Source organism: Rhamphochromis longiceps, linkage group LG4, assembly GCF_057381845.1.
Source record: "Rhamphochromis longiceps isolate RC_006_pf linkage group LG4, R_longiceps_female_GT1.1, whole genome shotgun sequence".
Taxonomy (NCBI): Eukaryota; Metazoa; Chordata; class Actinopteri; order Cichliformes; family Cichlidae; genus Rhamphochromis; species Rhamphochromis longiceps.
Window position 1 is genome coordinate 26,652,438 of NC_140560.1, and position 142,273 is coordinate 26,794,710.

Genomic DNA, 142,273 nt, shown 5'->3' on the forward strand with positions numbered 1-142,273 from the left:
AAGGGAGGATTCAGGGTCACCTGGTCCAGCCCTAACTATATGCTTTAGCAAAAAGGAAAGTTTTAAGCCTAATCTTAAAAGTAGAGATAGTGTCTGTCTCCCGAATCCAAACTGGAAGCTGGTTCCACAGAAGAGGGGCCTGAAAACTGAAGGCTCTGCCTCCCATTCTACTTTTAAATACTCTAGGAACAACAAGTAAGCCTGCAGAGCGAGAGCGAAGTGCTCTAATAGGGTGGCATCCAAATTCCCCAGATCTAAATCCAAGTGAGCATCTGTGGAATGTAGTGTGTAAACAAGTCTGATCCATGGAGGGCCATTTGCTGCCGGTAGCACTGGAACATTCAAGGTGGATGGAATAATGAAAGAGGAGGACTACCTCAAAATTCTTCAACGTCACCTCAAACCAACAGCTAGATTGTTGACATGTAAACACATTTGGGTGTCCCAGAAGAACATTGATCCTATTCACATCAAAACTGGTTTTGAAGGCTTCTGGACTACATCCCACATTGGAAAAAAAACAGTTCAAAGAAACCATTAAAAAACAAAAATATCAAGATATTCATGTATGTAAACTTCTGAACACAGATGCTGTAGTGCCCTCACTCAGTTGGACAACAGGATGCTTCTTTTGTCACCGTTTCCTGTGTCTGTAAATACATAGAAAGAAATGTAAACAATCACAAGATGCAATCCATCAGTTATACTATTTTTTTGTCTTAGCTGCATTTTTGCTCCATCTCCTGTGACATCATTTTAAACACATTTTCTATTACAGTTAGGGAGCAGTTTACTGCGACTCCTATAAAGTGGCACAAAGGTTTAGGGCTGTTACTTCAGCTGTGGATTCATCTGACTTCCTGCAGTTTTCTCACTGGGTGGGGGTCCTCTGTTGTCTCCAGTGTTAAGCATGCTGACTGGCTGAAGCTCCATTTCCTCTGCCTCAGTTTGCACAGTTTAAGCTTTCTCATTCAGCCTCAGCTGACTGTTTAGTCTTTAGCCTGGACACACCCATGTTTGTTCTGTCGCTATGCCTGCATAATATCCATTCAATATGACAAGTAAAGCATGTGCACATGGGCCCTATTTTGAGGCTTTTCCAAGATAAAATAAACTTCAGAGCAAGAAAAGACACATATAATGGCAAATAAAAGAACCCAGACATGATGATGGTGATAACGTGTAAAACATGCTGGATGAGGAGGAGGATGAGGAGGAGTGTGATTCGTGTTAGTCTTTTTTTCCAAAGCCCAACAAGAACAACATGTGCAAAGCAATGAAAACAAAGGGCTTCGTGGTTATGAAAAGAAAGGAACTCACCCAGTGAGATGACCGTTGGTTAAAAACACACTGTCCACATTAACTTAACTAACAGCACAGACACGAGGGGCCGTGGTAGACTTATGTAAGCCATATGGGTGCGCAGACCAACTACTAAAACACATGCAGCAGTATTATGCAGTTGTACGTGAGCTCGGTGACATTACAGTAGATGATTTAGGGCCATTTAGTGTGACTCATGCACAGTGTTGATGTAGCACAGCAAAAATAGCTTCTGAATGTGAGCTCAGTAAACCACACAAAAGACTGTCAGACAATTAAACGATTCATTTAGATAAGAAAATAATGTGAAAGCACTGATGTCAAGTAGTTTTCATCAACTGTGTTAAGCGCTTAGATTCCGTGTCTGGCATTACAAACTAATAAAAAAACAGCAACAAAGCAATGACAAGCTGTATGGAATGCCTTTAATATATACATATTTCCACCTGTTATAATGGCACTGAAGCTACAGCAGTGGTGTTGGCAGGGATTTGTATTCCCGGCACATGATTGCGCCATTTCTGTGTGAAACGGCGCACTCTGAATATCTGGCAAAAGATTTACAGAGGCTTGCAAATCCTTGATAAACAAACGGCATAAATGTCCACAGTAACAAATGATTTACTCTTCAAAAGAGGAAAAAAATTAACCTCGGGTGTGGAGAGTGATCTGAACAGCACGCCGTTCACTTGTTTTGAGAGGAATAATCTTCTTCGGAAACCAAATTGCACAATAGGTTTAAAACCTAAAGAAATGTCTTGTGAAGGTGGATATTTATAGCAGCGTGCAATAAATATAGCAACAAAAATATATATATATTGTGAGGCTTATAATTTAGCTTCAAAACGGACAGTCTCTCAAATTGATGTTTATAGGCTTCACAATGGTCGTATTTCTTGCAGGGCTCGTCGTAAACTGGATGGCATGACACTGGAGTCTCTGTACCTTTTATTCTGTCCGTCCCCTGCCTCTCTAACATGCGTGTCAGCAAAAGCAAGCTGGCAGCAGGACGGCTCACACTGACACTGACACAAGCAGAGGGAGGTTTCGGGAAGAAAAACAACAAATGTGGGTCCGATTTGTTCAGAGAGGACTCGCATATGTATATTTAAAAAACTATGAGAAACTCAGACAACAGTGTGACCGAATGCCCTGCACTGATGATATAAGCTTGCTGTCCATTATTGAGACTGGTGCTCTTTGGATTCCTCCGCTGCTGGTGAGCGTAAACTGAGTGTGTGAGCGAGAGGTTAACAAAAAGAAAACCCCAAAACGACCCCCTCCCAGAAAATCTCACGAGGGAGGGGTGCAGACTGTGGTGTCTTCTTGAAATACGTCGAACGACAAAAGTGTGACAACACGGGAAAGGACATAACAACACATCCCTTGACTTTCATTTGGCAGCAGCTTCCTTTGGCTGTCCGGGTTTGAAATTGGCAGTGTCTTGCTTTCGATCCATAAGCATACGCACGCGTACTCACTCACACGGTGCAGCCATACATACTCACAGACATACATACAGTACATGATGCAGTACATAACATGCACGTACACAGATATAAATACGTAAAGGTTTTCTTTAAATGCACTTCTGTGTCCGCAGCTCTCCGCTTTGAAAATAGGAAGGTGCATAAATAAAACATTCCTATTATAGAAAAGGTCCATGCATGCCTGGCACCTCTGGGTTTGCTGAGACTGAATGTGGAGGAAATATGAGGGCTGTGTGCCATCTGGCTGTATCCCCTCATATCTCACCACTTCATAAATTATGCTTCTTCTTCGTGATTGTGTCGTTTGACTCTCGGGCAGTGTTTTGGACAGTACATTAGTCTCTCTCGCTCTCTCTCTCTCTCTGTCTTTATTTATTTATTTATTCATTGTCCTTCACAGATGGGTGCTGTCCTGCGTATCGAACCTGTGGCTCTCTGAGAGCCCGGTGCTGCACTTCCTGCTGCTCCCTTGATTAGGTACCAAGGAGAGGGGGTCTGGCCTGATCAGGTACCTGGAGATGGGACAGAGGACAGATAGACCACAGTAGTATTTGTCATTTTTAGTGCTGGTTTCACTTATAGCACTAAAAGTGTGCTGCCGTATACTCACACAACATCATGGAGCTCCAGTCTGGTGTCTGGAGGAGGGTTGATGAGGATGTATGACAGTCTGTTCCCTTGGTCTGTCATCCCGTCTGACACAGGAAGAAAAGAGATTAGTAAGGCAGGAAATGAAGTAGGATACAGGATACACAGCAGGCCGTGCTACATCCGCACATGCAGAATAGGCTTTATCTTACACTGAGTCACATGACAGGAATTTGGATAAAAATGGACACAAGTCCAAACAGTGTCACAGATAGTAAACATTAGGGTGAGCGACACAGATACTTTGCTTAAGTAGAAGCAGAAGTTTGAAAAAATAAAAAGGCTGGTATGATTACAATGATGATTACAGCGTATTAATGTGTTTTTTTTTATTCATGCAGACGGTCTAGGTGTAGCTAATTTTGATAAACAGCTAACAAAATGTTAAAAATATGTCACAGAAATACGTAAATTATGGAATTATTCGAAATAATTATGTAACAATTTGAAATGTGCAAATGCAATCGGAGGATTTTCACATTATTTGTAAAAAGGCTTGAAAATATTAGTTTAATCTAATTATTTGTAAATAATTAAGAAAAAAACCCCATTAGAAACTACTTATTATAAATGTCAACTATAAACCTGCCACTTTATTAAGTACGCTTTGCAAGTAGTCTGTTTAAGCCAGCATAAATTCAACAATCTGTTCCACGACATCCCAAACATCCTCTTTTGGATCGAGACCTGGTGACTCTGGAAGCTATTTGAGTACAGTGAACTCATTGTCAGTTTGAGATGGACCTGAGCTTTGTAACATTAAGTGTAATCCAGCTAGAAGCAACACTATTCTGATACACATGGTCAGCAACGATACTCAGATAGGCTGTCGTGTTTAAATGATTCTCAGTTGGTACTTAGGGACCCAGCCTGACTGAACCCCTGGTATAAGACAGGATAGATCCATGCTTTCATGTTGTTTAAACCAAATTCTGACTCTACCATCAAAATGTGGCAGTAGAAATTAAGTCTCATCAGAACAATCAACCATTTTCCAATTTTCTGTTGACTAAATTTGGATAGTCCGTGGCCTGCGTTTCCTGTTCTTAGCTGACAGGTGTGGGACCTGGTGTGGACAGCAGCCAGAGAACTGCTGATATTATCTCTTTTTCTGGTGATTTTCTGTACACCCAAGAGATGTTTGTGGAAGAAAATCCCATCAGATCAGCAGTTTCTGAAACTCAAAACACAGCCTGGCACCAACAAACATTCCACGTCCCTTCAATCGCCTTTCTTTCCCACTCCGATGCTCATTTTGAATTTCAGCACTTCCTTGGCCATGTCTACATTCCTAAAATCACTGACTTGCTGCCATGTGATTGGCTGATTAGATATTTGTGTAAACAAACAGCTGAAAAGGTGCACCTAAAAAAAACTAACCACTGAGTGCAGTTTAAAGTAAGGCAAACGCTTACATAATCCAAAAATACTGAATTTAAAAAAAACCTGAATGTTTGATCCCTTTGTGAAGGAGATCCAGTGGCCATGTTGCTCCACTATGAAAGCTTACAGGTGTGCAGTGTACCTCCGTTTCTCAGTCTGATCCATCCCTCACTTGTCACACCACAAAGACAGTGTTGGAAAAATTTCTCAGACTGAGGCTTGTTACAGAAGCTGTGTCCACCTTTTACATACAGCCTCTGATCCTTTTAGTATAGTTACAGACTTGGGGAATCGATGCCAAGATGCATTAAAGCTGTTTTAGTAGCACACGGTGACCTGACACCTACTTGTCTCCCGTCTGTGTGTGCTACATCCACCACTCAAAAGCAGGAACAGTTAGATTCCTACACAAATTGCTGCAGACTTACTGAATCCACTTGGAGAAAGGCCCAAATGTTTCATCCTTGTCCGCACCAGCGCGTTGAGTTCCTGCCTCTCTGAGCGCCTGAAAAGAGTCAGTCTCTGTTGGCTGATCCTCTCTGCCGCACTGCCGGGTCCCCCTTTGGACCCGCTGGAACTCCGACCCCCCTTCCTGCTCAACCGCCGTGCCCACTGCATGCTCTTCCTCCTCAGCAGCGGGTGGTCTGAAGAGTGCGAAGAGGTGGAAATGGGCTCCGAGGATGTCGAGTTCCGGTGGACGCTGGTCCGGGATAACAGGGGCTCCCTGGGTTCTCTGGTGTCCTCGTAGTCCTCAACTGTGATAGATACCTGGGACTGAGACCCACACACAAGCAAAAGCTTACACTTCCTCATATGTGAAGTAAACCTGTTATCACGCTGGTCTCATTAAATCAGTTCTGCGGCAGTTCTGTTTTCTGATTTCTCAAAGCAAAGCGGGATTAACACTTTATCTTATTAGAAACAAATGATGAATAAAAGATAGATTCTTTGAATGTAATCACAAGTGTTTTTTGGCAAAGCTCTCAGTTCCCAAAGCGCCATGTTTACTATGCAGATTTCATTCAACTATGTCTGTTTCACTTCGCGGAAACACATCAAAACTAAGCTCTAACTGTCTTCACAGCTATCAGTGTCTTCATAACATGAACAAACAGGATTAGCATCAAGACAGATTCTTCTATTTAAACTAATCCAAAGGGAAAATTTCCTGACTGATTTTTTTATAGCGAGGAAACTGTTTAAAAGCAGAAAGTGTGTTCATTGCATGCAATCTAATAACCTTTAGATTAAAGTAACTGCAGTGACAGTCAGCAATTTCTTAGCCATACAACACCAAAACAAGAGGAGCCGCTGACCTCAGAGACCGGAAGCTTGTGGGCCTCCGTTCGGTAGATCCCTATGGGAATGTCTCCAGTGGACGAGCATAGCTTCTGGTAGAGCCTGCCATAGTTGCGGATCCACAGGTCGTCTTCTGTGATTTTCATCTAGATGACAAACAACACAATAATCAGCATCATAAGCAGTTACAGTCCAAACACAGTTTGAGCTCCTTGTGTCGCTACTTACGGCACAGAGGAAACCTGATCCCGGCATGGAGTCTAAACCAAGCAGCAGCCTGGTGATGGAGATCATGTAGTCCTTCACAAATGACTGGCAGGACATTCAAACAAAAAGTCAGTAGATATAGATCACACTCGGCACACTCAGGAGAAGGATCTTTGTTATTCAGTAAGAGTTTGTCTGAGAAACCTGGTAGAGGAGAGTGTCCAGCATGCTAACGCTAAACACCTTCCCAGCAGCGAAGGGCAGGCGGAACATAAAGACCAGGTTAGACCCCTTCTCCCTTTCCTTCTGGAGAACAGACACACAGCATTATTTGGATTACACAAGTCCCAAAGGCAATAAAACAACAGACTGTAATCACCACAATCTTTTTAAAATCTAACTTCTTTAAGCTGTTATGAAATCAAGCTTCCTTGACTTGAAGTTAGCGCTGACAAAGTGACATTCACTCTCATGGCCACATTAGACTTTCCTCTGCATCTGACTAGCATCTAATGTTGGATTAAACTCCCACCATGCATAGCAAAATCAAAACAAACCAAAAAAAAAAAAAAAGAGGTTGGAAATCCACTAAAGGCCTTTTTCCAACTGTGAGCCGATGGCGTTCATGAGAAATGTAAATTTATCTCATCACACTGTTGTTTCTGTATTGAAATTCATTTTAAGACTTCAAGCAGTGACTAATTTACTGCTCTGTTGATTGATGTTATTGATGCCCAAGGGGGATTCATTAGCTTTCACGCAGAGAACAACATTATCAACAACAACAGATATTAAAAAAAGCAAGATGTAATGGGTGAAAGGAACAAAAACCACAAGCTTACGATCAATCACACGTTTTACTCTGGGATCATTAGAGGAGCTGTGGCAAAAGAGCTCTGCAAATCAATTTATTTTGAAAGGCACACTAAAGATTGGCTTTCACACTGCCAATTTTTTCCCCTTATGCTGTTTTTTCCCTATTATAAGGTCTGTATTGAAGGAAATGACAGTAAAAGAAAATATGGAGTTTTACCTTTTCCAGTTTGGACAGAGCTAAAGAGTAGTGGTCTTTGACTTTAAACTGCATGAAGCGCATGTTGGCCGGGTGCGTGAGCTCTGTGATGATGCTCAAACCTGGGAACAGCCTGACAGGGGTGGAAACGAGAAGGACACACAGAGAGAGATATTAAAATTTGAAGCTAGTGTGTGAGATTGAAGAACAAGTTTGGGCAAAGCAGACCTGAACAGTGTTTGGACGTTGACGATGGTCTTTGCATCAGCCATATAGTCCTCCTCAGCAATCATGGAACTCTCCTTGTCAACCACCACCATGGTGTCGGCAAAAGTGATCCCACATCGCAGCAGACTGTCCAGACTGTGGAAAGAGAAGGAACGACGATTAAAAAGCTAAAAATAAGAATAAAGAAATAAAGAAACAAGCAGATTTGGGTTGTCTTACTTGTCGATAGAGCCCACTGTATAGAACACCATGGGGAACCAGCAGATTGCCTCCAGGAAGTCTGCTTCGGGTCTAAACCAATCAAAACACAAATAGACTTGAGAGTCCCACCGGTAGAGATTTATACACACAATGATAAAGAGCTAACGTTCCCACAGTGACAGACCCCTCCTCCCTCAGTCTTGAAAAATAAGGCACAACCAAACAGCCTGCAGATAAAGCTGAAAATAACAGCACTACACAGGAGTGACTCAGCTTTTTATTGCCTTTTTATTGGATTCCACTCTCATTTGGCCAACTGCGCTTGTGTACCAGCCACAAAACACGACACAGGATTGTGGAGAGCATTGTCCTGAAAGCATTCAGCGTTCCACAAATCATGTTCGCCGTGACCAGTTTTTCTCCTCCACTTGCTATTTACAGAGGGACTCATTCTGCCATCCTCTGCAACCTGTATATGAGACGCAGCTCACCACCATGCTGACTTTGAAGCCTGAGTTTCCAATAACAGCCAATGCATCACAAGAAATAATAGAGATGTTGCGCTCACATGCTCTCCAGCAGGAGCACAATAGGGTTGAGCTCCTTCCTCGGTCGGTAGTAGGCCCGCAGCGGCACAATGAAGTTGTACAGACCATTCCCCGCACTCTCCGCAGAGACAATAATCAGCTTGTTTTTGAAGCCGTAGGAGCGGGCATCCTCGAAAGGGATGTGGTGACAAGCCTAGAAAAGAGCAGTGATGGAGGATGATGGCTATGTCAGCGTAGAAAATAGAGAGAGCAAGCCATTTAAATTTCATACCTTGTCTAAGCGCAGGCAGCAGAAAGGCATCTTTTCTTGCAGGAGGTGGCACAGTGCAGGCGAGCTGCCGATGTATGGCGAGTTAAGCGGGTATCCCTTCACCCACCTGCAGCACAAGCCCACATTTATCTCTGAACTTACCCACTTCCACATGTTCCCACATTAAATCACTCTACTCACTCGCAGTGTTGACCCCACCAGTGGGCTCTCTCATCTTTGTCACTGTCCTCCTTGCCTTCTTCTCCTCCTTCGTCCTCGGACTGGTCTCCCAGAAGGTCAAAGGTGGGGTTGTTGACGCCGTCGACTAGCTCCAGGACAGGGGCGATGCTGTGTCGCCTCTCCTCTGTGGAGTCTCCCATGGCGGGAAGAGCCAAGGTGTTGGCACCCCCGGTCTCTGTTCTGGAGCTGCTTCTGCTTCCTCTCCCACTGCCAGGTCCTGCGCTTCCTGCATCCTGGCCTTCTGGACTGCTGTCACTGGAGTCCTGCAAGTCGATGGCAACTGTGCCTAAAACACACACACAGAGGATCTAAGCATGGATTCAGGTGTAGATCAGCAGTTTTCCTCATTGTCCACTAGGTGGTGTGTTTGTAAAACCACAGTTTTCTGGCATTATTGCTCTTGTCAAGTGTGATTTACTCCATAATAAAATAGATGGTAATTCCTCTTCAAATGCTATGAATGTTTGTTTTAATCTCTTGGATAAATTTCAAATTTGAGAGTGTATAATTCTGGCAGCTGTGACTGAGCTACTCTCTAAGACAGTTTAATAACAGGTTTGCATTTTTGACCAACACAGAAACTGCAAGCAGAAGGTCAGTGTGTAAATGTTACACAGTCTTTGTGCGGCGCCCATCTGACTGACCCATGCTGGCGATGATACTGTGGACTGGCAGGCGGGTGAGTCCATGGTAGATGCTTTGGTGCACTCCCCTGGCATTTCCTCCTGTGCCACCCCACGATGGCTCCCTTTGGCCCCTGACAAATGCTGAGTTCTCCTCTTTGGAGATATTGATGTAAAAGCAAGTGTCAGAGGCTCCCATGATGTGGCACGGACCAGGGTTTAACAGGATATTGGTTGTGTCCAGCCTACGTACTCCGATTAAGCACACCCCATACCTGCAGCCAAACAGACAAGATCAGCTCTGAATTGTGCAACGTCATGTGCTTTAAAAGCTTTTGCAGATCATTGCTTACTTTTTGTGAGCGTGAAAGGAGGCAAAAGTGAAACTCTTCCCCTGGTATTCCCCAAAGAATTTGCTCTCTTCCAGACGGATGTGATGCACCTCATTGGCCGAGCACCGTCGGTAGGTGCGGTGCCATTGGTCCGCCGAGCATGCACCGCCCTCCCTGCGAGGAAACATTTGGCCATGTGGGGAAAGACTGACCTTTAAAACATGTTACACAAAACATCCAGCTCTTCCATCAAGGCTGAGGAGGTAACATCTTATATCTCTGTCAGAGCCGCTGATCAAGAGCACAGCGATGCACGCATGGACACCCAGGCTGTCTGAACAATAGGTCCCAGATGAACACATTCGCACAGTTAGGAGGACAGCAGTTTACACAGGGGGATACGGCTTAAGACGCGGAGGCTAAAGAGGTGATAACAGGAAGCAGGGGTGTGGGGGCAGTGTGAATGTGGGAGGCTTGCAACAAAGACCGTATTACATAAAAAAGTGTTATAGCAAATTTACAGTTTACAGGAACTAAGTGCAAGGCAGGGGAGGAGGAGGACAAATCCTCGTCATGTCGCATTGTCGCAAATGGCATCACGTCCAGATATAGATGCAAACTTATGAAACACCCTGCTTTCGCATGTTGAACCATTTTGCTGAACTGTTAAATGTTTTCTGCCTTTTTGCAATTGAAAAATATGTTTATTGCACTCACTTGTGTGAGCAACATTTGAATAAGCTTTAAATAAGAAGCTGCCGGTGTAATGTGTTAGCTATTTATCTGACATTTTTCATTTAATTCATTAGTTCGTGTTTTTGTTTTGAAAGAAATGCTAAAAACATATAGCCTAGCCACAAATCTGCACATATTTAATGGTGTTACAGCTAATTGAAATATTTGAACACAACATCTGTGAAAATTCGCAATTAAAAAAAATATTTGTACCCCACTCAAGTGTAGCGTTTCCCCTTGAGATGATCGATATAATTGTGGTAATTTTGCCTCTGCACACCACCATGATGGATTCCTAATGAAACAATCAAGATGTGATTGAAGTCCAGATTTTTAGCTTTAATTCAAAGGGCTTTTGCAAAACAAAATGCAACACTGTTCAGTATTTACAGCCATTTTTATACACCTGCATACAATTTCAGATGCTCAAAATTAATTAATTGGACAACTGCATGCTTTTCAGGTATTTTGCATTAAAACTGAAGGCAAAAAGACCTACAAACAAGCAGCAACTGAAGGTGGCTGCAGTAAAGGTCTAGCAGAGCATCTCAAAGGGTGAAACAGCATTTGGTGATATCCAGGGGTTTTAGACTCCCAGCAGTCTTTGACTGCAAAGGATTTTCACCCAAACATTAAAAAAGCCTTATATCTAAAATATGTCATTTTGTCCAATTAATTTTGAGCCTTGGAAAAATGGAAAATTCCTAAAAAAAAACCCCAAACAAACAATCCAGATGTTTGTAAAATGTCTTGAATTAAAGCTGACAGCTTGTACGGAGGCAAAACTATGAAAAACTTAAGAGCAAAAACATTCCACTTCATGCGTAACCATGTAAACAAACACTGTTTCATACCTCACGTTTCCCTTGCAAACAATGGAAGTTAGCGCTATCTGCAGCACAGTATGCAAACTGTGGAAGTTGACAGAGAATTTGGGATAACCTTGAGCACAAACGTGGGAAAAGAAAACTCTACCTGTTGAGGGCTTGAAAGGCTCCTACACGTTGCTTGAAGGCCTCTTGGTGCGCCGTTCTTGAAAAATAAAGATGAGTGACAGTGAAGAGACGCGACGCAGCCGAGTTTGACTGCTTACTGCATTTTTGAATTTCGAGACTGCAACAGCGTACTGTGGACAGTTAAATCGAAAGAACGATAGGAAGAGAGAAAACAAGTGAACTCACTGTCCTCTAGAGGAGTGGATCAATAGAGTGATGAGAGTTGAGGTACCAGGGCACACACAGTTTAAAGCCAGCATGGCATACTTAAACTCTTCTTCACATACCACATGGTCTGTAAGCACAAAAAAGAGAACAGGGACAAAGGATGCATCTGCAAATCGCATTGTTATTTTTAAAAGTTGATCTTCTTCTTTTGCCTGCTCCATCTGACCCTATCGCTTTCTTCTGTCATCTCCTTTGTGGTCTTCCTCTTTTCCTCCAGCTTGGCAGCTTCACATTCATCATCATCTATTCAGTATGTCATCTATCCCTCCTCTGCACATGCCCTAACCATCTTCTCCTCCATCTTCTACCAGCATGTAACATAGCAGCAAAACACTCAGTGACGCCTCGTGCCTGGTGGACAAGGGTATTATCTGCTTGGAAGATAAAAGTGATTGCTCACAACAGCTTCTTTTATTGATTTGCAGTGACCCTTACCTCCAAATGTGGACCACAACAGCACAAACTCTCACTTCAGGAGTCAAAGGTTGAACTTTTTCCTTTAATTGGTCAAATGTCTATAAATCGATGGATCCGGGTCAAAGATTAATAATCAGACCAACGTATTAAATAGGAATATTTTCATTTGAATTATGCAGTTTTTCTTAATTAACCTTTTTCCCACCACATGTGCACACAGTCCAAACCCAGTGCTTGGAAAATATGTTTTGTTTATCCAACTAACACTTCAAAACTCAACGATATTCATCAGACAATTACATGAAACACAAACAACACATTTAGGCATTTAAGGAGCTGCAAGCAGCAACTTTGCGGCATTTTTTCTTTGCATGCAACACATTCATTCAAATTATTATTAATTTTTTGCTAACCAGAAATAGTTTAGTTTGATGTTCATTTAATTATCTGCTCAAAACACTAAAAAAGAACATTTAAATAAATATGGAAGCTACTCAGGAGTTTCACTGAACTTTGTGCTAAATAAATATTCCCAAAGAAAACTGTTGGTTTTATTTACTTTACCTCTCCTTTAAACACGCAAAATGTAGCGTGCATTTTACATATTAGACTGTTATTGTGGCTCTATCCTTAACATTAAAGGACACGAGCGCACAATCAAATGTCACTATCTCACATTGGAATATGTCTAAATGTCACCTGACGTTTGTCACCGTCCCCGTTGACTCAGATGGGATCAATTTTATGTCGCTGCTCGGTTTTTTCTGTTTGTTTTGGGGGTTTTTTGGGTGGGGGTGAGACCTGGCAACAGGCCGGTGATTCAGTGTCAACCCCACTGAGCCACCTTCCACTCACGTCATTGAGCACTTAACGTAGTGCTGCCTGGGTGCCAAGCGAGCCAAACTGAGCAAACGCAGATGACGGTGCCTCGTTTACCTGTTGCTGCTCAGCATCCTCTTTGAAAGAAAAACCAACAGAGCGATTAATGTTTTTTGTAAGCCAATCAGAGCATCCATTTCTCCTGCTGTGTAATTCTTGATTGCATTATCGACAGTGGTGAGCACACGGGCATGTTAAGGTCCTAAAGTACAATTTGTGCACTGTATCATTGAATAACCGGTGAGAAATGTCAGATCCCGACTCAACTCAGCCGCTACTGTGAGAAACAGGAGGCCAGCTATGATGTAAACGCAGCTTGTGATAAAGTAGCAGACTTTGTGTTTGTGTGTATGTGTGTGCCAGAGGCTGAGCAGGTGAGAGACGTAACAATTGAAACTGCTGATTGTGAATATTCTGCTAGAGAAGTAGTGTTCTTTCGGCTCAACACATCATGATGCAGCTCACAAACAAACACACTGTAGGATCTTGCTATTCTGCCTGTGAAGTCCTTTCAAAGCAGAAGGTTTTATAGAGCAACAAGCATCTGAAGCCTCCTGAGCACAAAGACAAAAACACTGATGTTGTTTCTACAGAGGAACAGTATTCATTATTGTTAGACATGCATTCCTCCCTCTTTCTCTCTCTGAGTCTCTCACACACACACACATTTCCCCAGCTCCCAGTGCACGGACGTGGTTGCCATGCATCAAACTGAATCTTATTTTTCCAATATTTAATTTCCAGTGTCCTTCTCGCACCTTTCCTCAACACCGCCCCTTCGCTTCCAGTTTTCTACCCTCAAGCACGGCCCTCCTTGCTGCCCTCTCTCCTTCAGGTGCCTAGACCCAGACCAGGAGTGAAACCAATTACTGACACTAGAACACCGCACATGCACAAACACACATAAGGACACACTTTTTGCTTCCTGTCATGCTGACTTTGAAGGTCTTGGTTTTCTATTACAGAGAGGCATTAAAGGTGTAATCCTGTTTGTGCAAATGTGCATATCTGTATGTAAATGTGGCTATTGGCTCTCCCTGCAAGAGTGCAATTACAACCTGACCACAGGTCGGCCGGCGAAGCTAATTAAATCAGTCGGCCTTTATTGCTTGTACAAGTCAGCTGCTATCAACACCATGCGGCTACAATAAGTTGTGCTAATCAGGGAAACTGGTTATTGTCATTAAAAACAAAAACCTGGACAGTCTGGATCCAATTTTTTATTATTATTATTCAGATACCTCAGGGGTTTCCTGGCCTGCTCCAGCATCATACCCACAGATCTATAATGAACCTTGAGCTGTTTTTAATTCACTTTTGCAAATCAAATTAAATCTTGTATCTCTTGCTCATTAATGCCTCCCACACTATTGCTTAGTGAGTCTATTCTAAGTAGTGTCAAAACAGAGCATCTGTACTTACAGTAATGCGCATGTGACAGCATGCTATTTGCTCTCTGAGTCTATCTACCAGGCCTTGAGGATTCGAGGACGTTAAACTCGATTTATTTTGAAGAGCCGTACCTTGTATACGGCTAAAGTCCTACTCAGAACTCAAGAATTTTGTATTCAGCACTAAATATTTGATACAATACTCACATCACCCAGTGCTAAATCAATACTTTGAAATGATTAAGGAGGATTTTTAAACTGGATTTATGTGAAATAACACTTCAAAGCAAGTCATAGATTTTACAGCAGCTAAACTCTCAGCACGGGAACGGGAGATTCACACTGCTTAGCTCATGAATTTATCTTTTTGCTTATAAAAAAGGCCAACAAGGTCTGCCTGTGCCAGTGTGGAGTTGAACCTGCGCTGCAGGAGAATTGCCTGTGGTAAGAGCTCTTCTGCCAGGTTAGCTTAACAGCAGACCTCATCAAATGAAGGGGATTTTCTTTGCCAAGGTAGCAAAGTAAAACATTAATCATTGATAGAGACAGCTGGGATGAGGGCGGTAAGCTAGAATTGAGTCTGACTTTCTCCAGGGCTGTAGGCAGAGAGATGTGTGAGATAGGAAAGGGTGAGCTAGCGACCGAGTGAGATAGAAACAGTGGGAGAGAGAATGAGAGAGAGAGTTTGGGTCCTCTTCTTTCACTCACAGATGATTGACTGGCGTCTTCTGTTGAGCTGGAGAAGAAGGGAAGCTCTCCAAAAGGCAATGTAAAAACTCACAGAAACCCTCAGAAGGCTTAAAGCCAAGCTGTGCCAATCTTTAGAGCAGGAAAGGACAGAGAGCTCTGCTGCTGCTGCAGCCCGCTGATAGAAAAAGGATCCAGATTTAGCATGACAGTTGTTGACGTACACTCGAAAATTGTGGTGAACTTTCCAAAATGAGCATAATGTTCTCTGCGGAAGCAAAGTAAAAATGCTTACCTAATCGTCTGTCTTTTTAGACAGCTACGCATCATCACCGGTGACAAAGCAATTCCAGTCACATTATTGGGCAAAATCAACTGTCAAATTGGACCAGGAGAACACACACAGACGATGAATATAAAAAAACCCCTGAACACTTGAACCCCACAGCGAGGGGGCGTGAGGTGGTGGTGAGCGGAATGACAGTGCCAGCATCCACAGAGCGTGAGGGGTCTCTGAATAGCTACCATATGCTATGACCTCGGGGTGACGGTGGCTCAGGAAGTAAAGCAGGTCATGTACTAACTGGAAGGTCGGTGGTTTAATCCCTAACTGCTCCCAGTCTGCAAGCCAAAGTAAAAATAAACAGTGTGTGTGACTGAGACGTGTTGTATAAAGTGCTTTGAGTACTCAATTAGAGTAAGAAAAGCTCTTTATCAGAAGCAGTCCATTTGCCTTTACCAGACATCAACCCGTGGGAGATGTTTTAGACGTCCACTAAATGAGGGAATACCATTTTGGAAGAATGCTCTTTCATCCATTAGAGCTCTAGAGAGACTTGTAGAGTCAATGCCATCAGGTACCATTTCATTATTTCCTGCATCCTGGTGTGATCAAATAATAGTAGCTGCATTCAAATGACCAATAATTTGATTTCACACTCACTGCCCACCTGCAAATTTGACATGGAACTTGTTCTCTGGCTTGAGAATCTGGACGTAAAGGGGGCAGTTTGGAGCGAAGTCTTTCACCGCCCATGCTCGAAGGATGGTCTGGTGATCCTGAGAAAATTAGAAACAGAGAGTAGTGAGATAAATGGAGTGGCAGAGAGAGAGAGCGTGAGAGTGCAACAGAGGGAGAAAAAGAGAAAGAAACCCATCATTAGCTCGGCTATAATAATCCCCTTAAAGCACTGATTGCATGCAGCAACTGAATGGTCCGTGCAACATCTCAGAGTAATAAAATACTGACATTTTATGACAGGCTGTGGCAAGAGCATGGAGAGAGGGAGCTCAAGAAGACTAGCCCTGAGAGAAATTTTGAAAAGTCAGTGAAAGGAAAAACAGGAGTTTAAAGCTGCGCGAGGCTGCACTCTGACACAGCGGCGCTCTGAGCTAAAAGGTTATCTTGCTAGAATTTAGTAACAAGGAAAAAACTCAAAGTAGCCGTGGCTGACAGGCACGTCAGTTTGCGGGTACTAACAACAAACCAAAGAAATGGCTAAACTGAAATTTCAACTTCACGGATCAGTTGGGTGAAAAATAAGGGCATCGTCGCTGCATGTTAATGGAAGAATAACTTCCGTGTCAAATCTCGTGGCTCTCCAGTAAAAACTTGTTGATGTTTTTCACGGAAATGTAAAAATGTCAGCCTCGTGATGCATGAAAAGGTGTGCTAACAATTAGCAGACCTTGAAAAGTCCAAATGAGAGAGTCATGCTCGATTGCCTGAACGCTGATATTTTAAAAATGAGATAGTGATATTATTCTAGTAATACACCAGCTTACAAGATATGAATATTAAAGAGTTGCTCTGTAATGTCAAGCACGTTTTTCTCTTATTCTCAGTTTTAGTTCTTTTGCACTGCAATTAACATGTTAGGGGAAATAATCAAGCTAGAAATGAATGCCAAGTCATAAAAAGCTGCTACCAAAGAAAACTGCTATTTTGCTAAGTCTGGTTATACTGATGTTTTGCAGTGTGAGGAGTTGTGGCAATACAGGAAAGTGGGGAGGCACGTACAGCAGCAATGCGGTCCACTTCAAACCGGTTACTGAGGATAAAGCAGGCCTCAGCATCGTCCATCCTGGAGGGAGTTAGTACAGCATGTAGCATTGGGAGTGCCGGAGAGAGAGGGAGAGAGAGGGAGAGAGAGGGGGGGAGAGAGAGAGAATTGGGGAAGCCATGAAACACAGGAAGGAGGGTGTTGTCATGTTATTGAGCGAGAGGATAAAAGAGGAAAAAAGTGGGACAATAGAACAACAAATGTACCAAAGTGTCTTTCAAGCCCACGCCATTTAAAGATGAGATAGCAGGAGGCGAGGAGACGGGGAGATTAAACAAACAGGCTTGTGCTCCTTTTTCTTTTCTTTCTCTGTGAAGCTAGCCTAGGGTGCTGCGTCTGCACTCAAAAAAATGAATGAGGTGGATTGTTCAGTGTATATTAATTATTTATTTTCATTTTACTTAAAATATATGTTTTTGTTAAGTTAACATATGTTTTTCTAATCAAGTCTACGTAATTGTGTCTATTATTCAACGTACATAATACTAATGTGTTACTTGATCGCATAACATTTAAGTTAAGTCAATTAGGATCGATATACCTTGTATATCCACAAGGTGGCAGTAATGCAAAAACAGTTGTAATGAAACCGCGCAGAACAAGAAGGTTTCACGGCTTGTGCCTGCTCATGCACAAGACTTCAAATTTAACTGAAAAAGGCTGTTTTGGCGCCAAGCTGCTGTTTCTTTGAGAGGTAAGACCACTTTTTTCTTTGACTATGTTGTGTAGTATCTATATGTCCAGCATGGTTATATTTTGCGTTTGTCTTACAAGACATGTTATATCGTTTGCGTGTGCTTGTTTTACATTAGTTTTACTGGGTCCTGGACATGCTTATTTTGTGGACTGTGTAAGAAACATTTTTATTGTTTTTTGTTTTATTAAGGGATTAGCTACAGGGGTTCATGGGGTTATTCTTTCAAGGGGTTATTTTTCCATTTGCTTTCTTGGGATTCCTTTTCTGTAATCCGAGAGTCGGAAATATCGAATAGGATAGCAAGGATAGCATAAAGTGACATTTAAAATCCAAAAAGTCAAGGGCGAAAGCCACTGTGACACCATTGTTCTGCTCTATCAGTAATCTGTATTATGTAAAAATGGTCTGTAAATACAGCATGTTTCCTAGCGGAGTTATACATATCAATGTAGTTATAAATTACAGTTTGTGAAAGTACACACTTAATTTTTTTAATAAAATTATTCAAGACATATGAGTGGACAGACAATGGAGGTCGACAGACCTGGTGATAATTGCTTCTATAGAAAGTTAGCACATGGCAGTGTCAATCTCTTGCTTTTCTTCTGAGTAGTATTTTATTTAGTTGTAATTCAAACAATAATTTGCTTCTTGAAATTAAGGAATTAATTTTTTTTTTCTTTATAAATCTCAGATCCTGCCTTTACCTGCTCCCTCCTATACTGATGTGGTGTATGTGGTATTGCTGAGCTTGTATGTGGTATGTGAACTGTTATACTTTTAAAAACATAACTGTTTTATAAGTTAAGTTTTCTTTTGTGACCCATCCCATGCCCCTGTTATTTCTTCTCCACATCTGAACCATGGTTGCAGTTCAAGGGCCTGAGGCATGAAATTCTTTTCAGATCAGCTGTGATCAATATTTTTTGGAACTTGATAAATAACAATAAAAGCTGTAATGGCTCCATTAGCATTTTGTGTAAATGTTTGTGTTAAAATTATAGCTTTAATGAGGTCTTACTACATTAGTTTTAGTTTGTATATGTGTACATATAGTATGTATATTTACAGTACAGTATGTTGTGTTTGTTGACATATTTTCAGGTGGAAGCAGAATATGTGAGGATTACTACTGCTGCACATGTTCCAAGGCTTTTTACACAACTTGACCAATACACTGACCAGCTCATAAAAGTCTTCAAGAAAAAAAGGAGGCGTTGCAGGGAAGAAAATTAGACAAACTTTGGCCCCAGCCACACAGGTGCGTTATTCTGTTGGTAGCAAAATATTATGGCTAATAAGATCATTTTCAAATTTAAACAGCTAGTGTATGGTAGCTGCACAGTGCACTTACATTTATATTAAGCAAGACAAAGTTTGGTACTCAAAACGTTGGAAAATTTAAATTACCTAAACATATGTAAAATCTGATCCCTTGATTTAGGTTAAACCAGAAGTGAATGTTTTTATGTTATGTTTTGAATGCAAAAAAGATGATGTATTAGTTTGTCTTTACCTCCATTATGGACATATATAATGTGGTGGAAACCCTGCCCAACAGGTTAACTATTCATGTCCATGTGATGATTAGTTGGTCTTGTGTACATGTCTATCTGTGCAGTGGCTATGTCATTCATTTTGCGTATAATGTGAGTTTCTGTCATCCTAAAGTATATCTGTTTTCTCTTCCTGTATCTCTGCCACTCTCTACAGAAGGAAACCATTGAAAAGGGGAGGGAGTGTGTCCTCAGGGCACTACCTTTTTACCTGAATGAAGACCCAAGCATCCTCTTCAAAGAATAATTGGTTGGTAATTTTAGTTTAGTTTTTTATCTGTATTAAACCAAATTTTGAATAACTAATGTTGTTGCATGTTGTAATGTTGTTGTTGTTGTAATTTGCATGGAACCTGTTTAAATGTTTTGGGAAATCTTCTTGTATACCCAAACTATTTATATTTGTCGTTGAATCTGTAGTCTAAAATAGTGGCGCACTGGGGTGCATGTTCCTAATATTGTGTTTACGTCATTAAAGGGTAGCTTTGGCCCTTTTTCTTTCTTTTTTTAAAACTGGATGCCATTTTTCTATGTTTTTGTGTCTAAGCTACAGCTGTTCAGAGGGAGCTGGAACAAATTACCCTTGCTATCTTTACCATCGAAAGAGCTGATGCCAGCACTCCTCCAGCCGATGTGGGTATAACCATCTAGTGTGTCCTGCATGACCTGGAAGACCTGGCCTCTGCATGTGCACTCTTAATGGGTGGGATATATGCACTGAATCTCAGTTAACCTCAAGACTGAAAGCTAAGAGACAATCAAAAGCATTGAGATTTAAAGGATTTAATTGAGAGATGATACTGCACCAGAAATGTTGAAGGGTGGTGTGTATATTAGCGTTCAAGGCATATTGTTATGAGGTGGAAATATATTCATATTCAGTTTGTGTTACATTGTGTGCATTGTAAAGGTAATTGCAATACATACTAAAAATAAGGGTAAGTTAGGAGGTTGATCTGATATCCTCGTGTTGGTGTTGTTCCCAGATCATCATACTAAATGTTGTTCCAGGATCAACATTGCAAGTGACCAATCAGAATGTTGTGACGTCATACTTTTGCGACTTCGGGAAAAACCGGCGTAAAACAAAAAACTGTACTTAAGCTGCGTGAAACCGCCTCTGTCCGCCGATCAACTGACCCTAACCCTAACCGTAACCCTTTAATAAACAGTAAGCAGAATTGATATTGTCCTTGCAACATTGGAATTTCATAAATGCACGAATGGCTTGGAATAGAATAACGTCACAACAATGTGATTGGTCACTTGCAATGTTGAACCTGGAACAACATTTTCATGATGGTCTGGGAACAACACCAACACGAGGATATCAGATCATCCAAGTTGGGAATGCAGGATGAATGTATATTTTGTGGACTTTTAAAGACGAACAATTGTTTCCATGTTAAAATGTTTACATCTGAAGTTTTTTGCCCAAACACTGGTAAAATAAATGTTGACAGTGGCGAGTGTTAAATGGTTACTGCTGTGCTGTTGCAAAAAAACTGAACGCTGACAAGCTGTTTTATTGTTAGACCATAATGTTGGCATGTTTTGTTAAAGTTTTATTTGGGATGGTGATGTAATTTTCTTTGATTGCTAATATCAGTGGACTATTTATTATTATTATTATTATTATTATTATTATTATTATTATTGTTGTTGTTGTTACTTTTTTTTTTTAAATTGTGGCTGTTGAGGTGGACACTTCACTTTGCATTGTTAAAGGAAAGCACTTCATTGGCATTGTGTTACTGGACTGACCCTAAGCAATCATTGCAAATAGCAACTTTGCTATCCATTTTAGACACTAAAAGAAAAAAACACTCACAGACCTTACTAGCATCACATGTGCATAACTCAAGTGTCATCTTATCAATGTGTTATGTGATCTTCAATGCGTTTTTTTTCTCTTCTATTTCTGGTAGATACAGACATTTAATTTAAAGTCTTGATGTTGCATCTGTCTACATACTGTTAATTACTAACCCTAATGAGCTGTTGTGTTTTATTTTGGACTGGGTTTACACAAATGCTCACTGAATGTGTTGGCAATAAAATAAATTTTAAAAAATAAGTTGGATGTACTTAATTCATTTGTGTGGAACCTGTTGACAAAATAGATTTATGTAAAACTAATTAATAAAGCACAAGGTGGCTGAAAATATAATATTTGAATTAATCTAACTTAAATTTAACATTTTACTGCCACAAATAAGAAATGTGTTGAAGTAACTAATCTAAACTATCTAACCTGAAAATATATCATCTATGTTCATACAACATAACTTGATTTAGTTAGTCTTAAATATGTCTTGTTAATCTTAAGTAGTTTTTTTAAATTAGATGAACTAAAGATTTTTGCTTTAAACTAACATAATTCAATTTCGTGGAACCTGTTGACAAAATAATTTTAATTAAAGTCAACGTTTCATTTTTTTGAGTGTATTATCAAAAGCCAGGGGCCAAACAATATGCAATATGACTCAAACCGCAATCACAGCTGCTACTTAAAGGCTTGAAGGTGCTACAGGTATTAATTGCGAGTTCGAGCTTGCAGACGCGAGGGCCTTTCATTTCGAGGTGTCTAAACTCAGGTCTGTTGTGGATTTCTGTTTTTCAAGGCTGGATTGATGTGATGATAATAATAGTTTACTTCAGACTCAGCGACTCACTTGGCCCTCATCAGGTCTTGGTCTTTGAGGGCAGATCCTTGCAGATAGATGACTCTCTGGGCCCACAGGGGGACATGAAGGATCCTCCTAACTTGGACATCCATCTCCGCGGGGCAAAGGATCACCACATAGTAGTCCTACACACACAAACACATGGGAACGGGTGTTAACCTACATTATAACCTATATTTAGGTAACACTACCTGAGGAAATGCTGTCAAGCTTGCCATTGAATTGGAATTTAATTAGTTATAAATGTTTTAATGAATGAAATCCAAATTTCCAAGTACGCAAAAAAATGAAAATACATCAAATTAATTAGATCACAGCTACACTAACCACTGCATAATATATATACTGTTACATTATTGGATCCTCTTATCAAAGGAGGCAAATTAATGAAGTTGGCCTATTTAAAACTATGGAAAATGCATCTTGACGCATGCTCAATCAGCCAGGTAAGTAAATCCCTAAAAGTTGATTCAGTTCATCTGGACGTAATGTTTTTAGTTTGAGAAATGTTTTCATGGCTCATCTAAGTCTTCAGTCTCAGCTGACTGCAAGTTTCCCCGACCTTATAAACAGAACATTTGCATAGTAATTGAAACTAACACCACTGAAGGAACAATGGGCTGTGAGGTTGTTTCTCCCACTGAAAACACTATGTCCAGATGAACAGGATCAACCTTTGGGGATATGGAACTGTTTTTCCTACTTTTGTGCTAAACTGCTCAGATTTCCTTATATAGTACATCTAGAGAGTATTCACAGAGTTTCACTTGTTCCCTATTTTATACCTTAACCAACCTGGTGGATCTTGAGAGGTTCAGCAAAGAAGATCGAGAGAAACTCCCCAAAGTAGCGGCGCCCGTGAATACTTTTTGGTACATGTTATTTTTTGTTGTTGTTGTTGTTGTTTTTTACATTTTGCAATAAGTTCAAGCAATTTCTTTTCACTTTGTCATTGTGGAGTATTGTGTGTAAATTTGTATGGTCACCTTAGTGTGGCGAGGTGAGCTAGAAGCACTGCTTCCAGGGCAGAAAAAGCCATTAAGAATAAAGTGGACAGGTGCAAAAACTGCTTATCTCAAACAACAGAAGTGTGAATAACGCAAAGCCACCCTGGTAGAGTCCTAGATTTAGCCCCAAAACTATAGATGATATTTAGAGAGATATTTTATTCCCTTTAAGCCCCACCTGTGGAGCAGACCAATCAAAATAACCCCCAAAGAAACAAATAAATATGCACACATTCATTCAAATGAATAAGATAGCGGTTTAATTTTTCCTACTGAAAAGTTCATTCTCTGCCTTAAACTCAGTCGACCTGGCACCTGGAGAGGATCATTACAGACAACAAATGTGCACACACAAGAGCCCCCAACCTCCCCCTTGTCCTACTTAAAGCCATTTGGAGAGACCTGTAGCCGGGGGTGAGCGAAGAACTCATTGAGGAAGTCCATGAGGAGGTCGATCTTGAGACAGCTGACACACAGAACCACGTGTTTCTCCGTCTGTGCCCTGTAGCGGCTGTAGTTTCCTCCAGACTTCTGTCGTTCCATCCACAGAAAGGCCAGCTGCTCAAACTGCATTGAGAAAAACATCCATCACATTCAACAGATGGAAACTGGATTAAGTTAGCCTGGATACAGGGAGGAGCCAGGTGGTACATGAAAAGAAAACAATGCCTTGTACTATATAGTGTTTCCATGTGATTAGGGAGAGTGTTTGAGGGGAATTAAGACAGGTGGAAGTTAGTTCAGCATAGCGAATGAATGGAACATGATAGCGGATATTAGCATGGGAAGGCAGGGCATGGAAATAACAGTAGGCTTAAAGAGAGCTCCACAGAGAGACTTTTTTGTTGTTTTTTTTGTCTGAGCTCTGGAAAGTTGTGCGAATAAATGGGTAGTTTGAGGTTTTAACAGATGTAAGAGTGATCTACTTTCTTGCAGATTTCCACAGCAAAATAACAAGCTATTTTACACCTGACACTTCATTCAGTCTGAGGGGAGAAAAGGAGCATTTATTATCCCGTTTGTTCCCCCGGTGATTCCAGCAGGTCCAGAAAGAACTATCATGATGCAATTTTGTCTCACTCCATGTAAGCAGTTCTCCACAAAATCATGGTTGATACTGTTGTTGGTCTGAACACACATATTTTCATGATTTTTAAGTTTATCAGCCACAGTCACAATGAATCTCCGATGTTTCTGGCCATACACCTACATCTATCAGATTTCAATGGGCATATTTCATTAGTGTGCAGTTTTTCTCTATGAACTAATCATTTTGGCCCAGATAAATGTGATCACCTTTATGTTGAGATAATGTCGGCTTATTAAAGGGTAAAAGCATCATCCAGCTACAACAAATGTGTTTTATTTTGTCCTCTTTTAGACTCTATTACAAAAGTATAGTGATTTTTCTTCACGCTGGGCAATTTGAATTTTAAACAAGAGAATTGGATTAAATTTCAGACTTCTTATTTTAATGGTATTTACAATAATGATTCTTTTGAGGCTCAAAATTGCACAAAATGTCTTGGCAAGAGAGGTGGATTTGTTGTGTGTTGGGGACAGTTACAGGAAAAATCAACAGAGGAAGCAATAAGAACCAGAGCGATGGCTGAATCCTGATGTGCTCTGCGGCTCTCCTGTGCAACCTGGAGTCTGGTCATGGCAGGATCAGAGTCAGACAGAAGGACACACTCACACTCGCAGAGTGAGTGGGGGTGGAGTTGCGTTTGTGGAGAGAGGGCAAAGGGGTGGGCCAGTTTCTAAATGTCAAAGGTATTTATGGATGAAAGATAGAGTGAGGGGCCGAAGAGGATGACATGATAACCACGTCAGTAATCAACAGCATGCAAGTGCAAATTTCCCCAAAGTTGTCTTTATGGTCATGATTTGTGAAGTTATTTGCAACCATGGAGCCCTTGCTCGTGGAAACAAAACAACACAGATAAATAATAAAAATAGTGAGATCATGCTTGTGTAGGATGCAGTCCTACACCTACAGTACAGTGTGTGTCTGCTTATTTGATGCCACCAAAAACAGAGAAAAAAAGTTAGCAACAATTTGTAGCGTCATCACTTGTGTAGCAGTAGTGAGAGCGTGAGAGATTTCCTGCCCACAAAAACCTCCTAACTGCAGGTACAGTATATACACAGTGGAAATTTATCATATTTTCGCCTTCGAGTCTTTCGGGAGACAAACAGCTAGTGCAGCTTCCTCAGGGATAAAAGCTTTACACAAATATGAGAGACAACTGTTAGGATACAGAGGGACAAGTGCATTTGTCAGGGTGTTTTTATCAGTCGCTGTACAAATAGTGTGTTTGTGTGAGTGTGTGTTGGTAAACGGTTGCTCCAATTCTCTGTCATGAGGTTCCCTCAGCGGAGCAGTTAAATGACAGGAGAGGGATTTGGGGAATTGAGTGAGTATGGAAGACACTCTTGTTGCTCTCTGAATAAAAATAGTCTTGCAAATCTATGTAGGCTGCAGTGAGTCATCACATTATTGTGTGATGGGGGGGAAACACAAAAAATATTAGTGTTAAGTAGGAAGACTTTATGTGTTGTGTACCAAGAAAAATGTTAACTTATTTCTGATGAGTTTTAGACACATCTGTGGCTAGTTTATCTCTTATTTTTTACCTCACTACAAACTGAAGGAGAGCTCGAAGCTGTTGGTCGCTTGAAAAAAAATTGATGGAGATGGACGAAATGATTTTTGCCGCCGCTGCTTTTATTTAAATTAATCTGAGTGCTGTTTAAACTTGCTCTGCACTCAAACTTTAGCGCTTTCACTTCTCACCTGGATGGGGAGCACAATGAGGGCCACAAAGATCATGATGACCACCAGGAGCTGCGAGGGCCAGATCTGTGGGGTGACATCGCCGAACCCCACTGTGGAGAAGGTGACCACGCAGAAATAGAGCGAGTCGAACAGGGTCAGGTTGTTGCCCGCTCGCTCGAGGTGTTGAATGCCGCAAATGCTGATGAGAGAATAAGAAAAAGGAGCGGGCATCGTTGAGATAGAGACTTCACACCTAAGCCATAGGCACCTGCTTCACTCGGCGAGGTATGGGCGCTCGTGGAGGGGCAATATCCACAGATAACTGTTTTTCGCGCCTGTGCCTATATGTGTGACTTTGAATGTGTGGAAATGGGAGTGAATGCACGCCCGAGTGCATTTATCGAACATGGTATACTTTAAAATAAATAGGTGTGCGACTCCTGGCTGGGCATAATATCATAATTTTTAAGGGACAGATGAGTCAAGAGGCAAATGTCAAACCCGGAAATGGTCGGAGATACTGTGTGAATGAACTTCTGGATTAGCTCAGGCTTTCACACCAGCAAGCTGCCACATCCTCCAGTGCACTGAAGAAATTGCCAGTTGTCATCTCAGAGCTCTATCTCACTCTTACAGTTACCAATTACCTTTCTGCTCTCTGCCTTTCGCTCTCTTAGCTCCAGTGGCTGCATTTTTCATTCTCCTCTCGCTCTCTCTCTCTCTTTTTTTTTTGCCTTTGCATGTATCACACTAATGGTCGTCAATCTCGCCCTCTTTTCCTTTCTCACTCCATCCATGGCCGCGACACCGTTCACTTCCCACTCAACCTCTATCTAATGTCCTTTTTTTGCCTGTGTTTTTTTGGCCCCAGCTCTCAGTGTAATGTCAGCAGTAAGGGTACGCACCACGTAAACATGAGACAGACCAGTGTGCTGATAAGTATCACCACCTGGTTAAACATGGCTGAGTGCGTCCGCTGGATCGCCCTGTGGAGATCGTTCTGCAGAGAGATGGTGAGACAGATAGGAGTCAATGTATGCAAATGACAACAAGCTAAGTGCTGCATTGTGCAAGTGTAAAACGAGGATGAAATGTAGCTGATGGACAGCAGGACAACTTTAAATGAAAAAAAAAAGCAGGAATATTGAAATGCACTAAAAATGAGATAGGCATTGCCAATTGCTGGAATATAAAAAGCAGCAGGAGAGGGAGGTTACCAAATAATGTGAAGCAGCCTTAGTTAGCTGGATGTCATTGGACTGACTGAGGGAGGGAATGTTAAGTGCCTCAGGAAATAAAATCCATGTTATTATTATAAAGGTTTTCTGACTGATTTACCTTTGTAGGAGAGTGTTTAAGATAAAACTGGTGAGCTGAAATGGGAAACAGAGGGGGGCAATTGCATGCCAACAAAATAGCATAATAGAGATGCTGAGATGAAAAAAAAATGGACAGTGACATTGCGCTCCACTTACTATCATGTTCTCCAAAGCATGCTTGGCCAGCCAGCAATTTAAAAAGACAGGGATGAAGAGATTTCTGAAGGATGGCAAAATCACCTGTCGAGAGAAAAAGAAATGCTTAGGCTTACTTAGCTCTTATCGCTCTGTTTTCATATGTTACACAATCATGGTCTCTGGCAGTAAAGGGGGTTCTGTGCATCTTGGGATATCCTCACGGTTTCAGGTACTGGATAGTGATGTGTGATTTTTTTTTCATAGGTGGGTGGGACTACAGTGCTTGAAGCCCAAAACAAATGGCTGCCTGCAGAGACTCCCCGTGCCGTCAGTGCTCAGTAATGCGTATCCTTCCACTTACAGTGATCATGAAGGGAACAGCGCTGATCATCTCCAGAATGAAAGGGACACGTAGTACCTGCTCCCAAACGTTGCCCTGGAAACACAAACCACACACAGGGGTCAGGAAACTCCATTGTCTTGGCGACCTTAGGAGATTAACACATAACAGGCCCAGTTACCACAAAGTGCAGGGGAACAAATTGATGAGCTTTTGCACCATACAATAAATCGGGGTGTGTGTTAGGGTTGTATGACTGTCTTTTGAGGAAGGAAGCAGCATTACTCAGTTTCCACTAAGCCTTTCTGCTCAATTAAGATGTCAGCCATAGCTGTTTTTATGTCTCTCCCGCCTGCATATGGCTGACCTGAATCTGACTAGTGTAGGTGGACAGGCATAGGCTATGTCCACAAGAATCAGTCAGCTCTAAATGCTAAGGTCTCTAGCCTCCAGAGCAATCTGCAGAGAGAGCGCCTTATAAGCTTATAGTTTCAGATCCAGACACACATTGATGAATTGCCTTCCCTCTGCCTGGAGAAGGGCGGTCCTCCCCAAAAGTGCTTCAAATGTGTCCATAACAGGACAATGCTGAGGAAGCCTCAAGGAGCTCTGAGGTTCTTTCCAAATGCAAGAGCAAAGGAGCAGCATCAAAGGAGAACAAAAAATGTCAATTTATTAGAGTGTACCTAGAAAATCTGCTTTTGGTTCTCTAAAAGAGATTCCTGTTTCAGGGACTACCCTAAACAGCAATGACATAAAAAAAAAACAAAACAAAAAACTAGAGTGGTGGTGAAAAAGACTTCTCCTTCGATAGGTCACATTAACTCACCAGAAATGACTACAACCCAGAATTTGACACAAACAAACAACTGAGCAGGAGATGAGGTTTGCTGCTTCCAGCTGGTGATTCTTGGTTTGTTTTATACCTGCAGATGTCAGACAGTGGCAGGGTACATCCGTGCACGTTTCCAAGGTGAGAGTTGTGCCAATTAATGCATGTTGCACAACAGCAGTAATTGAATTAATTACTCATTGCTCAATTATACCATAAATGGAAACTACTCAATCTACCAGCAAAACAGGTATAGCATTAGTTCAAGCAGGGTATGACGTCACTGAGGAGGTAGATCAGGTGGTCTACTAATTGGAAGGTTGGTGGTTTGATCTGCTCACAATGCATTCATAAGAGTGTGAATTTACTTCAATAGAATTCAAATTAATTTGATTTATATAGTGCCAAATCACAACAACAGTTGCCTCAAGGCACTTTATACTGTAAGGTAAAGAGTCTAAAATAACAGAAAGAAAACCCCAACAATCAGGCGGCCCCCTATGAGGCAGCACTTGGCAACAGTGGAAAAGAAAAACTCCCTGTAATGAGGAAGAAACCTCCAGCAGAGTCAGGCTCAGGGAGGTGCAGCAAATGATTGGGGTTGAAGGGAGGAGACACACTGTGGAGGACAGACACAGCTTAATAATAACTGATGATTAAAGGCAGAGTGATGTAAAATGTTCAAAAGAGTCCTTGCATAAACGTTTGTGTAAATGGGTCAGTGAGACAAGTTATATAAAGTGCTTCAAGCGTTCAAGTAGTAGTAGTAGTAGTAGTAGTAGTAGTAGCATAGAAAACAGTTCATTTACCATATTATTTTCTACATCCGGGGAATATCTCATAGAGGGTGCCACGCCATAGTTGCTGTTCATCTGAAAGCCACTTTGCAACCCACCTCAAATCACAGATCCTCCTTTCGTGTTGCTTCTGACTGTGACTATGTGACTGTGACTTTTAGCAAATGGACATTGACTACATGGAGTTTTTTGCCCCCACCTTAGCATTTAGGGGCAGCAGGAAAGCTCCCAAAGCAGAGCTGTGGCACCCAAATAAAATTACAGCAGGTGTAAATAATATTCATTTGAGGACATTTTATCAATTGAGATAATCTTGTTTAATCCACTAAAGAGATTTTAGGTGCCAAAGAAGGTCACAGTTTGTAAGCTTCAGCTTCATTTTTTAAAAATTAATGTAAAAATGATCTATGGTTGAAAGACAGAATACCATCACTTCAACTTTAATAGCACAGCAGAAATGTCCAGTGGACAGTCACCACCATCAAGCATCAGAAATCCATCCAAATCCCCCACATACACCACCACAAACAGGCTGGCCAATGGGGTCGTGTGAGTGGCTCACCTTGTAGCTGAGATACACGAGTAACATCGTTTCCGAAAAGCTGATGAAAGCCACAAGCACCTGCAAAAACAGAGAGCGAGAGAGAGAGTAATGTGGAGAAACAGACAGAGGGAGAGCAGACACAGAAATTAGGAGTCGCAGAGATGGGGAGCGTGGGTGGAATCAGTGGGTGTGCTGATGTTTGAGCTTCAGAAGGAACAGGTTTAAGTGAAGCAAGAGACAGCCTGGTGTCTGATGTACATTTATATGTATGTGTGGGTAACCACATTGTAACTGTAAATATATGTCAAGTAAGAATGAGCTGAAATAATGTGACCTAAATTGAATTGGCAATAAGCCGTTAAAGCATACGCAGATATTTTGACTTCTGTGCATTCGTGCATGCAGAAGTGATCAGACACAAAAATGGAGGCCTTGTTTACATGGGAATGTTACAGATGTATCTAACCTGCAGTGCCCACAGCGGTAGAGGTCTGTCAACCCAGATGATCAGCTTCCTGCAGAGGTGGGAAAAAAAGGGAAGAATGCAAAGTGGAGGAGACAGATGTCACAAAGAAAGAGAAAAAAAAACAGGCAGACAATGTTAAAATTACACTAGACTAATTAAACTGTGCTGATAATACTGTATAATCATCATAACTGGATAATTATCATATTGTATGAGGTTAAAGGAAAGTAACCCCCCACTCCCCCAGAGGAAAAAAAAAGAACCTGGGCTTAAGGCTGCTTGGCACGATGCTACAAGTCTACTGCCTGGAGCAGGAGGTGGCCCATCCCTTTCCTGAGCTCACTGAGTCAGGCTCCTTATTCATTTGGCGCCAGAGCTTATAGCCAATGTCATCAGCCACCAATTAGATCAATAGGTCCCTGAGCAGGAGACAGGGCAAGGCCCCAGGTCCAAACACACCTCCTGGATTCTCTCTCTGCTCCTGTATATTAGATACTCTGTCTTCACTAGATCACTGTTGATTAGGCTGCACAGGCACTGCGTGCATATTATGTTGGCAGGTAATCCATACAGCTGAATCGTGATAAACGAAGGTGGATCAGTAATGTTTAATATCAACATTGTGGATTGCATCAGTTAAGCAAAGTCGCATTGATTGCATTATACAACATTTCCGGCCGGAGAGCTGGTGTCGTGGATCAAAGTATCCCAGGATGGTTTCATGGTCCTATTCTGCAGGCTAAAGCCATCACTCCTAATTAAAGCCTTGCATGCTTACCAGTCAAACTCACTCCATGGACGGGATGACGTGTTTTGTTTGGTGCAGTTAACTCCGCTCACACTGCAGGGGGTAAAACCACATGAACAGCATGAATAAGACGTCTTCATCCCAGCAGCTTTCATCAAAACTGGACTGAGCCACTAAACGGTTCAGTTTCCAGACTTGTTTTTCTCTTCCTCCATAAAGTTACGGGATACTTTATACACACACACACATACACACTGCTGTCCCCTCTATTGACTTGTTGCTTTTGCTCCTGCTATCAGAGAACCTTCTTTTACCCAGTTGAGCCATCGTTCACGCCATATTGCTCACCAGTCCTGTCTTTGCTCTTGCGGGTTGTCCAGCAGGACTCGGACGATGTAGAGGAGGCAGCTCAGCACTTTTAGAGAAAAGTTGAACATTCGCACTCGCAGACCTGCAGTTCGAAAAAGAAATAGTCAGCGAGTCAAAGACAACACCAATACGGCAGAATTTATGAAGATACAATTTATTCAATGCTATCAATATCCTTGATGCATGATTTAAAAATGTGACACCGAATAAAGCTCTGCAGGATTCTTTTAAGCAGTGCAGTGCTCTTTGAATCTGTTATGATTAAAGCTTCAATGAAGACATGACACAAATTCTTAAGAAATAAATCCTCTGGGCAACTAGGAGTATTTCATATACCACTAATTATCACTACCAGAAAGCTTGAAAGTCCTTCTGAAAGTTGATTCATCTCATCTTTTCAATGTGCATTTCTGGCCAGGACTAACAATGCTTGGCCTAATGTAGCTGAAGTGCACGCGTGTAGTATATTGCCTAACTAGTAAACAACCCCTTGATAATTCACAATAAGCCAATTACCTCCCCCCCAAAAAGCAACTTGTGTATTCAGTAGAAATGTAGAAATATTAATATTACTGTACACCATCCTTGTAAATGAGCACACTGATAATCAAACCCGCTACACAGACTTTTAAGCAGGCACAGAGAGTGGACAAGTTGAATAACTGGTGATAAAATGCAGAGCAAGAATGGCAGCACACCACACATTAAAACGAAACACGTGTTCAGCTGAACAAGTGGTTTAAAAAAGAAGACAGCAGACAAGAAATTCACTCAACCAGGGAAAGCGCGATCCCGAACACGGGCAACTTACTGGATCTTTGGTTTTTGATGAAGAACAGCTTGAGGCGCTCCTTAAAAGTGTTCTCGTTCACATAAAACTCCACCTGCACCCTAAGAGAGGTGATGGAGAGATGGGCAGAGTCAGTAATAGGCAAATGGAGATAACGACGGTACAAGAGAACCCAGAGGAAAAGTACTAGGAAACTGCTTCAGGTGACTGAGGAAATAAAATAGCTGGAGTCAAGTCATGAGACAGATGAGAGGAAGCGAGTGAAGTGCTATGAGATAAAACAGGGTAAAGGTGATGAAGAAAAACAACACAATTGAACAAATTCGACATAGAAAGGGTGATAATGATTATGTGACCACGGAAAAGTATGTAAATAAGATGCTGTGGACTGCTGCATTAAAGACTAATGGGTTTTGGAGGAAATGGTGTTCCTGCTTGTCCGCCTGCCCATAGGCCCAGACAGCTGCAGTCACTCTCGTTATCTCCACTGATTAAATATAGAGCAACAAATTACTTCCCTCTGATGTTTCTGCTGAACATGGGAGGCCATAATTACTGCTCTTTCTCCCTTTTCATTCTGGCACCCTCCTGTTAGAGGGGCCCGCACGCACACACATTACTGTACACACATGGCCCTGAAACACACACCTGCAACTGGGTCATTAGTATTATTAGACCATTCATGTGGCCATCTGACATGGATTCTTGTGGAGAGATATGATGAAGAGCCACTCTTCAGACACCTCTTACATGTGTACAGACACATAATCAGGCACTGTCACACATAGACTGTATTTCCTGTCTGACCACCTCGGGGGAGAATTCTCAGTAGCTCCCCTTTCATCCTATGGAGGGAAGAGTGGATGACTCAGGTCGAGGATAAAAACGCCAGGCCCGGCACGCCGGTGGTCTCACACAACACAGGCAGATGAAAGAGAGGGAGAACAACTGTGGTCTATTCTCCTGTCTGCAGGAAGAGGAAGAGGTGACGGCATTGGTGGCGGTGGTTGAAGAGGTTGTGGGGGAGCCTTCCCGGGGTTCCAGAGTGACGTTATACCACCATGAGGTGCACACAAATCAAGATAAAACTACACACCTTCCCAGCAAAGGGGGGGGGGCTTGTTGGGGTGGGGTGTAATTGTCGTCTCTGTTACTATGGCAACGCAGAATTCAGTGTCTTTTTCCTTGCCTCTCTTATGAGCACATGTGAGCAAACACACACTTGTGGAAAGTGTTCAGCCACCGGAGCTGATGGCCCCGCTGCAACTTGTCGACGGTTCCCTGCGCTCTGAGCAGATTGCTGACAATAATGCTTTCACACACATGATGAAAAACACACAAAAATAATAGAAATACAGATGAGCACGGGCTCGCGAAAGCCCAGAGATGTGCAACGGCACCGTATTGTTTGCAATATGGATACTGTCGCCCCCTGTGGAGTCAAACTCAGTGTAGTTAGTTAATTAAACTTTAGTCAACAGTTAGTTTTACTGTTGGAAAAAACAAAAAAAAAAAACAAAAAACAGTTAGTTTTACAAATTATAACATGTTTACTCTTCGTTAGTAATGTTACAATTTACGATATTATGTAGTGAGAGTTCAACACTGTGTATTTTTTAATGATTACAATGCTATTGTAGTTTTCTAGTAAAGGTTTTACTGTATTATAAGTGTATCCTGTCTAACTCCTCAAAGGTGGACACTTGGGCACGGCACTGTTGGCATCGTATTTCAATTTACTGGGTCCACTTGAGCATCAAAGTCTTTTTCCTAAACCACAGACAAGTTGTTTTAGTTTGTAAATCTAAATGGTGAGTGAAAATGAAACTAATTAGTATGTAAAAAAAAAAAAAAAAAAGTACATTAACTGCTATCTAGAATTTTTGGATGTAGACTGCTGCCTCCACCCATTAGCCAACTTACATTCTCTTTAAAACTCTGGGAGGTGCGTGTCGTCATGATAAAAAGTACCCTAGCTCCACATTTTGGACAAAAATGAAAGAACCAATCTCGATAAAAATATGTAACCAGTTTTCAGAGTATATTATTTTTTTTGTCCTGTGATTGGCACTGACTGGAAAAACAATCCAAAGCTCAGCAAGTAACTAATAATTATTTAAGAAATGCAAATTTATATTTAAAAATCTATTATAAAGTGTAATTAAAGTGTAATTAACATAACATATTCCACATTATTAACAATGGCTACTATAAAGTGTTAGACTGGATAATTCAGCTGTACATGTGTTTAGTGACAATAAAAGGCATTCTATTCTACAATAACCTTATTTGTGGTTAAAGTTTTATATCCAGTGTCAGGTCACATTACTGTGCACTTTGCCATCTTTTAAGGGTCACTTTTAGTATTTCCAGTCAGCTAGTGTTGGCAGGTCTGGTGGACCCACTGCATTTTCGTGTTAAATCAATACACCCCTTAACAACAATTTATGTAAAAAACAAACAAACAAACAAAAAAAACTAACAGATGTTTATTTTATTAGTGGTTAATATTTGGAATTTGCCTCAGTTAGATAACATTTATGAATAAAAGTGCTGTTCTTTTTTTTTTTTTTGATAAAATGTTTTAGAAACTGAAAAAATAATCCTGACCTAACCATCCTAACAGGTAGGGAAAAAAACGTGTTGATCTTGAACAAGTATAATTAAAGGAAGGGTTCTTAGCCCTACTGAAATTTATTTCTTTGAAATAAATTAGAAGTGAATCATGTTCATGCCATATTACATATTAGTCCCAACAATGAATAAATGATAAATACTGATCGATAAGTAACAACTCAGGCAAAGCTATTTATTTATTGTGTCCCACCACCAATTTGCAGCAGGGACAAAGCGTGACAAACTACAGATGGTTTCTGCAGACATACAGCAGGCCATGTAGAAGGAGGACAGAGTGTGGACAAAGGTACACGGAATCAGTGTAGTCCCGAAAACCACACGTGTAGTGTCAATGTGTGTGTATAAAGTCATTGAAAGAGTTTTATTTTATACGTTTGTCACAGGAAATGAGCCAAAAACAAGAAGTCTGAGGTTCAAAATGGTAATAAATTGTGTCATTTTTCCTTTTGGTAAACAATGAAAACAGGTTTACCGGAACTAAACATGAGACACGGGTTAATTAAAATTGGTCAAACAGCATCTAAGACACTTTCTGCATTGCTTTCATATTTCAAAAGTAACCTTTCTGATTATGTCTAAAGCTACACTATATTCTAGTAAACATCAGCTCCTCTTACATTCTTGAGTGGGGCTTCTTTTGAAAAGCTCCACTGTGCCAAGTTCCTGGTTATCATCCTCATAACAAAAAAGGTAAACACTCAAATTTTTACTTTCCCTTGAACTTATCTGGCCTTTTACAACCACATACATCTCAGGCTGCACTTTAAGATCTGACGGTGACAGTGTTTTGCTCTCCTGCGCCAAAACATTTTTATCGCCTGTTTGTTCTCATCTTAGGACAATTTAGGTGACATACGTTCTAAAATCCTGCCATCTGAGTATTTATTCATTCCAGAAAGTCCTCAAAGCCTCTTCATATTTTGTGAGACGAGAAGAGGATAATTTCAGAGGTCATTCTAGCCTTGATGTATTTCTCTAAGCAGAAGCTTTTCCACTTGAGTGTACAATAGAGGATGAAAAGTAAAGTGGAAATATAGCCCAATAAAGACTTGAGCCGTAGGATAGATTGAAAGTCGGGAACTTTAATCTAAGGGGAAGGTGGAGGAGAAAAACATATTAAAAACTCATAAAGAGCATTATTTCAAAACAAAAGACAAGCAATCACATCACGATGATACCCCTGGGCAATAGCCTCGTTCCCGCCCCAAGGCCTTCTAAAAAAGTGAAATGAAAATAAACGATTAGATAATTGTGGGGGAAAACTGGTTTGGCTCATGTTGTGCAGAAAATAACATATGTCACTGAACTGGGGAACAGCGAGATTCATCATGAGGGAGAAACTCCCATAGAGGTCCTCTCCTCTCACTCTCTGCTCTGACGCTCCTTCAATAACGTTGATTTATCAAGCTAATTATTTACAACCAGCGAAAATTATCTTTTGGAGTAAAACTAACAGCTTTAACAGCTGGAAACAAGAGCACGTGACTAAAGAAGCATTACAAAAACGAGCCTGGAGAGATTTCACATTTGCATGGACGTGTGTGACGGGGAGGCAGAGGGAGAGAGGGAGGACTGAAATACAGACAGATAAATGTAGTTAAACAGACGCAGACAGATGGACAGACAGACAGAAGGGGACATGCGGAGGAGGATCTCTGAGAAACAGAGAGAGAGAGAGAGAGAGAGAGAGAGAGAGAGAGAGAGAGAGAGAGAGAGAGAGAGAGAGAGAGAGAGAGAGAGAGAGAGAAAAAGAGAGCTGAACCTCGTTCTCCTGCTGCTTCCACCCATGCCTGAGCTCCATAATGACACAGCATTGGCCGTCTAATGACACAGTGGAAGAGACTAAAGAAACCCAAATCTATGCGCACAAAGCAGCACAACATAGGCTCATTACGACCTCCACACTAAAACTCTGAAATAATAGTCATACCAGTGACAGAGAACAAGCAGGAAAATAAAGTAATCGAGGGAAATCAAAGCTTGTTATGTTTAATGAATGAAAAGATGATGCCTTTGGAAAATTAAGTCCAAAGAAAATATTAAAATGTGCTTTAATACACGAGAGGGGGAGTTTTTCATTGGAATACACATAAAAAAAATTACACTAGCTGCTTGCAATGAAAGTCAATAACATATAATGACATTTATACACTCGTCCGACACTTTATTAGGTACACCATGATAGTAACCGTTTGAACCTCCTTTTGTTTAAATTCTTCCCAGCACAGATTCAGCAAGATGCTGGAAACATTCATCAGATATTTATTCCCATATTGACATGTAGCACCACACAACTGCTGCACATCCATGATAGAATTTCCTGTTCTACTACCATACACTGTGCATTTACCCATTGCAACACATCCCAATGGTGGTCTGCTGGATTGAGCTCTGGTGACTGTAGAGGCTGTTACCAATTAGAGATGATTTCATGTTATACTGTTGGAATAACATGTCATAATGTGGTCATAATTCATTCAGACCTGAAAATGTTTTTCCAATTTTGAGGACCACTTTTGTGAATTGGAGCTTCGGTTTCCTGTTCTTAGCTGAAACCCTGGCACTGGGTGTGGTCTTATGCTGTTGTAGCCCATATGCTTCAGCGTGTGTGCATTCAGAGATGCTGCTCTGTATACTTTGGTTTTAAATTGTGTGTATTTGAGTTACGATTGCCTTTCTATCACCTCAAAGCTGTCTGGCTTTTCTCCTCTGATCTCTGGCAACAATAAGGTATTTTCACCCAGAGCATTGTACCTCGCAGGATATTATCTCTACTTTAGACTCATTCTCTGTAAATCCTAAAGATGGTTGTGTAGGAACTTCCCCATAAATCAGCAGTTTCTGAACTCTTTATAACAGCTCACCTGGCACCAAAAAACTTGCCAAATTCAAAGTTACTTAAATTGACTTTCTTTGAATATTAGCAGGCTGTCTTGAGCACGTTTATAGGCCTCAGTAGATTAAGATGTTGTCATGTGATTGGCTGATTATATAGTGTGTATAGAATGCACATCTACCTCATATAAAGTTAGTCTTACAGTAAAACATCAGACAGTATCAAGGATTGGAGTACTCTGCCAGGCATTTTAAAGAAGAAAAACTCCATTGCTGCATTTATTATCTGGATTTGGAATCGCCCAGACTGGAAGTTACTAGAATATTGGAAACATCACCAAGGCTACATGAAACAGCTGGAGAATAGACGAGCTGATGCTGCTACATTGCAAGCCCCAATCCGAGCAGCAGTGAGGAAACATCCACCTGCTGATGTGACCGACCAACGCTCGGCTGGAAAATCTGTTTGAAAACTCAAACAGGACGACAGCAACTATTTGCTCCTCTTGTCACATGCCAACATGCCCTGAGCAATGCATGTGGCAACTGTATGCTAGAGCTGCCTGTAGTGTATGTTTAGCTTTGGCTAATTTTAGTTGTTTGTTCAGTCCCTGCACAATGAAAAAAAGCCCTTTGTCAGAGATTCTGCTCATAATCCTTTACTGACAGAATTTCAAATAAGTAAGCAAATAATGTTTCCTTAAAATGACTGAAAACTAAGTGACACCAGGATAATAAGTAATACAGTGGATTGTGCTTCGGATTAAAAAAGAAAGTATAGATTTCAGTTTTGCAATAATAAAGCTCTAAGAAATCCCCAGGAAGACTCCAGCCAGTTAGATATGTTAGTAGGATGAGGGTTAAAGCTGCACCTAAATATTAAAAAAGCCAAACATCCCAGCATCTCAACAAGCTGCTGAGTTTTGCAGAAGAGATTTGAAACCTCAAGAGTCCCATTTTCCTGCTTAAAAAAAGGTTAAATAAGTATAAAAAGGAAAGAGCTTTCCAGAACAATGAGAGCTCATGCTAGGATAACATGGGTTATCTCATGTTGTGGAGTCCCACCAGACTGAGAACAAGCTGTCATTAAAGCAATGGGTGGAAGGGTGGAAACTAGATATTCTGTAGTTCACAGACTTTTTTTTTTTTCCACAGTCAAATCTTTCCTCAAATTGTCAAGCTGATGTTCCAGCGATTATAATCAGTCTTATTATACCACATTTTTTCTCCCTACTGTAAGGACTATGGCTACCAGCGCACACAAGAGACTGTGAGTCACACCTTTTCACAGCAGACTCCAATCTGCGCATGAATTAAATGAGTAAATAATGATCATTTTCAATGGCAGTGATAATACTCCTGCTAAGTTAATAATTTTTATGTACACGAATGAATAAAAACCTTTTGTATTTTACAGGCCTGTAAGAGGAGAGAGCCCGTGGACACTTGTGCCAGTCGGTTTGAGTTAATCCAGCTTCGGCTGCTCCGTCCTCGTGTCACAGCAGGGATGCTCGGATGTGTTATTGATGGCTCAGTTCTACTTAGTGGAGGTGCTGCTTTTATGCATGCTGCCGTAGTTAGTGGGATGCTAAAGAGAACCGAGCCATTGTTAATTCCACCTGTGCTTTCCCTACTGTGATAAGCCAAGATGTCTGCTGGGTAAAAGGTCAGTGATGGCTTTTCCCCCCTTTTTCTTTGGAACTGGGTTTTTCAATCCAGTCCAATTCAATTTAGCTTTACTGGCATAAGCATAATTCAGACACATGATGACTAAAAAAACCAAGTAAGCTGCTAAACTACAGGTGCACCTGTTGATTACTTTACCTGAACAACTCTCAGTAAAAACACTTTACAAAGGTTACAAGTTGTGCATCCATTCAGGCCACAGATGCATCCTTTAATTACACCTTTTTTCCCCCCATGAGGTATTTAATAAATACAGTTGCTTTACTTTGATCAGTCCAAATTGAGTCCATCAGATAAAACTACAGTGCTAAGCAAAGAGCAAATGATCGTCCTGGCAGACAATTAATAGTCCTGAAGCACTTCCAAACGCAGGTGACATTTACACAGATCAGCCAAAACATCAAAGCCTCCAAAAAAGCTCTGACCTGTTGGGCAATAGATGAGGAACCTCTGGGGGTGACCCGTGGTGTCTGGCACAGACACGCTGGCAGCAGATCCTCCAGACTGTGCTTGTGTTTCATAGCACAGCAACACGACTGGCTTGATATTTACAGGCTTGGCTGTTACGCAGCTTTTTGGGGGCAAGTGCGGGCCATAAAAGACATCATTGCACATTTATTTTCCCATACAATTGAAGAGGTTTAAAACTGTCAATTCATCCCTCAAACCTCTAAGACGTACAGAAGAAGTGCTAGAATCAATAAAATGCTTTTAATCTCTAAAAGGATGAGAGCAGCGCACACATACAGTGTAAAGGTTTTTAAGGAAGGTGTTCCCATTGATGCAGCCATTACATGTGTTTGACAATTTTGAAGTGAGGTGAAAAAGAATACAGAAGAGATTGGAATGAGAATATGTGTCCATATCCTTGCTAAATGAAAATCCATTTCTTGTGGTTAAAAGGTTTTTTTTTCTCTAAGACCTCAATGCAAGAGATAACACGGACTGAGGAATGATATAAAAGATGCAGCCGTTTCCGTTTTGCCCCTCTTTCTAAATACCAATCATAGCTGTTGTGAAATTGATTTTACCACTCCAATGAACAAAAAGCTACGCTTTAATTATCATTCAATTATGACCGAGGTTTTAAAAGTGTTGTCTTTTTATTGTTTGTTTTTCACTCTGTAACTGAGGGGGAAAAGAATCCACACATGTCAGTGCCATGACTGATTCTCAGTAGATATTTGCCAGGACAAAGAACAGCAGGAGCAAAGGGGCCATCGTTTACAAGAAATGTGCAAGGTAATTTAAAGCATACTGACAATAAGAAAATAGCACTGGAGTCTTTGGTCTGAACCATTTCCTGAGCAAACTCTGGTTTCCCACTGATTAAAATTTGATACATATTATCTGTACGCATGATTCAGCCATCATCCACCGCTGCTTCCTAGTGTAGTCATCTTACCTCACCCTTTCCTGAAATTATCATCTGCTGCTTATTGCTTAAAGGATCTGCTGACACATAGATGCAGTCTGTTTTGTTCACCTGAAGGAAGAACAGAACATGATGGTTCATTTTAAAGGTTGAATTTAGAGAAATGCACCTCCTCTGCCTTGGCACTATTTCCTCACTAAAAAAAAAGGAAAAAAAAAAAGAGAGACATTAATTTCTCTTATCATGAAACAAAATATAGGCTGAATTGATGCAAGTCATTAAAAATCACGCAATGCCATCCTATCTCCCAAGTCTCTTAAGATTACTTTAGTTTCAGATATGCTCAGACATTTAGCATTTGATTATGTCAACATAAGATATTCATCTTTTTTATTGCCAAATAACCACTTTGAAGACGACGTGAGATGCAAAGAAGAGTGAAACATGAGAGGAATCATCTCTCTTCACTGTCCCTGGTGTCCCTGGGGCTTCTTGGATTTCAAAGATAACTCCTGAGGTGTATTAAGCTAACATAGTTTGGGAATAGGGGAGCTTCAATCAGTGGACAACTGCATTTGTGATCTCCCACAATAGTGTAGCACAGCTTGCTGCCCCCACTCTGATGCCATGGGACCTTCCAGCAACATCCAAACACGGCAAGAGCCCAGAAGCGGTCAGGCACATGCTAGTCAGCTCTATGGCTGTGTTAGCATCCACAGCAGGAAGGCACTTAAGTGTTGACAGCACTCATCTAAAACTGAAAGGCTGGTTAGGGAATTCAATCTTGTGGTTACTAAGCTCCAGCGGTGGGGAAAAAATAAAAACAAATAAAAACAAATAACCATGAATCTAGATGACCATAAGAGAAACTGCCATCATTTTCTTTCAATAGTGTTAAAAAATGCATATCAAATACAATAAACCAGAGCAGAAACTGCCTCTGTAATTACTATATGATTACTATTACTATGTTACTATATTAGTTTTACATCTAGAAAGAAATCAAAAAGTGGTTTTGAGGTTTAGCTGACTGTGAGTTTCTTTTTATATGCATCTATAGATCCAAAACTGCTTTCATTTTAATATGACAGTTTTTTTGAAGGAGAATAACGATTAGAAATTAATTTGAAATGAACCACTAATATGCAGATCTTGAACCTCCTTTTGCCTTCAGAGCTGCCTTAATTCTTCATGGCACACATTCAACAAGGTGCTGGAAGTGTTGCTCTGAGAGTTTGGTCTATATTGGCTCAATAGCCTCACACAGCTGCTGCAGATTTGTTGGCTGCACAGCCATGATGTGAATGTCGTGTTTCACCACATCCCAGAGGTGCTCTGTTAGACTGAGCTCTGGTGACTGTGGAAGCCATTTAAGTACAGTGACCTCAATGTCACGTTCAAGAAACCATTCTGATGGTTTAGCGACATGACACCTTACCCTGCTTGAAGCAGCCATTAGATGAAGGCCAGACTGTAATCAGAAAAGGGAACCAACAGCCTGAAACTGTTGATAGAAGGCAACATACATCCATTTTTAAATGTTCTTTGCACCAAGACTCATCAGAACAGGTAAAGTATTTTCCATTTTCTGTTGACAACTTTGGTGAGCCAGTAGGAATTGGGTCACTCATTTCTCATTCTCAGCTGCCGGGAGTGCCATCCAGTGTGGTCTTCTGCTGCTTTAGCCCATTTAAGGTTTAATCCAGAGATGCTCTTCTGCTGAAGATTCTCAAAAGTTCAGCAGTTTTGAAGATACTCAGACCAGGCCAATAGGCACCAACAATAATACCACATTCAAAGTGTGTGTGTGTGTGTGTGTGTGTGTGTGTGTGTGTGTGTGTGTGTGTGTGTGTGTGTGTGTGTGTATATATATATACACACACACACACACACACACACACACACACACACACACACACACACACACACACACCCATCATGTCATTGGAGAGTCTATTTCCAAAGATTTTGCAAAAAACTTGCCAAATCTTCTCTGCCAATGGCAAACAGCTTATTATACTATTATCACTTGTTTTGTGTTATTTATTGGATTGGATGATTGAAGTCTGGAGAAACAAGGCATATTGGTAATTTAACAATTTCTTCATTTAAGAAACAGAGGCCTGAGTAGCATGTGGACGAATCATACACAGCCACAACAGCCTGGCACCGCCTTCTCATGCTGCTCACCAGCTTGGTAACACACTGATGTGGGATGGCATCCCATTCTTTAAAGAGTATTGTTCCAAGTCAGCCAGTGTGGGTGTGTTGGTCATTCTGGCATGAACAGCATGCCCAAGCTGATCCCACAACTGTTCAGAGTGATTGAGGTCAGACCTTCATGGAGGCCATTCCATCCTCTCCACTCCAAATTCTAGAGGTAGTTTCTAATAAATCCCGCTCAGCGTTTTATCAGTAAAGCTGCAACTTGGTGTTGAGGAACACCCGCTTGAAGCTGACACTAACTGACCGCTGTACCAGAATCCATGCTGACAGGTTCTGTATATATACATACATATATGCACACACATATATATGCGGGGTTGCTACAGTAACAAAAAAGAAACTAAAATGTGACTGTGATAAACTATGACACTGCAACTAAAATGAAATGTCTCTCATGTCTCTCACTCTGCCTTAGGTAACGTCTTCCCTGTTGTGCAGACAGCCTTGTCACAAAGAGAGCAGCGGCTCATGTTCAAAATATTGTTTACAGCAGAATTATGCTCAGACTGCCTATACACCCTGCTTTTCCCCCCAATCATACCCTGTCATTTGTTCTAAAATAGTTCTGTGTTTGTACCACATGCAACCCATCCTGTTCTCCTATATTAATTAGAGTGTCATTTATGGAACACCTTTTTAATTAATAGAAATTAATTCATGAGACCTGATGCTTTAGTTTTATTAGCTCACTTCACTTTATGTTCCAAGCTTTCCATTAACAATTCAGACCCCCCCCCCCCCCCCCCTTCTCCCACTCACCCCGCCAATTACTTTCCATTAACAAAGTGTTTCTAAGTTCACTTTACATATTTTCCAGAAATAAATGTGCAGACACGTACAGGATTCATAAATGAGGTGATGAGCTCCCTCTTCACCTCCTTTCTCTCATCCAGGCATACATTTGATAGATATCACTTTTTCAAGTGACTGTTTATCATAAAAGCCATCTATTGCCAAGAGCCTGCTTTATGTCAGTTCTGGCTTGCGAGATACCCATGATGCATAATACATCTCTGATTCCACAGTTCTGGACAGAGATAGTCATCAGCTTTATAATCTGAGTTATGAAAGATATGAATGAACCTTACAGGGGCTCTAAATGACACACTAAAGGACTCTGGAATCCACCTTAGTGCCAAATCAAAGGACAGTAAAACTAACTGGAACATGAATATTGACAGTATTGATGGATCATGCGCCACGTTGGCCTTACTAGATTAAGACTTGACAGGAAGAATTAAGAGAGAAGAAAGGGGAATAGGGACACGAGGAGAAAGGAGAGCAGACTGAGACGGAGATTAAGCGAGAGAAGATGTGGAGGCGACAGCCAATAAGAAATTGTTTTAAGGACAAAAGCCTGTCATTTGTATGGTAATCCAGGACTCAGACATAAGCTCCCACTGAGGATTTCTATTGTGGAGCAGAGGAGACTGTTGTATTTAATTCACCTTTAAAACAAATTAATTATAGAAGTGGAGAAGTGTAATAGTTATGTGTGCTTCTATGTTGGCCATTTTAGCAACTTTGAGGAAAAAAAAGTACCGGTATTGCTCTGCAATACAGCAAAATGTACTTTCAAAATGTATAAAATATGTTAGAATAATAATGCATATCATTTTGGGTGAAAGAATCATAGCCTTTTGTAAATCTTTGATTAGTGATAACAACCATGCCATGAATTAATCAGTTACAGGACTCAATATCAAATTCATTTCAAGCAAAAACAAGACAGCTCCTTACTCTGGCAAAATCCGCCAGCCTGCAAAAGATCTGTATTTAATTGTTCAGTCATCTGGCATTTCCTCTAAACAGAAGCCTCTGACTCGCTGCCAAAAAAAATATAAATGGTAACCATATAAACAGAAGAGTGGCAATAAAATGTTTTTACGTCTTCGCTCCCGACACAAATGACAAAATGACCCACATTTAATTATTGATCAGTCACCAGAAATAATCTTGATTTAGGTTTTGGAGTTATGGGAGCGATAGAGCTAACAATAATTGGCTGCGGCAAACAAAATTTCAACAGCCGACCCCCTATTCAAATTCTGTCTTGGACTTAATTCTTATCCCGTTTTATTCACTGCTTGTTCCAATTTGAGGAAAGAAAATGCAGCCACTGCTGAATTGTCAAGACAAAATCTGATATGTTTGCAGTTTAAGCCGAACATGAAGCGAACTGAAGGACCAGCAGGGGTAGACAGAAAAGGAGTCATGCACCACACCGATAAATGTATAGTCAGAAAGATCAGATCCCTGTGTGTGAAATAAATTATTAAATCGATTCCCATCTTTAAAAGCCTGCTAGAAATTCTTAACTTGAGGACCTTTTGGTGGCTACGGTAAAATCTATTCGACTGAGTTACAGGAGCAGTCTGGGGGGTGGCTACACGGTATTGAAGGCACTTCAATCAGAAACGAGAGGGATGGTGGAAATGTGAAGTGAGGGAGATGTACGGACACACACAAATGCACACACGCAAACACACACTTAGAGCGATGCAAACAGAAGAGAGGAGGAAAGGGAAAGGCCAGCGGAGGGTGACAGAAGAGGGATTAAAGGGCTCAGTAATGCATGTTTTTCCAGAGCACACTGTACCATATGTGTCAAGGAGATAAGTTATGCATACTCACACTGACATTTTGATGTGAGAAAATATGTTGGAGTTAGGGGATGTAGTCATACTGTACAGAGCTATCTGTGCACCTGAGCCCAAGGGAAGTGTCTGCTTATTTATTTAGGGTGTTTGTGCAGAGGCTACTTCTATAGATTTATGGCCTACAGCAGGAAAACTCTGTCACTATCAGTCATATTTCTCACTTTGCTCCCAATGAGGAACTGAGATCAGCATGCTGACCCTCCACTCGACTGCTCTTTCATTTTCATTTGTGTAAGTCGGCGTGCGGATGCTAAGAGAAATCTATGAAGCGTGGCAAAAACAGACATTGGAGGTATTTTTTGTTTACAAAAGCTCATTATCTAGGCAGTGGGTAAACAGCTAGTGCTTGTGTGTGTGCCAGACACTAGAGCTCTGACAAATGACAAAATAACATGCACAGTACACACACCATTAATCAGTACCTGTGTGTCGTCCAAGGCACTTAAAGGATATTCCTGAAACACCAATCAACATCATGTGTTTGCGAGTTATTACAGCACATCTGTGGCACCAGCATACACAGAGTCCTCTCCAACTGTCTCAGCAGCCCTTCCAACCAAATTATTCACATCCACACTTCAGCTGTGTATTAATTTGGCTTTTGAAAGATTCATTTTGGTTAAATTACCTACTGCATTGTCATTGGATGTTTTGTTTGCCCCCCCTCTCCTATAGAAGATGAGCTATCTGACCTATAAAAGGGTCCTCTTGTGTCTCATAGACTTCTAAGAAACAAGCATCATAACCTCTCTAATCTGGTGACTGAGGTCACACTGCACTGAAACATTTGTCCTAGGGCAATAGCTGACAAATTACAGAAGGCTGGGAGCAGAGAGAACAGGCCTTTTTAGACTTTTTAGCTGTTCAGAATAAGAGCCCTAAGAGGTCAGGGCCACAGAAGACCAAACATACAAGTTATAAATCCAGGCAATGCTTAAATATTGACCGATCGTGTCCTCTGCGTTTTTAATAACAACTTTCCCCAATAATCTGTTTTGAAACACCCACACAAGCCCACACGTAAGGGTTTTTGGGCCTCAATTCCACATAGCAACAAGAAATACAGGCACGATGGAGGTTAAGCTTTTCCATTAGCCAGCATAATGAAATTGTAGAATTAAGCAATGTATATCATATATAGCACATCAAATCTACTGGAGAGTAAGCAAAGGTTAATTGCTAGTTACTGAGGGAGACCATTTGAAACTGCTTACCCAGGTGGCAGATGTTTCACTGTAAATCTCAGAAACGAGGGCTTTAGGGAATACATAAAAAGGGAATAGCCCAATGTAGGCATTCCTTGCTGTAACTGTTCTTTAATTCTTCTCATTTGAATTCAATCAAAGGATTATTTTGTAACACTTTATATGTGTAGATTTGCACAAACGCGCCTCTTGCACGAAAAGAATAAAAAAAACAACAACTTAAGATTAAGGTGTCTTTTAAAATATGTTTTCTTCTATGCTTTCATATTGCCTGTATTGTCTTAACAGTATTATCACCAGTCGCCTCTGCGCACACAGGGAGACGAGAAAACCTGTTGCAGCAGCGCCCTTTAAACAGAACTGCAAAGCTGACCATAAAATTCTCCGAGACATTCATGCACCTGATCTGTTGAGATCAGAGTGATTTGATGGCGGTGCAAAAGAAATGAGTACTTTCTAGACAGTGATATAATGTTCTGATGTTGTACTGATGCGCAACGGATTCGGTGCGCCGTGCGTAAACGCTACAAGCAGCTGCATTCATACCTGTCGTCGCTCTGCCAGTCCCCGAGCAACAGGTCTCGGAACCGGTACCGAGGGGGCAGCGGGAGCACCTCCTTCTCCAGTTCGACCATGGTCCCCCTCCTCAAAACCCAGAGACAGAGACAAATACCACCGCAAACCGCACCTCCACAGCGAGGAGGTGATCTCCTCCAAAACCAACTCAGTTCCTCTTCCTTCTGCTATTCAGAACATAAATCAGTAACGAACACATTGATACACCTCATGGTACCGTATTCGTCCTTCTTCAGAAAAAAAAGAAAAAACATCTCTCTTCTCTGCCACCCGTCACAATGCAGCTCTACTTTTCTTCACACTGAGGCAACAGGTCGAAGACGTTCATCCGTCGGTGGGTAGGGGTGGCTCCACTTTTCTGTGACAGCTGGAGAGCAACTGGTTGTCTCTCTTTAACACCAGCATCCTCCCTGCCTGAGATCCACATGGACGCACTGACTGCAAATGTGTAAAGAAACGTCGAGGAGAAGCTGTTGCCACTTTCCCCCCCTCCCCTTAGTCTAACCAAAATAAACATCGACAAAAACTGTGATTTTAATATTATTTTCAATCAGCAATAAGCTCTCTCTCCGTCCACATCTGCTCTACACTGTGAACGATAATGATCTCTGTAACCCACGATAATAATAATTAAACTGTTACACATACGCACACGTGATGCCCAGAAATATCTACTGCACTGTAGAGACCAGCGCGGATCTCAGTCGGTGAGTCTATTTCGGCGCTATAGTTTTCCACATTTTTCTTCAGTATTATTCTTTTCATAAATATCAGCTGTTGGTTGTTTTCAATCAGGAGACGTGTTTGTCATGTTGGGAATTGCTCTGCTTTAAAAATACATGAGAGCAATTTATTTAGCGCAAGGCTTTGGTCGTGCATATTCATTTCCAGACACTTAACACGATTCTACACGGCTTACCAAATGAGCTCTGAGTGCTGCTGCTCTCTTACTATGTATACATATGCTAAGTGTATTCAAAATACCCAATCAAAGCAGAAGATACAAAAAAACAAAACAAAAAAAAAAAAAAACCCACACAATTAATCACAGACTTTAAATAAATAAATAAAATGGGAATCCAGGCCACCATTTGAATTCTGTATCCTCCCTTAATGGACATAATCAATACACATATGTAATTAAGGGAATAAAAGCTTTCAAACTTACCGCTTTACAGTTTCAATCAGTACTCAAACATCTGTGCTATATATTAGTCGGTCACACTTCACCTCTTAGGGGTTTAATCTTGTAGAAACTCTTGGTCACAACAGAAGAGGTGATGAAATTCAAATACGGTGCTTAAGAGGCCTGTTGACCCAAAGCCGCAGACAACAGGTGTTATTCAAATTAACTTTCATGGATTAATATTGATAAAGCAGCCTCTCCGTGGGCTCCACACAAAACCAAAACGTCAAAAGGTTTACTGCCACCTAAGGTTGATTTGATCGATGTTGGGCTTGGATTGTAAGCACGTTGGCGTCAGTGCGTTTGTAAACTCAAATGACTCATCTAAATGTAAATGTTTGTTATTTTGCGCTTCCAGACAGATTAACTTTCTCCCCAATTAGGAAACTTGCACAAACATATTCAGGTTGTCGTAAGCCTGCAGTAGTTGTATCCATTTCGCCCTCTGGTGGCCAATCAGGAAGCAATCTTCATTCATCTTTGCAAACAGCTGACAACAATTTGTCTGTTAAAATTAAAGTTAAAAGCTGAGAATATATACACGTCGACTATTACTCTGCCTTTGGTAAAAAGGAAAAAAAAGGTACCTCTGTAATACACTTAGCCATTAAAACATTAAAGAGGTTGACAGGAAGGCAAAAATATTTAATTTCAAGTGGGTGAGCCTAGCTGTGTAGCCATGGTAACAACACAAAACTGTCTGCGGATATCAGAGGAAATAGTTCATGTGTTTCAAACCTCATTTAAACTGCATTCAGTCTAACATTACCATAATGTGTACTCTGAGGACAATCTGCAGAGGCTGCGTAAAGCAGCCTGTTGCAAGGGACAATCGGCTTTATTCCAGTAGATCAAAAGCCATTCTCCTCACCGCCAACAAAACAAGCAATTCATATACAAATACAGACAAAGAGTAGAAAACAATCAGCCATAAAAAAGTCATTTAAAACAATATAAAATCTGTCAGTTGAGATGAATAGCGAACAGTCATCTCCCAGCTTCTAGTCCAAAGTAACGTTAACAGAAGCTAAAGCATCCACAGCCCAGCTGGGGTACTGGTCACCAGAAGGAAACAGTCGCTTCATGAACGTCTGTATGAACTCAGGGAAGCGGCCTTCCACAATGCTCTCTCTCACAGAGCGCATCAGCGTGAGCTGCAAAGACAAATGATTGATGAACTGAGGAAAAATAATGCGATTCTTATTGATCTGCAGTGGGAAATGATCTTCTGCTGTGCACAAGGTCAGCTACAGGTCAGTGTCCTCTGAGGTAGTATGTTAATGTTTTGCAGCGATCCATTAAAAAGTTAATGAGGCATTAACCATCAACCATCACTCCTGGACACTCCAGAACCACCATACAAGTGGCTTAAAAAGAAAAAAAAGAACCAGCAAACAAATAGGATGCGTAATCGATTGGATTATATTGGTTACGATTTCCTAACACCCATTTTGGCGACATATCTGTAAGAATATTTGGCTTTTTGTGCTTCTGATTATGTCAAAGCAACAAAACGAGTTGTGCTCCTGCCACACAAACCATACTGAAGGATTTAATAGCCATCACTGAGAGAAGGGTATCGTCACGTCACATAAATTTGAAAAGATAGACATTTTTCTTCATATTTCTGCCAGAGAAATTCAACTTTCAAACATACTGTGAAAAATATGTCGCACTTCAAGCTTATTGACTGAAGATGGCAGATACAGGAGAATAATAAACTGATTAATCGTCAGATTTATTCCATGCATGTGCCTTTTTAGTATGTCGCCTGCTTTGAAGCACATGAGAAAACTGTCAGAATAAAATAAAACCTGTACTTTGTCAGTCATAGAAGATTTTGCTCGAACTGACCTGGTAGGCGATGTTGTGGATAGTGATGTGATGCATGGCTGCAGTGTCACTCTTAAACAGAGCATGCAGGTAAGCTCGACTGTGCCTGAAAGAGGAAATGCAGACATTATTTACATTATTTAAGTGCTGAATAAACCCCCCGCCTACCCAGATTTTGAGCTTCCTCCTTTCACAGAACACTCTGCTTTTGTCTGCAGGACATTTTAGACCAAGTGATGCCAAAGGACTTATTTTTGCTAGTCTTCAAAGATGTTATTATCTAGATTTAATTTTCTCAAAATAAATAAATATAAAATGAAAACAGGTAGAATAAGAGCCAGCTGGCTAAAAGAGCTGTTCTAGGGCACTAAAAAGAACTTTCTAGGCTTCAATTTCTGTCACAGTAAAGAAAATGCTTTGGCAAACTGACTTACTTCTTGCAGGTAGGACACTGGCAGTCTGGGTCTATGGGCTGGAAATCTTTGGCATACTGCTTATGTTTCACTTGGAGAGTTCCCCAGGGCACCAAGGCAGAGCCAAACCTCTGAGAGAAAAGAACCATGACTGTCAGAACAGAATGAAATACATCTGAAGTCAGCTGTGGATCCTAATGCGATTTCTCAGAAGGTAAAGACGGATTACCGCAGTGCGTGTTGGGAAAACGCAGTCAAACATATCACATCCCAGGGCGACGCATACCACCAGATCCACAGCATACCTACAACACATGACCATGTGAATTTATTACGTGGTTAAATGTACCACAGCCAATATTCAATTACATTTTATTTAATCACAACAGCCGTCGCCTCAAGGCACTTTATATGGTAAGGTAGACCCTGCAATATTACACACAGAGAAAAACCCAACAATCATATGACCCCTTATGAGTAAGCACTTTGGCAACAGTGGGAAGGAAAAACTCCCTTTTAACAGGAAGAAACCTCTGGCAGAACCAGGCTCAGGAGGTAAACAACCAGGTTCTCATGATGGATTTCAGTGAAAACCAGTAAACATACCCTACACCCATGAGATAGCGGGGTTTTTCCCGAGGCAGGTGATCAGTGCTTAGTGTCACCATCTGCCAGAAGTCATCCTTCTCTTCTCCTCCACTCAGTCCGCCAATGGCAAAACCAGGAACATCACGCTTAGTCATTTCTACAGGAAGAAGAAACAATATCTTAAGTGAAAGTCTGATCCCTTATCTTGAATTCTGATGCCCTTTCCAAACTGCATGGCCCTTTAAATAACTCGGATTAGTTCCTCACCACGCCCTGATATCTTTGTTTCACATAAGCTTCCTCAATAGACTGAAACATGTAAACTTTTTAGTTAATGCTGCCACTTTTCCACTTACTGAAATAAGTGTAAGAGGAAAAAGTGATCAAGGCATTTTAGCATGTATTCAGCCTTCATAAATACGATGAAATTATTCAGCTTGATTTTCAATATCGGTACATGAAGAAAGTGAAAGAGCAAGATTAGTTAATGGAGACCCACTCATATTAATTAAGTTAAGTTTGACCAGTATCAGCACATTATAGATCTAGTGGTCATCAGCATATAGTCATGTAAGTCCATGGAAAAAAATAAAATAAAATCCAGTAAGTGCCTCCCACCTGAGCTCCTTAGAAGCAACAGATTTCCTTGTTAAAAAAAAAAAAAAAAAAAAAACTTGGTATGTGTTATGAAGCTATTCCAAAAGAAATGTTTTCCCAGTTTTTAGGTTCTTAAAGTACATATTGGTGGATATACTGTTTTTTAAGACATTAGAAAATTTGACAAAGAATAAATCATGGCTAGAAAATGGTATCAAAATTTAGGTAAATATATTTGCTGTAACTTGTTTTGACCAGACACCCAACTCATGTATTAATATAACCCTGTGCAGTTTACACAAATGTGCTTTTTTTGATGTTTTCTCCAGTGAATTATTAGAAAACATAAAAAACCCAGGGTACCAAGATTAACTTGATTAACAAGAATATTAACAACATATTAACTGGTGACGCTGTGGTGTTGAAACTGTTATGTCTCTCTGATATTGATGCTCAAATGCAGGTTATAAAAAAAAAAAACAAGCTGAAAAAAGATGAGATTTGATTTTGACTTCTGACATTTGAACGGGTGTAAAATTGATTTTTTTTAAACACAGCCCAAGTGTGTTTTTTCAGCTCGGAGAATTTAATGTGACTATATTCTGTATTTTAAGTTATTTCAGCTCTAAAATGCTGGAAAAATACAGTGAATAGTGCCACGAAAAGTGCCAAATTTTAGCCCACCCCACGTATGTCTAATATGGCTTTGTTTTCTTCGAGAAGCTGTAACTCAGCACATATCCTCTGCAGCACATGTAGCAAAGGGCACATCATCTGAGCAGACAGTGGTGAGGATGCATCAGCAGCTTCACATTTCACTGATAGTTTGTGATAAACAAAACTAATAATTCCCCCACTTTAACCTAACTTACATACTGTCTGAATATATAAGATAGTACCATCAAAAAGCAAGAACATTTCCCTGTGTGCTTTTCTTCCAGCATGCCTGCCAATTTTAGATCAATCCGATCACAAACGGGGGATCTTAAAGGACTTAACAGTCAAATTTCAGCCTTTATATCAATGTGCGTTTGTAAAGCACATCAGCCAAAATATATTTATCATTAAAGGAATCTCAGTGTCAGCATCAGCCTCTGTTTGTTTGTTTTTTTTACCATCTAGACAGGCCTTGCGCAGCTCTGCATTCAATCCTCCCTGAATGATGGCAAAGAGGTTTTGTTTGTCTCGATTTTTATTGGCTGCTATACAGCGGTCCAGCCAGCGAACGGATCTATGCATGGCCTCTTCTACCCGTGGTCCTGTCACAGTACTGCTGACCACGTCATCCAGCTGCATCATGATGTCTGACCCTGGAAGAACACAAAGAAACATGGAGGTGCTGTCCGTCAGCCACAGAAATACTGACGAAAGCTCAGAGTATCTGCTGGTTAATGCTGAGTCAGTTATTTTACTCCTTGCTGACCCAGACTGTTCTGTATGCTGATAGACTTCTCAGGACTTAGTAAGATTTCTTTGCCGTCGTAGGGGGACCTGAACTTGACTCCTTCCTCCGTAACTTCGGAGAGCTCGACGAGAGACACCATCTGAAACCCTCCACTGTCCTGTGAGCAAAGAAAAAGGAACGCGTGGTTTTTAAGACAAAAGTTTCCAGTCACATGTTGTACTTTTATTTGTCATCCACGTATGACAAATAAAATGTGAAGTTAAACTCACAGTTAAAAGATTTCTCTTCCAGTTCATGAACCCATGCAAACCATTGGCTTTCTCAATCAAATCGGGACCCTTTAGGCAGCAGAAAAGACATTTACACAAGAAAACTGACATGAAATCGTCAACAAATGGTTTATGCCCAGTAAAACACGAGATAAAAATTAAATTTGCGTTATAGCAAACCTGCATACCGGTCTCATTCCAAGGTGGTATGTGTTTCCAAGGCAAATCCGACATCCCAGATCTTCCAGCTGATCCACAGTGATTCCCTTCAGGGTCCCCTGAGTCCCGACGGGCATGAAAACCGGGGTGCTAACGGTGCTATGCGGCAGTATTAGATCACAGGCTCTCGCTTTAGTTACTGGGCATTCAGCAACAATTCGCAAAGAGAGAGGAGACAAAGCTTTCTTTAGGGACATGTTGTTCTCTATAGTTTCTGTATGAGCCCCACACTCTATGGGGGCAGCCATGTTTTACCGATCACGTGACATGAACGGACCTCCAACTGACAATCGTGACGACCAATTAGAAATTAATTATCTGATTCGAGCGTTAAGACGTCCAATCAAAACGAAGTTTGGTGAAGCGGCAGCAACATTAGCCAATAAACCGCTTTTATTTGTGCAAGAGAGGCGGGGCTATAGTAACCGGCACCGATAGGATGTCATCTTCTGTGACCGGATGGTGTTTGTGTAGAGGAAGTTTTGCTTGCGAGTTTTCCGTCCGTTTCGACTGCCTGGGTATTTAGTTGAGGCGTTTTGTTATTATACGATATGATATTGGTGTGAACTGCATTACTGGGAAGCGCACAAGTATTCAAAAAGTGAATAAAAGCCCGAGCTGAAGAGGCGGGGTTTTAGCACTCTAGAGTAACCCGAGAGCACCTTGCTGCTAAGCTAACGTTACTGAGCTCGCTAGCGCGGCTAGCATTAGCCTCTGGTCTGTGTTGAATTGAAGGGGCTCTTCAAGCTCACGAAGCCATGGGGAACCGGGGCATGGAAGACCTGATTCCCCTCATCAACAAGCTTCAAGACGCATTCAGCTCCATTGGCCAGAGTTGTAATTTAGACCTTCCTCAGATCGCGGTGGTCGGTGGGCAGAGCGCTGGAAAAAGCTCGGTTTTGGAGAATTTCGTTGGCAGGTAAGTGATAAGTGTTAAATGAGCTAGTGTAGTGTTACGCCCTTCTAACAGGCCATGCTTGGTCGTACGTTGTCAAACAGCCCGTTTTTTGGTCTGGGAGGTACGGTACTTTTGGAAATGCCAGTCGCATAAAGCTAAGCTAACGTCACTTTCCCAGAACGTAACGTCAATATTGATTTACGCACTTGCGCTGTAGATTCAACAACTTCAGATACATACTGTTCTTGTGTATTTATGTAGTGTGATATTTGTGTTACGATCTTAAAAAGAAGCTTACTTTTTCTCTCTTTTCTTTACTTCATACAATTTTTTTTTTCCCCCAACTCGATTGGACCACCAACTGTTGTCTTGCATTTGCTGATAAATTCGTTTGTCCTGCCCAATATGTTTTAATATGATTAAAGGCTTGTTCTGGGTTGCCATTTTTTCAATAGACCTTAGTGCACGTAATCTTTCCTGTAATTTAGCTTAATGGGCTTTTCCCCCTTTTGTTCTCATATTGATAACTACAGGCCACACCCTGAGAGTCCTGCAGAATTTATATTACCAACAAATTTAAAAGATGGAGGGATGACTGTTTGTTTTACAAGGGAGGGAGTTTTATTGGATGGTAACTGGCAAGGTGTATGGAATAAAAGGGGTATCGCAGTGTAGGCAGAAAGTCACCTAACTTGTATTTTTACAGCTACTTATTGCATTTTGACACAAAACTTTGACCTCAAAGCAGACTGTCTCTCTTTACAGTGCTGACATTTCCTCAACATAGCAGACATAACTTCCCTTACCAGCTTCCTCTTTTGTTTCTGTTTTTGGCCAACGTTTAGAAATTATAGAAACAGACTTGACATCACTGTTTTTTGAGATGCATTGCTTTTAATCTACGGTCCTCCTTACCAGACTGGCTCTATCATTGTCATCAGGCTGGTCTTGTTGTTGTCGCCTGCAACAGCAATGAGTGAGATCACCCTGCAGTAAAAAGAAACATAACAAGTTTGCTCTGTAGTAGCTTGTTTAACAGGATTTCACCTCCTTTGAGAGACAATCAGTGTGTAGCCCAACCCACACACGTATGCAGGCTGGTCGGCAGACTGGAGAAGGCACATTGGCTATCAAGATGGCATGCACATAGGCTTTTGGTTATAAAAACGGAGACGAGCATGTTGTAACTACTCTCGGGCAAGAACATGCATGCAGATTAGACTTCCACTCAGTGTGCAGTAATTTGGACGAGTGGGACTTTGTGCTGGGAGAACACTCAACACAAATCGGCAGCAATTAACTTGAGACATTTCATGGTGACCGTGATTTGCTATCGTGCTGGTTTTCCACTTTATGCGTGTTTACAGGGCAAACATACATCCATGTGCTGACAAATTATTGTAGCATTGTAGGCTGTTCACTTTCATGTACCTTTCATAAGGTGTGCTTAATATTGAAAAGAACACCATTTACTCTGTTTGCATGTTGATGCTGTGCGGGTGAATTTAATGAGGGCTGACCAGCTGAAACAATCTTACTTCAACCTCGAAGCACGGATCTTGGAATTTGTTCCCTCCATTGGGCATTTTGACATGTAACAGCTGTTTCTTGATTTTTAAAATGACACCTAAAAACACAACCATATGAGGACTATTGATTATCCAATTAGTGCTGTGTACAGGATTAGTGCCACTGTGAGCCACACACCACAATTGGGATGCTAACACTGGGTTGTTTTTGGCACCTGTGAGGCATGGCTACTGGAAACAAATGGAGGAACATGTTGAATTGTTTTTTAACTTCACTTGTAAAACCCTTGCTAAACCTGTATGTTGGCAAAGCTACGTATAGGTGTCCTGAGATTCAAACAGATCAGTGGTTGATTTGGGGAAAATTTAATTTCCTTCTGCTGTGCAGATCATTTAGAGTAGTAAAATAAGTCAGGCTAGGCACACTTTAGGAGTTGCTGTACACTGCTAAAGCATTGGGCAAACTCATGAGTCATTGTTGACTAAAAGGTTTGTTTGAACCGATACCTAAACCTTGTACCATGTGTTCTACTCATTTAAAAAAAAAAAAATTCAAAGCAGATGAAAATGATGCGTGTAATGGTGTTGTGGAAAACTTCATTTGCAATTCTCTGTGGTTTCGCCTTTTTAATTTTTTTTTTTATTTTTTTTTGTGGTGTTCTTTTTTCTTTTCACCATGAGTACTGAGCTTCTGTTACACTCGGTAATGGCTGATCTGTAATTTCCCCAGTGACTGAGATCTTTTCTTTGGTGAGGTGCATGTTGTGTGTAAAAGGCTGGCTTCATATCTGTGTCCTATGGGATGAAAATAATCCCTCTGGTTTTTTTTTGGTTTTTTTTGTTTGTTTGTTTTTTTCCCCCCCTTTTGACGTACCAGCAACAATAGAAACAGTGTCACTTATTGCTGGGAAAACAACTGGGACAATGGAGTGATGATTCTGCCACAGACTGTAAAAGCTGCTCGCTTTCTCTCTCTCACCTGAACTTCATGCTGATGTCATGATCCACAGGTGCCAAGTGACCTCACCGCCTCACTGTTAATTTAGCAAATGTTTGACCGCCACAAAAAGCACGTCGGATGCTGCTTGGTTTCTGCTTTAGATTTCCTGGTTTCACTGGAGAGGGAAAACGTTGGGCTGGTTTTGGGATCATGTGACCTAACTTGCTATTCTTTTGGCCTCTGCTTTCAACAGCATTAGTGTGGAAGACAAATATGTTTTGCGTGGTTGATCCACATTCTTGCTGGGGAGAAGTTTGTTTAATAAATTACCGTATTTCCTGGACTACAAAGCGCACCTGAATATTAGCCGCACAAGCTAAAATCAGGGGAAAATCCTGTTTTGTACATACATTAGCCGCACCTGACTAAAAGCCGCAGGTGTTTCAATGTTGACTTATCATATGTAAGAGAATATGCACAAAGGGAATTGTCAGGAAAGAGATGGCTGTTTGGAGACATCACTTTTATTAATATTTTGAAAAACAAGTTATAGGTACATATTTGCACATGTAGTACATAACAGTAACCTACAGCACACCAGAACAATAGATTCGGACTACCTTTTAGGCTCAGGTGCAGTGACACAGCTTTAACAAGAAGAAAAGTCAGTCATTCACCACCATCTTTCTCTTCTTCCTACGCACTAAAACCACCAAAGTCCTCTCCTCCAGTGTCTGATACAAACAGGCTCAGGATGGCTTCGTCATCCACTCTCCGCTTCTCTCCTTCGTTGTCACTTTCAAAACCAAAGAAATCCTCGTTGTCAGTGTCAGAGTCGAACACCCTCTGAAGGGCCGTGGCAGTGTCCTCCTCTCCATCATGCAGCAGTCCAGCCCTTCAAAATCCGTTGGTGATCGTGGATGCTTTCACACTTTTCCACGCTGTCAGAATCCACCGGTGGAGTTGAGCATAACTTGCTTTTCGCAAGTTTATCGCCGCTCATCATCCACGCCTCCCGCTGAACGCGTACCGCTACTTTGAAGTTTGTTTTTCGCGCTACTTCGTACGGCACTACGTTGCCTGGCGGACGGACATGTGACTAACATACCACTCTTGAACCCCGATCCTTCCGCCAGGCAACGTAGTGCCGTACAACAGCGGAACACACAAAACAAATCGTCTTATGATATGACAAAAATCATGGACAATCCATAGAAAAGCCGCACCTGACTAAAAGCCGCAGGGTTCAAAGCTTGTGCAAAAAGTAGCGGCTTATAGCCCGACAATTACGGTAGCTTGTGTTTCAGTCTGTTGGTACGCATCTAATCTTATTACATTATCCACCCAGCCAACTTAATGAGTGACCTCAGGTTTTACTGCAACACTGACTTGATTGACTAAATAAATATTTACAATAGATTAGATTAGATAGAACTTTATTAATCCCTCGGGTGGGTTCCTCTGGGAAATTCGATTTCCAAAAAAGCACAGCACCGACAGAAGTTACAGAGTTATACACACACACACACATATATATATATATATATATATATATATATATATATATATATATATATATATATATATATATATATATATATATATACATACATACAGAGACAATATAAATAAAATATACGAAGGGGATAAATAGAATAAATTGGAATAAAAATAAAAATACAAGTGAAAAAATAAAAAAAAATAGTCTGTATTGCTTTGAGTTAATTTACTGGTCCTTACCAGAAGATATACTAAGGTATTACAAAGAAAAAAGTAATCTGTGTAGTTAAGAACTATCTTGAATAATAAGCAAATTTTCTTTCTGTGTGTGTTACTCTACTGAAATGTTTATGAACCAGTGCAAGTATTTTCAGTTCAGAGATGCTGATCACACCCATGTCTCTGTTTTGGCTTTGGTGTGTTGTGATTTCATTGTATCAGTTGGGCGCAAAGACGTCATATCTTGTAGTGCAAGCTGGCCTGGGCGGAGGTTATTATCAGATCTGTGGCAACTACGCTGCAAAAACAGACTTTTTTTTTTTTTAAGTGTTTGATCAGTTAAGTTTAAAGGGGACCTATTATGCTCACTAGAATAGAGTGGCTTTGTTGTTATCTCCTTTTGTGCAGCTCTTCATTTCAGCCGCCATCTGAAACAAGCTACTTTAGCTCTATCTTCAAGGACTTCCTTCCTTTGAACTGACTTTCTTCTGATTAGCTACCCCTTCACAAATAGCAAATTTGGATACCAAGCAACTATATCCTGTACACGTCACAAACACCCAAGAATAGGTGAAACTGTCAGAAACTCTCTGAAGCTTAGAACTTTGTCTTGATCTGATAAAATATTTTAAACATTGCTCTGCTTTGATTTCATGGCACATTTATCAAAATATGACCATGTTGACATAAAACCTATTCACTCAAGGTTGATGGTCAAGCTTTGCTGTCCTTTCTGCAAGTACTCTGGCATGATGGCGGGAATTATTGAGCAATTCAAGCAGAAGTATGGATGCTTTTGTGTAGTGCAGTCAAAGAAGAAGGAGCACACTCAGTTGAGTGGCAGAGAGTGAAGGGATTTTCCACTAAGCAGTTGGATTTTGGTAGTGCTTCAGGAGACTTTGCTGCCTGGCAATGGCTCTTCGTGCTCTCCTTGACAAACTGCGGAGCGGGAATGTGGATTGCCATAATTATATGTTCATAGCCACTCCAGAGACCTCCTGAAGTCCCACCAAACCACAAACACATTTTTTTTTGTGTGCTATGCCCTCCTGGGAGGACCTGCTGTGACTTTAGCATTTTTCATTTCGGTTTGTATGCTTGAAAAGGAGACTTTGTAGCCCTGTATAGGCATGAGGAGAAGGAGGACAGGGTTGCTCTGCCTGTTTGTAAGAGGCAGAGGGTATAGGGGCTGGCAGGCAGGGGGAGGGGAGTTGGCTCTCATTCTCTCCCTTCCCTAGTCACTCTTGATTTTGCTTTCTCTTGTGTTCAAATGAAGGGAGGGCAGCGCATGGATTGATGCTCTTTGCTTGGCAATGCATAATGCATCAAATGATACACAAGCTGCTCAGCCTCTTCTATCATTTACAGCGCATCAATAATGGAACCCTGGCCTCTTGCTTCTTTTCAATATGTCACTGCAGTTTATCCAATTCTGTCTGCGCAGACTGACTGGCTCAATTCTGTCCTTGCTGTATGTCTCCTCAAAAGAGCACTTTGAACCAAACATTATGGGCACTTTATTTTATTGCTGTGGATCTTTTACCAGTGACCACTTGTAGAGACCGTAAGATGGGATTTCACTACCGAGAAGTCAGTGGAGAGTATCCTTTACCACCAATGCTTGCTGGCTTCCCTAGACAGCTTCTTCATACCATTTTCCACATCTGATCTAATCTTGTCACACCTGAAACGCACAAAGTGGCTTTCTTCTTTTTCTCTCTCCTCCTTTTTTTTTTTTTTTTTTTTTTTTCTCTAAATCTGATCCACAGCTTTCTGCCTTACACAGCACCAGTGGTGAACCACTGACCTGTGGATTTTTGCTGACCCCTGGTCAACTGGTGAGAAGGTTTGGGATATTCCCCACTGTTTGATCACAGTCTAGGCCTAACAAGCAGTGAGTAGTATGGAAGCTCCCCTCTTTTATCCTGTGGGTGACACATTGCTTTCATCCACAGGGCCCTTAGACATGTAGGCCTGGTAATGAGAAGAAAAAGAGGATGTGGGTTAGTGACGCACTCATCACTTCTAGCAGTATTCCTGGCCTGGGAATACTGATTACCACCAGATGTAGTATGTTTGTAGGGCAGCAGACTTGACATTCAAAATTTATACGGGTCTGCAGAAAACTGGGTGGAGGCGTTTATCTGAAGGCTGACTAAGCAGGGTTATCCATGTGGTTAAAAATTCCATAGGTACTCTGTCACTTTAAGAGGAACAAAAAAGGTAACTGAGTAACTTCTCATTGTTTCCTATAAGCTTGGTGTCTCAGTTGTGCACTGTTGCACCCGTTGTTTGTTTGCTGTCATCTAAAGCTTATGCACTGCATTACATTTTGCAGTTGGCATGATGAAAGCCAGTTGTAGGTGCACCTATTCAACCTATTCTCCGACCTGGGGCCTAGTGTGGGGAAAAGCATTACATGTTGCTGGCATTGACACAAAATCTAACAACTGCTAGCTGAAACTGTAGGCCGGAGATCTGAATCTGATAATGGCTTGTTTTTCAAGTGGTTTACAGATAGTGAAACTACATTTATGTTACTCAGTCGAAATTTTGAACAGGATGTTATGTTCCATAGTGTGAGATGTGCTTTTCTTCATTTGTCAAAAAACTGCACATCCAAAGCCAACATTTGTAAGACCCTAACAAACAAAAATCATTATTTCATGGTTACAACTTGTGATGATGCTCAGTTAAAATCAATACAATGAAGTTTAACGTCTGCAGTTGTTGTCCCTTGCCGTGTTCATATTTAGGAAGCCCATGCAATGGTGACTTATTTGTTGATAGTTTTGTGTTTGGCATCTACCATAACAGATTTACAGGATTTAATGTTAAAGACAAAACAAAAATAGAATGGCTCTCATCTCTTTAACTCACTTTCAAAGAAGGCCCAAAAGTGCATAAAGACAACCAAAAGACAAGCCATTTGGCCTGCTTTGAACATCACTGACACTTTGTGGAGTTATCCAAGTGGCTGTAGAAAGTGGTAATGGTGGACTTAAAGGCAGCCTTATGTAAATGTGTTATATTCATGTAGATAAACCAGCAGAAGAAAGGGATTGACTCCAGACAAGGTGTTTTGCTATGTTACAAAACACAAACTCCAGACATTTTATATACACAAGCTATGTAGCACACTAAAAGCGAAAAACACAAGACAGAATAACATAAGACATCATTACAGAGGAAAAAAGTCGAAACTCAAAGTTGCCTCCTCAGCTTTGCTGCCACACATCTTCTCCCCTGGAATTGAAGTAAGCTTTTGGATAATCATAACAACACTGAATTTTCTTTAGCTGTAATACAGATAAATGCACCGCCTATGCACATCTTCAAGCTGAGTTTTAAACATAAAAGAAACATACAACAGAAGTGAAAAGATTTTCTTGTTACACCAAAAAGTTTCAAGACACGGCTGGAAGCATTATACACAAGTTTAAATGTTACAGGGGGAAACTTTTCTCGATGTTGAAGAAAAGGCAAAACTATTTGGTGAGGAGAAGAATAAATGTATTCCAAAATTGCTGAACTATTGATACAGATGATAAGTTGCATAATTTTATTGAACCTACAACTGCATTCAGTAAACCACACAACTCTCTGTGGGTATCTGGCGTGGTCTGTGTCATAGGGCTGAGCTAGTCGATTCATATTTATTTTTATCATTTATTTATTTATTTATTTTTCAATTCAGTCTTTCAGCCTATTCATCTGCTTTGAGAGGGATCGAGGTTCCACAGTTACCAACTCCATGAAAATTAAAGATTTAGCTATAAAGCCTGTCCATCTGTGCTTGGTCTTGGGGCTTATGTGATATCTCAGCAGGAGACCTGCTGGTGGTCTTGTCAAGACTGGCTTCCCTGCCATCACACTTTCAGACATTTAGAGTGGCGCCTGTCCACCTTTGGTTTTAAAAGTATTAATGCTAGTCGTGAAGCTTTTAATGCACTTACTTCAGGATAATTTGTTTTTGACAAGTCAAGTAATGGTATCTTCTCTTAATCCAGTCTCTTTATCCGTTTTGTACTCTGCCACGCTCTATTCAATTTTTATCTTCCGAATCGGTGCTATTTCTAAGTGGAGCATCAAGGTTTTAGTTAATCTTTTCATAAAATATGAATCCCATCACTAGAGTGTTTTTCCAGGTTTTACAGGTTGAATATTTCTGACTGAAACTGTAGTCATATTTTTCTCTTGTCAGACAACAAATTTTAAATTGTAGCCCATGAACTCGACAATCTAATTAGAAATTTCTCCAAAGCTGTTGTGCTTCAGTGATAAAACATTGTTTCCTGTGTTACAATAAAAGCTTAGCTGGTTATTGGTCGATGCTGGCATTTAAAAATATTACAAAGAAAGTTGGGGACTCAAAGTTGTGTTCTTAGCCTAATTGCGACATAGTGACTCAAAGCTTTTGAAAACCTCCGTTTACTGAGGACACACTGAAGCCTTTGTGAGACTTTACTGGTTTAATGTGTGCTTCCTCTTTGTCTAGTTTTTTTTTTTTTTTTTTTTCTGTTTTTCTTTTTTAAGATATTGCATCAAATATTAGTTTAACTGTTTGCAAACCATTGAACTGTGAATCGCAAATGCATTTAAAGCGGTAAGATAAGCACAGGTGCCTTCATTGTGTTCTAAGGATCACTGTCTGTGGACGTCCTGGGGGATCTGTTCTTAGATGGCATTATAATTACACGCTGTTTGGTTCATTATGAAAGGAGATCCATAAATTGAAAAATGAAGTTTGTGTAAGCCATTGCAGATATGACCATAAATTCTGTTTTAGGGTGCATTTTGCTCATACTAGCAGTAGAGCTGGGCGATATGAGATTTTTTCATATCACGATATGTTTTTTTCATTTCAGGCGATAACGATATCTATCACGATATAAGCCAAATAACTATATTTGTAAGATTTAAATGTGCCGTTGCTCACAAGTAAAATGTGAAATAATCAGCAGCTTGTTTTTATTTAAATATTTATTTCCCATAATAAGTTCAACAGGGTAGATGTACTTAAGGAACATGAGACTTTTTCAGATAAATAAAGGCAAATATTGCAAACTACACAAAAGGCAGCCACTAAAGCGTTTAAGTTTCAAAATAGAACAAACGAAACAGACTAAATTGTCAATTCCACTTAGAAACAAAATATTAATTCTAAAAATAAATCTTAGTTTGTTTTACAGAAGAACAGACAAAACTGACTAACTTTTGTCAATATCAAATAAACTGAGAACTAAAAGGAAATTCTCAATCTCTCCTTGTTGTATAGCTGAGCTTTTCAAACAGTTTTAACAGTTACTTTAGTCTGACAAAAGCCGAATGACGAATTAGCGCTTCCAGTCAGAGACTGGGGCTACGTACACACGTACACGGGTATTTTTGAAAACGGAGATTTTCCGTTTTCGTTTTAAAAAATAATCCCGTCCACACATAAAGGCAGAAATGAAGGAAAACGCTGCTATGAACATGCCAAAGCAGCAGGTGGCGCTAGATTCCTAACCGTGCAGAAATGTTGGCCAATCAGAAGTCTAGAAGCCTCGGTGGGAAAAAGTAAACAAAGCTGCGGCATAGAAGCAGAACAGAGTCGTATGTGTGGAGGGACAGTAACTGTGTGTATATGTAAGCATTTAAACACTGCAGAGAGTAGAATTAACAGTAACAGTATTGTAGAAATTCATTTCACCGAAACAATAACGTGGCGCACAGTGTGACGCATGCACCAGTTTATTGTATTTCCAGACTTGCTTTCGGCACAATTTACAGTGCACGCTACTCTGTTTTTTGTCAGACTTGAAATAGCCGAAATACCTTCACACTACGAAACTTCTATGGCTCTTCCGTTCGACAATCTCTCCGGCATTGGAACCATCATCTGTTTTCTCTTCGGTCACGCTCGGTTGATTTTTCTAGTCGGCACACTCATTTCCTCCATGACCCGCTGGCTGCTTCCCAAACAAACACACGTGCGGCTTGGCACTTGTGCTGTACGTAACAAGTCACGCGACGTGACGCTGCGGCTGTGATTGGTTCGGCTCTGCGCTACTTAGTTTGGATTGGCTGACCTTTTTTTATTTTTTATTTTTTTTTATTTTAAGAGGACAAGAGCGGCGAGGTCTATCGCGATAGCTTAATTTCTCTATCGAGTAAAAGTTATATCGCGATACATATCGTTATCGTTCTATCGCCCAGCTCTAACTAGCAGCAGTGGGTGTGCCTGTATTGGTCTGTCTTGCTGTAATGATGAGAGAAAATGACTTTGTCACATTTAATTTGTTGTGAGTGAAGTTGGAGGCGTGAAATTCTCCTGTGCCCATCAATTTACCAGAGGCCAAACAGTGGGGAAATGGACATTGAGTGCAGTAAAGAATTGATGTAACTTTTTCTTTCTTCCTGTCTCTTTCTTTTCATCTTGATTGCTTGTATTATGTCTTTTGTGTCACCTTTACAAAGTATCTGGTGTTTATTTTTTTATTTTTTTCTCTCTGTCTCTTTCACTCAGGGACTTCCTTCCACGTGGCTCAGGCATTGTGACCCGCAGACCTCTAATTTTGCAGCTGATCAACAATAAAGCAGGTGAGTATGTCAGTCCTGTACACAGCCACATCCCAATCTCCTTTTGTAGCTGCCCTGCATATGGCCTCTCGGTCACAATGCCTCAAGCTAGGCACACTGTCTTCTATTTGCTGCTTTCATCCATTTAATATTTTCTCTCTCGCTCTCCCTTTCCTTTTTGTTCCCTTTGTCCTCTGTCTCCCCATCTCCCTTGTAAACGTTACCCTGTCACTGTGTGTAGAATATGCTGAATTCTTGCACTGCAAAGGAAAGAAGTTCGTGGATTTTGATGAAGTGCGGGCAGAAATTGAGGCAGAGACCGACAGGATAACAGGCTCCAACAAAGGCATCTCTCCTATCCCAATTAACCTGAGGGTGTACTCCCCACACGGTAATGGACACAAGTCTTTTTGAAACTTTAATCACAAAGTCCAGAAAATCATTTTTTAAAACTCTTTGCTCTCATGTACATATTAAGACCATTACCCCCCACACCCTTTTTTTTTCTAAGCCATTGCAGATACGACCATAAATTCTATTTCAGGGTGCATTTTGCTCATACTGTGAGTGTGAATGTTAATCCTCTGTTTCTCTTTAAAACTGATCATTGTTTTAGCACAGCACTGTCTGATAGGTTAAGTTATTTATACAGCACACTTTTGAACTTTACAAATTAGCTTTCCAAAGGTCATTCTCTTATTGCTGGATGGATCTTATAATAAAAGCCTTTGGGTCAGCTGTAGAAAGAAATAAGTCACTGTTGCATCCATGTGAATGATAAGCCATGTTAATGTAAATAACAAAATGTAAAGTAAAGCTGCAGGGCTATTGCAACTTTGCATGCTGAGATGGTGTGCTATAATCAGGGAATGCTGCAGCAATTTCCTGCATGCATGTAGATGTTTTCAGGGCTGTCAAGTTACAGATCACTTCTTGTGCCTCTAGTTGGTAATGGACAACACACCAATTATATGTCATGTTGCCCTTTATCATGTGTAGAACCCACAATGAAAATATCATGTACATTGAATGATCTTTTGCGCACAATGTCTGTTCTTGTTACCGGTACATGATGCTCTGACTGTGGCCTGGCATTGGCATTTAGTTGTATTTATGCGTGGAGTCTTATCAAGAATGCCTAGTGTGGAGCAGATTGGACAGTGTGCATTTGAGTTGGTTACTAAATGGCACTAAAATTTACTCTTGATTTCAAAATGGTGGATATCCTTTTTGGTTTAGGACTTGCCTACAATTTTATCTGTACTTCTTAATGTGTGACGTGTTTACCAAACCCTTAAAATAATACAGAATTAAGAATTTTTAAAACGTGTCACAGGCCTAGCTAGTATTAATAAATAGAACTGACCCAGTGTCAGTGCTTCGTCCTAATGAACTTAAAAATAACACCTTACTTGAGCAAACAATGATATGTATGGGTGTTTCCTATTTTTCATTCAAGAAACCTGATTATCTACTTCATCTGAAAAAAAATATGTGTTTAGGATTTATGTTGACTTCTGTCCTTCTATGACTCAGTGCTGAACCTGACACTGATTGACCTCCCGGGAATGACTAAGGTTGCTGTAGGAGATCAGCCACAAGACATAGAGCACCAGATCAGGGATATGCTGTTGCAATTCATTACCAAGGAAAGCTGTCTGATCCTGGCAGTCACTCCTGCCAACACTGATCTGGCCAACTCTGATGCTTTGAAGATTGCAAAGGAGGTGGACCCACAGGGTAAGCGTGCATCTTTGTAGTAGTCTAACATTCAAAGAGCAGGCCTCCAAACCCAAAGTTTTAATTAATACACTTTAACATTGCATGTTATGATGCCTATTACCTTACCTTTAATCTGCTACTCCTGTTTCATCTGCACTTTAGTGTGGAGCAAGTCTCCACATCTTATTTTTTCGCCAAAGGCCTCTGCCAGTGATGAAAGACACTGATGTAATATGTATTGTTGTGAACTGTTTGGAGTTACCAGGATTTGTGATTTAATTACACATAACATGTGATTTGAGTATCATTACATAGTTATACACAAACATCACCTCACTAAAGTAATAACACAAAAATCCCCTAATTTTCATGTAAATGGAGAGCACATTGACTAGTTGCTTGAAATGTGTAGTGAACTATGGTTACAAACCCAATTCCAAAAAGTGTTGGGACGCTGTGTAAAATGTAACTTAAAAAAATGAAATGATTTTTAAATCTCATAAACCTATATTTTATTTACAATAGAACACAAAACAAAGATCATTTAAAATGGACTGAGGCAAAGTGAAAAACTTTTCTGAGGTCAGGCAAATCAATTAAAAACATTTGCTGTATCATTAAATCAAAAATATGGTAAAGAAGACCCAGGACTGATGAGCATCTGAATTCCTAAAAGTTCAAAGTAGGGATCCTACACCGTAGTAAACATGGCCCTGTCTCAGGTTGTTGTTGTTGTTGTTGGACATTTGCTGCCATCAAATTAATTTTATTTTTTTTCCCTTAAATTAGTACCTTTTCCCAGTTAGACACATAACATGTTTTTATAGTCTTATCTGAATGAAATATCACTCTGAGATTTGTAAATCATAAGAATTTATTTCCATGTTGGTTACAAATATCACATTTCTGAACGTTTGTATAACTACACTTAATTATGTGCAGGTCTGCGTACCATTGGTGTTATAACAAAACTGGATCTGATGGACGAAGGGACAGATGCGAAGGATATTTTTGAAAATAAACTTCTGCCACTGCGAAGGGGTGAGGATTATGCACATACTTACAGGAATATGCATTTACTTGGCTTTAATTTTACACCTGGAATGACTCTGTGTGTGCGTGTGCGTGTGTGTAGGTTACATAGGTGTGGTGAACCGCAGTCAGAAAGACATTGATGGGAGGAAAGACATTCGTGCTGCTCTGGCTGCTGAGAGAAAGTTCTTCTTGTCTCACCCAGCCTATAGACACATGGCAGAACGCATGGGTACACCACATCTACAGAAAGCACTTAACCAGGTTTGCTAGTGGTTGTCTTTTTAAATTTTGTTTTAAAAAATGTTATCTTATCTCTGCCATGCCACCGATATCCTAAAAATAAAAGGCTACCTTTTTTTCTATAGCAATTGACCAACCACATCAGGGATACCCTGCCTGGTCTGCGCAGTAAGTTGCAGAGTCAGCTTCTCTCCCTAGAGAAGGAGGTTGAGGAGTACAAGAACTTCCGTCCAGATGACCCGACACGGAAGACCAAGGCTTTGTTGCAGTACGTGCAAATTAATATTTCTCCTGAGAGAAATACAAACAGCATCATTAATTATCTTGTGCTGAAATAAAAGTAGAAAGGTTGTGATAAAATGCCTGTTTTACTTAAAATCAATACCACTTTTTTGTACCATTGATGTTAAGTGCTGTTATTACAGATAAATTTGTTTTAATGAACAGCAAGCAGGGTATTCACAAAGCCACATGTGTCCTTCATCAGGATGGTGCAGCAGTTTGGTGTGGACTTTGAGAAGTGCATTGAAGGCTCCGGGGACCAGGTGGACACCAATGAGCTTTCGGGTGGTGCCAAGATCAACCGCCTCTTTCATGAGCGCTTCCCCTTTGAACTGGTCAAGGTTAGTACTGTGGCATAACATGCATAAAACAAGCAGTCGGACTAGGGATGGGTATCGAAAACCGGTTCTTGTTGAGGACCGGTTCCCACTGTTTCAATTCCTAAGAATTGTTTGCCATTTTTGCAAACGATTTCCTTATCGATTCCAGTCGTCCCGAAGGACGTCACCACGTTGCGGAGCGTCATTTACCTGGCAGGAAACATGGCGGCTCAAATGCTCAAAAGTTTGGTTATACTTTACGAGAACGGATGTCAACAGGGCAACTTGCAAAGTAGATATTTCATTTAAAGGAGGAAACACTACGAATATGCAAAAGCATTTGCTCACAAAACACGCGATGACCTTAAATGAATGTCACGTTTTTAATTCCGCTCCGGACGCGTGAATCTCAACCCAGCAGCGGTAACGGTAATGCGGCAGGTAAATAATCAACTAACAGTGCATATTATGTTAGTGAGATCTGCCTTATTACAAAACCTACTATTACTGTGCGCTGCATTTAGGTGACCATGATGAGAGAGACAGACAGAGTCTGGCTGGCTCAGATGCTGGCAGTTCTCATTGCAGTTTACCGGTAGCGTCTCCTTTCAGGCCAGGATATACAAATGTCATGCACCCATTTGCCACAGCAGATGCCCCCGATTTTCGGTAAGTGAATGTGTTTAATTGTAGGCAGGGACATTACTGGATATTCTTGTGTAATTGCTACAGAATAATTTATGTTATACTTTGTTATTGCTACAGAAGAATATTTATTTTATTATTTTACATTTACAATTTTTTTTTTTTCTTTTTCCTGGGGACCCTGTGACACCCCGTTGAAGAGCCGTAGGCTGGATCTCTTAAGATCTCACTGTTGGGTTTGTAAGGCCATGTTACTCCTAAATTTCTATTTTCTTCAAAGAGAATATATAAAACAAAGTTTTAAGGTAATTGACCTCAGTGTTCTCCTTTTTTAAAAAGAATCGATAAAGAATTGAATCGTTAAACAGAATCGAAAATGGAATCGGAATCGTGAAAATATTATCAATACCCATCCCTAAGTCGGACACAGGGAATCAATCATATTTAGATCAACATGTACTTGGAAAGTTTGGCTTCTAGGTTTGTTTTACATACAAAAAACCCCAAAACAACTTTATATCTTTTCTTTTATCCAGATTGTTTTTGATGAGAAGGAGCTACGGCGAGAAATCAGCCATGCAATCAAGAATGTCCACGGTGTCAGGCAAGTGGAATGGGACAAAAAACATCCTCCTCCCTTCGAAAAAGAAACTCAATAATTGCCTCTTTTCTGCTTCAACCTTAAATACTGCTGTAGCCACACACTTGATTTTCTCCCTTCATCAGAGCTTTTATTTTACTGCAATTCAAATTTCTATAATCAAGCCTTGGAATCATAGACTAAAAGTACCAATTAAAATTGGTGTATTCAGTAAGTGTTGTATGAGAATTTTAAATTTTTCTACTTTTCCTCAGTGTTCTTTCAATCCCTTTATCTCCTCACTGCAAAGCCACCCACTCCTTTTTTTGTTACTGCCTGCCAAAGTATTCGGTTATAATGCGATTTTGTGTTACATGTATCTGTATTAGCTGCATTTGTGTTGTTGTGTATTCCTTAATGAAAATCTTCTGTCTGTCTTATCTCATTTGTCCTTGTGTGTTTTTTAATTATACGCACATTCGGCCGTCTTTGGCACTTCATCTCCACTTCTCCTGTCATGTTTGTCAGTATTTACTTAGTATTTTTTATTTTATTAAATTTTTTTTTGGGGGGGGTGTCTCATCGTGTGTGTGTATAAATTATATTTTATTTTATTTATTTATTTTTTTTTACCAACATCTCTGTTAACTGTCCCATCTGTCTGCCGCTGTGCCTCTGTCTCTCTGTGCATCCTCAGAACGGGACTGTTCACTCCAGACCTGGCGTTTGAGGCCATCGTGAAAAAGCAGATCGTTAAGCTGAAAACGCCCTGTCTCAAATGTATCGATCTGGTCATTCAGGAGCTCATCAACACAGTCAGGCAGTGCACCAACAAGGTACTGCAGGTGGTCCAGCATCTCCCGACCCAGAGACATTGGGCGGGGGAAAGCATGGGTGTGCCAGAGGGTGAACTGACACAGGACATTAGCATCTTCTTAGAAGATGTAGAGAAGCCTCTGCTAAGCTACCAGTGTTTATAAGGAGGATAAAGAGGAAAGTTCTGTGCAGTTTGCCCTGGCTTCACCCAGCCCCATGAGCTCTGTGTGCAGGCAGCGCTGTCGTGTTTTGGAGTGTTGTGACGGGTAACGTGTTGTTGTGGATAAGAGATGTTTTCTGGACTGAACATCTCAAGTCTCTCCTGGACAAGCTGCAGGTCTCACAACTCGATGCAGAATGCCAGTGAAATATAGGGTGGTCTGTAAGGTGCAAATTTGGCATTAGTCATCACCATATTCACCTCATTTAAGAGCGACTAGCTAGTGAAGGAAGAGATGTGAAGTATACCTGCAGCTTGTCTTTAACCGCTGCTTGGTTTTGTCTGTTTGTGCCTAGAAATGACTAACTGAACAACAACTTCTCTTTTTATTTCCTCTTTTTTCCCTTTCTTCTCTTTTCAATTTTTCTTTCTTCAATTCCTGCCTCCTGCTGTCTCTCTACCTCCTTAACCAAATTCAATCGACCCAATGACCTCTCAGAACGGGGCTCTTCACCCCTGACCTGGCTTTCGAGGCGATTGTCAAAAAGCAGATCCTCAAACTCAAAGAGCCCAGCCTTAAATGTGTGGACCTGGTGGTTTCTGAGCTCACCGCACTCGTCATGAAGTGTGCAGTTAAGGTAACCAGGGACACACCAGCCAGGAAGATGGCATTTAAAAAAAGGGATTAATTTTCTTTGTAAATGTGTATCACCGTCATCGAGTTTTCACCCCAGTGAAATCAACTCCAGACAACTCTTTGCCACCACACCATCTGTGTCCACTGCATTGAATGTGTGCATCCTCCCCCTGCCGTCTTCGTACTTTTAGAAGTTGCCACGCCATTTGGCATCTTCTTGGCGCGTCAGATTTGCTCACATTTGAAATATTAAACACAACTATAAATTTCCACCAGCTGTCTCCCACGTGCTGCTGGACCTAAGCATCAGCTCATTAGAGCATTTTTCCCCCCCACCTCCACATTGCTTCTGGTCTGTCTGAGCAGAGGCGAGCCCACCGCTGCTCCCTTTCTGACCCACATGACAGACTGACATTCTGTTATCTGCTGAACCAGATGGAAAGGGAACAATGTGAGTTGGGGTGGGGGGGCTGAGATGATATTCAGAGCCCTAAGGGCTCTGTGGGTGCTGTGACAGCTTGAATGAAGCGTTTCCATAGCAACAACTCTACACTACCATCTTGTGGACAGATGAAGGATCTGCATCTAAAGACATGATTTAAAAAAAAAAAAAAAATCTGCTCTGTTACCCAGGCATCCATAGTCCCTGTCTTTTTCTCTGCCTCACCCACCCTGCTATTTCTCATCCAGTCTTCATTAATATAACTACTACAGTCAGCTAGAGACGACTGTTTTACACACACTCACAAAAATACAGGATTATGCCAACAACAAATATCGAGTGCGACAAAATTGGATCTTTTGTGAAGTCATCTCTGGCTGATTCTGCCACCTTATATAACAGACGGTCATTGTAGCTTTAAAGTCTGTTTATGTGCGTGTGCTGGATTGTGATTGCCTGGATATGTGTGACACTGCAATGTCACTTGACTATCTCTTTCCCTTTTCTTTGTTTCCTACTTATTTTCACTTCTCACTCCTGTTTCTCTCTGATACTTATTGGTAAGTCTTATTAAGCTCAAGCTCACATGTAAGTGTGCATGTGTCTCAGTTCAAGGCCGCAGTTATGTGTTTTTGTTGCCTTTCAGCTCAACTCCTACCCCAGACTGAGAGAGGAGACTGAGAGAATTGTCACAACTCATGTCAGAGAAAGAGAAGGGAAGGCCAAGGACCAGGTGAGATGCTGGCATGCTGATTAAACATTAGTTATCATTTTTCACGTGCAAAAAATGCATCTACAGTTCCTGTGTAACCTCAGTCCAGTAGTTGTATGTTTGTTTTTTTTAAACCTGTCCTGTCAAACTTTTTTTTTCTTTTCTTTGTTGTGCCGAACATATTTTTGCTTTCCCAAGTAGAGCACAGTAGACTGTGTATGCTATTTTATTTATTTACGTTATTATTCATATTAATGTCCTGTGGTTGTTACGCTGGAGCAGACTGGGGGTAAAGGCCAGATAGGTGAAAGATGAGAGAAGAAAGCAGAGAACTAGAAAAAGAAAAGAGAGAAGGGAAAAAATAGCAAAGAATGGGATCGGGAGGGGGGTCGAGAGTGAAGTAAACAGACACGCTGGGTCTCCAACTGCTGTTTCTGTAACAAAGCACACACTGATGATACATGGCACCAAAAAGACAAAACAGAGGGAGGTACACAAACAGATATACCATTTTGCTGACAGAGAGAAAGACAGAGACAGACAGGGAGAAAGACAGAGACCCTCCAAGGGGGCAGGCCAGCAAACACACCAAAATGCCCAGTCACGCACCCCAGAGCCACCAAGCGCACGAGGAGGTGGGGGGGGGGGAGTGACACATGAAGTTATGATATAAGTATAATTAATAAATATTATAGTTTGTAATGTGAAGAAGTTCATAGTTATTGTTTTTTACTGTTATTATTGTATTACATTGTTGCTTTTTAATACCATTTTTATATTGTTAAGCACTTTGTGCAGCATCGGCTGTTTGAAATGTGCTATATAAATAAATTTGACCTTGACCTTAACATTTTAACACCTAGCATTAACTGTATCAATGACTCATCGAGCATTTTTAGTTTCTACATCTGCTGATCTTCCATCTGAAACACGAAGAAGCACATTTTTCCTTTTTAAAAACACCCTTAATCTCCCTGCAATTCTTTATCGGTAATTTAAGGTCATGCTATGCTAGTTGCCCTCTTGGTGTCTGCATGCATTCTTCCCAGTGACGCACAACCATGTTATAAAATGTTTTGTCTCAAGTCTATTCATATTTGTGGTTATCAGAGCTGCAGGTGGATGCATACATTTAAGAAAAAAAAACAGATGCCTGTTATATCCTGTATATTAGAACACTGCATGCATTATCAGGTTTTTTTTTTCCATAAGGTTTGCAACTGTGTGTGTGTGTGTAGTCCTAGTCATCATTGGTATTTAGTGCTGCAAGTGAATTTGTAACTGATAGTTTGACCAAACGAGTCAACATAGATTCTAATCTCTTTAATCTTCAGGGGAAAAAAGTTTAATTGGCCACATGTGCTTTAAATATATTCCAACTTCCTGTTAATTTGACTCATTTCTGCTAAATTTTCACAGAAATCTGGCTTCTGAGAGAGAAGGAAAAACGTATTTATTTCGTTTCAGGCTTAAATTGTCCACGCTAGAGTTTCAGTCCTGGTAGCAACACTTTTAACCAGAAATCAAAACAAGTTGAGCTGAAATTCCTATTCTCAACTCCACTGCATCACTAATGCAGTACTGATGGGCTGTATCACAATGACTGTGTGAATTTAGTTTTAAATGTCAGGGTTTATTTTTGTTCAGTGTGTAATATCACAAGGGAGACTTTCTATTTTGTGCTCACTGTAATTGGTGTTTAATTGTGACCTCTCCCTCTTAATCATAACTTTCTGCTAAGGTTCTGCTGCTGATTGACATTGAGCTGTCCTACATCAACACCAACCATGAGGACTTCATAGGCTTTGCTAAGTAAGTACCCCTCTCACCTCCACCTTCTCCAGCCCAATTTACAGCCTGCTGTCTGTGACAAGTGTCTCACTGAGGGCAAGTTTGATGAACTTTAATTTGCCTTTTGTCCGAACGTGTGGTTCCATTGATTTTTTTTTTCTTGATTTTTTTTTTTTTAAAAAGAAAAGACATGTAATACGATAACTTTCAGCAATCAATACGCATGCAATCCAGCTCTCACTTTAGACCCTTGACAATCACTGCACTGCTCCTGATTCCAGTCATTTCCTATAATAAGTTTGTGTCCATAGATTGTCTGAAAATGCTAGCCAAGGCACTATGTAGCTTGTTTTCCCTTCCATAGTTTTCCGTGGCGTCTGTCATATAAATGGCACGCACACAGCAGTCTGGCTCACAGCTCTGCACACTTTCAGTAGAATGTGCATGTGTCGTATACTGATTAACTATGAGAGAGCAAACCCGTTGGTTTGGTTTGAAATTGGAGAGTGAGGTAATTATGCATTTTTAGAGAAACTAGTTTCTGCTCTCTAGTTTCTAGTCACATGGTTGTGGAGAAGTCCCAATGAAAAGCAGAGGAGCGATAGATGGGGTAAAGATTACTGGAGTCAACAGCAAGTCGATGAGTGGGTAAAGACTTCACAAAAAGTGTTAGTTTGTGTCAAATCAAAGTAGGCGGCTTAAGCCAAACCGAACATCCGTGTTACCTCCTGCTGATGGTATTGGATGTTAGCAAGCTTACAGGGTTGCAGTTGGATGATTTGGACTATTGAGTGCAGAGCTCCAGCTTATAATTACATACATGTTGTAAACTACTGTGCCTCAGTGTGCAGCATGCCAATTAGTCATTTAGCACATATCTCTCCCTCTCAGTAAAGTGGATGTTACATTGATCAAGGTCACTTTAGATGCCGCCTTCTCCCCACTGCATGCAGCATTACTTGCTGAGCCTCCAAACAAAGTCAAGCATGCTCGGTTGCTTGACTATAAACACTACTTATGTTGGCAATGAAGAGAGAAAGTGCTGACGTTTTACTGCATTGACTTTAGATGCTTTTGTGCACTGGAAACTAATTTGCACATTGCAAAGTGTTCACTGTGTTTGTGGTATATCCCTAAGCAGTTTGTGGTTGAATTCGTGTTCTTTTTAGCATAGTAGTTACAGTAGCATGTAGTTGAGTGACGCTACCCTGCTCTGTGTGGGTTGTTTCATTGACCAATAACAAAGCAAGCCCCAGAGTGTGTGCGTGTGTGAAGGTTTATCCTCTGCATGGCAAGCGGATTGATGAAACTTGTCGGCGGTAAGCAAGGGCTGTTTAACGGTTCTCATGACATCACTTTCAGTCTTGACTACAGAAGGCTGGATGATGGTAGCTCCCCAGTGTACGGCAACAACAGGTGGGCAAACAGAAAAGATTGAGGGTTTTGTCTTATAGCATTTGTAAGACCATTATAGTCCCCATGTAGTGCAAATTCTTCCCCAGCCTACTTCCACATCCATGTGTGTATGTATTGGTTCAATAATAATGACGCCATGAACATCTTAGGTAAACCCACACAAGTCACTTGTGAATACTTGTGTATTTTAGAGATGTGGTATAAGGTGTGTTGTGATCTCTTTATGTGATGACAGTGCTCAGCAGAGGAACACGGCTGCGAACAAGAAGAGGGCCATACCGAACCAGGTATGTTTGCTCGGTCAGCTTTTCACCAATCCCAGATTTAATCTTCCTTTACTGACGCCTCCCATTACCAACCTGTTAATAAACCTAGTGAGCATACCTGACATAACTTAGCAGTGATAAAGACCCTTGGCCATTAATCTATCTTGACCTACCTAACTGTTAATGACACTGACTGTATCCAGTCCCAATCTTTTCTAATCATGTTCAACTGGCTGGTCTTTGCCAATATTGTTACAAAGCTGGTACCTCTCCTTTTCTATTTTATTCAGTGTTTTGTTGAAAAGTTTGTTTAAATTGTAAAGTGTATTTGAGGCAATTTTTAATATGATTGTATTCCCGCTAATTAGCCTCAATGGCATTTTCAGTAAGGGGAGAGTTGCCTTAGTGAACTTAAAGAAGACCCTGCTTCACTGCTTTATTGTTATTTATTTATTTATTTTTAACGAGCATTTGTCTCTGGCTGTTATTAATTGCTGTTTGCATGTGATCTAGGCATGATGGTGTGAAGCAAAGTAGCAATTGATCCCCAAATTATATTGATTGTTTTGCCTTCCCATTAACTCACAAGCATCCTTTGCTACAGAATACAGAATGTGCATGGATCCTGCACCTATCAACTGAGCAACAAATATGACATAACCAAATTGTGGTATACTTGAAGTAATTCTAATTGCATGTAATTCTCTTGCTCTCTCTTTCTCTCTATACCTCTTTCTCCTCTCTCTTCATCTTCCTTTCTCTGGTTGCCAAATGGATTTCCTCTGTTTTCCTCCTGTGTGTGTGCACTTCCTTCAAACTGTCATTCCTGCCATTTTACCATCTTCTTTTCAACCTTCCTCATTACTGCTTCACTCCTCTTCTTCTCCTCTTTCCTCCTACATCTTGTCCTTCATCTTCATTTCTTTGCTTCCTTACCTTATTTATTTTGGCTTTGATTTTATACTACTCCCCCTTTTTTTTTTTTTTTTTTTTTTGGCTTTAATCTCCCCCCTCCCCCCCTCCTGTTACTGCAGGGTGAGATTCTGGTAAGTACTCCTCAAACCCACACCCTGCCCGGGGCAGTAGGGGTAACTCATGCAGAAGAACTGAGGCCATCACAGAAAGGTCAGCTGGTATAGTTAGGCTTCAAAAACAGGCTGCTATGAAATAACTGTTTAAACAGCTAGCTATAGCAAATAGCACTTTATACTTTCATCATAATGAATTGTTGTACCTCTCTGCAGCTTGACGCACTAGGAGAGGTCTACGAGGAAAAGGTAGAGTCTCAGGACTGACTTAAAGTGATATCAATTACAATTCTGACATCAGCACGCAGTCCAGTAATTTGGACTATCTTTAGAGTAACACTCGGCACATTGACTTCTGTAATTCATCACTTTAATATGACAGTAATTGTCATTAATTCTACATTTTGGTTGCTACTAACATTTTCTCTATTGAATAATATGAAAAAGATATGAATTATTTTGTGCCCATAAAGGCTTTTGGCACTTGGCAGTGCTTTGTTCTCTCTGTTAAGGACCAGAGAAAGATAAAAAGGAACTCTTCCACCAGTAACCGTGGAGGCGTCAGTTCTCCTGTCCTTGGGTTTTTACCTCTGCTGCTGCCTCATGCATGGTGACTCAAAAGTTTGCCTTGTGGAAATCATCCGAAGTGTCACTGGGGACAAAATGGGTATTGAGAGTGGAACAAATAATAATAATAATAATAATTACTCATTTCCTTTATGGATTGGTTGTTAGATTAAATTCATTACATTCTAAAAGATACCTTCTTACTAATCAAAGCTGTATTTGTACTATGATTGATTATGACTTTGGGATTTCTTTAATTAAATGAAATGTTTTGGGGGTTTTGGTCATTTTGATTTTCTTTTTTTAATATTTGACAAGACAAATTCAAAATGTCATTATTTTTATTTTTTTACACCAATCCTATGAATTTCTTTCCTTTGACTCTGATGTAATCTAACACCTTTAATTAACCATTGCATCACAAAAATTTAGATTTAACTGACTACAGAAACAAGAACATCTCACCTGTGAAATCCTCACATCGCTTATGCAAGCTTACATTAAAACAGGAAGCAGTATTTCTACCTGCCTTAAATCCCCTGGATTTAAGTCCTTTTATTGCTCTGAAAAGTTACGTTATGTTCATGCCAAGGCAAACTACCACGACTAGCTTCTGCATTCCTAACTCCTCTCCCATGTTTATGTTGGCGCTTTTGAACCAATTAACCTTTATTTCCCATTGCTCACTCCAGTCCTCTCCTGGGTGGAAAAGGAGTGCAGGAGAGAGGTCTAAAGCAGGTTTTGAAATGGACATTTCCACTTAGATGCAGTCTGCAAAAAAGCACACTTCTCAAAGATAGTTTCACATACTGCACTTGAAATGCATGAAGCTCTGTGTGAGAAAATGGAGAGACCATGGTTACACTGGTTTCTCCATAATGCATGGACTCTTCCTAAATTGATTCCCTCTCCAGCTCTCCACTTCAGATTTTTCTTTGCTTTTAAATTTTTTGTCCCGCTTGTGATCTCTGCTAACTCCGTCCATCTGCTTGGCTCTGTGTTTAATCTCCTTCGCTACAAATCACTTTTCCTTCTTTACCTCTTTCTTTTAAAATCAAGTAATTAACACTCTTTTCTCAAAGTTCAGCTAAACCCATTAACAATGCTGCTCTCTAACTTCCAGTGCATAGGCTAGGCTTTACTGACCCGCTGGCATTAACATACCACCGTCGACCTTTGGTTTTTGACTTTGTATCAGAGCAGCCATGCTGTGGGTACTATCAGGACCCATTTGGTCATTTCCTTACTGTGGACTATAGACAATGAGGCCTACATCCCTCTTTTCAACCTTGTAATGCTTTTGTATATAGTCATCCATATTACATGTGTATATACTAGATAAATGTGCATGTTTTTCTGTTCTTTAGTCACTCCATTTTGTCATAGTTTAGCATTTTCAGATTCTCTCTTTTGTGATACCTAGTTAAGTAAATTAGATTTGTTTAGGTACAATGTTTAATATGTACATAAAAAGAAAAAAACACAAACATACCAAGGCCCAGCAGGTAAGCGGGTAAGGTTTTATTGTTGTTAAATCCCATAATTAATGGAACTTTATGGGGTCCACATTTCGCCAGTGCATGAACCTCATTGTTAAAGCTTTCCCTCAATCCTCCTGGTACCCCTCTCTCCCTACAACCCTTCTCCGTCATATTCTCCTGACCATACAGGTGATCAGGAAAGGCTGGCTAACCATCAACATCAGCATCATGAAAGGAGGCTCCAAGGAATACTGGTTTGTCCTGACTGCTGAGTCCCTGTCCTGGTACAAAAATGAGGAGGTGAGAAGAGTTGCTGTGTGGTTAAGACGCTGCTGCTAATATAAACTATCCCAAATGAGGATTTGGTGTCATTTCCCAGCCTAGCCTAACCAATGTGCAGACTACTGTTCAGCTGCAGCCTGATGAACAGGTAGTCTGAACACTGGGCAGGCGAGGTGGGGGTTGAGGGGTGAGAAGGACTCTGATGGGAGGAAGGACCCAGAGGTCATTACGTCTGCATGCTGCAACTGTAGGACCGAGGACACAAAGAGTAAATATTATCTCAGTAATCATACATATGAAGAAAAAGCCACGTGTATATAGGAACTGCTTATTACTAAAACAACAGAAAACTTAAAATTTAAGTTTTTTGTGTGAAAATGCAGCATTACATGAAACATTTTAACCATTACAACAATATGTTTAAAGTGACTCAGGCGAGTGACTCGTGCCAGCCCCTCTTGGCTAAACAGCAGTGTCTAAATATGTTTTGTAGAAAAGATATGTACTGAGTCTCGAATTCAAGGAAAGGAGACAAATGTTCACTCCAAGAAGCATGCGTGCCCTGATGGATAAACTTAAAATGATCAGACTTAACTGATTTAACTAAAATGAAAGTTTGAATACTTTTAATAGCATGAAATTCATAAAAAAAATCATCACATTGCTCACCCACTTGATCGTCCTTAGTTGTATCCATTCTTCCACCAAGATGATTATTATTATTATTTTTTTTAAAAAGAAGTCATCATTTAAAATATATACACACACACACACACACACACACACACACACACACACACACACACACACACACACACAAACGTTAACTGAAAGGGCGTCCTCACGTTGGTAGCCTTTTGTGAAAAGTCGAAGAGAAAGGAGCGGTACGATGGTGGAGGCAAACTGACGTGGCAGGCGGGCTGAAATGTTCCAGCCGGGATCTGACTTTGGAATTTGCAGGAAATCGTACTGGGTTACGGGGGCCAGAGCAGAGGGAGGGGGTGATTGTGTGTACAAGTGTGCATGTGTGTAGACACTTGTTCACATGAGTCAGCCTAAATGATTTAGGAATTGGGTGTGCAAGTGCGTCGTTATGCACACGCCCAAAGTTCAGTTTTATGTATTTGTTCGCTTTAGTCAGGCTTGTCTGTTTGTTTGTCTTTGCACGTGCAGTTTTTTTTTCTTTTCTTTTTTTGCGAGTGTATGTGTCGTGAGGGCGGGGAATCATGAGGAACTGAGTGATGTAACTCTTGGGCCTGCACCCCGCTCTCTGTGGTTGTGCAGACATAAATGCTTCCAGATGTCTTTGCTCAACAGCGAAAGCTGGCACCCCATCCCCCTAGAGCTCCCTCATGCTCCTCCTCCTCACACTCATCATGCATTTCTTCATCCCACCAGCCTGGTGGTCGTCCACACAGAGGAAATGCATTCCATCATGTCTGCTCATTGGTGTCGAAGTATCAGAGCAACGCTCTGTGATTTTCATCTACAGCCTACAGTTGAAATCAGAGCTCTTCAACCCTACATAGTATGTAGGGGTTACACATCAAATCATTTAGAAGTTCTATAAGTAACATTTTTGAGTTAAGTGAAATATTCAAACAGAGAACATTTTCTGTGGTATTTAAAGAAAGCAAATGAAGAACTGAAAAAGAGTAAGGGTTTTTGTTTCCCACAGAGAAATTAGAATTAGAAAAGGCCTCCAAAGTTTGGGGGGAATACCAGAAAAATTTGATGCCATTAAGGACAAAGAAGGCTCTCTATAAAATCCCAACCTGATGAATAATTTTTCTACTAGTCTGCTTTGAGGAAAGCTTCATATGTTTTAGTACCATCGGTCATTTTCTGAAAACTTGACTCTGAAATTTATTTTTGAATTTTATTTGTTTTTCAATGCTTTTGTAAATTTCAGTAAATGTTATTCACATCATGAGAAATGTCTTGACTATTGGGAGGTTTAAAAAAAATTCACTACAGCACTGTGTAGAAGTCCTTATGTGTTCTCTGTTATATGTTCAAGGTTTGCCTGTTATTATTACTTTGTGTCGTGTGTAAAAACGTTTTTTTTCTCATGCTAGGAAAAAGAAAAGAAGTATATGCTTCCCTTGGATAACCTGAAGCTCAGAGATGTTGAGAAAGGCTTTATGTCCACAAAGCACATCTTTGCAATCTTCAACACTGAACAGAGGTCAGTCGTGTTAATAATAAAACCCGTACTTGTTGACCGGTATTCCTGCAGGCCTATCTTTTCCTTGTGTGTGCATGAATTTGTGTATTGGAGTGAGGCTACACACAGCCACTTGTTTATCTCTACAGGAACGTGTACAAGGATCTTCGCCAAATAGAACTGGCATGTGATACTCAGGACGATGTGGACAGCTGGAAAGCGTCTTTCCTCAGGGCTGGAGTTTATCCAGAAAAGGACCAGGTATGTAACAAAGTATTTCTGTTTGACTGGTTCTTTTCCATTAAAGAACCAGAAAGCATTCATAATCAAGCTCAGAGTTTGGACTTACTGTGCAACTATAAACACTCTATAGCGCTTTTTCTCTCTTTACATTTTCAGGAGAATTTTCATATCTGCTCCTATTACAGGAAGTAGATGTGTGTAGGCTATAATTCTGCTTCATCTTTGCTGTTTTGTGTTTTGATGTTGTGGTTAAGGAGGAGAATGAAGAGCCTTGCCCTGCAGATACATTCTCCATGGATCCTCAGTTGGAACGGCAGGTGGAAACCATACGCAACCTGGTGGACTCGTACATCAGCATCATAAACAAATCTATCAGAGATCTTGTGCCCAAGACCATCATGCATCTCATGATCAACAGCGTAAGTTCAGCAGTTCTCACCACCAGACCAAAGTAATTGACTAGACTCGAAATACGCTAGAAGTAGAGTTATCCAATCACATTGGAAAATTTCTTTTGGGGGGAAGGGTTTGTTTTTATAAGTTGGGCATAGCAGTGTGCAATTTCTCTGACGGAGCAGTGATCATGTTGCGGTGGGCCATACTGTGGGAAGTGACATGCATATTTAAGTTACAAAGTTATGCAGTTGCACCATGAAATGGGTTCAATCGGTTGATAGTTGCAGAAAACAGTTGGTGCCCACACCCATACTGTGTAATGCCTGAATGGTGTGGTGTTTTCCAGCACTATTCAACCATCGGAAATACAATATGAGAAGAATATATATCCTGACAGTGTCTGCATGTTCTGGGTCTGTTACTGCAACACTGCACTGTATTTCACTTAGAGCTTAATTGGCTTCTTTTCTGCAGATTCTCTATGACAGCCACTTCATACAGTGCATAATACATTCAAGCACAGTTTCTGGTTAAAGCGGATCCTAATTGTGAGGATATGTCCTGTGAAAAATGCCAACAGTAGCTGTATCTCAACCTAAACTTTAAATGAGAGCATGTACTATTGCAACACTCTGCATGTCCTAAAATATTGCACTTCCACACAGTATCCCTCCTACGCACTCAAAGTGTATTTCTGTGAACTGTGGGAGGACGTAGCATGTTTTTTACTAGTTCTGTTGATCGTTGTCTTTCTTAAAACAAGCTTTTAATTGTACTTACAGTACTAAGTGTATTTGCTGTAGAACTATGGAGAACAGTTTTTAGTTTTCTTGTTTTTTGTTATTGGCATTAGTCGTGCATTTTATTTTGACACAAGTTCCTAAACCTGAAGCAATTAAGAGAATTTATGAGGCATCCTCACAGTAACTTGCCCACTGTCCATTTATTCTGATTTATTATTTTAGTGAGCCTACTTTGACATCTTCTAGCAGTCCAGCAACTACACATACACACACTTGTAACAAACTCCTACACGACTGTCTAGTAAGCAGCTCTTTTGCCAAGACTTTCAAATATTTTTGGTCACAGATCTATGCGTATTTTTCTTTTATGAGTAAGTATTAACCCCATAATATCTTATTAATTGGAACCACATACTACAGCCATTTTCCTGCTCCATATCTAAAGATTCTGTCTTGATTAATATGTCCTCCTTATAGGCGAAGGACTTCATCCACTCAGAGCTTCTGGCCTACCTCTATTCATCTGGGGATCAGAACATCCTGATGGAGGAGTCGGCTGACCAGGCCCAGCGTAGAGACGAAATGCTGCGCATGTATCATGCACTCAAGGAAGCACTGGTCATTATTGGCGACATCAGTGCCAACACAATCTCCACCCCAGTACCGCCACCTGTAAATGACTCCTGGATGCAGGAAGCCAGGTGAGGGTTAACGGGGTGTGAATGTAATAGTTGAAACACTCTTTCTCTAATCACACAGGAGAATTCATGTGATCTTTGTGTTGGTTTTCATTTTCCTTTCCGTTTGTCATGCACTAAACTTTTTCTCAGTCCGACCGCTCAGCGCAGGCCAACTCCTACATCATCCCAACCCCCCAGCCGTCCACCTGCTGTGAGGGGACCAACACCAGGACCTCCCTTGAACCCTTCCCCTGCATTTGGAGCACCACTCAATCCCTCCCCGGCCTTTGGTGCACCCCCAATCCCCTCCCGCCCAGGCCCGCCCATCAATGCCTTCAATAGCAGTCAGGATCCCTTCAGTGCACCCCCACAGATCCCCTCCCGGCCTGCTCGTGTCCCTCCCAATATTCCCAGGTAAGTTTTATGATGTGACCAGCAATGCGTGGAAGGTGTTACTGTGATTTTTGTCGCACAGACTCTCTAACACTTTGTCTTTGACGTCACATCATCGTGTTTCTTTCGAGAGTTCCAGGCATGGTTTGTGGTTTGTCTGTCGTTTGTATACATACCTATTATTTCTGTATGCGTCATTCTTTCCTGAGTCTCAAGTTTCTCTTTGTCACTCTTCTTCCGTTCTTCTCTCTCTTCTGCTTCTGTTTGGGAAGTTTGGTTTCTTCACTGCCTCTTTGAGAGCACATCTCACTTCTTGTCCTGGTTTTTCTCTCCTCGTTACAGCCGAAGACCCCCTGGTGCTCCTTCTCACCGGCCCACCATTATTCGCCCTGCTGAGCCCTCCCTGCTAGACTAGACCTGTGGCCGAGTCCACCTAAGAGTGTGTGTATTTGTGTGTGGATGTGTGTATCTGCACAATATAGGCAGGGGCGGGGGCTCAAGGGGAGGGGCTGACTGATAGTAGTGCATAACATGCAACATCCAGCCGCATTGATGTCTGTTCAAGCAATGTTAATAAGCTGCTAATAATGTGTTTATAAATGCGCAGGAAAGAAAGCAAGCCCTTAACCACTTGAATATTGCATTTGACTGCTCTAAAAGAGGAAAACAAATGGCTCATCTGTGAGATGCATTCAGCTTCTGTCATTAGGAGATGTGTCAGATTCAATATTTTTTAAATGTAATAACTGGTTAATTTCCTTTACAGTTTATTTCCTGGCAAGGTTCTCAGCAGAAGTGCATTTATTAAGTTATTAACTGGTACAGGCTGGGTTTTTCTCTCCCCTCCGCCCTACTTTTTTTCCCCTTCAAAATAAGCCTGGACGTTCAAGTCTAGGTTGGTCTTTGTAATATACACCCATAACCAGCTGTTCTCTCGGGTCTCCTGATTTCATATTGGAAAAACAATGGCTTATTATCACTGTTCTTTTTTCTTCCCTTGTGTTGCTTTATTTGAGTGAATTTGTCCTTTTTAAATGACAGTTATACATGTAGCTTTAAAATGAAATCTTAATCTCAACAGAGTGTAAAAACAAAGAAAAAAAAAAAAAGATACAGAGCAGGGTTGTTTGACACTGAGAGAAATAGCTTCGGTTCCTCCGTCAACTATTATTTTCCTCAATGAAATGTTATTCATTGACCGTTATAATCCAAGCACTTCTAACCGCCTAGCCTTACATTAAGCCACTCATAGCAGGGATGCTGTAGCTTGTTACCATAACACTATGCACAAAAGTCCGGGGGGAGGGGTGGGATGGATGCTGTCTGCACTTTCTGGGAAGCTTTCTCCACTAATTTGGAGATGATCACGTCTTGAATTTTAATCCTTCTAGTCTCAGTCATATCTCAGTGAGGCTACAGCCTTGGAGGAGAGTTAATTCCTGGATTAGCGGATTTAAATAGAACGGCGCACACGGTACAGTTTTCTCTCTGAGAAGATAAAACTTGATGAAGCTGAGGGGTGTGTGGACAGATCTGTGATTCAGAGCGTAAAGGTGGTATTAAGTATAGATCAGATGTTACGTCTCTGTCTGGGCTTAATTTTCAAGGAAATTTTCTCTCACTTATGCTTCCATGCGTAAAATGATCTTGTATATAGCTGGCCTATTCTGGGGAGTTAGCTTATCTCTCATTTTATTATAGGGTACATGACAAAGCATGCTATCGATCATAATCCAAGCCCAAAATGTCAAAATACAACGGTAGTCATCAAATTAAAGAAAGCACTAGCACTCATTTCATAGATTAGACTTCAATAAAGGCAGGAAAAGAGATTATTTCATTGTGCTTTATTTAAAATCTGGGCTTTTTTTTTTTTTTTTTTTCCTCCCCCCATTTCTTTTGATGCTTTGGTAGCAATTGTATCATCTCTGTACAGGTATGTTCAATTCAGCCCCCCAGCTTCGCCTGGACTGTTACTTGGGGTTTTGCTACAGGGATTATCTGTCTAAACTTGGACGTGCACTTGGTTCAGCTGTGATTATTTGATGATGATCTTTTGATTGCTCTTTGAACGTATTTGACCATAATAAAAAAAAAATATATATATATATTTTTAAGTCTTTAAGGGGAAATTGGGAGTTACATTGGGCACTTGTTTTCTGTTTTTTTTTTTTTTTTTTTTGTTTGATCAGTAGTGGTGAGCAGGTGCTGGGATTTGTGGTTTACAAAGGCACATCCTGTCAAGAGAAGCTCCCTAAGATGGTAGTCTGCATCAAGGAAAGATGATTAATTAGCCAGACTGACAAATCAAAAAGCTGTTTAAAAAAAAAAAAAAAAAATGCAGCAAGATCCCAAACCACTGCTTCTTGAGACAAAATGTGCCTTTTCTTCCTTTCTCAAGTTCTGGCTTTCAGTGACAGCACCAGGAAGAATAAAATATTCCTATCCGGTCTTTATACTGAAGATCTTTAATAATGGATCTTCCACACTCCCCATGGTACACAAATTTTAAACAACTAAAACAGATATTTATTGGTCTAGAGTTTAAATCTCTGTGATTGTCACTTAGACCTGCCCTTGGGAAGGCTAACCTGTAAATGGCTTGTCATATAGTGGGCTGTGAGCAAACTGCCTTTCTCCCTAATGGACGTACCCATCTTTCTTCGAACCCAACTCTCGGATCTGGAAGACGGGGATTGGAAACAACCTGCAAACATTTTTTTTTCTTCAAACCTTGTCAAGTGCCTCTGTAGCAATTAATTGATTTGAATAAACAACATGAACGGATTTAGAAAGGCGAGTAAATAAAGAGGTGTTGTGTACAATAAAGGGACTGGCTCTGGTGGTTGGTGTCTGTTTGTGTCTTGTGTGGTCTTCTCTCTTTCTCTCAGATAATGTATAGAGCATTTCCTGGTGGTCCTCTCCTTTCTCTTTGCTTTCGCTCTCCCTCTCTCGGGCTAAAACAAGCCCATATTCCTATGGCAACCTTCTACTTAACAGCCTGCAGAAATGCATCTTGACAAATCCTGTGGTGATGAGCAGGAACACACTACATTTTTGCAACATTAACTTTTAATCATTGTTTCTCTGTGGGCCAAATCATGTTCCAATAACAGCTTCTCAGATTTTCTCTTGCAACACTAAATTGAGATCATACATTTTTCACACTGATGAAAGATAAAAGGTTGCTTTTAGTATTTAGATTTTTCCAGGCAGTATTTAAAATTCAAATGTCAAATGCACTTCCCTAGTATTTCCCTTTGCTTAAACAAAAGGTCCTTCTATCCCTCAGCCGGCACCCGCCACAGTACAAGTGTCCTTGCTGTTTTGATAACTGGATCCTGAAGGGTTAACATGTCAACGGCAATTCTTTACTGCGTGTCACCAAGAGATTAATGTCAGTTGTTCCTGAACAGGCGCCCGGCCCCTCGTCGAAACCAGCAGTGACCTTGGCCGCTCCGCAGTGAATGTGAAATGACTCCAATCAATGACAACAATGGGAGCAGAAGAGCACGTTTTAATTTCACTTCATCAAAACAAAGAGGCACTCCCAATAACGCTGTTACAGTCCTGCAGCCTAACTGAAGAATTCAAACTGAGTGGCATGGTTCAGGGTTTTGTTTCTTTCTTTGGGATAATGACACTAATGATTGTGGGCACAAAAAGCTGAAATGGTTTGAAATCTCATGGTGTACTTTCAGTTCTCTGTTCCCAATCCCCCAGAAGACCTTAGAGCATTTGTTTTGTATCATTTCAGTTCTGGTGCCAACTCACAAAGTGCAGCAGGAGAATTGTATTATAATTTTTCATGTATCTGCTCAGTGATGCAAAAGAGAGAATGCCTTTCAAGTGGTGGAGCATTACCACAATAAAATGATTCATGGCAGAGTCTGTAACTGCTCACAGTTATAAAAATAGACACCTGGTTTTACTGACTTCTCCACCTTAGTACCACAAAGTGCAATTGCATGAAACAAGTGACTCTGATGCCTTTTTCCCCAGCCACCTGACTGTTATTGTTTTGTGTAATATTTAACTGTCATATAGTAAATCTAATCAGGGACTTTTCTTTTTATGATTATAAATATTTATTTTATTACAGTTACTCTTTTGCATCATTTTGTTTTTTTGTTTTTAAAGCTTTTAAAAAGCTTCATCATGCGCTTTCATGAGGTGACGTATCTGATAATTAGTTTTTTGGTGTTCTGATAATCTTAGTTTCTAGATGTGCCAAATGTAGTGTTTGTAATTCAATAAACTTTCAAGGGAGAACAACTGACGTTCTAGCTTCCCTAATGAAACTTTTAACAAATACCGGTGCTACAGGCATCCACTACTGTGCTATAAATGTGATTTCAGGGATGACACAAAAGCAGAAAGTGGTTTCCACAATGCATCAAAGGGAACAGTTTTTGACAATTAAAAAAAAATCCAGTGCAAAAACCAGCTTTTTAAAATGATGTAAACTATTCCTTTAAATTCAGCTCCCATGTCAGTTGAGTGTTTTCTGCTAGTCTTTCGTCGATGGAGGTAAGGATGGTTTTGTTATGTGCGGACCTGCTTGGTGTTGACAAAGAGGCGTCGGAGGGTGTAAATTTGAACAACAGCAACAGTGAGCATGACCGACAGGTTTACGCAGGACCAAAAGGACACTCGCCACAAGTTGTCCTCCAGAAGGTAGCGGTCTCTCGCCTCAAATGCCCTCAGCATAGCCTGGACCTGATGGCTTTTCTCCAGGTGCCGGTGCACAGAGTCCATTCTCGCCTGGAGGGGGACAAAAAAGACATTAAGTGGATTTAAACGAATGGCGCTGATATGATAACCAGTTGTAGAGTAAATTTAGATCCAGGACATGCATAATTTTATTTTCTGCTCTCACCCTGATGTCTTCCATTTTGTAGTCCACCATGCTGTCTGAAGTTACAGTCTCTAACCAATCATCTTGGCCTCCGTTTTTGCTGTTCTGATTATTAATGACGACCTCAAAAAACACCATCTTCTCTGACATTTTACTGAAGCTGTTGTCAAAACATAACCGGTAGTCTCCATCAACTGTGGGATCCACCCTACAGGAAAAAGAACATTTTGAAGACAGGTGACCGATCGATATGAATCTCCCACATTGTATATGTCTTGATACACATTCAATCATCCGGGCAAGAAAGAGTTTATCTGGACAACTGCGAAAAACTGTGATGAAAAATTTCTCCTACTGAAAACGCAATGTCCGCTAAAATGTACGTTATTAGGTAGACTTTAGACCTTCTTCCCTTTAATTCAGTTCAGATTTGTATAGCAAAAATCACAACAGGCGCCTTCAGAATGATTTCTTCTGACCTCCAGAAGTGCCTAATTCAAGGCACAGATTCAACAAGGCGCTGTAAACAATCCTCTGAGATTTTGGTTCATATTAAAATGATGGCATCACACAATTGCAGCAGATTTGTCAGCCGCACATTCATGATGTGAATCTCACCTTTCACCACATCCCAAAGGAGCTCTATTACATTGAGATCTGGTGACTGTGGAGGCCATTTGAGAACTGTGATCTGATTTTCATATTCAAGAAACCAGTTCGACAGCTTTGTGACATCATGGCATATTATCCTGCTAGAAGCAGCCATCGGCAGATGGACACATTATGTTCTGTAAACCCAAAAGATGGTTTTATGTTTGTGAGGGTTTTTTTTCTTGCTTTTTAAATTTTTTTAAAATCATTTTAGGGTTTGTAGCCTACAATTTAAAGCACCTTGAGATGACAGTGGTCATGAAGGAGCTATATAAACAGAACTGAATTGAAATGAAGCAAAAATCACAGCAGATCAGCTGTTTTTGAAATACTATGACCAGCCCATCTGGGAACAACAACAGTGTTGCATTCAAAGTCACCTAAATAACGTTTCTTCCCCAAAATGATGCTTACTTTGTCATCCTGAGCATACCTACATGCCTAAACACATTCATTTACTGCCCTGTGATTAGCTGATCAAATATTTGCATTAAAAAGAACTTGAACAGGTGTATCTAAGTCATTCTTTACGTACATTTGTTTAACTACTTTTTAATAGAAATACCAAAGAGCAAGAGAGACTGCTCATCTCAGACTGAACAGATACGCACATGTGGATACCATCAGACCTCCTGAAGTCAGAGACTAGCCGATGTCCGGTGGGTGAGAGGAGGATAAACCCAACATCCAGACCTGACCCTGCGATCACCTGTAACAAAAACAGGGATTGAAGTCAGTATTTGCAAAGGTTTGAAGTCACAATCACACAGAATTCACTAACACAGCTCATTTCTTTTCATCCCAGACATGCAGCTTACATGTGAAGCTTCTCTACTTTACAGGTTCATTTGCAACAGCTGCCTGAAATTCAAATTAGAACCCTGATAGTAGCCTGAGTGACAACCTAGCTCACGTGTTATCCCACTGTCTGAGTTCTAGCCACACAGTTCTCAGCAGTTAAAAGTGTTTATTTCAGCACCTAAATAACCCACTAGTTAATGAAAAGCACAGGGTCAGACAAGTTTAACACCCAAGATAGGAAATTGATGAATTTTATCAGTGACTGACTGAAAAAAAAAAGGATTTTGTCAGATGTTTACTTCTGAAGCAGGACTGGAACTTAAGGATACTGAAGGTGTAGTTATGTTGTTTAATGATTGTGACTTAGGTTTCCAAATGAATGCATTAATGCTACACGGAGACATAAAGAGTCATGACTCAGAACCAGCACACCACCACAGCTGCAAAGAGATTGCAGTAACAGAGTGACCGCGATACTAACTGTGGTCTGATTATAGGAAGTTAACCAAAGGTTATTCTGAATTTTTGAAATGAAAGTTTCTTTGGATTTATGCATTGTTGTGTGTGTGTGTGTGGTGTGTGTGTGTGTGTGTGTGTGTGTGTGTGTGTGTGTGTGTGTGTGTGTGTGTGTGTGTGTGTGTGTGTGTGTGTGTGTGTGGGTGGGTGGGTGGTGGGGAGATAATGCATAAAGATAGATTAATCATTTTGTGGGTTATTTTGCTCCCCCTCTGTGTTATGGCTTCTGCAGCACCAGTGGTTTTGTTATCTCTCTCTATGCAATGCCAAAGTCCAACACGTTTCTTGTTTTTGAGTTACATATTATACACAAACTTTTTCCGGCTAAAGCAAACATCAGAATAAACTCTGTCCGTGTACAGACAAACACCAAAGAGAGAAGTTTCCACTCACCTGGTATTCAACTTCCATGCTGTCGTTCATCGCCGTCCTTTGGTAAAAACACTCTGTGCTTCCAGCTGGTAAGAGGAACGTAAACCCCATGTTTTTGTTTGGGCCCAAACCCAAAGTCAATCCCAAAGTCAGAGTTAAATATGCCAGCAAACACAGCTGTGCAGACGCAGTCATCATGTTTTTGTGGCAGTGCATAGTCCATTTATTCTACTTTCACCAACTATGAGCCACTTGTTACACATTTGCTACACAGTTTTCTGCATATCTCTAATTGCTTACTCGCACTCTGACAGTTGGAGAATAGCCAATAGATAGCACCGCTTCCCTTAAAAGCTCAATGAGTGGAGCCACCGTTGCGACCAATAGCGCTTTGCGGTCTGAACAGCAGAGCTGACAAAGCTGACATGAAGTAATTGGTTTGTTTAAAAAAAAAAAAAAAAAAATTCTACAAAATTTCTTCGAAGACAAAAGTGCTATGTTTTTCACATTTCATTTCCCCTTTCTCTTAATTTTCTGGTTTTTACACACGTAAGATCACTAACGTTGTAGGCGAACTACCTGACATTTTCCTTTAGGTGGAGCTGTTGATGAGATAAAAAAAAAAAGAATAGAAAGCAGGCTTGATATTAAAAAAAAAGAGGCACAAACATGATTTATGATGACTTCATGAATAAATAAATATACGTTGTATCATAAAGTTTTGAGTTTGTGGAGACTGGGTCCATGATTGCTGAGCTTAGTGTTCACAGAAAATGTTGCTGAGTGATTTCCATTGAACGGTCTTTCAATGGAAGATCATTTATTTACAGCCTAGAGACTATGTGATGTTATTTCTCTGTCACTTTATTATTTTATTCTTGATATATAGAAGAAGAAAACCCCCAAAACAAATCAACGAAACCCAAAACCACAGAGCAAGTGCCAATTTACAAATCACTGGAGGGCGACAGTGTCACGGCGGGGTGCGCCGGTGTGTGTGTGGAAAGAGGACCCAAAAGCAGATGACGATGAGGAGTAGTAAGGTTTTAACAGAAGGTGAAGCTTTATTGCGATGCCGGCAGGAAATAAACCAAGAGACCAAAACAAGCTGGCAAAACCACTAAGAAACAAAAAACACTAAACTGGCAAGACACTAAGAAACAAAACACTAAAGGTACTAAGACCAAAAAAACTATAACTATGACTGAGGTGAGATTAAACAGACGAAAACTATAACCATGACTGCGGTGATGTAAACAGACGAACCGACAATGGCGGAAATATGGAGAAATATGAATGGAGAAAACAAAAGGCTTAAATACAGACATGAGGTGATCAGCTGACAGACATAAACCTAATGACAGGACCAGGAGAGGAAAGCTAAATACAATAAACAAAGAACACATGACATTGCCAGAATAAAACAGGAAATACTAAAACATGACAACACAACTTAACAGACCTAATACGTGATGAATAATTACAAAACCCCAAAACATAGAAAACCAAGAACAATAACTGCCTAAACTAAAGGAAAATACGAAATAACACAAAACTGATCACATAACAAAATGAGACAAATACAAAGAAAACTCAGAGTGCTGGGTCGGAGACCCAGCCTGTGACAGACAGACTGAACAAACACTTTTCTTAATTTAATAAAGAGATAAAGAAAGGAAAATTATGTAATACTGTACTGAATGTGACTAAATGTGACTTCTCTCTTTTCAGAGTGAGTAATAAAATCTTAGTATGAAAAGCTCATTATTTTCTGACTTTTCTTGCCCAACCTTCCCTCTCCTTTCCCAGTTCTCACACCTCTCATTGGTAGATGGAGATCTGCCACCAGTCCTCACCGAGGCCTTCCCCAAACCACAGTCTCAGGCCTAGATCTGTGCTTGTTCCCCCCGCCAGTCTCTCCCAAGAAACACTCAAAGTGAAGATGTGAAAATGATAGGACAAATAAAAGACATTTACCACTGCTATTAGGAATTAATTAAACTGTCTTAGGTCCACTTGGGTCAGCAGACAAACAGCATTAAAGGAAGTTCAAATTAATGTTCACTTCCTCTATAGTGCTCTGTGTCATATTTTGTTTCTGTTTGTCATACTTTTGTCATCATATATATATTTTCATCCTATGATTCACCTTGCATCGTTGCTCTCTCACTTTCATTGCATCATGTACACATTAAATCATCATTAATCATGTATTCCTAAGCAGGTGTTTAGAATGATCAAATGGAAACCACTTCATCATATTGTCCATTACTAGCATATTTCAGAACCACTTCACATACATTACTTTAAAAGGATGGTATGGTAAGCTCATACACTAATATGCTAATACAATCCAAGCAGCTGGTAGATCACTGGAACATGCTTAAACAGAAGTTTTATTGAAAGGATGTACCCCCACGCTTCCTTCCCCTTTCTCATTTCTCATTTCTCAGGCTTCTCATTAGTTTACGGGGATCTGCCTCGTCAGGGAGCCTCCATCAGTCCTCTCTGAGGGCTTCTCCAAACAGTAGCCTCGGCTCTGTGCTTATTCCATCTGCCATTTTCTTACAAGAAATGTTGTCTAATCTAATTGAGGATGTATTTGATGATGATGATGGTATTTGTTGGGTTGTAGGACATGCTGGAACTGTATTAGTGACAGTATTTAACAGTAATCTTGTACTTTGTTATATTTACGTGTATAGTCCACTACAAGGTCAAAGGTCGGGAATCCTTTTCAGCACTAAGCTGGTAAAATGTCTTTCCCCGTATGTCCATCACATCTTTTCTCATCAGAATGTGAAATTGTCCAGCCCCTCACCTACTGAAGCCTCAGTGACAAAGTACATCTCACTAAAACTGAGTTTTAACCTTCTTGGATCTTCTAAATGGTGAATATTGATACATTTAATGTACTCCGTTCATTCCATCCATTAAGCTTCTCTCTGGACATGTCCAAACCATCTCAGCCCTGCCTCTCTAACTCTGTCATAGCAGGTCTCACTGTCATCTTGTAAACCTTCCCTTCCATTGTTTTTTTTTTTTGTTTTTTTTTTTTGTTTTTTTTTCTTGGAAGTGACATCAGAAACAGCAGCATGTGACATCACGTGATGGCGGAGCTTCAGTTCATCCTTTGTCATCCTTTTTTTTTTTTTTTTTTTTAATAGGACAGGGGGAAAGAATGAAAGAAAGAGGGGGAGAGGAAGAAAGAAAACCAAAGGGGAGAAGAGACGGTGAGAAGGGGGGGAAGAGAGAAAAAAACAAAAAAAAAAAACAAAAAAAACCAAAAAAACTCCTGGGTCACCTGTATGGAGAGAAAGAAAAACAAAAAAAACAGGGGAGACAGCAAACAACAAAGAGCAACATAATAGAAAAAAAAAAAGCACCATCACAATAAACTAGCTAGTCATAGATATCAATAGTTACTAAATAATAAACGATATTGTGCAGCACGCAAGATAGACAGCGCACAGTGTGCTTTGAGGCAGCAGCCAAGAAAGCTGTAGTCCGCATCTGTGAATACCCATGTGTACACCTGTGTGCATACCTGTGTGGATCAGCATGCTTGCATTCCAAAGGTTTCTCCATGTAATGATCTGCTAGAGAGTGTGGGGAGCCACAGCCCTGTCCTCTATGGTATCAAGCAGGTATGGAGGAGATCAAAACTCCAGACATCCAGAGGCCCCCAGAACACAAGAGACCAAGGAAGACCCACAGAGGGGCAGCCGCGCCACTGTCCCAGTAAGAGCTAAGGAGAGTCCCAGATGAGAGCTCATTCAGCAGCCGCGGAGCAGAAGCCAGGGGGAGTTGCAGTGACGCGCCCGTGAGCTCCGCCGGCAGCCAGCTGTGCCTGAGTGACCGAGCCCCAGGCCGAGAGGCCGGGGGCACCCCACCTCCAAAGTGGCCCAAGCGAGCCCCAATAAGCGGCCGCCAAGGAGTGAGCCGGTGTGTACCCGGACACCCACCCCCAGATACAAAGAACCACCAACGCACCGATACCTGAGGGAGTCTGCCACCGGCAGGGGAAGTGGTGGTGGGTGGAGATAGGCCTCCAAACCTTGGAGGGCCCGAGATGTCCCCAGAGAGGTGGCGTCTGATACCCAACCTGACATATAGACACAGACATACAGGCACACACAGATACAAACATCCATTCCCACCCTCATGCTCTCATATGTACTTCACACTCAACCGACGTGGAGACAGACATAAAGGGACGCTGTATACACGATCACACTCCCCAAGCGTACTCTACTAACCGGGTCTAGGTACCCTTGCCCCTGGAGGGGGGAACTGCACCCAGACCCAGGTGGTGTTACCCTTTTCCCTGCGGTGGGGAGAGGCAGACCGCCCCGACTCCGCAGCAGCAGGGAGGCCCCAGACCGCAGTCGGATGGCCCTTCCATTGTTGCCGCTATCCTTCTGTCAAGAATCATCCCTGGCACTCATCTACACCCACTCCACCCCCTAAGGGTGGGTGGTGGAGTGGGAAGGTGGTGCTTCTAATGACATTTAACAAAAATTGAAGTAGGTAAATAACTGAAAGAAATTCCACTATTAAATCCATATCTTAAAAAAAAAAAAAGAAGCTTTGTGTGGCCTTCAGAAAAAATATTTTTTTTACCTATGAGACTGGCAAGAATTTAAACAAATCCCTAAATTATTTTAGGTAAAATAAGTATAGTCTTAAAAAAGCGATGTCGATTTTTCAAAAACTAGTCCACCACATCATCCCAAGAACAAACTGTTTGATGCAAGAACCCTATAGGGTTCTTCTTGCTGGCACTTTATAAAGTGCCATTACAGGAACTGTAGGTCAGGTATGAGGGTTAGAGTGCATGCATCTCGAATCAACCAGAGATTGCACATTTGACCTACATTGCAAAACCGTTGCAGCTGTTTAGAGCAAAACAGCAGTTTGCAATGACCTTACAGGTCGTTTGGAATATTGTGCTCTGGAGACACAAATCAAAGTTAGAGTTGTTCAGCAGCACTAACAGCAGACCAACCAAGGACAGCTTTGCCACATACTGATGGAAACTTTATTGTGTTGTGGTTGTTTGTTTCCTGGGGGATAAACGGCTCTCTGCCATTGCCATTCAGCTTTGAATTCATTCTGCATTCTGCTTAACATGAGGCCATCTGTGCCAAAGCTGAGTGGACTTTTAAGACAGCGATGGCCCTTTACACCAAGGAACGACTTAAGAAGGAATCACTCAAAAAGAAGAAGTGAAGTGGAAAGTTAAGTCAAAGGCAAGATTGAAATGATATGTTCTTGCATTTTACGCTAAGACTATGTCACAGATTGGTGGAAAATTACACCTATACATTTTTTTAATTAAATAATTTCCCCTGTGTCCAAGCATAAAATGTTTATCTGTAGGGAAAGCGTCCAACAAATTGCATTGGGTGTGCATATTTTTTTCCCCATGACTGTTATCACCCTCATGTAGAAGCTAAACGACTTTTTCCTGCTAACCAATGGGATGCTAACTGTTTACTAATTAGATGCTAGTGAAGATAATGAAAAATTATATTAACCAGTGCTACGTATTACCAGCACTGACTGGATGGAATATGCATACTGTTTAAACCTCAAAATACTTTCTCGTAAAATAACCAAGCCTTGGGAGAAAATATATACATTTTAAACCCATTACTTAAGGTGGCTTGTGACCTTTTAGGGTCTTTCACAAATGTGCTTAAAGTGACAAAGGACATGTGTGTACAACTTTGGTCTGTTACTGTAACTGTCAGACCAAAGAGAGTGTTAACGAGGGAGGAAGTGGGACTGGAGACATTCTGCACTGCTGCTGCACTGAAGTGGGAGGGTGTAAATGGGGAGGTCAGAATGCATTGCTCTGGGTCTTCCACTCACTGAATGTCGCCTTCAACCGTGACACTTCAAAAACGATTTATTGACTACACTGGAAAGAGTGACATAACCTCGGAGTATCCTTTGGGTGCGTGCAGTTCAAGTGCACGTTGGAAGCTCTCAAAGGTGCTTTGGTGATACATCTCAAGACTTCTGTCTCTGATTGCTGGTAAGTTTGCTCCACTTGAACCAACCAGAAGTAAGCCCACCCATTCTGAAACTTCTTCACACTTGCCTGTCTCTCAGGTCTCTCTGTCTTTACTGTCTTTTTGAAGTAGCAGCAGCTACTTCAGTGAGAGCGCCTCACTGAATTCTTTTCCATTTACAGAAAAAACCCAGAAAGTATGGAGAAGATTAAATATCCCTCTGTGTGTGTGGTGGACACCCATGCCACAAGGCCTCCAGTGCCCCCCAGGCTGATCCAGATGCGAAAAAAGACCGGGGTGGCTCAGATCCTGCTCTTCATGCTGGTGAGCGTGGCGCTGTGCGGCATGGTCATAGAAGCATGCTTCATCTATGGACTCTACCAGGCCGAACATGTAAGTATCACCATTTCTGTACCTTTTGCAATTTCATTCTATGATTTATTATTAGCTCATTGTCTCGGTAGATCTTTTTTCCATTAAATATCTGTTTCAACGCCTCTGAATCTCGCTTTCATTGTAAGAGTTTATTCATTGTTTACCACAGTGTTCTCACTTCCAGTTTTCTTTTCGTACTTTTTCACAGTATTCTCCTACATATTTTCTGTCAGTCATTTTAATAACACTTTCACTCAATCAGAAGTATTTGTAATCAGAAATGCGTTTGGTTAAAGGTCACAGCAGATTGCTACAGGTCTTGATTTTCTTTAAACCTGAGTTTTTGTTTTATATCATTGATATTGTCATAATTAAACATGTAGATGCATAAATAGGCATAAAAATGTAGATTACTTTGAGCTGTATGTGAGAAAGTTATTAAAAATGTAAATTTCCACAACAGAATAGAATAGAATAACAGTTTGACTTAGAGAAGATCCTATTGCAGAGATTCTTTATGCAATATGTATGTCTGGGTATCTGGAAGGGTTTGTGACGCAAACACAGGGGCTCTTGTGATAGAAATTCTGCTGAGATGAATTTATTTTCAGTAAAAACTGCTGATCATGAATTTATTTCACTATTATGGGGAAGAGGGCCAAGCACACATGGAGAAGTACTCTAAAGTCCAGCTCATTTACGGACAACTTTAATGACGTGCATGTGGGGAGGGGGGAGACATACTTTCTGAGGCGGTGGACGTACAGAGTCAGTTTCCTGTACAGCACTGATGCACTGTGTTAGGGTAGCTGTCACGTATTATAGAACAGAATAACAGCAGTGGCGTTTTTGAGTGTGTGCACAGTGTACAAACAAGGGATGATGGCAAAAAGGAAGTGGTCTACTTCCGGTATCATGATAGCAATCTACCTTCTTCTGTCCTACCATGCTCTGCAGAAAAACAATGCCTGTTACAATTACATTTTAATATTGTTAAACTTCTATTTTCACAACTTTGTTATCCACAAGAGCCGATTGCATCTACGCATCTACATGTGCATGCTCAAAAATGCAAATGCACATTAAAAATACATTAACCCTCTTTCGTTTTCGTTGCAGACCGACTCAGAATCGATCTCTAAGCTCATCGGAGGTGAGTCTCAGCACTTTATACACAGATGACGAGCATCTTCCGTTTACTTATTCCACACTACATAAATAATGTTTCGTCCTCTCACAGTTACAACTGCCACTAAACAACCCAGTTATGGTATTCCTCCCTCCAAACCGGTTGCACATCTGACAGGTAAAAACAGCATTTCCCTAACTGCCAGAAACATAATGTTTCAGTTATTACCAAGATGCATAATTAAGTACATATTGCTCTTCACAGTGTGATGTTTGCACTTTATTTTATTAGAATGATTACATTTGTTCTTATATTTTTCAGATGGACAAGATGTAGCTCATGCAAAAAACAAAATGGCATGGAGCATGAATGCAGACCCTCTCCTCTATGAAATGACCTACAAAGACAGAGAGCTTAAAATTGAGAAAGAGGGTTATTACTATGTCTATTCCAAGGTTTTCTTCTCAGACAGCAACGGATTTCAGCATCGTATTAGCATGCATACTGACAGGTATTCAGGGAATATCACCCTCCTGCAGTCCAGGAAATATCCTTCACATTCAAAAGTCAGTCAAAAAACACAATCCAACAGTTACCTGGGTGGAGTGTTTCACCTTTATAAGGATGATGGTATTTTTGTGGACGTGAGTGACACTGCAAAAATTGTACGCCACAAACCCTCTGAGAATGTCTTTGGTGCCTATATGATATAGATGCCACATAAAGGCTCTAAATGAGAGTAAATTAAAACCTATAAGTCCTCTCAGGGGTTTGTGATTCTCTTTGACATGAAAAAGCAGGTCCGTAACCGCAAGGAAGGCAAGTGTCAAATCCTCTTTGTGCCTTTGCACGTTGCAAAGTGCAGGGCTGTGCTGCCAGCTTTGTTTCTGCAGATGTAACTCTCAATTTTGTTTTATAAGTGTAACGAACAGTCGGACAACAGGGAAATTTGATATGCTTATATGCTTGTGTATTTGCTTTAAAACAAAACTTTGATTGTTAAAATATGATTTCTAACAGTTCATTTCTAATATATATATATACATATTTCACAGATTGAACTTCAGATTGTTGCTGAGTGTTCATACTAATATCAAAAATAAGACTGTAACCTTTCTTTTTCCTACTTGCTGTAACACGTACAGCACACTATTTATGAATTTGTTTTTTATTATTAAAGAAAAAAGCTCATTTTTCTGTATTTATATACATTAAGTCATACAGTGCAATGAAATAAACACATAATAATTTAAAAGACCTGTTTGGTTTGGTCTTTTTTGTTAGCCATGCACAGTAAGGGAAGTGTATTCACTTCCTGCCGTGAAAGGTGAGACCGTGATACAGGCTCAGTGGTCTCTGTATTAAAAATGTTGTCGCCCACTCAGTCCAACCACACAGCAGTTACTGGAGGAACTTTTTTTTTTAAATACCACAATGGCCCAAAAAGTAGTGTCATCATGTCAGCTGCTTCTCACCTGAATGTATACTGGCAGCAACATTATTTAAGGTTTAAAGGTTTAAAGTGGATGTGAAAAATGTCAACGTCTTCATTGTTGGTTTACTTTTCTATTTACTACTTTTTTCAGTAGATTACATAGTTTCTTTTCAAGTCACATCTCGGCACAACGTGCAACCATGACAAGGTCTGTGCGAACGAGAAGCTCTTTGAAGCTTTTTTCTTTTTCCCCTTTTTTGTATGTCCCATGCAGTCACTGTTATACTTTCCCTTCATCTATGTGTGTTCGAAGAAGACACCCACAGAGTTGTATATTTGTAAACTGAAAAGGAAGTGGTAGTGGGGGCTGCCGGGGGGAGGGGGGTGATAGCAGCAGATTGCTTGGCTGACTCACTTTCCAACCCCAGACCCAGAGAGAAATGGCTGGTGAAAATGAAGCAACATGTGTGTGTGTGAGTGTATGTGAATGAATATGTGTATGTGCATGTATGTGTTTCTATGGGTGGGTGTGTAGGCTGAGTGATTTCTCTAATTAATTTTCCCTCAGCCAAGTATGGATTACTCAAATTGGGAAAACACACTTGAGAGCTGAAAGTGTAACTCCAGTCCAGAGTTTAGTTATCCATGAGCTGAATGATGTTTTCTCAAGTCTTCTGGTCTTTTAATAACACATGTGTGAGTCATGATCTTCCAGCGCTGGCTGACCTGTGAAGTGTGAGAGACGACGGTAGCGCAGCAGCGCGAGCTGTATCAGCTGTGTAGTTTCGAGGCCAAGCATGACTTGTATAGAGAATTTGTGTGGGCTGAGAGTACTCTATCACCGGTTATGACATGAACCAAAATCTTTACACTTCCGTATATGAAATCAACATTTTCCATTTATAAAGCAGGTCTGTGTGAGATATTGATCTCTTGAGCACTGCTGATTTTTACAATCAACTTTTGAAATAAGGCAAAAATGGCCTCTTAAATTGAACCTTTTTTTTGGCTAAAATCACACAACATAGTTTATGGAGAATATATTTTTTTATGCAAAGCAAAACTGAAAGAGGAGCACAGCAAACAGTCCGCAGCTAAATGCTGTCCCCTTGTGTTGGTACAAATAACAGTTTGGGCTTCTGTGGGGGCTTTCCCCCCTCTTCAGAACAACTCTAAAACTTTGAGTGGGGTGAACTGTAACTCATCCACTGGAGTTAGGGATCAGTTTTTGTGCCCTTGGTGCTTTTTTAATCTATTATCTGATTAATATTGTGGCTGTCTGTGAGATACAGGCCACCCCACAAGTCTACACTTGAGTTAAAGTCTAGCATTTTATTAGTGCAATACTAATTAACCAATATAAACGCTAGTTAGCTGAAGAATTAGTACTTCATCTATATCAGGTGCCTTCTGGCTTCAAAAAGAGGTGAGCAAAACAATTATATTTTTGTTATTTAGTATCAAATCATAACAATAATCACTTTGGTTTGCTTTATATCACGAGGTAAAGACCCTGCAAAAACACAGAAAACACCAAGCCTTCACTAATGCTGTGTCTGTACAGAGTTCTGAAGCCTGACTAAAACTCTTCAAATAAACCAACAATCAAAGGACCAGCTATGAGCACCTGGCAACAGTGAGAATGACAAACTCCCTTTTAACAGGAAGAAACCTCTGGCAGAACCAGGCTCATGGAGGGTCAGGGACTGGAGGTTGGGGCAGGGAGACAGGACAAAAGAGCTGAAGTAACACTGCATCATGAGAATGACCCAGGAACCTAGGCCTATTGCAACATAATTGAGGACGAACCCAGGATCACCTGATCCAGCCCTAACTATAGGTTTTATCAAAAAGGAAAGTTTTAACCTCAGTCTTGAAAATAGTCTTAAAATGTTGCTAAAATTCAATGTGGGAGCTGGTTTCACAGAAGACAGGCCTGAAAGTTGTAAGCTCTTCCTCCCATTCTTCTTTTAAATATCCTAGCAACCACAAGTCAGCCAACAGTCTGAGACTGAAGTGCTCAATTGGGGTGATATGGTACTATGAGGTCTTTAAGGTAAGACAGGGCCTGATTATTCTAGAACTGGTATATGAGGAGAATGAATGAAGAAAAGCCAATAATGGAGAAACATGCTCTCTCTTTGTAGTCCCTGTCAGTACTTTTACTGCAGCATTTTGGATCAACTGAAGGCTTTTCAGGGAGATTTTAGGAGAGCCCCGTCCTAACGAATTACAGTAGTTCAGCCAAGAAGTAATAAATGCATGAACTAGTTTTTTAACATCACTCTAAAATTAGATGTTTCTAATTGTAAAGATATTGCACAAATGCAAGAAAACAATCCTACATATTAGCTCAATATACACACTGAAGGATGTAAAACGACTCTAAAATTTCTCCCAGTTTTACTGGAGGCCAAGGTAATGCCATTCTAAGTATCCAGTTAGACACCAGTTGCCGTAATTTAGAAGCAGAAAATAAGAGATCATCCAGGTCTTTTTGTCTTTAAGTTGTTCTTGCAATTAACTAATTGGTGAGTGTTATCTGGCTTCACGGGCAGATAAAGTTGGGTGTCATCTGGATAGCAGTGAAAATGTACCCTTTGCTTTTTAATGATAGTGGCTGTATAAAGTCAACAGAACTGATCCTAGCACGGAACCCTGCGGAACTCCATAATTAACCTTAGTGTATGAAGTGTGTGTGAAGAGGACTGTCCCTTTATGCAAACAAATCATATGTTCTTTCCAATTGGAATCCATCAGATAGATATGATTCATTCATAACCTTCAATTATGCTGTTTCTGTACAATGATGAGTTCTGAAACCTCACGAAACTCTTTAAATAAACCATTCCTCTGCAGATGATCAGATCAAAAATCTGCAGTTGATCAGATCAAAAATACCCAACTTTGCAGCTTTAAAACACCATATTTACAGCTTGATTCAAAAATGGTCTAGAACTGTGTGGATAGTGTTAATTAATAACAGCTTTATGGTCGATACAGGAGCTGCTGTAACTGACCTGTGTGTGTGGGTTAGGCTTCACCTCTGCTATTAAACGTGACCTTTCCACTGTGTTTGTGCTATTGTTGTCTTTAGTAGAATTTTAATTGGATTAGCTGTTAAATAATGATGCCTGTTGTGCGGCGGTAACCATCCAAGAGATCTGTACTTGAATTTTAACAAGAAAAATTCTTCTATTGTTTTAGTCTTTTGCTAAATATCAGAAATTTGTGTCTGCGCATAGCACTCTTGTAGCACAGTAGTGTATATATCCAAAACTGGGTAACCCACACACAATACTCTACATGGCTATTTAACACTACAGGCTGGAGGAAAAATATGTGAGTGAGAAATATTTGAACTTTTAAAGATTTGACATCACTATCATTTTGATTCAAGATTAAAAAAACCCGCTGTGACTGGATTTAGAAGCTTACTCATTTCAGACATTTTCTAGTCTGACAAATCTTTTATTGTAAGAGGTGGCATATTGATAAGGGTTACAAGAAGAAACTGGAAGATTGTTATTCAAAAAGTGCATGCTGTAAACATGTTTATAATGTCGACGTTCTCTCCATGATGTCTGGGCAAAAATGATGTGTAGAGGTTATACACTTTCTCTGTGTGAATACACCATTTATTATCTTGACATTGGGCAGTGGAAAGCAGTAGGAAAGGAGCACCCAAAATCAACCCATGCAAATGCATCTAAGGCCTCTAATAACAGAGACAGAGTGGGTGGTAGTTTGCTATGTCTGCTATCAATTTTTACATCCTGGACCTCTTCGCTGCAATCGAAAGCTGTGGTAGCAACAACTAATTGACAGAGCACTGAGAGATATGGGACTCGTTTGTGGCTGAGGTTTGGAAAACAAAAGTTTTCAAATGAAAGCTGGAAAATGTGCCTCTTGACTGTGATGACTAATGTTCCAGTGACCTTTTTTGCTGCTTTACTGTATCTCTGTCACTGCAATTTAGGTCACTGGATGTGACTTTGAATGCTTTGTATGAGAAGCATTTCTTCTGTTTGCTTTGTCAAGAGTCAAGAGGACATATTCTTTGACAGCATATAGACAGGGAGGGTCCCGCTGTATCTTTCTATTAGTGATTATGTGGTAATCCAATGTTAACTCATGACCTCTCACTTTCATATGTAGGGTCTCATAAATGACTCAAACCCAAAAGCCCTTAATCACTGTTATCGTGTCCTTTGATTCATATTGAGTTTGTTTTTGTTTTACAGTCACATCAAATACAATAAAGACAGTGAACATTTTTAACTAAGACGTACTCTTATTTTTTTTCATAACAATGGTTAAAGTCAAATTTAAACACACACATTTAGCAGGTCTCACAGAAATCTTTTCAAATGCATAAGCAGCTTCCTCTTCCACTAAAACATCAAAAAAATTACAAAAAGTGAAAAAACCCAGTATTTCTTTCAAATCTCAAACACATGAAACCTACCGCAACAACCACTGCGACTTGTGTTTTCACGTGTCACAATGTATAGTACATGTAGTCAAGGATGTCTGGAGCTTATCAAGTCATTTCACACTTATCTTTAGACTAAAGAGATGAAATACTCAAGTATGTTATTGGTCAAGTAAATCAAAACTACACCTTTGTTCTTTCCAAATATGAATTACATTCTTTTAACAAACAAAGTCAATTCTCTTCATAGATTCCAGTGACTCACTACCAGTTTGTGACTGGTACACCCTGTGGAACATTATCACTGAGAAAATAAACATTCATAGATTATTAGCTGACCTGCCATGGGGTTTTTTGTTACATCCATTATGTGTCTAAATCATATGCTGCACATGGTTTTTGTTGCGAGAAATAAATAAATAAACTTAAATACAGAATTCATACAATGTTAACAAAACAAGAAATGAATCAGAAATTAGAAAGTATAATCTGTGCAAACATCAAAAGCAATCTCCTGCTGAAAAATGTGACACTTCAGCACAATAAATTCTTGAAATCAACTACTAGATATTTTAAACATGCAAAGCTCTAACAAAGAAATATCGTTTCAACAAGTGAGATCTGTCAATTCTGAACAACGCTTCAAAGTTTCTGTTTAAAACAGCTATTTGAGAACAATGAAAACAATCCAGCTTTGGTTCTAATCCATTAAATACACAATACATTACATACATTGCGCTGTTTTCAAGTGTGATTTTGTAGTGATGATACAACCTGAGACCAATACCCGGTCTGCTATATCTACTTTACAAAACTGAACATCATTGGATCATTATAAACCCTGTTTAAGGCGAGCTCTTTCTTTTTTTGCAGACTGGAATGTAAAAAGAGACGAGGTTTTCATCCAACCTCTTATTGAATTCCCCTTTTTTTTACAAAAATTGTTAGGTAAATCGCTGATCTGGAGATCAACAGACCATCCATCCAAAGTGAACAAGTACACCCGACAAGATTCAAACTAGGTTTGCTTCAGTGTGGCTTCCAAAGCTGGAAAGGTGTCGTGCACTATGCCGAGGATTTAGAATAATGAACTTACACCTAAAGCCGTGGCATGAAGATGATATCCAGGTAAGTTTTATCATTAACAACACAATCAAATATTGGCTTACTTATGTTGAATATCAGCCTCTCTCCAGCACCGCACTCCACTACCTTGCTGAGAATACCTGTGGTGTTTGTTTCTTTGTTAATTGAGCCCTGTAGGGGAGTTTGGGGTTTATTGTCCTCCGGTATGTGCACCAGGCTCACACTGGATTGATCTGTTATGGAACAGTCTGGACCCACTGCAACCTGAAGATTTAGGAAATAGTATCCATCCACGTTCGGGCTCAGGCCATTCTTGACTTTTGAAAGCAGGCTTTTATCTTTTTGAATTTGCTCCCATGTTATATCATTTCCATCTGTGGGGGACATAAAATAGACTGCTATAGATGCTAAATTTGTTTTTTCTAGAAATTTATTCTCTATATTCAGTTTTTAAATCAAAAAATTTTTCTGAAGTAAAGTACATTTGACTGTATTCATTTATTTACTGACTGTATGTATTTCATGGGATTACATGTTTCTTCTGACAAAGAAAGTATAAACACAGCAATATTTGAATGGGGATATGATACATTTTAAGTGCAGATAATAAATTGAAATAAGAAAAACATTACCTTTCATAAAATTAAAGTTGAGCATTTTTCCTGTAATTGAGGAGAGGCTAGAGGGGGCGGTGGTTGTCTGTTGAAAGAAGAAGAAGGGATTTATCACTCTCAAAATAGTAACAGTAAATGTGGTGCAAACATGACTTCCAGGGACACACACTCAGGCCCAGAGAGGCTGCAGTTTATTCAACGTGAGACAACAGCAGCTTACAGCATAGACTGTGTACTAACTTCAGAAGGAAAATGAAGAGACAACAGTTGAGTTTAGTGGCATTTCCCCGAATGTGGCAATGACGTCACTGAGCTTCCTCCAAGAGGGGAGGAGAGTGGTTAGACATACGTAACTCATAAGAAATGGAATTAATCTGACATACATAGTGCAGCATCTAACTCGCTTACTACACATGTGTACGAATAGTAAATACATGTAACATCAGCAGGACGTCTTTGTGGCATGAAATAAAGGAAAATGGACAGAGGGTGAATGTTTAACACAAAAGTCAGGAGAGAAACACAAACTCTGAATAAATCTTAGAAATGATGGATAGCTTACCCATCTCTTTTCCGTGGAGGAAATTTTGGATGATTCTACAGCACTATTTTCCTAAGATTGGAAAAGGAAACAAAAGTGCTTATACTAAATACTGTAAGAGGATTTCGGGGTGGAAACTGACTGAAACTCTGAAATTTAGGTGCAATTGTGAGTTTTAACATAGTTCTACAAAAGAACTAGCTGTCATCCAATTTCTTTTAGGCAATCATGATGCCTTTTTCCACTGTTTAAACATTTAAATATGTTTCTTTTCTATAAAACTACAGATGACTTATATTTTCTCCCAGTAATAAACTTGCGTTTGAATGAAGTAAGGCATCCCTGGTGCTTATTCTATGGGAAACCAACTAAACCTGAACCTGAACATTATGAGAAAGCTGTCACTGGGTGTTATGACGGGGGTCTGTAACCAAATGTAGACCACAGGCATAGGTGTCTTTCTCACCAGCTATGCTACAAAAACCACAAAAAAGAACAGCTATATGGCACAGATGTTGATTTTTTTTCTGCCCTTCGTGTAATTTATTCAAAAAATGATCATACTATTGTAATGTTTTAACCCTCCTGTTATGTTGCAGGTCAGATTGACCCAGAACAGAAGAGATGTCACATGTCATCTGCATCACTACAGAAAATGAAAAAAATCACAATTATAAAAGAAAATTGTAAAATAATCAATGCCAGTGTTTCTGACACTTTTGGATGAGTAAATTTGCCCAAATGAACCCAGGAGCATAATTGGTGTTCCTGGAAACCAACATAACAGGAGGGTTAACATAGTTCTACAAAAGCACCAGATGTCATCCAATTTCTTTTAGGCAATCATTTGTCAATAAGATGCCTTCTTCACTGTTTAAACATTTAAATATGTTTATTTTCTATAAAACTTCAAATGACTTATATTTTCTCCAAGTAATAAACTTGTGTTTTGAATGAAGTAAGGCATCCCTGGTGCTGTATTACTGTATCTTATTTTATTCTGTGGGAAACCAACTTAACTCAAAAACACTGAACATTATGAGAAAGCTGTGACTGGGTGTTATGACGGGGGTCTGTAACCAAATGTAGACCACAGGCATAGGTGTCTTTCTCACCAGTTACCAGCTACTACCAAAACCACAAATAAGAGCAGATGTACGGCACAGATGTTGACTTTTTCTGAAGTTCATGTTATTATTCAAAAAAATGTTCATGCTACACTAACGGTTTTAAAAAGAAGTTACCTTTTTTTGTCTAATCGCTAATCACCATAGTTAAAGTATTATTCAAAGAGTTCTCACCAAGCCTTTATGTCCTGCTGTGAAGTATAGAACGAAGAACACAATTAGGAATATGGTGATTACGGTGTTCCACAACACGAGGATACGGATCAGTAAATTCTGGGTAGGCTCCGGCATCGTCAGTCAAACAGCAGGGTTCGGAGCGCTCTTAGCCCGGGGAACGCAGGAAGATAGATGTTAAGAAACGACGACTGTACAAGTCCTGAGTTTCCTCTGCTGTGCACTGATGTGTTACTTCGCTTCCTGAGCTCACTGTGTGCCCTAAGTATCTGAAGTATCCAAATGGTACTTTCCCCTGTATGCTACTGAAGGGAGACACAGCCAGATTATATCTATATCTCTAAAGGGACTGGCCCTTTTCTCCTACTCACCACAAGTCACACAGACAGGAACAATACTGACAGCTGGGAGAAAAGGAAGGAGTGAAACTTTGACATAAATATATGTTGAAATGTGTTCTTAACTTCCTTATTTATGAAGAGACTGTTAAAGTGAAAATTTTAGGATATTTTCGTGGTTATTACAACACTGAAAATCATTACTTTGCTGATTTTTTTCTATGTGTATTTCTCCACTAATATTAAAATGGAAGGGTAAAGATGTGTACCAACATGACAATATGCCTCTGTTACAGTTTATCCTTAAAAATATTTGTTTGGAACTGACGCAAGCATCATAACCAGAGATAAAAATAGTAAACTGAATATAAAAGAAAGAACTGTCGCAACATAATTCAACCACATATTGTTGACTTATCAACAACTTATCTTAAGTCTGATCTTATAACAGAATGTCACTGCAAAATTTAGCAGTGGAACTCTAAAAATGTTGTGATGAGCTGTTTACTATTTGCGCTTTTTAAAAATTCCCACCTGCAACTAAATTCTGCTTGTGGTCAGTAAATGTGGTTTCACTTTCTCTGTTTGTACTTTGACAGGGGAAAGTTTCATGGCAGCAAAAACAGGATGGGCTTTGGTTCAGGTATGCGTCATCAAACTCAATCACTCAGAAAAAATGATGCATGCGGTGTTTATGACTGGGAATGGTCAAGTAACAGAGCTGTAAACAACATGCCCAGACTTGTTACATGGATACATTTTAGTTAAATGAAATTATGAGAAGCAAAAAAGGAACAAGAGATTGTTATGTTTTTTTTCTTTTGATAAGATGGGGAAAGCCGATGAGCAATTGTTTTTTTTTTTAGGAGTCAGCAGTATCGAGTCATGTGCATGTTTAAAGGACAGTGAGAAACCCCTGCTGTCTCTCATTGTGTGATGAATACGATGACATGAAAGCAATGATTCTTTCTGCAATGCAACTAGCTTACTTCTGCATTGTTGATGATTCACTATTTTCCAAAACATAAGCCAAAACAAAGTGCGCAACTCATGATAAATCACAGTACAACTTCTGAGGCACATACAATCTATATCACATTCTGATCTTATCAATGCTATGTTTGTGAGAGCTGGGCTAACAGAGCACATGGATTTTCTTGTACAAGAATTGCAGCTTCCACATTTTATAGCCACAAAGGAGACAAAGTGATTTTTTTTGTTTGTTTCTTCTATTTGAGTGTCTTTGATTTAGTGTGATTTTAGATTTGTATAGCAATTTTAACCCTTCTGGAACAAAAGTGTTATCCAGTGCCCTTTGTAGTGGACAGCAGGTCTTACTGCCTCACATCCTGAACTTATTTTAATATTTCAGGAAGCAAAGGGCAGGACGAGGAGAAAAGGACATTTACTCAGAACTGTGAAAGGAGAGTCAGACTTACAGCTGTCAGGAGATGAGGTGGAGCAAGGCCAGCCATTAGAGCAGGAAGGTGAAAGCTCAGAGGAAGACATACCAGCCTTTGAGGAGTCTGAGTCAGGGCAAAATAATGGCACTCCAGAAATATTGTGCGAGGGCTTTGAAGTTGTCTGGTGTGGTTTCTCAACTGCCACATTGGATTTGAAATCTTTAGGCATTCTGATTTCTAGAAAACACACACACACTTAAAGTTTCACTTCTGTAATGAATTACATTTATGAGGAAAAAAGCATTAAAGTCTATGTGTCTTGTCTTTATCAGTTGAATTCAGCTTAAACAATACATGAAAGGCAAAAACATTCTTCAGCATATCTGTGTTCACGGCATGACTCAGATAACACAGGATTTGAATTTACTGTTTCCTGTTTTCAGCTAATAGAAACTAATAAGACAGATTCTTTAAGATTAGGCAGTCCATCAAAACAACAAATGTTCTTGGTGTTAATGATAAGAGACATCTTGAAGAGCTCTCTTAACTGAATACAGCAAGACAGCTTAAATCTGCTGAGCCCACAACTTCATAGCCCTAGCTTACAAGTAATAGACTTTGTGTCATTATTTTGCCGTCCACTGTTTACATATCCTTCTCTGAACTTTCACCTTCTTGCTGTAAGATCAGACCCCACTCCACCTGCATCTCCTGACAGCACTAAGTATGAAACTGACTAAGTAAGACTCTCCTTCCAGTTCCAAAATTTGCTGTAGCATGTGACTGTCAAATCTAAATATCACAAAATTTTATTCTGGGTCTCAGGAGGATTTATGATGACTTACAGCCATCTAGTGGCCATAAATCAAAAATGCACAAAACTGAGACCATCAGCAAAAAGGAAAGAAAAAGTTAAACGACTAACAAAAGCTCATACTTAGTTTCATTAGTAGTTATGATTATTGCCCTACAGTAAATGCAAAGCTGTGATACTGTGTTCCAGACAACTGAAGATGGGGTTTTACTACTTTTACTGCATCACTGTAGAATTTCCCACAGAAAATACACAATTCAACATAGAGAAACAGTTTCCTTTTGCTTTCTTTCATTTCTCTCTGAATACTCCATTTCTTCCGAGTTCAAAAATATGGTTGTGGTTGAAAGATTGGCTGTGCAGTATTGTATTGAATTCTTTGTATTTTACTTCCAAGGATCCAGATTTACTTCTAATTTGTAGAAGGTTAGTCATGGGAAATATTTCTTCAGGCTTTTAGGGTTCATTTCATTTATTTTCAGCCCAGTCCTTCTATCTGACAGGATCTTAAATTAAATCTTTCTTTTACTTTCTCCCCCATTTTTTCTTTAATTGAATCTCTGACACAGACAATTGATAACACAGTTTGATAGGCATAAAATGTGTTTTTACACTAACAAACAGCTATTGTGCAAAAACATGGAATATTTTGCCATGGTGTGCAGTAAATGGTAAATGGACTGGCAATCACATGACCACTTAAAGACAAAGCAACAAGGTGATAGATACCAGTTTATAAATTGTGTTGATAGGCCACGTAAAACCAGAGTCATGATAAACAATACATACGCGTGTTTTTTCCTGAATAGTTTCATCACGTTTACTGTCTAAGGAAAAGCGCAAGCAAGCACTCTCTGCTTATGACCAAAAAAACCCCCAAAAACAAAAACAAAAAACAGCCCTTTCGTGTTGGTGGAAAAATGCACCATGTCGACCAATCAAAAATGATATGACAACATGACATTTAGTTGTTTAGGAAGAGGGGGAAGGTTTAGGAGTGATGGCGAGAAATACAGAGCAGAAAAAGAAAGAGACTGAGTTTTGAGATGTGAGAGATGTGTGACGTTTAGCGTGTTTGGAGCGTGTAGTTAATGTGTTGTCTTGTGTAGTTAGTGTGTAGTGTTGTGGATAGTTTTGTGTTGTGTGTCAGAACAATGAGGCGACTGCTGTCTCCAGGTAGAAAACAGGAGTGATACACCTGCTGTCAGACACTCCTGCTGGAGTGGCACAAATAATTTGTGAGGCATCTTATTGAATGCAGTTTGAAATGGTTATAAAAAATGGTAAAAGGTAAATGGCTGCAAATAACTTTGTTGTTTGTAAAACTTGAACAATTTATATTTGTATTTAAAGTTATGAAATATGATTCATTAAACATGTTTGTGGTTGTTACAGTAAAAAATATAACTTTTTTCTACTCAAATGTTATGTTTTTTGTCTGATTTTAGATCAATTGTGTTAATACAGTATGTCAAAATGAAAACATAACTGTAAATTCAGACATGGGAGGTTGTGCTGATGATACCAAACAAGGCAAAGTAAATAGTTTTTAAAGGTGAAATGTAGAGGAAACATCAAAAGTAGTTAAAAATAGCCAATTATACCCTGGACCCCAGAGGGTTAAACATTTTTTTTAAAGTAATGCAATAGTTACTTTTCAAATAATTAATTACTTTAGAATCTTGTAACTCAGTTACTAACTCAGTTACTTTTTTGAAGAAGTAATTAGTAACTATAATTAATTACTTTTTCAAAGTAACTTTCCCAACACTGGTGCTGTCAGGGATCTTCTCAAAACTGATGGAATTACAGAAAAGTGCCATCAGAGTTTTAATCCAGCAGATAAAAAACTATCTGGAAAGTCTCAGATTAGCAACCACTTCATTTTTTTAGCATGATTGCAAACACACTGTCAGTGCAGTAAAGGCACTCATGGATAGAAAACTACACAATTAAACACTATAAGTCACAGGTTGGCCTCCCCAGAGCCCAGACCTCAACATTATTGAAGCAGCATGGGATCACGATGACAGAAAATGGATTAAAAGGCAGCCAGCGCCAAAAAAAGAGCTTTGAATGTCCTTCGTGTAGCCTGGGATGTTTTTTCATTTCCACTTAAAATGGAAGAAATTACAAGAAAGAGAGTTCAGGACATACATAATGTTGATTTTCAAGTTCATTAGAATTGTACAAACTCTGTTTTTGCCTAATATATTGTATTTCCTTGGATGTTTTCATATTTCAGTAAGTCACTAAATAAAGAAATTAGTGGTGACTCAAGAAGGTGATGAAGTACTGTAGGTGTGAATGTGAGCATGGACTAATTACAACTTGGATAAGTTGCAGCTGTAAAATGGATAAGCAGCTAAGAAAATGCATCGATGGACTGATCCACATTTTTAGTTTACAGAGATTTAGCAGATTTTTAAAAAAAAATTATGGAAAATACAAGATAATCCATTATTATTTGGGACCACACTCCTATATTGACATTTTTCCTTTTCTTAAAAAGTTTATCCAAATATGAACACACATTTTCTCTCTTTTTTTAACAAAAATAAAAAAAACAGTAAAAATGAAAGAGCTCTGAAAACATCCATAAAAATGACCACTACTGGAAGGCTTTTGAAATGAAGCAATGAGTGATATGTGATGCAGTTATAATCTAGCTTTTGGTGCTCATTGCAAATGTGCAAAGCTTTTACCTAGACAATAAGGGTTAACCTGCTAATCCAAAAGTCAGTTTAGATCCATATTGTGAACTTTTTGTGCCGTTTACTTGCACAGCAGATGCATCAAAGGTTATGAAATAAAAGAACTGAGTCAGAAAAAACAAGGGTGACATATATTTGTTTACCTGTAACCCTATGAATGCACTAATGCACCATCTGAACATCAATGATTTCAAGGTTTTGTCTCACGGTAGGCTTTAATGTCTACTTTTTACAGTATGTAAAAAAAAATGAAAGAAGCATAAAAAGTGGAGAAATATTAAAACAGTGCTTGTATGTTTTCCAGGTAACATTCAGTTTTCAGTTAAAAAAGGGAGTCTCCATTTCCATCAGGCTGATGGTCGTTTGCGCTATAGAAAATGAGAGATTTTGAATATTAGATGGGAAATTACAATAGGTGCTTTTGGCCATTCAAAGCCTAATAACTAATGAATAAGGTAGACGAATAATTCATAATAGAAATAACAGCTTGAGCATCAGCAGATGGATGAATAGCTTAAAGTATCAATTTAAAAAAGCTGATGAACTTTTCAGAGGCGAAGCAGTAGTACTTTAATCTTTACAGCAGGTGGCAGGATACCTCCAACGAACAAAAGCTTTAATAACGAAAGGAATCAAATGACCTATACAGCTTTGGATTAACAAATGAAATATCATGATATTTCATAAAGCCCTTATGCCAGTGGGGCAAAGACTAGACTTATATCACGCGTTCAGATTGTTTTATTGAGTGGTCTGGCAGACAATCAAGCAGCAGTCAATATTATGGAAATTAAATTAGCTGTATAGTGAGGAAGTCGTGTGCCCATTAAGGCGTAAGGCTCAGTGCAATAAAAATGCCATTAAAAAGTCATCACAACAAAGGATATAAGATTACTTTCTACAAGGACACACTACACATCATTATTATGGAATGTATTTATACCCTCGTTTTGTTTGGTTTTGGTTTGTTGTTTTGATTGTGTAAAATTTCTGAACAACAAACTCTTAAAAAACAACAACAACAACCCACATGTCCTCTGAACTCCAGAAGTTGTATGTGGGACACGTCCTGACACTGGCGAGGCAGTTTAAGGCATGGACATGTACCCGGTCATGAGGTCAAATGGATCGAACTTGTTAGCAAGCTCCAGTCTGATCGTTACATATTGATTTTCTAAGTTTTTTTTTCCTTGCCCCAACAAAATGCGTAAAGTCAAACCCACTACCACATACCGGAAATAACCAACTTAAACGCATCAGCACTACTCGACTTGGGATAGGAGGAGCAGTCACGGGGTTTATTTTGAAGTTCCATTAATGTGCGCTGCTGCATACATGTTTCGCTCGGGACGTTTCAAAGTAGTCTGTAGAGCACGCTCCAGCGGTAGAAGTTTGTTGTGACTCGGTTTGGTCGGATGCTTGTTTTCCTCTGTCTGGTTTTCTCCTGCCTTGCTTCGCCCCCCCTCTCTCTTGCCTTTGGATGACCGACGTAACCTCACCTCGCGGCCGGTTGCTTGACCAGGGTCTCCTGCTGTCAAACTTTAGTTGACATGATTTGGCGCACCGACGACGGATGGACTTAAAGTTTTTGGGATTTTCATCGTTTGCCAGCCACTACAAACGTAAAGGACTTACTGGAACCACATTCGAACAAGTTGTCATTAACTTTTAACCAGCCAGAGACATGCAGAAGTTAAATTCCACCGGTACTCACAGCAGCATGCTCCCCCAGGATGAGGAGCTCCAGCGGCGGTTAGCTGACAGCGGAGGATCCGGGGAAGGGAGGGAGAACGGAGCTGGGAAACAATTCCTCACCCAACCTGAGGTGGAAAGCTCGTTTTGCACCAAGAGGAAGATGCTTGTTTGTTTGGATGTGTTGTGCCTTTGTATTGGTAAGAATTTGTGTTACTATTTCACTTAACAAGTGTACTATTTTAAATCTTTAAATACCTAGATCAGTGTTTTAATGACTCTTGAATTCTGTATTTGCTTTTTCCCTAATGTCATAAACAAAGTTGGTTTCAGACAAGGGGCAAAAAAGCACAAACTATCCAACGCTGGATTGGGATTTGTTAAAGTTAACGAAGCTGCAAAGCATTTTTCCAGAAGTCAAGTGGAAACTGCTCAGACTGGAGCAGAAAACTTCAGCTCGGTCCCCTCTACATGCACGTGGGGGTAGGAGGGAGGGAAGAACCGGGGGAAATGTGGGTGGGGGCTCAGCTGGCAGCAGCTGAGTTGTCCCGGGAATTCATCAGTTCCCATGGTAACTCTCAAATTTCCCGGGAGAAGAACGTGGGAATAAGGATAAAAACGTGCCCCGTGCGTATGATCTGGTGCTGAATTACCTCTATGCAGAGCTCTTTAGCCTCTCTCAGGGTTAGCTTACTGTTTGTAGCCAATAATTCACCACAGTGTGCACAGAAGCCTTGCTTATATAACTAGCAAGCTTCACATCAAGAAACAAAAACTGCCAAGGCCACAATCAACACAGAAATGAGAGCCAACGGAGATACTAATCACAACCCAAAAAAGTTAACTTATTATGGAGAAAAACAAACTGGCAGTAGATTCATATCAAATAAACGATAAAAGCAGTAATAGTCACTAACTCAGGCTATAACGTGATTGTCCAGATTGCTTTCATTCAGTAAAAGGGAAACAAATTGTCATTCTGTTCTTCCAAGTGCTTTAAGATTGGTCGAATACTCTCTCAGTGTATTCTTAAAATCTACTTATTATGGCCAGCGTGAGATTGAACTTGCAATGCAGCAGAACAAACAGAACCTCAAACACTCAAGTTGAAGAGTTATAATTGTTCAGAATCAAAGTAAAAGGTTGTTATGCATGTTGACATGTGCTTTAGGCCTGATTTTAGTGCCACCTTTTTAAAGATAGTAGAACCGAATCACATGTTTTTTCTTCTAATGATGCAATGAACCATATCTAAGGACTTTAATGCTTCTGTGTTGTTTTCAGGGCCAGTGCTAAGCCACAAAGGGTATAGGGAATATAGAAAAGTTAAAATTTGTAAAATACCTCAGAAAGGTATTTTTGCTTGTAATTGTTTCATTAACTGTACTTCAGCCCCTTTCTATTAGTAGAAATCCTCCTAAAAATTGTACACAGAGTTTGTTTGTTTGTGTAATAATACATAATTCATAAATTCCATGCCGTCATCTCACATGACTGCGAAAGGGACGGGAGCACCAGTGTTGTGTGAATTAGTGTTTCAGCTGCAACTGAAGCCAGAACCCGTCTAGGCAGACCGACAGGTCTCAGGCTTGGCCGTTAAATCTTAGGAAGTAGCCTGGCAAACTCGATGACAGGTCGAGGTAGTCACTTTTCTATTCTGTACTATGTTATTCTTAACCCCTGCAGGTATACTATTAGCTGTTTAGTTTGTGCACTTTTCTGCAGCTTTGTTCTGGGTTTAGGAAGTGGCTAGCAACTGAGCATCAGTCAGGAAAGTATAGGAAATGGGCTCTCTCAGTTCTTCCCCTAAGACATAAACCAAGCACGCCACTAGCTTTCTCAAAAAACTGTGTGCTCTGACCCTTCTTAGCCCCGGTCTGAACCGATAACAGTTCTGAGCCTGTGTTGCTGGGCATCAAGCTGAACACAGCTGAGCGGATTTATAAAGTTTGTTGGACTAAAACGTTCAAGTCAAAGCTCAGCAATCTCTAAAGTCCCGGTTTGATTTGATTCTTTGATATGTTCCTGGTACACTTTGGCAGCAAACGTGTCTGAGAACATACTGTTACACGTTTTCAAATAATGACTTGCAGTAATAATGCAAAGGCACAAGGTATTAGAGTTTGTGATTAAAGAGATTTATCTTACTGATTTTGAGAAGTAGAGTCTTTTTTTTTTCAGTTTTATTAAGCACAGTGAGACCACAACACTAGCTATTATATGTCACAGATAACAATCAAATGTCCTGAAATAAGATGTAATTTACAGTACAAGGCATTATTTCCCCTTATTGTTGCATACAGTGCTGTATGGGCTATTGGATTACTCCATCCTGACTGTATCTGTCTCGCAGAAGCCCGACATTGACTCATCTATGGGCATTTGGCATTGAATGTCATCAATTGTTGGAAATGAATTGGACCCTTCATTTCTCTTGACCCTCATATGTCTGACTAATCAAAATTTCCCTTAAAAGTGCCTTTATCAGATTCCCTCAGACAGTTGACCCACCAGCATTATTCATTCTTTAAAGGGGCTCATTCACAACTGTAAAAGTGGAATTTGGCCCTGAAGCACCGCCACTCTTTATGCAATCAGCTGAAGAGGGATTCTGCAATGTTCTGAGGTTATCGCTGTCTCTTTAGGGCTTAATTCACATTTGAAGTGGCAACGTGAAACTAGTATGTTGTGGTGTTGAATGAGCTTTAATCTGTCTGTGGAATGTGGTGACATTGAACTCATTAACTGTGGCTTTGGCTGAGTTTACCTGACCTGATTCTTTCTCAACACCAGGCTTGTCTAATATTGTTGTACTTTGCGTATCATAGTGTTGATTATGGGGGTGTTCGGGCATGCACATGATGCCTGACAGAGATGGATTGTTTTGGTTAAGCTCAGTGCCAGTAAGTTCCATGTGATTTGCAAACTGCAATTTGTTTTCAAGTCTTTGCCTGTGTGCTAAAGTGTGTGCATGCATTATTGCTGGGACTGGGACTCAAAGAGAGATGACAATATTTTTCACCCTGTGGCTGCATGTACTATGTAGAGCCCAGCCACGCACATGTCAGGAGGTTTGAGGTTTTTGTCATATCTGACGAGCGTGCAGGGACAAGACTTCTAGACTATGCTGCTATTTCCCTCCTGCGCAGGTGGCCCTGACTCTATCATCGCCATAATAAAGTAACTCTCTTTAAGGGTAACTGAATGAAAACAGCACTTGAGTAGCCTGCTGCACAACAAAAGCTCATACAATATAAGTGAAACATAAAGAATGTTATGAGGCACGACTTTTCTCTAGAGGTTAATTACAGAGCTATGCCATTTTCACACATGCCTGAAATGCAAAAGATCATAGCCGTGGTTAAAATGATACAGTTTACATGGATTGTGTTTTTGTGTACAATAGAAAGAGAAAGCTGGAAACAGTTGATTGCTGTTGTATGTGTGTCAAGACATGAAGCAGCTTGCCAGAACAAGATGACTGGTATCTACTTAAGTGATCTGAATACTGAAAGGCCTGCCTCTTTCTACCCTACATCCGCTTATATCCTCTTCTCTTTTTATTATCTTTTCTTCAGCCGAGCTCTACTTTGGGACCAAAGGTGTCCCACTGATGTAGTGAGGCGTGTGAGTGTGTTTTACGTCTCCATGTGTTTTGGGCGGGTGTCAGATTTTTGTTAGAGGATTTTGGGTTATACTTATTTGGCAGAGAAAGCTGCCAAGTGAGTCAGGCAGCAAAAGGCTGACATGTCAGAGCGTGCAGTTGTGTATAGGCTCCGAAATATTAAATTGTGTGCGTATGTGTAAAAGTGTGGGTGTGGGTGTTTTGTATGTGTATGAGTCATCGCTGTTAACTACCCTACTACAGCTGCCATGTGCTTGCTGTTTGTTGACAAATTTGCCGGTCTTGTTTTGCTGTGCGTCTTAGGCCCTGACTCTCTGAAGTTAAGGAAAACATTGGCGTCAGTCTGCGGCTGACAGATGGAGCGCCATTAAAAATGGCTCAGTCAAATCATTAGCTAGTGGAAGAACTGATTTCGCTTTCTGTCCCCTCTTAGTCTATTAATGCATCTCCTTCCCGTTTGACAGTGCTGCAGAGTTACAGGAATCCATTAAGTGCGCTGTTGCTCAGACAGACCACATGGGCCTATTCACTTCACTTCTCGGTACATCTTCCTTCACCCATTAGCATGCTGGAATCGACTAAGTCCCACGTATCTATAGGCTGAGGGGCAAGTAAGAACTTGAATGAAGGAAAAGCCCCAAGGGTGGAGAGGGGAGTAAGATCCGGAAAGACTGAGGAGGCAGAATCTACAGTAGGGGTCAGGGGTCAAACCCTTGGTTGCTCGAGGGATCCTATACACAGCTGTCTGTTTATGTCTCAATGAGGAAGTAGTACTCAGAACCAGATAGGAAATGTTCAGACAGCAGATAGCTTCAAATGTACTTTTAATGAGAGCTGTAATCTTCTCCTAGATGACGATTCCATAAGTGCCCAGGGTGGTCCATAGGTATTAGCTATAATGAGCGAATAAAGATGTGTGTATCGCTCTAATCCTCAGCGCTCATTAGCTCCAATGGGCCTGGAGAGGATACCAGAAGACTGTCTACCTGACTCCGAATACAGGCTGTAACTCCGCCTTTTCGTCTGTTAGAACTAACGATTTGTCTTCTGTCTGTCTCCCTATAAGAAAACTTAGACATTCCCTCTTGGCGCCATTGCATAGTTACCCATCATCGGGTACATTTTATCAGTGTGTCTCATCTCACCTGCTGGAGCCCATCCTCCCTTAATCATCTCAAGCTCTGACTGTCCTAACAGCACATTCCCCTGCAAATCCGAACACTCTGACAAAACAGCCCTGCAGGTTTGAACTTTTTCCATCCATAGAGTGCCACCGCAATCATGCTGTACCATGCTAAATACCTCTCCAGCAGTCTAACCCAAAATCCTGTGTCATTTTCACATTGCAGACTGGCAGCTCTCATCTCACAATGCACGCCCTTACCTTCATGCCACAAAAACCACTGGGGAACTCTTTAAAGTTTCCAAGATATGCACCACAGTGGCGGGTTCTTTATGTTCTTACTGAATCAGACAGACAGACAGACTGCTTCAAACTTCCCCGCTCCGGCCCTGAACTCCAGAGTCAGGCTCCAGGAAGCAAGGCACTGAAGTGTGGCAAGAACAGAAGCAACTGTGGGAAGCATGTCTCTACTGGCTAGTGGCAACAGTAACAGTGGAAAGGGCAGGCAAGAAATCTCCTGGTGCACTGTTAGGAGTTGAAAAAGCTAAGTTTTTAAGCGTCATTGTGTTTTATTTTTCATGGTCATGGAGACGTAGGGTTTGCATTTGCTCTGTGTTGAGTTATTAATGTAGTGCATTAAACCTCCATAAATATTAACATTTTTGGCCAGCGAGGTACTTTGAGCGGTCGACTGTTTCTTTCTGGGGCCCCTGTTTTTGCCTACATTAATGAGTTGGGTATGGGCTGATAAATGAAGCAGTGGGTGTACTTAAACAGTGTGTGTGTGTGGAGTCCAGCTGCAGCAGATGTTGATGATAGCAGATGGTTAACAAAACTCTGTTGCGGCTTCTCAGCCCGCCTTTGTTCTTCACTTAAAAATCTCTCGTCGACGCCATCAGGGCAGACAAAACAGACCCATCTCCCAAAACAATCCAGCCAATTATGGGAAAGTAAAAGAGTGTGTGTGGGTGTGTGTGTGTCAGTAAGGAGGCTAACACTTACTCTTCCCCCATTCCTCCCTTACCTGGATTGGGCCACCAAGGAAGAACAGGATGTACCTGTCATACACACACTGCACTTTAATTGAGTTTTTTGCCATCCGCGGTTGCCAATAATAATCACAGCCTTGGTGCGAATGAATTCACCTGCTGACTTACCTGCCCTACAGTACAACTGCCTGTGTGTGTTTGTTCTTTTGTGTGATAGAGAATTATGCAGTGAGGCGCACAGACTCTCTCTGGACTAACTTTTAAAACAGTCTTTTGTTTCAGGTACAAATTCTCAACTCTGCCTGTAATGATCTCAAACTGAGAAGGGATTAGATGAAATAACAGATCTTATGAAGACGGCTTCAGTCATTATTGCACAAATAATTGCAAAAACCCACCCAGTCCATCTGCAGACTGCCATTTATGAGCGTACTAGGAATGCCGTCACGCTGCTTCCTTGTAATGTTGTTACTGGGGATTATGAACCTCGCAGAGATTCAAATTCCAACACTGCGCGATACAGTTCACTGGCTTATTATTTTTGAAAGGTTGACTTGAAGGTAAATAAGCACCTTAAAATTTAGTTGTGATCTCCTGGCACATGCAAGCTGGTGAAGAGCTCAGTGTGGGTGGACCACCCGTGAAGGGTGCTGCACAGGCCACGCTCATCCCGGTCCCAGGTCCTGCAGGCCACATGGCTCTGTGTTGACAGGTCACTAACAGTCTGTCCTCTAGCTTTATCAAAGGGCAAAAGTAGAAAGAGGCCTGTGCAGTCAAATATTATTGAGTGTGATGGAAACAGATGACCATTACTGTGGCTTGGAGATAGCTTTAGGATATGTCATGCTAATCCATGAGTATACACAGGCTGTTTTTTAGTGATAGAAGCAGCAGCATCCATACGAGTGAATTTAGCTCTGTGATAGTGATTGTGGTGTCTGCATTAATGGCTGTGTTTTGGATTGTTAGGGGGTTTTTCTGTGGTTCATGGCTCTGGCATGGTTGGTTAATTTTTTCCAGGTGTTTTTTTTTTTTTTTGCGGTGTGTTTTGGTTGTCTTGTTAATCTATGCGGCTGTGGATTTGGTTTGTCTGCATCTCAGTGAGGTTTTTTTTTATTTTTTATGTGTATGTGTGTCGGGGGGTATTCTGCCTGTTGAGGCGGGGTCGTGTTTACAGAGCGGGTCCCATCAGAGCCCAGATCTCTGACCCTCACATTCCAGAACCACCACTAATCGCCTCCGTCTGCTGTTCTTTAAAGAGGAACCTTTGCTGCATGTCTCTTGGCTCCATCTTTCCAGTTTTTCTCACCCCAGTTTTACTGCCCCCCCCCCCCACACACACACACACACACACACACACACACACACACACACACACACACACACACACCCATTTGTCAATTCTCCGCCCTTGTGGCCATGCATCGCAGCCTAGCTTTCAGTCCAACAATGAATTGATCAGTAGATGTTGAGCAACATGACTTGAAAGTATGTCGATGAATTCCTACCATCTGCCCTCTTTTCTTTGCACTCCTCCTTAAACCACTTTTTTCATTTGCTGTTTTTTTATTTCTTTATTTTGTTGCTTTTGGTTGTTGTTGTTCCCCTCTCACAGTGAGCTCATTCTGGGCTGTGGTCATAGATGTGTAAATTAGAACCAGAACAGTTTCTCAGAGAGAGGCACATATCCCCTCTTTTCCTCCCTTCCTCTTTCCCCTTCTTTCTATCCTTTTGACTATTTGAAAGCATTCCTGCTTTGAATGTTAGGCCCAGTGAGCAGCACATTTTGGCTCTTGGAGCCAGCCCACTCCTCTGCCTCCTTTTGTGTGCTCTTGCAGGCCTTCCTGGTCTGGCTCTCTTTTGAGCATGTCTTGGCCAGGTGCAGAGGTTGGCTCACAGCTGCCTGACAGATGAAGTGAGAGTCTGTGGAGTGTTTTTCAGTCATGTTGTGAAAACATTTTGAATGTAGTTGTAAAGCATAGAGGTTGACTGTGACATAGGAGCTTGTAATTTCTTTAGGATTGTTCACAAACTAAATAACTAATGTGGTTTCAAGTATGTTTGCTCAGTTTTTCTCTTGTGATATTATCAAGGAGCTTTTTAAACCACTAAACCACTTTTGTCATGTTTAGTGATTATTGCATGCAAAAATGGGGAAGCATTACAAGCCGTCTCTGACTGACGTGACACTTCCTTCGCCTTTAAAAAGTCTTACAGTATAAGTGTTTGGACTTTAATGGAGCTTCTCACCATTATCTCTGTGTCAATACAACAAAATACTGATTTCTGGAATCAGATGAGGGGCTTTTAATGGATTATATGGAAACCAGAAAGGGTCAAAAGAAGCCCCTGTTCAACACAAAATAGTACTTGTTGTTGTTGTTTTAAGTATTTGTTTCATTATTAAATGCTAAAATGTATCATCAGTGTTTGATTACCCCCAAACACAGCATGTCTCTCTCAGTTTAAAAGTCCTTATAAAATGTCATCAGTGTTTTATTTTAGTGGATTGTTGTTGTTGTTATGTTGGGGCTTTTGCATAACACTTATTTGAAAGGAGCTGACTGTACTGGAGAAAAAAATCTGGGTGTGGAATCAAATACCTCACGTCTCCACTCGGGTATGACATGCATAGGGGTATTATGATCAAGTGATTCAAAAAGATGCATTTCATGCAGGTAACACAAAGGCAAACATGAACTCTCATTGAGGTTATTTATTTATCTACCAATTAGCACAAAAGCAAACACAGGTACTCCATTGATCTTAGCTAATGTAAACTCTCACTAGGATAACCACAAGATAGAAGAAGAAGAAGAAGAAGAAGAAGAAGAAGAAGAAGAAGGAGATGTTCTAATAGATTATTTTACTAGCAAAACATGTTATATGAGGCACATCAGTGAGCTGAATTTCCATATGAAGAATCTGTACATGTGTTATCTGGATGGGATGAGTGAGAGATTGGGGTCAGATGTGAGGCGTTTGCTCTGTGTGCTGGCGTCACAGGCTCTGCTATCTGTCTACAGGATGTTTCCCTCTCTCCTTCCCTGCCGTAACATCTCATGAAATACATGGACGCGAGCTTGTTTTTAGTCTTTGTTTTGTCTTTCTGGGAGGGCAGCTTGACTTTGACTGCAGAGTTTTTTTTTTAACACACACACATTTGACCTATGTCTTACTGTATCCCAGCCTTAATCACGTCTCCCGTGCCTATCAGTAAGTTCAGTAAGGTTGAATGAACAGCATGGGAGTTTAGTTGACTCTGTGTTTGGTTAAAGCTGATACGGAGCCAGTTTTGGCAGATCTCAAAGTGGACAAACTGTAGCTACCTGCTGTTCATCAAATACTCATTTCCCACTCTTTTCTTTCAAAATTTGGTGATTTATCATGATTAAAGGAATGTTTTCAGACCCTTGTTTATGTGTTTGAGTGAGAATCCTTCTGGCCTGGTTTTAAATGTGTATCCTGTGTTCTTTTCAGTCACGTAGTCTGAGAGATTCTCTGGCAGGAGCAGTGTTTTGGCCTGGGAGCGTTCCAACCAACAAGCAGGCCTGGGATGATAGGGAAAGGCACAGAGGTTAATGATTAGTCCCATGTCCTCGCTGCATTCCATGGGGTGACAAGGGGACATGGGATAAGGGACAGAGAAATGGAGCATGCTGGGACTTTAGAGGGATATTGGCTATTAGTGTTAAGTACAATGCAGAACAAAAGCCGTGCAGCTCAGCCCTCGTTTGTGGAGCTACAATCACCACCTTCCAATTCGTCATTAAAAACTGGTTAAAACGCTAATTTTCCCCAGTGAACTTTGATCATGAGACTGCGTGGTGATGTTTACCTAAGCAAACCAGACCTTGGCCACTTTCACCTGATAGCGTAAATTCTTATAATTAGTGACCAGGCAGTAAACATAATGTGAGACAGCTGTTAATATAAGTTAAGATGGATTAAACTGTGAGTCACTGCTTTTGGCTTGAAGAAAACATACTTGTTTAACAATACACAGTGACTTTATTGTGTTCTTTGAGCACACTGATGTTTTTGTGTAACATGCTCTCAATAACTTCTTCCTCCTTCCTCATCTGAATTCTCCACTGTCATGCTGCCTCCATTTTTTCACATCTTTTCATGTCTGTCAGCCTTCTCCTTCTCCCTGCTCCCATGTTGAAAGCAGCTATGTGTGGAATTCCCTGATCCCCAGGAATCTGGAACTCATATCACCAAATGACTGACGCTTTAATGCTACCCCCCTTTATTATGTTAGGCCATTTTCATATGAGTAGACAGTACCGTTGTCCATGTATCGCGCTGTCTCTTTTATTTGTCATCGTTGTTACACAGACCACATCATAGATATTCATCAAGCCATCTTTTGTTTTGTTTTTTTGTCTGCCTCCACTCCCTTTTTCCCCCCCGACCCCCACAGCCTCCATCCCATTTTTTGCATGCGAGATGAAGTTTGTGACTCCCTACAAACGAGGCTTTTTCTGCGGAGACCCCAGCATCACTTATCCCAACATAACGACCGAGGCCATCCCCGACAGCCTGCTCATCGCTGGTGGCATCGCCATCACTGGTGTAGCGGTAAGACAGTAATTGATGTTATGTGTAAGGACAGTGAGTTAAAGCTATCATCATCTTCTTATAGTGTAAATGTGCTTGTGTTTGCTTAAAAGTAAAACAAACATACTTTCACAGTATTTGTTCAGCCGGGCAGTATGGCAAGTTAAAAGTTGTCTCCTGTCTTTGTTTCTTTCAGATCGCTGTAGGTGAATGCTATCGTGTGCGTTTCCGAGGTGTGCACTCACGAGCTTTTGTTAGAAACTGCTATGTGTCATGCCTGTACAAGGAACTGGGAAGCTTCCTGTTTGGCTGTTGTATTGGTCAGTCTCTCACCAACATGGCCAAGCTAAGCGTAGGTCGCCTGAGACCCAACTTCCTGGATGTGTGCAACATCACATATGCATCCATTAACTGCAAGGAAGGCATCTATGTCCCTGCAGAGTCCATAGTCTGCAGTGCGGAGAAGAAGTTGGAGGAGGAGGCAAGGTGTGTGGTTTATATGCAATTATCTGCTTTCTCAGGGTGCTGTATACAGAAACCCAAGTTAATGTGTAACATTTGGCTGCGTTTATGGATCTTCTCTTTCAGGAAGTCCTTCTTTTCCGGCCATGCTTCCTTCGCGATGTACACAATGCTTTATCTGGCAGTAAGTCACCTTTGCTTCACAAACAAACAAACACACCCAGTCTATCGGCGAACAAATCTGGAAAGTTGACCTCTACATACACCTGAGCTCATATTGTGTAATTACTGTATTCACCCCAGTGTTTATAGTATCAGAGGAAGATTACAGTTCTTGCTTTGTTTTCAGTTTTTAAAGACAACACCAGCCCCTAGAGGCCGAGAACAATGCTAATTGAACATGTGGAAAGACACACCAAGCCATGTGCTGTTAAATACATTCACGGTTCCCGATCTTTGAGAGAACCAATTCTCTACAGGCAGCCAGCTTCCAACCAAAAGGGCTGGTGAGACAGAAAGATAGGGAGGAGGAGGATTTGGAGTGGGGTAGAGAATGAGGGAGAATGTTTTCCACAGGGAACATGAATAGATGAAGAGACTCCACAGACAGAGGAGGCCTTGTTGTGGGTCTCATTTAGTCGAGGGGGGAGAGCTGAATATGCCTGCTGAGAGATCGACAGGCTTCTTTCAGCAATAGACACCCTCTCAACCCTCCAAGCCTCCCTCCCCATCTCTTCATTTTTTTCTCACAGCACACTGCCCTGTAGTCATGGGCGCATTGTGAGAGAGAAGTGACAGTTAGAGGGAGACAAAAGCACATTATTGTCTATGAAACGTTCACATACTTCACATAACCATCATCGCTAGCTGCTAATTAATGGTTTTCAGGTGACATAAATATTTGTATTCATCTGAGATGAATGAAAATAATTTGTTGCTTTTCAAAACTCAAAGTGAGGAGAAAACCTTCTCTATTTGTACAGTGCTGTGTCTTATTTCTGTATATTTCAGTTATAAAGAGCCAGACTTGCAGGTTGTTATTTTTGTTTTGTCTTAAGCAGTAGTTTTCCAGACTCTCTGAAAGTCTTCTTTCATTTTCACTTCAGTCCATCTGTCTGGGACTAGAGGAAAGATTTTTTTGTTGTTGTTCGTCAGACCACTTACTGTAACACTGACCTATGAATTGTTCAAGCATAACACCTATCTTAGTCACAATCTAGCAAATAACCAATTATAAATTATATTTTTAGGTACTTTGCTACTAACGGCCTGTGACAAAACACATAATTTCTTCCCATTTCTTTAACCGAATCTATGGAAAATATGTTCGAAAGGGATAAAATAACGGTTGCACCAACAAGGTGATTCTCAAAGAGCATTTAGCTCAAAAACTTTACATATCTGTGCATGGTGTACACTGTTTCCTTAAAATATTTGAGGAAACTAGATAAATGGAAGACAAAATACGAAGTTTCAAGCCTAAAAAAACTAAAAGAAATCTACAGCAGATGAGCAGTATTTGAAAGTCATGTCCTAAGAATAGGGGGGGGAAAAATCCAGCAAAGACCTGACACAGTACCTCAGAGACACAGCTGGCCCTGTCCACCTACTGTTTGCTGAAACCTTGTTAGAGATAGTCTCAGTGGAAGGTTTGCTTTCAAGAAGGAAACCGGGAAGAGAATGCTCCAGTATGCTAAATTAGACAAAAACGTCACGTCTTCAAGTCATTGTGAGTACATACAGAGAAGGTCAGGAGAGAAGTTCAACAGTGAGTGTCTACAGCTATCTGTAAAACATGGTGGAGGCTCTGTCATGGTTTGAGGCTGTATTTCAGCCAGTGGCGTTGGGGATCTTGTCAGCATTGATGGAAATATGAATGAAGAAAGTACGTCAGATTTTGACTCACCGCTGGATACTGTTTCTGAAGCATCTGATTGGCAGTCGTTTCATTTTTCAGCGTGACAATGCAGTGCAGTAAAACCATACCTGGATATAAAAATTCACAATGGAACACTGTCAGTCATAGACTGACCTCACAAGAGCAAATCAAAAAAATAATAATAAGAGAACAGAACAAAAGGCAGCCAGCAGCTACAGAAGAGCTTTGAATATCCTTGAAGATGCCTGGAGAACTATTCTTGAAGACTACTTAAAGAAATTACAGGGAAGCTTGCCCAAGAGAGTTCAGGCTATGTTCAAAAATAATAAAGAAAATATCAATTTATCTTTCAACAAATCACTACATCTATTTCTTCTTTACCTAGCAAAAGATAAAGAAATGAGGGGTGGCTCATAATTACTGCACAGTTTTTTTTACAAGTCCACAGCAAAATGTTCCTTTTTGAACCAAAAGAGAAAGAAAGGGATGAATATTGTGGGACTGACTGAGAGGAATGAAAGGGTAGCGAACTGAAAGGAAGAAGTGGCGTGACTAAAACAAAAACCTAGTGTTTTTTTTCTCCACACAAGCACGCACACACAGAAGTTGCTGCTTACAAATTATTTGACAGAGCTTAGACAACCTAGTGAGAATGTGTCAGACTTGCAGCTACACGCCACCATGACCTTGCCAGCTACTTGTGTGTACAGCAGGAATAGTGACACCTGTTCTCAGTTAAGATAGGAAAAGGAGAGACAGCGAGGATCGGCTTGCCAGCAGTAATGTAGACCACATGCTCCCCAGCGGCTGTTTGACTCAGACATACCTCCAGCCACCTCATAAAGCGAGCCCTGCATCTGCATTCAGCTCGACCTGTGACCCCATTTTCACGCACACAAACAGGACCTCTGTACTGTAGCGCTGATGCACGGGATGAGGATGAACAAAAGCAGGAAGTTGGGTTTAAAAAGTGCTAATGAAACCATGCCAAACTTCTCTTCCCCCCTCTGGGCAGCAGATTAAATGGATGTTCATGTTCCACTTAGTTTATAGAACTTCAGTCATTAGACATAACCATAAATTTATGTTTGTGGGGGCATACATTAGCACATAAGTGCCCATAGCCATATATTCACTTAGTAGTGAAAATAATAATGGTATTTATCTTCTTTTTTTGCAGTTCTACCTGCAGGCACGGCTGTCGTGGCGAGGAGCTCGGCTATTGCGCCCACTTATACAGTTCTTCTTAGTAATGATCGCTGTCTACACCGGATTGAGCCGCATCTCAGACTACCGTCACCATCCCACTGACGTCCTTACAGGCTTTATTCAAGGAGGGCTCACCGCATACTGGGTGGTATGTTAAAATTCACTGTTGTCTAAATAGCCTGAATACCAGTTATCCTTTTCCTCGCAGGGTTTGTTTCTCGCTGCTTTCTGCTGACTGTGTTAGCTCAAACACTATGCTTTCTCCCTCAATTTCCACTCTCTGTTTATAAACAGTGAGTGATTGACAGCATGTGTGGTCTGCGTGTCTTTCCTGACAATTGTTTTTTTTTTTGTCTGTGCCTGCAGGCCTTCTATATCTCCACCATGTTTAAGCCCTGCGCCCGCCCAGACGGGTCTCCCACTAACATGTCCCTGGAGAGTCCACTGTCCAGCCAGCAAACTGTCTGTTAGCAGGTGCATGCAGTCATTTCAGGAATCGGAGGATCAGAGAAGTGAACTGCAGAAATACAGGGAGAGCAGTAGATAGCACAGGTGAGGAGCACAAAGAACTGAGGAACTAGTTTAGAAGAAAGGATATCATTCTAAGAAAATATTGAGAGTACAATCTAACCTGCTTATACTTTTGGTATATTGATATACACGCAAACATACAGTCATCTAACACATATAGACATAAGATAAATGCAACAAGACTACAAGTCAAACCCGTCCAGTGGAACAAACTTTGTGGTAATATTAGAAATATTTTTTTATATATGAAAAAAGATTAAAAGTGTTTATTTTTCAAGATAAGTTGTAGAAGCTGCTAAAGTTGAAAGCTAGTTTGTTTTCTTCTGGTATGGAGGGCTTTGGCAAGTGCGTTTGCTTAGCTTTCAAAGCCGAGCCAGTCACCCTTTGGTCACGGGTTAGAGATGAGAAAATACCAGCCTCGGTTTTTGGTTTTTGATTCCTTGCTCAGCTTGGAAAACATGAGCCAGCAGCTGTTAACTGAGACCATCGGACCTCAGATGTAAAGACAGCTCTGTGCAAAGTGACGGAACAAGCACAGGCTTCCTAACGATCTTTGCCTTCAGTCGCACGACGTGCCACTAACCTAAAAAGTCGACCCTACACCACTGTGACTACATGATAAAACACATGTAAGCAAAGGACAACAATGTTTGAGCTGTGATAGAATGCCATCTTTCTCTTTTGAGTAACCAAGTCAGTGACTGGGAGCAATCTGACCAGGTAATTTCTCTTCCCATTCACTGCCACTTTCCTGCTACTAACCACTTTGACTGTGTCTCAGAGGTGGAGGTTTTGACTGAATTTTGTAACCTCTGACCTTTTGTCCCTGGACTCCAAACTCTTGAGCTGCACCTTGATTTATGCCACTCAGACAGGAGCTGTGCAGCCGCGATCCCAGCGGTCCTCCTGTGCGTCTTTATTAATAGCACTTGAACATAGTGGAACCCTCTAATTATAATCAATATTATATATTTTATCACAAGTTTGAATAATCAGTGTTTATTTTTGTTAATGTCTGACTCATACACTATATTCTTTTCATGAAAAGATAATTATTCAAACTGAATGTAAATAGCAATTTCATTTTATAAACCACAGAACCACAGAATTTCAAGTATTAGTTCAAGTTTTGGACCGTTTTTACATGTTTATGTAAGTGTTTGTATTTACGTTTTTGTCGATCGGGTACAGAGAGTTGCTCTTGTACCTGTTGTAACTACTAGACTGAGCCACAGATGTTATCAGAAAGCTATATATATTTTTGTGTTCCCAGATATTTTTGTTTGTTTGATTTGTCTGTGAATGCCACAGCGGCAGAAATAACCACTGTACTCAAAAGAAAACCAAACCATTAAACCATCGAATGTTGAATGTTTCAAAGTTCTTCTGTCTTTTTTTCATGTTTAGCTTCGGCAGACTGAAAAGTGCCTAGCACACCTACACATACTGAACGTCAATGTCAGAATCAGAATCAGAATCAGAATACTTTATTGATCCCTGGGGGAAATTATTTTTTGTTACAGTGCTCCATTTTAAACCAATGTATCAGTGTTTTTAAAAAAAAGCCATTTAGCCTTTTCCTCATATGGACATTCATTATTTACGCGGGGGATACCAAACATGGTGTGGAGGTGAGGAAATCTTGAGCTAAAATAAAACAAACATTTAACAGAAAAAGTGATTTAACCATGTGGGGTTTTGAAGCTTCCACTCCAGTGCCCTCGTAGTTTCCTTCATCTCTCTCTCCTCCTTCACACCCTTCCTCGTTCTGCCCCTTCTCAGCACTCGGTCCTTTTCAAGTGCAGTGGAGCATGATGGGCTGTTTCGGGGGGTCATGCTACCATGGAGATGCTTAGCCAGATACAGGTCAGGGCGTCTGAGGCATTTTCTTTGATTTCTTTTTTCTCTCTCTCACTCACACACACTCACTCACTCACTCACTCACTCACTCACTCTCTCACTCTCTCACTCTCTTTCTCCAATGTACTTCGAGGCTTAGGGAGGGGAAAAAAGCAGCTCAGATGAGACAGAGAGGGCAAAAGAGAGAGAGAGAAGAAGCGAGAGCTTCAGTAATGTCTGTGTGCATAACGATAAGGTAAGGGGACGAGCAGGGAAAGTGGTCCAGTAATGAGGGGGAAGCGTAACGGAGCAGTTGGCAGAACAGATGGGCTGGTAGATTGGGGAGAGTAAGGGTAATGGTTGTGGGCATCAGGGTGGGAACAAATGTGATCCCGTTTTTCAGGCCTGTTTTGTTTTATAGGACTGTAACTGAGAAGCCTCGTTTTATTCCTGAGCAATACATATATGGCTGTGGTATTGTGACAGCTCCTTGTCTGTCTGCCTCACTACTTGTTATTGTCTAACGTTTAGGTGTGTGTGACCGAGCTGAGCTTACACGCCCTGTCAAACATGACATCTCGTTTACACTGTTACTGGCCTGCTCCTTGGTAACCCTTCAGCCCTAATGGAAATGAATGGGAGTCAACAAGCAGAGGCAGACTCCTCTCTGTGTTCACATTACTGAGGTCCGGTCAGAAGGGCCTCGCTATTTGCACTGCCGCAATTGTGCACACAGTAGGTCAGCACTGTTCATTTCGACTGGCCGTGGTATTTGTACTGTTATCTCAACAGGTGAAAGCCATTATTGTCCACACGCTTGACTGTGAAAGAAAATTAAAACCACTTTTTCCTTCTTCCTCATACTTAACTTTGGGCAATTCCTTGATAAGATTATGATTTTTGTGAAATTGGACGGGAGCAAAAATAGCAGTGCGGATGGCGGTGCTGATTCTCAGCAACACAGAGATAAGCGTGCTGTGGAAGGCACGTAGCTCACCTGCGTATCTCTTTGTGTGAGAGGAATAGAGTACACGTGGGAGTAAAGTTATCATATTTGTTTTTTTTTCTGACAACGATAACATCGTCAAGAAATTTGTAGATTATCCAAATTTTATGGGCCCATATTTGAAGTGATGAAATAGCCCTTGGCGCCTAATGGAGATACGAAATATCTCTTTTCACAGAACTAATGTAACCTGTCTTTGTTTACTACAAAGTAAAAGCTGCTTAGGAGTGAAAATTGACTTAACTGTTTGTGAAGAGGAAAAGAAATTTCCTTGCATAGGAGTTTTCGTTAGTAATTTACCATACGTCTCCGAGGCATTACCGACTTAGTCTCTGGAACTCCGCTGGCCTCTTATCCAGCTGTAGTCCAATTCTTAATAGAATTAAAAAGGATTAATGGGCTCTTTAGTGTGCTTGAGTTCAGGCCTGCTCCCCCCAGCCTCGCTGCTATGCGCATTTTTAAATCTCCTATAGTAATGACAGTGAGTGAATGCACAAGCTGTAGCCATTAGGCACATCATGTCCTGATGTGAGTTTATGAAAAACATTACTTTGCCTGTTCCCACTTAGATAAATTGTCTTGCTTCTCCTCTCTTCTCCCTCTCTCTCTGTGCTCCTCAGGGATTAAGATGTGCCCAGCCATGTTGACTCACTGAGTGAGCTAAGAAATCAACACTTAAACTGATCCACAAAGTACTAATGAGGACCTACAGGTGGACAGCTGGGTGCAATCACTCCCAAATGGGAAAACCTATGTTAGTGTGCATTCCCTTTGATGCATGAAAGCAAAATGCATACCTTATTTATCAGTCAGGCACATATGTACACATAGATAAGGCATGGAATATCTGACGAGATCAGCGTAATCGTGGCGGCTGATGAAGATAGCACCCCTTGTCACATCCTGGCACTGTTATGCACCTAACTATACAGCACTGGAGCTCAGATTCACTATTTTTTGAAGCTTATATGAACTGGTAACCACACATGGAGACTTTTATAAAGGGCTCTATTAAAAGAGAGTCAAAAAACAAGCTCCTGCCTACTGAGACCCTTTTTTCCTGTTAGCTTTGCTAAATAATAAATGAACACGGGATTCCTCATACGTATATTTGTTCAAAAGCAGCAATGTGGTCTCTGCATTATTATACGCATAGCTTATAACTTGCCCTTAAGCCACTATTTACCATTTTAAAGGTCATATTATTGTCTTCGCAAAAGCAAGGAAGAGTTAAAAGAGCACAACACATCGGAAAGGCCACCCATCGTAATGTGTGTTGAGTTCATTTTAGTGTTAAGCTTAGGATGCCCTTGGTTACCTGGAGCTTCTCTTTTCTGAGGTGGAGGAGTCTTCAGCCAGGGATCTACTTGTTTCTCATTATCTGTGTCATCTATAAAACAAACCTAAAGTACATGCCCATTCTAGATGGATAAATCTGACATGTAAAAATCTAGCTCACAGTCATAACAAGCCGGGTGGACTTTGACAAAACATTCTCCAATAAAACAAACTTATCTAACAGGGTCGAGACAAGACCTGTTGTCAATAGAGATAGCCAACCGTTTTGTTTTGCAGCCTGAAGAATGAGGGATGCTAAGTGAGTGTGTGTGCGTGTGGATGAGTGTTTGGTTCCTGAAGACAGACTGGAATGTAAAAACAACATCTCTCGTCTAAAAACAATAGTCGAGACTTGTGAGGTGTCAGTGACGACGACCGCAGCAGAGAGGTGGGAAGGTGGGAGGAGGATCCTGGGTTTCAAGGTCAACACGCTCAGCCTCCTGCAGCACGCACATTCGCGAGTGGCGGTAATATGATGGTGACATAACACTCAGTCTTTGCTGGTACGCGCAGTGGAATCATGCAACAGCTCATTTATCAGTTAAGTAACACTGGATGCATGTTATACCTCACCACTACAGGTCTAGGGAGCTGGTCTCACATGAGATATCACTTGGTGTGAAGAAAACACGCTGGGGGAATATACATCACGTCATTGCCTTCATTTATGCAATAATATCTCTGTATGAGTTCGGTTTGTTTACACATACACACATTGGCTTGTTTTTAAAAGCTCATTTAGGCCATGACTCACTCCTTGCCTTACACATGCTATCATAATCCACCATAGACTCCTTACACCTTCTATTTTACTTAATGTGGCTTCTGTGAAGAACATTGTTAAACTATCTCATACGAGAGGATTACTATGTGTCAGTGCAGGATTAAACAGTAAAGAGAAAGAATTACACTATTTGTGAAGCAGTGTAGTGTGGACAGTACGAGTGAAAATTAAAAACCTGAGGTGCTGAGGTCACGCAGCTCTGCAGTACCTCAGGGAGCAAATGAAAGGCACTCGCTGGTGCTCAGGAAACTGCTAAGTACAGTGTAGGCCTCTCTGTCTTCGCGCCCCAGTGTGTATGTGTGTATCCTTTCATCTATTTTATGTGCATGTAAGTATGATGATAGCTTAGTGCCACTAGTTTAATGAGCAAGCACACAGGCAATATTCTTCTAATTCCTAGTTATGACTGAGGTGAGCTTGTGAGTAACTTGTGTGTGTAATACTGATCCACTAGCATCACTTGCCAAGGAAAGCTTGTGTATAATTGGCAGATTGAGGACACTCATTAGAGTACAGTAAGAAGCTGATATTATATTCAGCAACAGCAGTGACTCATTATCATATCTGTCGCATGGTCTTATCTTCTTTTGTAATTTGTGTCTCAAGCATCTCTTGAAATGAAAGCTTTTTCCTCTCCTCCCTCCCCAACACTACCGGACAACAGATGGACTGCACGCACTTTTACGATGGATTGTTTACAGTTATTTCATATAATTGTCGAACAGTGTCAGTCTGACAGTTACAACTCTGCTCTTTGCCTCTGTCCTATAATTATGTTTCTCCTTCCCCTTGGTTTGGTGGCAGATGATGACAGCGGTGGAAAAGCCAGGAGAAAAAACCTCCTGCTGGAAAATGAGGACTGATGGCAGTGACAGGCAGATGATCCCAGGCCAGGAATCACAGAGGCATCTACCTGTCTAGACATTGAACAACTGGCTAGAAGTGGCACGTTGAAAAATGTTAAAAATGTAATGTGGTTACATTTAACTTGTTGAAGGTGTGAATCACCTGCTTTCATGGATTTCACTGAACTGAGTGCTATTCAAACACCATAAAACTTAAGAGTGAAAACTGGCTTTTTTTCCCCACCATAAATATTTGACATGTAGAGGAGAAAATTCAAAGGTGAACTAATAACACAAATGGCAGCACCACTCAATCTGAATATCCCGGTAAGGTACCAGAGCCCTGGAAGTAAGGCATCTAAATGACACGTATCCATTGTTAATGTTAATGTGGGCTTTTTAAGCTGCTACGTGTCAAAGTAGCTGCTGTGAAAATGGCCAAGTGGCACACTGGTTTTAATGAGAAACTTTAAATGGTTTAAAATGTGCCTTCTATGTAGTGTTCTGCTGTACTACTCTCCATTCTCTCTCCAGTTTTTCAGGTGAGTGCCTCGCTGATCCGCAGCACAGCCAAACACAAGGCTTTGCTTATTTAACAATAAGGATCAGCCAAGTGTGAACAGCTACACAAGAGCTGGCCTAACCAAACATGACACTGATAGACATACGGACTTAACTGACATTTTAAAGCAAACCAGCAGCCCCCAGTTTACAAATCCCCGACCCCAGATACTCCATTCACAGTGTGTCCAAGAAAGGCTGGATACTGTTGTGAATCACAGGGAACAGTACAGAGAGCAGCTTCTAAACAAAATTAACCGAATGGGTAATTTGATGTGAATTTCTTGCATACTTTCTCAGGAGTCCATTTAATGTGCAGTGCATGCCAGTGCTTGTAAATGTGCTTGTGCGTGTGTGTCTCAGAACAAATGGTAGTGTTTGTGAAATGTGTTGTACTATGTGCATGTACGGATGCTGTGTGTGTGTGTGTGTGTGTGTGTGTGTGTGTGTGTGTGTGTGTGTGTGTGTGTGTGTGTGTGTGTGTGTGTGTGTGTGAGAGAGAGAGAGAGGCTACAGAAACAACAGAGGGCAGGATATAAAAATCCTGATTGTTTCTGAGGGATTATCCTTCACAATGCACAGCTTTATCAGAAAGCCTCGATTGCTGTAACAAGACACGCTTGCCCTGGGTTTGCCCAGCCAAATACTAAGAATCCTGAGTTACCCCAGCAGCGAATCACAAGGGGGGGAAATGAAGAGCGCAGAAAAAAGAAACACAGGGGAGAAGGAGAGCAAAGAGTCGACACTAGATCGAGTGAGTGGATTGAGAGGGAAAGCGGAGAAGAATACACAGAATAAGGATGGGAGAGAAGTACACAGAGAAAAGCAGGAGTTGAACAACTTCAACTGGAGGCCATGCCTCAAACAGGGGTTTGTTTTCTGACAGCGATCCCTCTCAGGAGATTTGGCTGGAAAACATATTGCAGTTATAGAGCCTGTCCAAGTTGCGCAACATGTGCTTCAGCACCATGTGAACAAAAGCTGCTGTGCATCATAGCATGCTGTGCTGCGACTGTTTTGCGTGGCATAGCCTAACGCAGGTCCACTAAGCTTTTGTATTAGAATACTGATAGGCCCTCAGGCTGAGATTTAAATGTAAGCAAACATCTGCCAGATATATGAGGTTTGGCAGTGTGGAGGAGAGGTGCTTTTTATTGGATCATTTTATTTGCTTCCTTTTATAAGACTTTCTCAGTAGGATCAGGTTGCTGTGCCTGATCTTACCAAACTCTGCAAAGGGGAGCTGTGGTTTTGGCTGACTGTGGAAGGGGCTTTAATATGCGCACATTGTAGAAAGTGGGTTTGGGTGTGCAGAACGTTGTGTGAGGCCGTGTGATTAAGCGTAGTCATATATTCCAGTGACAGCTTCATTCCTTTCACATGTGAAGAATATTTGTTTAGATTTGCAAATTTACTTTAGATAATTGTTCATTTGTTGGTTTTTGAAGTGCCATTATGTAACCTCGTTGCATGCTTGTGTATTACAGAGCACAGTGATACATAACTGTAAATAACGAGATGGATGTCATATTTGTGCACATATTTCTCTGTAGGGGAGTATGTGTTGATGTTGAGGTGTTTGGTGTGCTGGCAGTGTGCAGATTTCCTTCACACTGAGCCAAATGGACAGACTAAAGTTTTGCAGCAATCCCAGCGCAACATGCTAGTTCTCCAAACTTTGCTCTCCTTTGGTCTTGCACTGAGAATAAGAGATGATACTTTTTGCCATTTTATGTGAATACACCCCTGCTGACTCTTTGCTTTCCCTTTTAAACCCAGGAAAATGGAAAATGCCATGTAGATGTCTGTGATCTTAAACTATGATTGGCTAATATAACTAGTAAGATTGCGAACATGATACTGTTGTCTTAAAAGCAGTTACTCTTAGTCTATATAGTATATACTGTTTCGGTTTACCGTGGGGGTATTTTAAAACCGTTGTGGAACTATGCAAACACAAGTGGGGTACTGAGCAGCCAGCGCTATTGTTTCAGACCTACTCAGGATTCTTGGGATGTCGCTTTGCCTCAGCTTTGACTCCACAATTCACACCACACACCCCATAGTGTGCTCAGATTTTGTTTTAACCCGAGGTCTAGAATAATAAACTGCATTTTAATTAGGCTGATTTGCACCTTTTCTTTTGCTCTTGAAAACAGTCTGCTAAAAAGAGGCAAAACAGAACAGAAGAGATGGTATTTCGTTTATGCAGCAAGATGAAAGCTGTTTATCTCTCATCACGGCTTTTATGAACGGAGCAAGAAGGGAAAAGTTCAGACAGGCAGTCAGATGACTCAAGCAGCAGTACTGTAATCACTGATTCACACTAAAAATCCCATTTTAACTGTCTGGAATCTATTCAGTGAGATGTCAGACCTAGATGCATGATGTTTGTAAGAGCAAACCCGTGTCATATGGCCATGTTTGTAGCTTTGTGTGCGTTTGCAGGCTGTCCTGCGTCATCTCTGCTCTGCTGTGTTTATGCAGAGGCTCCATGGATATAGAGGGACAGCAGAATATCCAACCCCTCCCACTGTCACTTGATATTTACGGGAAATGGATCAGATGATTGGACAAGTTCGCTTCTACACATTTCCCCCCAAAGGGAGCTGAGCCAAGTTCATTTACTCTTTCATTCATGCCCGCTATGATGCTGTCATCTTTATTCATTAAGGATGTAGTCAAGAGGTGATGAAGAGTGATGCAGAGTTAAGCTAGTTAGTTACGCCAAACTGGCTAATAAGCAAATTTCTTCATCTTCACTGTCCCTTTAGATTTTTCCACACTGAAGCCAATGTCATAATTATGTTTAAGGTGAAAACTCCACAGTGCTTTTGAAATTTGCTAGAATATGCTGGCGAATTATTGCCGTGTAATAAACGGAGCAGGGTGAAAGAGAGGTTAGGAGATGGTAGAAGATGACAGATCTGGAGGGAGAGAAAGAGAGAGGGGCCCGTATCGAGTGACACAGAATACAGTCTGTGTTTTCTCGGTGGACCAGAGAAGATGCAGTGCAAATGAAGCATGCTGCACCATGGCAGCCTCTGCTTTATCTTTGCACCGTGTCTCTGTGTGTTTGCATGAAAGTGAAATGACAGGGGCCTTTTTGAGGCCTCTGTTGTCTCATGGTTCCAATATGTTGGGAGGACTCCATCCACTAACAATTTCCAAAGATTACACTAGGATAACTTTAGCCACGAATTTTTCAAATGTATCCGTTTGTATGGTAAAAGCATCCTGCTAAAATACAGAACTCATACTGACTTACAACATGTAAGCAATTATGTTTGATGTCTTATGTTTTTCAGCTTTGTTTATAATGAAAGTAACCCTCTGTGGTGATTTCATGTCACTTCACGACAGGCTGTTCAGTGTGTCTGACCCACATGGCTAGGGCCTCCCCTTGTGTTTAGTGTGCAAAACTACAAATGAGAAGGGCACTCAGAGAGTGCATCTTCCACTGAGACTATATATTTCACAGTTTCAAAGAAAGTGATCTGCAACATAAATTACAAGGTTCTTTTTTTAACCACACACAACCTTTTCACCAAGTAATGCAATTTGCCTTGCTGGTCTGTTTTTGTTTTGTTTAGATTTTTGTTTTTCAGCCCAGGGTCTCAGGTCACTTCTGGGCTGGAATAAGTTCCAATATGGTCCCAAAGAGATCAAATTTCAAGCTGGGATATTATGTCCTTCTATTTACTGAATGCTACCACTTTCACCAATGAATAATGACTCAGATACTACAGATACTTTAGGTTAGTAAGAGCTAAAAAGTTTCAAAAATAACCATACGTACATAAAAAAAACGCTTTAACACCTTTAGCTGAACTATAAGTTGTTTGACTTTACACTCAGACACAGAAGAAGACCCTTAGACCCCTCAATCACTGCATATATTTAGAAACACAAATCCCCCTCTGTTTTTTTTTTTGGAAATCTCAATACCATGACCATGAGCACTTTCTTATTTTGGGGTCACTGTTGCTTTCATGTTCCACATCTTGTCTAGTTCTCTCTCAGCCCTGGGTATTTCCCTAGCTCCTTTTGTTCCTCCTTTTTGATGTTGCTATCTCTGGTCTGGCTACATATATCATTACGGCCTGTAGAGGTTGTTCCTATGCTGCCATGATTGGCGTGTCTGTGCTGTCTTTCAGTTCAGCTTTCTCGTGCCATTCGTGGGATTTCTCGAATGGTGATGCAATACAGGGGCCTGTCCACCCATGATGGTTCCACTTCCTGTTCCTTATTTTTCAGGTTTCTGCTGTTTGAGGTATTCACTAAACGCATGATCAGTTGTGGCCATCTTCCTGTAACACTCACAGATCTTTGTTGTTTCATCCTGGATTATGGTTCTGACACTCACTAGTCCTCGGCGACCTTACTTCCGCTTTGCATGCTGTCTCAGAGAAGGAGCTTCCTTGTCTTGAAGTCAGTGGGGACAGTCTTGGTAAATCTCGCACTTGATGGCAACTTGTGCTGTGGTTTAAAGTTGGCCTACAGTCTTGTTCGAAGTGTAAAAGTGGACGACCGGTCGATTAGAACTTCCTTTTTTTACACAAAGCGATCGAGAAGATTTTTTTGAAGGTACGTGTCTAATATACAAAAAGCCCCGTCTGGCCTTTATAAATTTTTGTGTGTATTTTAAGGCACCGCCAGCGATTAACTCTAAAAATAGTTGTCCTTGGTTAAATTTTCGATTTTGAGCTTTCAAATTTCCTTGTACGAACTTCCTGCTTTAGGTTCGGTTGTCTTCGAAAAATGCTTACTAGAAGCTGCCTGATTTTCCCAATTCTATTCTTCACCGGGAAATCATTAGGTAAGTGATGCAGCATTGTAAATACGTATTTCTTTATAACCAATATCTTATTTTCACTCTTTTTTTCTTCTCGCAACATCTGCGTCATCGTTTCCTGGTTCTTTACTTAATGTTTCCGTTTGCTTTTCATTTTCTTCTTGCTTAACTTTAAAATACAATTAACTTTACGGTTCCCTAATTACTGTCTCGCAGCATGTCATCAGATAAATGCTTCTTGTGCCGACATTAAAACCCTCGGTGGATTCACGTTCAAACATGGATCACTTCCCGAGGGAAGTAAGATTTATGTCTACGACAACGGGGTAGGTTGGCCTCTTTCAGACTTTAAGTGAAAGCACTTTAGGCTTCTCCCTTTTACACCACAACAGGTAGATCTATTTGATTTGCCGAGCCCCCAAGCTTGCGAAGTGAATGTGTAAACCACTACTTTACGTACAAAGGCAGCGAAACTTTCATCAGAGGGGGCAAAAGTACAGATATTATTTGGTTTTGTAGAAATACACAGATCTGTGTTAAATATGTAATATAAGTGTCAAATGTACTCATAGTAAGAAAATAAACGCAGGTCTTTGAATAATAAATAAATACATAAATAAATAAATATTAGTACATGTGAATGCAAACTTTTTTTCTTTTTCTTTTGCCTCCATACATAAACAGAACAGTGACTATAGTCGGGGATTACAGTGGGATTCGGGAGATGGGGGAACCCTAAAATCGCTTGTAGTGGCGCAGTGAGGAGAAAAGAATCACAACATTTCTAATTTAAGGTCCAGTAGATTTATAAATGATGCAAAAATTGCATATATGTCTTCCCCAAATCCCTGTGTGATAGCTACACCAATATGATTGTCTTTTTCCCATCAGACTGGTTTAATGATTGTGGGTGTGCAGTGCTGGGGAACAAAAATTTCCCTCAAATGTGTTACGCGTAAAGTAACAAGCCTGTTTTGAAA

The 142,273-nt window shown here is 40.6% G+C and overlaps 8 protein-coding genes and 1 long non-coding RNA gene across 15 annotated transcripts in view; 5 read left to right on the plus strand and 4 right to left on the minus strand.

Moving 5' to 3' along the window:
* Positions 1 to 2,575: 2,575 nt before the first annotated feature.
* Positions 2,576 to 47,889, minus strand: kcnt2b (potassium sodium-activated channel subfamily T member 2b). Of its 2 annotated transcripts, none has more exons than XM_085404169.1 (30): positions 47,419 to 47,889; positions 32,270 to 32,349; positions 31,438 to 31,540; positions 31,120 to 31,182; positions 30,342 to 30,390; positions 29,894 to 29,953; positions 27,724 to 27,798; positions 27,381 to 27,464; positions 26,811 to 26,905; positions 25,924 to 26,104; positions 23,529 to 23,693; positions 22,108 to 22,244; positions 17,137 to 17,200; positions 16,067 to 16,175; positions 11,701 to 11,809; positions 11,495 to 11,551; positions 9,806 to 9,958; positions 9,474 to 9,727; positions 8,791 to 9,115; positions 8,611 to 8,716; positions 8,360 to 8,532; positions 7,810 to 7,881; positions 7,591 to 7,725; positions 7,384 to 7,495; positions 6,555 to 6,653; positions 6,372 to 6,455; positions 6,161 to 6,289; positions 5,273 to 5,618; positions 3,424 to 3,508; positions 2,576 to 3,325 (listed from the first exon to the last, which is right to left on the minus strand). In XM_085404169.1, exons 1-30 carry the CDS (start codon positions 47,505 to 47,507, stop codon positions 3,208 to 3,210), a joined length of 3,711 nt encoding a protein of 1,236 aa, XP_085260295.1. In that variant the 5' UTR covers positions 47,508 to 47,889; the 3' UTR covers positions 2,576 to 3,207. The 2 variants fall into 2 exon arrangements, with proteins under 2 accessions (XP_085260295.1, XP_085260294.1); XM_085404168.1 differs by having other exon boundaries at positions 6,555 to 6,656.
* Positions 17,327 to 20,897, plus strand: LOC146671802 (uncharacterized). 3 transcript variants are annotated; one of them, XR_014911503.1, is made up of 5 exons: positions 17,327 to 17,873; positions 18,571 to 18,636; positions 18,981 to 19,137; positions 19,590 to 19,682; positions 19,980 to 20,897. It is a non-coding gene; the product is annotated as an uncharacterized LOC146671802 (long non-coding RNA). The 3 variants fall into 3 exon arrangements; XR_014911504.1 differs by lacking the exon at positions 17,327 to 17,873 and adding an exon at positions 17,887 to 18,029; XR_014911502.1 differs by lacking the exon at positions 17,327 to 17,873 and having other exon boundaries at positions 17,887 to 18,636.
* Positions 47,890 to 49,258: 1,369 nt separating the features above from the next.
* On the minus strand, positions 49,259 to 54,237 carry qtrt1 (queuine tRNA-ribosyltransferase 1). The gene is made up of 9 exons (XM_085404175.1): positions 53,928 to 54,237; positions 53,740 to 53,808; positions 53,489 to 53,627; positions 53,181 to 53,375; positions 51,487 to 51,625; positions 51,110 to 51,185; positions 50,902 to 51,011; positions 50,489 to 50,573; positions 49,259 to 49,788 (listed from the first exon to the last, which is right to left on the minus strand). The coding sequence occupies exons 1-9, from the start codon at positions 54,204 to 54,206 to the stop codon at positions 49,636 to 49,638; spliced, it is 1,245 nt and encodes a 414-aa protein (XP_085260301.1). The 5' UTR covers positions 54,207 to 54,237; the 3' UTR covers positions 49,259 to 49,635.
* A 162-nt stretch (positions 54,238 to 54,399) lies between these two features.
* On the plus strand, positions 54,400 to 88,924 carry dnm2a (dynamin 2a). Of its 4 annotated transcripts, none has more exons than XM_085404172.1 (21): positions 54,400 to 54,877; positions 65,553 to 65,626; positions 65,847 to 65,996; positions 67,142 to 67,345; positions 68,270 to 68,368; positions 68,463 to 68,623; positions 68,728 to 68,870; positions 69,090 to 69,225; positions 70,386 to 70,453; positions 71,127 to 71,265; positions 73,131 to 73,217; positions 74,938 to 75,008; positions 76,639 to 76,690; positions 77,704 to 77,715; positions 79,935 to 80,045; positions 82,106 to 82,215; positions 82,344 to 82,455; positions 82,692 to 82,856; positions 84,054 to 84,277; positions 84,407 to 84,670; positions 88,066 to 88,924. In XM_085404172.1, exons 1-21 carry the CDS (start codon positions 54,717 to 54,719, stop codon positions 88,094 to 88,096), a joined length of 2,574 nt encoding a protein of 857 aa, XP_085260298.1. In that variant the 5' UTR covers positions 54,400 to 54,716; the 3' UTR covers positions 88,097 to 88,924. The 4 variants fall into 4 exon arrangements, with proteins under 4 accessions (XP_085260298.1, XP_085260296.1, XP_085260299.1 ...); XM_085404170.1 differs by lacking the exon at positions 88,066 to 88,924 and adding an exon at positions 84,992 to 87,492; XM_085404173.1 differs by lacking the exons at positions 71,127 to 71,265; positions 88,066 to 88,924 and adding exons at positions 71,905 to 72,043; positions 84,992 to 87,492.
* A 142-nt stretch (positions 88,925 to 89,066) lies between these two features.
* LOC146671805 (transmembrane emp24 domain-containing protein 1-like) lies at positions 89,067 to 92,147 on the minus strand. Its single transcript, XM_085404176.1, has 4 exons — positions 91,869 to 92,147; positions 90,770 to 90,867; positions 89,529 to 89,715; positions 89,067 to 89,413 (listed from the first exon to the last, which is right to left on the minus strand). The coding sequence occupies exons 1-4, from the start codon at positions 92,061 to 92,063 to the stop codon at positions 89,195 to 89,197; spliced, it is 699 nt and encodes a 232-aa protein (XP_085260302.1). The 5' UTR covers positions 92,064 to 92,147; the 3' UTR covers positions 89,067 to 89,194.
* A 5,593-nt stretch (positions 92,148 to 97,740) lies between these two features.
* On the plus strand, positions 97,741 to 100,489 carry tnfsf14a (TNF superfamily member 14a). Its single transcript, XM_085405239.1, has 5 exons — positions 97,741 to 97,890; positions 98,050 to 98,260; positions 99,362 to 99,395; positions 99,483 to 99,548; positions 99,693 to 100,489. The coding sequence occupies exons 2-5, from the start codon at positions 98,066 to 98,068 to the stop codon at positions 100,082 to 100,084; spliced, it is 687 nt and encodes a 228-aa protein (XP_085261365.1). The 5' UTR covers positions 97,741 to 97,890; positions 98,050 to 98,065; the 3' UTR covers positions 100,085 to 100,489.
* Positions 100,490 to 104,376: 3,887 nt separating this feature from the next.
* Positions 104,377 to 111,507, minus strand: LOC146671807 (uncharacterized). Its single transcript, XM_085404177.1, has 4 exons — positions 108,784 to 111,507; positions 107,504 to 107,554; positions 106,960 to 107,026; positions 104,377 to 106,701 (listed from the first exon to the last, which is right to left on the minus strand). The coding sequence occupies exons 1-4, from the start codon at positions 108,898 to 108,900 to the stop codon at positions 106,340 to 106,342; spliced, it is 597 nt and encodes a 198-aa protein (XP_085260303.1). The 5' UTR covers positions 108,901 to 111,507; the 3' UTR covers positions 104,377 to 106,339.
* Positions 111,508 to 115,227: 3,720 nt separating this feature from the next.
* On the plus strand, positions 115,228 to 131,491 carry ppap2d (phosphatidic acid phosphatase type 2D). Its single transcript, XM_085404178.1, has 6 exons — positions 115,228 to 115,944; positions 125,908 to 126,065; positions 126,241 to 126,530; positions 126,633 to 126,690; positions 129,566 to 129,742; positions 129,961 to 131,491. Exons 1-6 carry the CDS (start codon positions 115,737 to 115,739, stop codon positions 130,063 to 130,065), a joined length of 996 nt encoding a protein of 331 aa, XP_085260304.1. The 5' UTR covers positions 115,228 to 115,736; the 3' UTR covers positions 130,066 to 131,491.
* A 9,185-nt stretch (positions 131,492 to 140,676) lies between these two features.
* Positions 140,677 to 142,273, plus strand: part of LOC146671809 (uncharacterized) — a 5,809-nt gene continuing 4,212 nt past the window's right edge. The window contains exons 1-3 of the mRNA XM_085404179.1: positions 140,677 to 141,085; positions 141,241 to 141,317; positions 141,510 to 141,619. Of these exons, the coding sequence (XP_085260305.1) occupies positions 141,260 to 141,317; positions 141,510 to 141,619 (168 nt within the window). The 5' untranslated portion in view covers positions 140,677 to 141,085; positions 141,241 to 141,259. The remainder of the gene's footprint in view (positions 141,086 to 141,240; positions 141,318 to 141,509; positions 141,620 to 142,273) is intronic.

Bases quoted from the DNA above. Each gene is read 5' to 3' on its own strand.
- tnfsf14a (XM_085405239.1), top strand. From the start codon at position 98,066: ATGGAGAAGATTAAATATCCCTCTGTGTGTGTGGTGGACACCCATGCC. The intron at 98,261-99,361 runs GTAAGTATCACC...TTTTCGTTGCAG, and splicing joins GACTCTACCAGGCCGAACAT to ACCGACTCAGAATCGATCTC. The intron at 99,396-99,482 runs GTGAGTCTCAGC...GTCCTCTCACAG, and splicing joins GATCTCTAAGCTCATCGGAG to TTACAACTGCCACTAAACAA.
- ppap2d (XM_085404178.1), top strand. From the start codon at position 115,737: ATGCAGAAGTTAAATTCCACCGGTACTCACAGCAGCATGCTCCCCCAG. The intron at 115,945-125,907 runs GTAAGAATTTGT...CGACCCCCACAG, and splicing joins TGTGTTGTGCCTTTGTATTG to CCTCCATCCCATTTTTTGCA. The intron at 126,691-129,565 runs GTAAGTCACCTT...CTTTTTTTGCAG, and splicing joins ACACAATGCTTTATCTGGCA to TTCTACCTGCAGGCACGGCT.
- kcnt2b (XM_085404168.1), bottom strand. From the start codon at position 47,507: ATGGTCGAACTGGAGAAGGAGGTGCTCCCGCTGCCCCCTCGGTACCGG. The intron at 22,245-23,528 runs GTCTCTCCAAAT...TTGTGTGTGTAG, and splicing joins TCGCTCACCCCCGGCTACAG to GACTACTATGTGGTGATCCT. The intron at 16,176-17,136 runs GTACGTGCCTCC...TAATTTTCTCAG, and splicing joins AAGTGGACCGCATTGCTGCT to GATCACCAGACCATCCTTCG.
- LOC146671807 (XM_085404177.1), bottom strand. From the start codon at position 108,900: ATGCCGGAGCCTACCCAGAATTTACTGATCCGTATCCTCGTGTTGTGG. The intron at 107,027-107,503 runs GTAAGCTATCCA...TTCTTTCAACAG, and splicing joins CCTCCACGGAAAAGAGATGG to ACAACCACCGCCCCCTCTAG. The intron at 106,702-106,959 runs GTAATGTTTTTC...TGTCCCCCACAG, and splicing joins CAACTTTAATTTTATGAAAG to ATGGAAATGATATAACATGG.
- dnm2a (XM_085404170.1), top strand. From the start codon at position 54,717: ATGGGGAACCGGGGCATGGAAGACCTGATTCCCCTCATCAACAAGCTT. The intron at 65,627-65,846 runs GTGAGTATGTCA...CACTGTGTGTAG, and splicing joins GCTGATCAACAATAAAGCAG to AATATGCTGAATTCTTGCAC. The intron at 82,456-82,691 runs GTATGTAACAAA...GTTGTGGTTAAG, and splicing joins TTTATCCAGAAAAGGACCAG to GAGGAGAATGAAGAGCCTTG.
- LOC146671805 (XM_085404176.1), bottom strand. From the start codon at position 92,063: ATGCACTGCCACAAAAACATGATGACTGCGTCTGCACAGCTGTGTTTG. The intron at 90,868-91,868 runs GTGAGTGGAAAC...TTTTTGTTACAG, and splicing joins GCATGGAAGTTGAATACCAG to GTGATCGCAGGGTCAGGTCT. The intron at 89,716-90,769 runs GTGCGTATCTGT...TTTTTCCTGTAG, and splicing joins AGGTCTGATGGTATCCACAT to GGTGGATCCCACAGTTGATG.
- qtrt1 (XM_085404175.1), bottom strand. From the start codon at position 54,206: ATGGCTGCCCCCATAGAGTGTGGGGCTCATACAGAAACTATAGAGAAC. The intron at 53,809-53,927 runs GTATGCAGGTTT...TGCTGCCTAAAG, and splicing joins ACCACCTTGGAATGAGACCG to GGTCCCGATTTGATTGAGAA. The intron at 49,789-50,488 runs GTCAGTTCGAGC...TTGTCTTTGCAG, and splicing joins TCCACAACATCGCCTACCAG to CTCACGCTGATGCGCTCTGT.